The sequence below is a fragment of the Sphaeramia orbicularis genome, chromosome 8, assembly GCF_902148855.1.
Source record: "Sphaeramia orbicularis chromosome 8, fSphaOr1.1, whole genome shotgun sequence".
Classification (NCBI taxonomy): Eukaryota; Metazoa; Chordata; class Actinopteri; order Kurtiformes; family Apogonidae; genus Sphaeramia; species Sphaeramia orbicularis.
Genome location: NC_043964.1, coordinates 32,532,288 through 32,654,183, shown reverse-complemented (window position 1 = coordinate 32,654,183; position 121,896 = coordinate 32,532,288). Strand labels below are relative to the sequence as shown.

The 121,896-nt window shown below is 37.0% G+C and overlaps 6 protein-coding genes across 13 annotated transcripts; 3 read left to right on the top strand and 3 right to left on the bottom strand.

Moving 5' to 3' along the window:
* Nucleotides 1-14,176: 14,176 nt before the first annotated feature.
* On the bottom strand, nucleotides 14,177-40,711 carry LOC115423643 (interferon-induced protein 44-like). 3 transcript variants are annotated; one of them, XM_030140564.1, is made up of 9 exons: nucleotides 40,518-40,706; nucleotides 39,550-39,600; nucleotides 39,421-39,454; nucleotides 39,038-39,254; nucleotides 30,501-30,647; nucleotides 30,132-30,366; nucleotides 29,927-30,027; nucleotides 29,598-29,798; nucleotides 20,883-20,904 (listed from the first exon to the last, which is right to left on the bottom strand). In XM_030140564.1, the coding sequence occupies exons 2-8, from the start codon at nucleotides 39,596-39,598 to the stop codon at nucleotides 29,628-29,630; spliced, it is 954 nt and encodes a 317-aa protein (XP_029996424.1). In that variant the 5' UTR covers nucleotides 39,599-39,600; nucleotides 40,518-40,706; the 3' UTR covers nucleotides 20,883-20,904; nucleotides 29,598-29,627. The 3 variants fall into 3 exon arrangements, with proteins under 3 accessions (XP_029996422.1, XP_029996424.1, XP_029996423.1); XM_030140562.1 differs by lacking the exons at nucleotides 20,883-20,904; nucleotides 29,598-29,798 and adding an exon at nucleotides 14,177-14,876 and having other exon boundaries at nucleotides 40,518-40,711; XM_030140563.1 differs by lacking the exon at nucleotides 20,883-20,904 and having other exon boundaries at nucleotides 29,423-29,798; nucleotides 40,518-40,705.
* Nucleotides 19,758-22,952, bottom strand: LOC115423649 (interferon-induced protein 44-like). Its single transcript, XM_030140573.1, has 8 exons — nucleotides 22,669-22,952; nucleotides 22,543-22,576; nucleotides 22,125-22,341; nucleotides 21,754-21,900; nucleotides 21,439-21,607; nucleotides 21,234-21,334; nucleotides 20,873-21,105; nucleotides 19,758-19,842 (listed from the first exon to the last, which is right to left on the bottom strand). The coding sequence occupies exons 1-7, from the start codon at nucleotides 22,691-22,693 to the stop codon at nucleotides 20,935-20,937; spliced, it is 864 nt and encodes a 287-aa protein (XP_029996433.1). The 5' UTR covers nucleotides 22,694-22,952; the 3' UTR covers nucleotides 19,758-19,842; nucleotides 20,873-20,934.
* Nucleotides 40,712-44,890: 4,179 nt separating the features above from the next.
* On the bottom strand, nucleotides 44,891-68,040 carry LOC115423650 (LITAF domain-containing protein-like). 3 transcript variants are annotated; one of them, XM_030140574.1, is made up of 5 exons: nucleotides 67,856-68,038; nucleotides 52,384-52,522; nucleotides 51,086-51,127; nucleotides 45,334-45,478; nucleotides 44,891-45,199 (listed from the first exon to the last, which is right to left on the bottom strand). In XM_030140574.1, the coding sequence occupies exons 2-5, from the start codon at nucleotides 52,505-52,507 to the stop codon at nucleotides 45,091-45,093; spliced, it is 420 nt and encodes a 139-aa protein (XP_029996434.1). In that variant the 5' UTR covers nucleotides 52,508-52,522; nucleotides 67,856-68,038; the 3' UTR covers nucleotides 44,891-45,090. The 3 variants fall into 3 exon arrangements, with proteins under 3 accessions (XP_029996434.1, XP_029996435.1, XP_029996436.1); XM_030140575.1 differs by lacking the exon at nucleotides 67,856-68,038 and adding an exon at nucleotides 55,407-55,523; XM_030140576.1 differs by lacking the exon at nucleotides 51,086-51,127 and having other exon boundaries at nucleotides 67,856-68,040.
* Nucleotides 68,041-80,807: 12,767 nt separating this feature from the next.
* LOC115424588 (myeloid-associated differentiation marker homolog) lies at nucleotides 80,808-81,796 on the top strand. Its single transcript, XM_030141946.1, has 2 exons — nucleotides 80,808-81,074; nucleotides 81,203-81,796. The coding sequence occupies exons 1-2, from the start codon at nucleotides 80,808-80,810 to the stop codon at nucleotides 81,794-81,796; spliced, it is 861 nt and encodes a 286-aa protein (XP_029997806.1).
* Nucleotides 81,797-88,108: 6,312 nt separating this feature from the next.
* LOC115424809 (myeloid-associated differentiation marker-like) lies at nucleotides 88,109-88,963 on the top strand. The gene has a single exon (XM_030142225.1). It carries the CDS (start codon nucleotides 88,109-88,111, stop codon nucleotides 88,961-88,963), a length of 855 nt encoding a protein of 284 aa, XP_029998085.1.
* An 18,607-nt stretch (nucleotides 88,964-107,570) lies between these two features.
* LOC115424957 (somatostatin receptor type 5-like) lies at nucleotides 107,571-118,146 on the top strand. 4 transcript variants are annotated; one of them, XM_030142381.1, is made up of 5 exons: nucleotides 107,746-108,058; nucleotides 108,543-108,656; nucleotides 110,687-111,420; nucleotides 113,184-113,588; nucleotides 116,758-118,146. In XM_030142381.1, the coding sequence occupies exons 3-5, from the start codon at nucleotides 110,728-110,730 to the stop codon at nucleotides 116,812-116,814; spliced, it is 1,155 nt and encodes a 384-aa protein (XP_029998241.1). In that variant the 5' UTR covers nucleotides 107,746-108,058; nucleotides 108,543-108,656; nucleotides 110,687-110,727; the 3' UTR covers nucleotides 116,815-118,146. The 4 variants fall into 4 exon arrangements, with proteins under 4 accessions (XP_029998243.1, XP_029998241.1, XP_029998242.1 ...); XM_030142383.1 differs by lacking the exon at nucleotides 108,543-108,656 and having other exon boundaries at nucleotides 107,571-108,058; nucleotides 116,761-118,146; XM_030142382.1 differs by lacking the exon at nucleotides 108,543-108,656 and having other exon boundaries at nucleotides 110,691-111,420.
* The last annotated feature ends 3,750 nt before the right edge of the window (nucleotides 118,147-121,896 follow it).

The window sequence follows — 121,896 nt, the reverse complement described above, 5'->3', positions numbered from 1 at the left end:
TTTCGTTATTTCATAGTAGAAGATGCAAACAGGTAAGAAGTTGATTTTTTCTCGGTGCAACTTCTTCTCCATTTTGGGACACGACTCCAATTTGTGACCCTCTTCACACAGCAGACAAGACACCTTCATTGGTTTATCAGGTAGGTTTTTCTCCCTTTGCATTTGAGTCACAGTTTTAGGTTTGATAGCCTCAACAGAAGTTGCAAAGCTGCTTCCTTTTCCCTTGTGAACCTGTGAAACTTTGTTTCCATTTTTATGCTTAGGTGGTGAGATGGCTGTATCCTGAATGTTTCCAAAGAATGGATTAGAAGCAATAGATACAATATCACTGAAACCTGCTTGACGATGGTGCCTCTCCTGTAGCTCATAAGCAGCGTTTCTCCATTTTTCCCTCAGTTTATAAGGTAGCTTCAAGGTAATAGCACGCATGTTGGATGGCATATTCATCTCTGACATGTAACTGACATCCTCCATAGCATTACAGCAGACACGGAGAAACAAGACAAAAGCTTGCAAAGCCTTGATGTCCTCTGATTTTATTGGTGGCCATCCAAGTGCTTTCTCCATGTATGCACTGGCTATTTTCTGCTCATTACCAAAGCGTTCTTGTAAAAGTTCCTTTGCTCTTTGATATCCCCTGTCAGGTGGCATGTGTTGACAGCTCTTAACAAGTTCTCTTGGTTGTCCTTTTGTATACTGCTCCAAAAAGTACAGGCAGTCTGTACTGCTGGCAGCCTTTCCTTCAACTCCATGCTCAAAAGCTCTGATGAATGTATTGTACTCAAGTGGGTCTCCATTAAAGGTTGGTATATCTCTTGGAGGTAATGACAATGAGGACTGTTGCTTCACAAGAAGAGCTGTAATGACATTTTGACGATGCATAATGGTAAGGAGATTACCTTGGTTCGTATTGGTTTGCATTAGGTCACCACATTGAATGGGTTCCTACATAAAATGCACAGTGGGCTCCTGTGTATGATGTACATGATGCGTTTCCTGAAATTCTTTAAGTGTGCTTGGGTTTGAATTCAAAGCATGAATCTTTGGTCCAACATGTACAACAGTTTCTTTTGGTCGTGCACCCATTGACATAACAGGCTGGCTGCCTCCTGTAGGCAGAAGATTAAACTGATTATTTGAGTCCTTGCGATGTACTGACATTGACACATTACTACCTCCTATAGGTGGATGAGTGAACTGGTAGTTTGGATGTTTAGGCTTTGCCTCCATTGGAATTGCAGTATTGCTGCCTCCTGTGGATGGATGATGGAACTGATGGTTTGAATCTTTGTGCATTGCTTCCATTGGCATTGCAACATTGTTGCCTCCTAGTGGTGGATGGATGAACTGACGCTTTGAACTTAATGGAACAAATTCTGTAGCAGAGGGTCTGACAGATGTTTTGCGTTGTGATCTTTCTAGATATGAATTCATTCCATTTGAATGAGCTCTGGAGCTCTGAACATCAGAACCTGCATACTTCAACACAGTAACTTTTGCAGTGTGAGCAGCAATTTGACTTTGCAACTCAAGCAGTTCCTTTTTCTGTCTGATTTTCTCCTCCTGAGCTTCCAGTTCATGTTTTTCTTTAAGGGCAGCTGCCATAGCAAGGAGAGCAGCCCTTTCAGCCTCTGCTTTTAGACATGCGGAAGAGGCTGAAGACCTTGAAGACCTGTGGCTGGAGCGGCCGGCTGATGAGCATGTTTTACCCCCAACATTGGAAATGCTGTCACCTGGACCAATATCATCAGTGACCACAACAGCAGCATCATTACTATTGACCACATTTGTATTTATTGCAACATCATCATTTTCATCCTCATTTTGCTCATTTGCATCCCGCAACCACTCTTCCATTTTTTGTATTATTTCTTTATTACTTTGCATTCGGGTTTCAAACCATTCATCTTGCTTTAACATTTCATCCTCAGGTAATATTGATTTCAATGATTGATGTAACTCTTTGGTTTCCTTACACAGCTTCAAGAACACTTCACACTTTGATTGCACTTCAGACACATTTTCCTTTGAGGTCATTAATTGCTGAACTTCCTTTGTTAGTTTATGGAGTTTCTTTACTCTGACATTCCTTTCCTTCTGTTGTGATATTATTTTTGCTTCCAGTGCTTTAACAGTGAGTTTAACTGGTCTTTTCTCACATTCATTTTCTGCTTCACTGTGACTGGCAGCTGCAGCTGTATCACTCATCTTGTTGCTTTAAATGCTGAAGTTTTAGTTTTGAATTGTATCAGGATTTACCTGTATCCCTTTTGTGAGAAGGCCAATCTCTTCCACACAGCTTAACAATTCTCAAACGATCCTACCGTGATTCTTCAGTGTTGCTTTGCCTTGGCTGTCACTTGTCTGTGTCCAATTAAGTGGAATCAGCTGTGCAGGGAGGAGAGGAGAGGAGAGGAGGGGCATGCAGCACTGCCTTTCAGTGTTGCAGATCAAAGATAAGAAGCTGAGTTTTTCCACAAAATATAGTGGCAATCTAGCTACAAAAAAATGCCACTTGGGGATTTTGAAGCCATTTCCAACTCGTGATGGTGTGTAAAAACAAGGTCTGCCATGGATGTGCGTTTAATATTTTATTTTCTTGCAAATCTTAAAAATAATTACAAAAGGGGCTGAATGACTTAAAATGAGCTCATATACAAAAGGACAAAAAAAAATTACTAATAACACCCATTCACGGTCACACACACAGGCACGGTTGAAAAACTGTGTGGCTTCCCATGGCTCAAAAATCTTCTCTGATCACTTGTGTCTCCATTATATAACCTCTGCCTGGCTAATTACTACCTATGCCCACAGGTGTGCAGGTGACCCTAGCAACCAAGTGCCTCACCACAAATACACGCCCACTTTCACACATACAAACACACACGCAGCACAAATCTAAATTGGCTACAACAAGTTGTATGGTCGTATGTGCTGGACCTGATTGTGTGGTGTCATGCATGGTCATTTATTTGTTAAACTTATATTCATGTCCATGTTATACAATGTAACTGTAACATAATTTCAGTCATAAAGAAATGTGGGAAGAAGAAAGACGTGTCCTTGCATCTATTCATTATTCCACTGTCTCAGGGCATTGACACACTGGCTTATGTAGGCTAACTTAAATGTAGCGGGGTGTGTTGTGTAACGTTTAATCAAATGTTTATTTATTCCCCCAAATAGTGCTTTGTGTCTTACGTGTCATATGTACGCTATGCTTAGTGGTGCAGTACAGTGCGTTACAATTGTCAACTCAAAAACAGATGTGGCTATTAAATGAGCTGGAATTATGACAAGCCTTTTGTATTTACAGTTAATGAGGGGCCAGCAGTCAAAAGGTGAACAACTTTTTGCAGCTGGTCACAAGTATGACTACATTAACTTGTTTTGGTTTTTTTTGTTTGCTTTTTTTTATTTTACAGATCATCATGGACCAGTTTCTGTCAGGCTTGAGGGAAAGGGGCATCCTGAGGAGAACCTAACACAAATGGCAGAGGACAAGGTAAAGTATACAAACTGAGTATCTATCTATCTATCTATCTATCTATCTATCTATCTATCTATCTATCTATCTATCTATCTATCTATCTATCTATCTATCTATCTATCTATCTATCTATCTATCTATCCATCTATCTATCTATCTATCTATATCGACTAAAATTTACTTAGGGGGTCAAATGAGTGGCCATTTTTGTTTAAAAAAAAAAAAGTTGTAAGAAATGCATAGAACTGTGTTGAAATAATGCTAATACATTTGTGCACAGACTACTGATGTTATTTGACAGTGGAAGCTATATTTTCAGAAATATTAGATTTTGAATAGCACATGTATGTGAAAATTTTTGCTGGTGGATGGACGTGACAGTGGACGGACATGATATTACCCATGATGCTCTGGTCAGTACCAGTACTTTATTAGTAATAAACTTATATACTTACTATTGCTAATTCTCCTCTTATTCATAAATGTTAGTATTGTGGATCTAAAACAATAACAGCTGACACAAAAACACAAAATGTGGCAGTGGACGGGTGTGACATGGTTGTTACAGATCCCATCATACTGATGCTCGGCAGCCATGTCACTGTTTCCAGAAATGATCCCTGTGCAAAAACTAGTATCATAATTATTTATTGTATAGTTTATCATCATACTAAAGAGTAAATAACAATATAGAATTGTTATTTCTTTATAAAAAATGCTTATTATTAGACAACTGTTGATTTAAAAAGTGACGTGTGACACTCTTAATGTATGTATTGGCGTAACATAAGCAGGATGGATCAACACAATACTCCATATTGCAACCCGTAAAAATAAAACATGTGATATGTAGTATATAATCTTGTAAGAAAAATTGGGGAAATCTAAAATAATAGAATATTTATTTTTCAGGTAAATTCAGTTAAAATATAACTTGGCCATTTGTGACCTGAAAACATAGTTCATATGAGCATCAACATGTTGCAACAGAACTGAAATCCTGTAAATTTGCATAACTTGAATTTACCAACACAAAGTTCCTTTGGGGATTCACTTATATTGATTTGTTATCCACAAAGACATAAATAAGACCTCTAAGCAAATTTTAGCCGATATGTATGTATGTATGTGTATGTATGTATGTGTGTATATATATATATATATATATATATGTGTGTGTGTGTGTGTGTATACACATATATATATATATATATATATATATATATATATATATATATATATATATATATATATACATATATATGTGTGCGTGTGTGTGTGTGCGTGTGTGTGTGTGTGTGTGTGTATATATATATATATATATATATATATATATATATATATATATATATATATATATATATGATACATGGCCTCTGAAGCTACAAGATCTCCCACATAAATGAATGAGAAGTGTCGTGGAAATTTACCGTTCAACTGTTAACTCACACAAAGAAAAAGGGAGAAAGTTAGAGTTAAAATAATAAATGCATTTATTGAGAAATCAATCACAGACAAAGCTCTGTAAATGAAGTCTGCCTAAACAAGAGAAAACTAAAGATTATATAGAACCAAATCCAACCCCCTCAAACTATGCTGTCATTCCTTACGTACATCGTACCACCCCATACTACTCCTTCTCTGCTCCGTGAAGAGGTCATGAGGACCTCTTCACTCTAACCTTGCTTGAATACAGGCGCCATCCTCTATCTACACATTCAGACATTTAGGTGTTTGGGTTTCAACTCAAGGTAAGAACTTCGTCCCCAAGTTGGGGTTGCTACAGAGTGGTAAACATCACACATAACAATGACTCAGCATGTACTTAACAGTATAACATATTAAAAGAGTATAAAATATAAAAAGTAAATTTTTCCACCACATTTCCTCCCTTTTGATTATTTATCCAAATCAATCATGTAAAAACATAAAATTTACGAACGAGTATCAATAATAGATTATAAATGATCATCAAACCATAAGGATTACAGGATTACACATTGCTTTCTTCGTCATCCTCAAAATCATCTAAGTCATCAAAATCACAATCGTTATTATCATCATCAATCACTTCATGCAGTACCATACTAAAAGTACCAATCACATTGCTGATCATTGACCGTATTATTGGAATGATGCAACAGGATAATACAAGGAGTAATACAAACACACCAAAAATCATAGCAACAATTTTCATCAACATTGTCTTCCATCCCCCAGACATCAGCCAGCCCCAAAAATCCCAACCTGTTGTAGTGTATGCAGTGTTTTCCTCATGTAGGACCCGTCTAAGGTGATCAAGCTGATTGTGGACATCTGACATGTTAGCAGTAACATCAGGTACATAGGTACAGCACTGATCGCCAATAAGATGACAGACCCCTCCCTTTTCGGCCAATAGGAGATCCAAAGCTGCCCTATTCTGTAATGTGACAGTGCGGAGAGCCTTCATCTCACTGGTAAGAGCATCAAATCCTCTTTCAACTGACGCCGTGAGATTTTCTAGCTCCACTGAAAGCTCCTCTATGTACCAAGATAAACGAGCAGGGCCGTACATGGGAATAATACTGATTGCAAACTTATGGCCACCTGAAATCCGGTCCCGTTTTACACGGGTGTGAGGCGGTGACATAACTGGACTGATGGTCAATTTGGAGATAGCTGGAACCAAATAAGAGAGGTGACATGTGCCTGCCCATTTTGCTGGGAGATACAGATAAGAGTGTTGACCACACGTCCACACCATATCTGTAGGACAGACATACCCATAATCAGAAGGAGTTAAAGCTAGTACGTCATTATATGTAGTCGTAACATTAGTCTTAGAATCATAACGTATCAGTGGGGACTTACCTAATAATGCAGTGAGATTATAAACGACGATAAATGGAGAAGGAGAGAGTGTCCCTGTTGTTGGAAAAGTGTATTTATCAGTCCTGTTTTCACAATTTGCTAACCCACATGCTACCTTGAGAGTAATGTTACACCCAGATGTGTGCCCCAAATTATAACGTGTGTGTTCTGTGACTGGGGAATGGAAGCACAACTGTGGAATGAAAAAAGGATTAGACATGTCTCTCAGCCGAAAAACAACATTTTTCTGTACCATAGTAGTATTAGTATCTCTAGAGAAATTTCTGGGGTTTCTGAAGGTCATGTTGGGTTTCCACTTCAGCCAGGGATACTCTTCGACAGACGGCCAATCACCCACTGTCCACTTTATCATTGTCAACAGTGTGTGATTGATCGAGAGAGGATAAGGAGTGAACAGAGTATCTTCATGTGAGCTGTGTGGCATCAAACTGCACACATAGCAAGACTGATTAGTGACACGTCGTGTCAGATCACGTGTCACTCGCCACCATGTGTTATCGTTATAGTCGTGGTGATCAATGAGGTGGAGGTCACGGCCGTGACGTCTCCGAAGCTCTTCTGACCCTGGCTGTCCTCCGACAGACCAGGGCGCAACAGGAATGTGATGTGTTGGTGAAGGATCAGATACCTGATAGAATGTGTCCATGTACCACATGTACAGGCACAGGAGGGTGATGCAGGTGACAGCTGACCCTTTGATCACCTCCATCGTCATCGAATCAGTGTATGTGTGGGGCAGGGGATCTTCAGTCACTCGCCAGCGACCAGGCAAAGGATAAGTGTATATGAGACGTCACTGGGGTCGTTACCACCGCTAGGTTTCAACCAGTGGGTCTTGTGTGTGTGGGTGCGTGATGCAGCTGTGTCCAGCTCCGGTGTCCAGTCGTCCAGTCTACGCTGTCGATCGATGCTCCGGCCCGTCCTTGGCCGCAGCAGTTGGCGGTTCTCCCTGAAACCGCTTACAGTGGGTTGCGTGGATCCACGTGGCACGTTCAGCAACCTTGACCGCTGTGTGCGTCGTCAGGAGCACCTGGAAAGGTCCTCGCCACCTGCGCTGCTTCCAGTGCTTTCGCCTGAAGTCCCGGACCAGGATCCAATCCCCTGGCTGCAGCGGATGGAGCGGCCCCTCTGCAGGAACCGGTAATGCTGATTTCACCAATACCTGTACTTGAGATAGTTCAGAGGAGAGTTTCCTACAATAAGACAACATGTCATGCTCCAACAATGATGTCATCCCGGTGCTTAATTGGGGGGCCTGGAGACCTGTATATGGGGGTCTCCCAAACATAATCTCAAACGGACTCAGCCCACTTCGAGTCCTACGTCTCATTCTCATTTGCATGAGAACCAGAGGTAGGGCCTTGACCCAGTTAAGGCCTGTTTCCTCACAGCATTTAGCTAGTTTTGATTTTAGGGTGCTATTTTCCCTTTCAACAGCCCCCCCTGATTGTGGATGGTATGCACAGTGTGTTTTGAGATCAAAACCTAACATTTTCCCTAACTCAGTTAGTGCTGTGTTCACAAAGTGAGTACCGTTGTCTGATGAGATCCTTTTTGGGATCCCCCAACGAGGCAAAATTTCAGTTAACAAAGCCTTAGCCACTGTGGAGCTGTCTGCATGTTTTGCAGGAAAACATTCAACCCATTTGGACCACATGTCTACCATCACCAGACAATACTTTTTACCCTCAGCTGGAGACAGCTCCACAAAATCCATCATAAGGTGGTCAAAGGGGAGGTGTGGTTGCTCGTGACCTGCTGAGCGACATGGGAAAGACTTTGTAGTGTTATGAGCAGCACAGATAAGACATTTCTTGCAAAATTTCTCTGCAACCACTGTAAACCCCTTCGTGAACCAATACTGTGCTATAGCATCTAACATTCCTCCCTTAGACACATGATCTACGCCATGTGTCAACTTAGCAAACCAGGGGAAGAAATGTTTGGGTAGACAAGGTCGCCCATCAGCAGCACGCCACACAGAAGAAGAATCCAGTGCACAACCACACGAGGCCCAAACACGCCTTTCATCAGGAGTGGCAAAGGACTGTGTGTCAGACACTGACGCGGGAGGGGCCCCCTCTGACTGCTGAGACAAGAAGGAGGAGGCGGCCTCCAAGGACGCAGCAGCCCTGGCAGCTGCATCTGCTCGGGAGTTCCCCTGCGTGACGTCAGTGTCTTCCTTCTGATGCGCCTGACATTTCACAACTGCAATAGCAGAAGGGAGAAGAACAGCATCCAACAGATGTGCCACAAGAGATGCATTCAGAATCGGCTTACCATCGGACTTCAAAAATCTACGGTGCTTCCACAGGGCCCCAAAGTCATGCACCAGCCTTTCATCTTTATGGCCCTCTGACGCTTTGAGCAGGTTACCTGCAGTTAGTGTTTCACATTTTGAAAGATTTTCTCTTCTTTTTCTGTTAATGTCAGTAACATTGATTCTTCTCACATATTAGGCAGCCAACTGGGAGTAGATGTGACACACTCCTCAGTGGATAGGAACCTTCCAAGGCTGAGCGCAGAATCCTAACCTTTCAGGCACTATCATCAGTGATGGACGGTGAATGGCAGTCATATGTCAGTTGGTCATCCCCTACATAATGTAGGGGACGACCAACAGGTATGAGGTACTGCGGTGGAATGTCTGCATTTCAGATAACTTTGAGGAAGCTCAAACACTGTGTTTTTGTTGAGATGCAGATTCACTCCTTAATGTTCATTTACACAAAAAAGATTTACATTCTTATGGTGCAGATGTCTTTGAGGATGTGTCATGTGTCCACCCTACTGCATCCTTGCAGACTAGAACTACATCTGCAAATGGACGTCCATCAGTCCTGGTGCATCTCTAGCCTGTCCGTCCATGGGAGTGGATCTCTCCTTCACTGTGGTTCTCCCCGAGGTTTCTCCCTTTTCCCACTGGGTTTTGAGTTTTTCCTTGCCGAGAAGGAGGGTCTAAGGACAGGGGATGCCCAGGACGCTACTCATCTTCTTGCTGTTTATTTGACTGTTGTTTACATCCAACTGACTCTGTAAAGCCCTTTGAGATAACCTTGTTGTGATATTGGGCTATACAAATAAAATTGAATTGAACTGAATTGAAGACAGTTTGTCAAATATTGTTCTTATACATTGCACTGCCATAGTACACTGTATCTGGATAAAGTTCAATAAATACTGTAATGTGGTGTGTAGCTGCCTTATTTTAGGCATGTGTACCTTGTCATATGTACCTTATTCCAATACTCAGTTACAGTAGTTGCTTCATTCTGACCTCTAGATTATTTCACAGATTAGATGGTTTACTGTGCTCACCAGGCTGCTGGCCACTAACATTTTATGACTGGCAGCTTGTGAGTGAAGAGTCTTAATCCATGAAGTCTTAGGCTACTCCTAAGTGTGTTCCACAGACATCCAACATGTACAAACATTTGGCAGACTTGACAGAGAGGTATGAGGTGTTCCCCTTGTGTATAATTGTCAATTGCATTCTGAAATGTATTTATTATTTTAATGCCTGTTTTTTATTCATGTTTTATCATTCTGAATATTGCATTATTTTAATGCCTTGAGTTTTTTGTAAATACTGATGTATGTAGTGCCTTGCCATGTCCTGTTGTCTCTATGAGAAATTGTATTTTTGCAATAATTAAAAAAAGAAAACAGAATTATCAATTGTGTTGATGAAAACTTGCATGTAGAATGATTGCTGTGGGTGCTTTCATTAAGTCTGTTGTGTAGGTTACAATGCATTGACTGAGAAGGGCACACGAGTTATTCATCAAACAAGATATAATTTATTTGAATAATCTGTAAAGTCAAAAACCATACAACATACATGCATATGTACACACATACATACATACGCATGTATACATATACATACACGTGCATACATACACACATACACTTGTATGCCATTTGTGTTAGGTTCTCCTCAGGATGCTCCTTTGCCTCAAGCCTGACAGAAACTGCTCTATGGTGAGCTGTAAAAAAAAACAAAACAGGAATATAGTCATACTTGTTAGCAGCTGCAAAAAAGTTGTTCATCTTTTGACTGCTGGCCCTTCATTAACTGTAAATATAAAAGGCTTGTCATAGCTCCAGTTTATTTAATAGTCACATCTGCTTTTGAGTTGATGATTGTAACGCACTGTACTGCACTACTATGCATAATGTGCATCCGACACATAGGACACAAAGCACTATTAAGGAAATAAAAAACATTTGAACATTTAAACGTTATGCAACACATCCTGCTAAATTAACGTTAGTCTATATAAGCTGGTGTAGAAAAGCCCGACTGGTGTCTGTCAGCTCAATAACATTAACATGAAGTTAGGTTGTGATTCTGACAGTAAAGTGTCCATGAGCATTTTAACTTACCGGTAACTTGTTGTTGAATGTGTGTTCTGCTCTGCACAGCACATGTCAGCAACAGCTGTTGAAGGCAGCGATGTGGTGGAAGTGGTACCTGTTAGCATCTTCTACTGTGAAATAACGAAATAAATTAATTCGTTATCACGAGATAACGAACTTTGTTGTCTCGTGATAACGAATTAATTAAGTCATTATCACGAGGTAACAAAGTTCGTTATCACGAGAAAACGAACTTTGTTATCTCGAGATAACGAGTTAATTAAGTCGTTATCATGAGTTAACGACCATAAAATTATGTATTAGCCATGGCCGTTCTCGGCTTCCGTAGAAAACATCAGATTAGCAGCATTAAAAATATCTTTATTTCATTGTTTTCATTCATTCAATTTCAGCTAAATCACATTAAACAGATAAACAGACCTACACTGGTTACATGTGGTAGTTATGGTTACATTTCTCACTGATGACATCTGTCATCTATTACATTCATCACTGCAGAAAACAAACATATATGTTTGGAACTTTCATACTTTCGTAAAAGTGTGTGAAGGCAGTTATTATAACTATGAACTACAGCACAATGTTGCCACAAGTGATGATTTGAATGTTACATTTTTAATCCTGGATGTGAGTTCAACAGGTTTATGGAACTAAGAGCACAGTTACTGTACAATGGTTGTTTTTTGCTACAGAATATCTAGGAATAGTTTTTTGGGTTTTTTTTTTTTTACCTTTTTTGTTTTGTTTTTCAGTTTCACTGATATGGTTTTCTTCTAAGACACAAGAGCAGTGGTAAATCTTCAAGTTGTATTCAAAATACTGTTTGAGGTGCAAAGCTATAAAATAATATTTATGTTAAGATTATACCAGCATGTAATTGCTGTATGAGAAACAGTCCCAAACTACTCAGCTTTTGTGAGTATTTATCAAAGCTGTGAACTACAAGTAAATGAAAATAAGTTTGTTCATTTGTTTTACTGTTGTGTGAACTCAGCCTCAGTTTCTTATGAATAAAGTCAAACTATTAAAATAAAAGAACAAATAACTCTACCTTCAGTGTGTGCAGTGGGTGGAGTTGTTTCCTCTGCTGTTGACTTTGATGTATGTTTTACTTGTTACCTTTCACTTTCCTACGGTGCATGGTACATGGTCTACGGAGACATTTCCTACTGGATTTAGTGTCGTGGTCATAAACACAGCAGGCAGGTTGTGGGTTGAATGTGCTGAATCTATAAACAGAGCAGGAAGGTTCTTGGCATCACAGTTCATGCCAGCATTAAGAGAGGGACTAGAAAACAATAACAATACATGCAGACATGACAGGCAGAGTAAAAGCACAGAGTTAATATTTCAGAATAACATATCACTGGTTTTTACATTAAGGTGAAAATCACTGATTTGAGACTTTTGTGTTTTTGTTTCCCTTTTGTGCTCCCTTAATGTATCTATTGTACCTCAGTATCTTATCGTCATAGTCATTGTTCCACATAATTTCACTTTGCTCTTATTCCAGTTTGACCATTTGTCCTGTTTCAAATCCTGTGACCTGTTTCTAATGACTGTTAATGATGGTCTTCTCTACTGTTGGTAGTGATTTTTCATCCACATACTTCAAACACACTGAACTCCATGTATTCTTTGTCTGTCTACTGCAGAACTGTTTGTGATGCTGCATCAGCACTGACCCTTTTGTAAAAAAAATAATAAAATGAAACTTCACACTGAGTTTAACATCCTCAATTAACTGCCACTACAATTATATTACCCAATGTTTGATATACAGGGTGTCCCAAAAAAATGTATAAACACTTTCTGGCCCAGACACTGCTGACAATGAGAAGCAATGGAATTGCACACATCATGAAACAATACCCTTGGTATCTGCGTGTGTTCATGTTCAATGGCTGCTCTCAATTATGTGACTGTTGCAGGTCTCATAGTGTAGACTTTGTCTTTTAGGTATCCTCATAACAACTAGTCTAGTGGTGTGAGGTCTGGTGAACTTGCCAAACAGGTGGATTGGACGCAGGGGTTTCGTTCGAGACTGCAGAAGACTGGAGGACAACTCACAGACAGCTGAGCAGGTGACCATCCAATGAAGCATGAACCAAACAGATGCTCTGGCCCCCATGCTGTTCTGCATAGACCTCAACCCCCTCAGCCAGATCATCACCAAGAGTGGCTTTGGGTCCCAGTTCTGAAATAGAACAACCATCAGCCTCCTAATCTACATGGATGACATCAAACTGAATGCCAAGAATGAGTGTGACATTGACTCCATGATTAACGTCACTGGGATCTACAGCAACATCAGTTTGTCATTTGGACTAGATAAATGTGGGTGGATGGTATCTAGAAGAGGGATGGAGACCTGCAGGGATTCCAGTTGAAGTTCTTATTCATTTTAAACCTAATAGAAATCCCCTGAACTAAGCCCCTTGTAGACCTGCATTTCTGTGAGGACTTAAAGGCATCATCACAACAGGTGAGTCATTGACCACAACATGTGATGACATCAGCATCACATTAACACTAAAAACTATGGAGGTTAATATTGAAGGGCTGATTTGTGATGGAATAATTAAAACTTCTGCACTGGCATACGGTTAGATATGCAACTGGTCAGGGATTCCGTTTATGCTTTTATTTTCTCTTCAGGCAGAATTGTTACAGGTGGAATGGTGCAGATGATGATGTAGCGCATTGAAATAAAAAAAAAAAAAGAAACTATTTACATGGTAATAGGATTTGGTCAATTATAGTACATAATTATAAATTCATATTTCATTGTAGAAGTTAAAACATTATTTATATATATATATATATATATATATATATATATATATATATATATGTACACAATTGAGTAATTCATTTTTTTTTATTCTAAGACTGTACGTATGTGATAACATGGTCATGTTCCTTTAAGAGCGAGACACGAAAGGACTCATGGGAATCAGTGCATTGTTGTGAAGCCACGCAGAAACCTAAAGACATGCTTGATGTAAGAAGAACCAAGGACAGTAATAAAAGTTGCCCAAAACGAAGATGAACGTGAGTCTGGTCGTTCATTTCAAGGGTGCAACAATGACATGGATAAGATGATTTGAATTCATATATGCATCTATCCAGTCTATGCATTGAAGTCTTTGTTTCTTCATCAGGCCACATGCTCCCCGTCAAACAAAGGGAAAAGAGTATGGGCTGGGCCTGATCCTTCCTCTTAAAGGGTTGGGTGTGGCCTGATAGGTGAGGGTTAGGTCCTGACCCTCCGCCAACTAGGAAGTGGAGTTTTTAACAAACACCATACAATTATCTGCACCGACCGCACTGATGAAAGACACAAAGAAAGAAAAATCTTAGGCCTGACACGAGAAAAAAACACAACAAACCAATTAAATAATGTAACATTTTCACGCATTTGGTCACAATATATTTTTATTTTTCATTTGCTCAAGTTCACAGCAGGTTATCATTTCTGCTGACATGAATATGTATTAGAAGAGAAGATCCGAAAGAACATGGAAGTAATGTGGAAAAGAAACACTTTGCAAAGTAATATGTGACATGAATAATATATTTAGTCTTTTTTTAATATTATTTTTAAACTAAATTCAGGATCTACACTTAACCAGTGCACTTCTACTTGCTTTATCAGGTCTAATACTGTAACTGTAAACTAAGCCCTACATGTTTTTCCCCGTAGCATATGACTACATTATGAATTTTTCACAATTCTTTTTTATGTTGAGCTGAAGCAAAGTTTGTCTTAGTATTTACATTTACAAGTTTAGTTAAAAATCTGAGCAAAACTAGTGCACTTCTGTTTGCTTTATCAGGTAAAATATATGATGTAATTTTCAATGAAGCCATAAATCTGTTTCCCACTACATGTGACTGCAATATCAACTTTTGAAATGATTTCTTTTTATGATGAGCTGAAGCAATGTTAGTCTCGTGCACATGTACAGTCGTTCACAAAATCTTTTCCAAAGTTGATCATCTGTCTCAGTGCCATCAGTATCAGCATTTCAAGGTCATCATTTGGAGCGATTTCTGAGTGGTAGTTCTTCACAGGAAAGATGCAGTTCAGTGGAATACCCAGTGATGCACTCAGAACCTCCATCTATGTTGTCAAATTAACAAGATAACATTAAAGAAGCTACTGTAAACTTCCGCTGAAAGAGAATAGTTGTGTTATTTCAATGTAAGATTATAGCTCTGTAAACATGAAACAAACACATTTAGACCTACCTTTTTTTTCACACACTTGCTTTTGTACACATTTCTTAAGTCTGCATCGACCTCAGGACAGACAGCATCAATGTTGGTGAGAATAGTGATTTGAGGAATCCCTGAGGATAAAGAGCAGACACCAAAGATAATAAAGTTAATATTAATCAGGTCATCATTTCAACTTTACCTATGAACCAACCCCCAAATGTATTTTCATACTCACCCATATCACGAGCGTCCTCCCTCACATTCCTCATCTTCTTCATAGCATCATGATCCAGTAAATGTACTTTATTGGCAGAGACGACACAAACCAGAACATGTGCTTTGTCACTTAGACTGGGGTTTGTGTTGTAGTATGGATCATCTCTGGATAATGTGGAGTGTGGATTGAACTGTAAAACAATGAAAACTACAATTCATTTGCTTTGTTCCACATACACTGCATGTACATAATTTAGATCACATGTACCATATTTCTGCACATCACAGTTAGTTGCTTAACAGTTTAATTCAGTTACTTTACCGTGTAACCATCTTTGACATGTCCCATCATGGCTAGTTTGATGTCCTCCTCACGAAATCCTTCATTCTTCTCCAGGCCCATAATGTCATTGAAGACAAATGAGTAAAAGGTCCCATCTTCTCCTTTCATAATTTTGTATGTTGTGTACTGTAAACAGAAGATTTAACTTAAAATGACAGAGGTGTCATCATGATCACACCAATGTCCTTTATTATTCACTAGATTATAAACAAACACAACTGATAGCAAATTATCTGTGCTGTAATTATCACTGCAGATGAAGCACACAAAAATAAAATAGCATTATCATTCATTATGCATGAAATACAACATATGAACTTGGTCATTTCTTCCTCAGTTTATATTCACACCTGTTTAGTGAAGGACTTTCCTCCAATTGTATCTGTCAAAGCTCGTCCAGTCACTCTGCCTTGTAAGACGGTGTCCACAGAGTTGATAAAACTGGACTTGCCGTGACCAACTAGTCCATGAAGCAGAATTCTAATACGCTGATCTTCATTCTTCTCATCATTATGAGGCTGAAAAGGCTTAAAACCCCTCACAAACTGTAGATATTCAGCTTTGTCACTATTAAAGAAGAAAATTTAAGGATGTTTAGTATTACTTTTTGTCTGTAGTGCTGATATGTTTCACTTCCTATGAAGGTAGGTTTAGCTCTAGTCAAGCCAAATAACAGGAAGCCACAGAAACACAGAAATAGGAAATTACACCAGTAAAATATCTATCACGTTAGAGCAAAAAGCACATATTAAAGATGAATTTAAAAGCACTCACCCCTGTGGTACAACCCGCCATTCTTTTTCAAGCACTAAAAAGGTAAAGCATGTTATTTATCAAATATAACAAACATGTATAATCATGTCAGAGTTGAACATATGTTCTTTAGTGTTTTCAATATCTTACAAGGGGGCTCCACTTCAGGTTTGGAGTTCTTTCCTCCCATAGCTGTAAAGTATGATAAGTATTTAATGTAAACACAAACACATTCAACATAGATATGAATTTTTTGTATATCATGTATACTAAACATTCCATAAACACTGCAATAAACATTTTACTGTTTACCAAGAAGAAAATATTTTTTTTTATTATCCATCTCTATCGCATTTTATTTTCAGATCAAGCAATAAATTGTCTCAAGTAACATTCATGCAATTTCAGTTAAATCACATTAAACAGATAAACAGACCTACACTGGTTACATGTGGTAGTTATGGTTACATTTCACACTGACGACATCTGTCATCTATTACATTCATCACTGCTGAAAACAAACATATATGTTTGGAACTTTCATACTTTCCTAAAAGTGTGTGAAGGTCGTTATTATAACTATGAACAGTGGCGATTTCTCATAGACTGCAAGGGAGGCCCGGCTTCCCCTAAAATTATGAAAATTAAATGGTTAAATTTGTGTTGACATTTTATTGACTACAAATGTGTTAGAACACGTTCCTCTTAAAGATGAGTTTGTTCAAATCAGCTTTATCACAAATCAACGGACGCGATGTTGTTCACTTCTCATACATTCCCATTGCGCTGTTTTCTCATTCGATCTCTGCTCAGTGCATTTGTCCATAGACTGCGGGCGTCTCTGGGCTTCAATGGGACTGAGTGGAACAGTTTTTTTCATTGCCTCAAAACTGGACGGTAATTGGATAAATGCCACGATGTTGTCCCGCCCCCGGACGCCGGGCGTCTCTGGGGGTGAATGGAGCTGTGGGCGGAGCTCGGCCGGGCTGGACGCCAGAATCCCACCTGCTGATTGGAGGATCAGTCGAAAGGCTGAACCCTGTTTGATTGACAGCTGTTTTCAGATCTACTCCTTCACTGACACAGTTCAGTTTAATACCGTCACACATTCTGCTGTGAAATCGGGAGAGAAACAACTACGAAATTACTCGTTCATTTCTTGCACTGTAAATAAAACACACTCATTGTACTTCCTTGTTTCAATTTAACATGATTTCAGTGTTTTCTTGTTTCAGTTACATAATTTAATAATTTCTTGTTCGAGTTTAATATCGTTTTGTAGATAGTTAAATCAATCAAAGTGTCGGCTAGGTCAGAGTGAAAGGAGCATCTCTTGTTTAAAAAGGCTGAAGTCTTACACCCACAACACAATGGGCCAAGGCAATCTAAGCAGAGAGGACACTGGTCCAGTCCCTGGAAAAGACACCTACTTGATACGATAAGGTCACTGACCATTTTGTTAAAAAGGAACGGAGGGCCGAATGTATGTTTAAATAACTTGACCTTTTCTTTTTTTTTTTTTTTTTTTTTTGATGTAAGCCGACAATGAGCTTCCCTGTCTGAAAGACAAGCAGCCGCCACTGACTATGAACTACAGCACAATATTGCCACAAGTGATAATTTTAATGTTACATTTTTAATCCTGGATGTAAGTTCAACAGGTTTATGTAACTAAGAGCACAGTTACTGTACAATGGTTGTTTTTTGTAGGTGTTAATAAGCATAATTTCCTGTGACTCCCTCACACACACACACACACACACGAACACACGCACACACACGCACACACACACACGCGCACACACACACACACACACACACACACACGCGCACACACACACACACACACACATTCATACACCAGTGGGCGGCTGCTGCCATGCAAGGTGCTGCCAGGCCCTACTGGGAATTTAGGGTTCAGTGCCTAAGGACACTTCACCATGTGGACAGTCGGAGCCAGGATTCAAACCGCCAACCCTTTGGTAATTGGATGACTCGCTCTACCAACTGAGCCACAGTCGCCCAGCTTCTTCTAAGTATTTTTCCAGGACACAAGAGAGTGGATGTTGTTTGAGGTGCATAGCTATAAAATAATTATTATTTTAGAAATATACCACCATGTAATTGCTGTTCGAGAAAAAGTCCCAAACTACTCAGCTTTTGTGAGTGTTTATCAAAGTTGTGAACTACAAGTAAATGAAAGTAAGTTTGTTCATTTGTTTTACTGTTGTGTGAACGCAGCCTCAGTTTCTTATGAATTAAGTCAAACAATTAAGTTTATACTTCTTCCTACTCCTTTTTGACCATGCAAAATTCAGACTTGTATGTGCTTGAAGATAGACTCTGTTCATTTAAATGTTTTGTTTTTGTCTTAATTTGCTTTGTTTAGTTTTATTTTTGTTTGTTTTTTTGTGGTTTTTTTGCATCTTCTAAATAAATAAATAAATAAAGAAAAGAAAAGAACAAATAACCCTACCTTCAGTGTGTGCAGTCGGTGGAGTTGTTTCCTCTGCTGTTGACTTTGATTAAATTTTGATTTGTTAACTTCCACTTTCTTTTGGAGCATGTGATGTGGTCTATTGAGACATTTCATCCCAGTTTTAGTGTTGTGGTCAAAAACACAGCAGGCGGGTTGTGAGTTGAATGTGCTGTATCTAAAAACAGAGCAGGAAAGTTCTAGGCATCACAGTTCATTCCAGCCTTAAGAGAAAGAGTAGAAAATAATCACAATACATGCAGACATGACAGGCAGAAATAAAGCACAGAGTTATGTTTCAGAATAACATGTCATTGGTTTTTACATAAAGGTGAATATCACTGATTTGAGACTTTTGTGTCTTTGATTTCCTTTTGTGCTCCCTCAATGTATTTATTGTTCCTCAGTATCTTATCGTCATAAGCATTATTCCACATAATTTAATTTAATAACAGGTGAATTATTGACCACAACATGTGATGACATCAGCATCACATGAACAACGTAGGGTAATCTGCACCGACCACAATAATGAAAAACACAAAGAAAGAAAACTCTTAGGCCTGAAAAGAGAAAAAAACACAACAAACCAATTAAATAATGCAATATTTTCACACATTTGATCACAATGTATTTTTATTTCATTTGCTCAAGTTCATAGCAGGTTATCATTTCAGCTGACATTAATATGTATTAGAAGAGGAGATCTAAAGTATATTAAAGTAATGTCGAAAAGGAAGTTTGGAAAGCAATATGTGATATTATGAATTACATGTTGAATCTTTTTTTAATGTTTTTTAACTAAATGAAGGATCTCCACTAAACCAGTGCACTTCTACTTGCTTTATCAGGTATAATACTGTAACTGTAAACTAAGCCCTACATGTGTTTCTCATAGCATATTACTGCATTATGAATTTTTCACAATTCTTTTTCACGTTGAACTGAAGTGAAGTTTGTCTCAGTATTTACATTTCCAAGTTTAGTTAAAAGTCTGCGCAAAGCCAGTGCACTTCTGCTTGATTTATCAGGTATAAGACATAACTGTAAATGAAGCCATAAATCTGTTTCCCACTTCATGTTGTGACAACCTGGAAGTTGCCCCAAACGCCCCCCCCCCCGTAACATGCCTGTTAGCGTCCAGATCCACCCCGGAAATTGTCACCACGGCATCAACACCTGATTCGCCCGAAGTTGGCGGCAGTTTTTAAATACTCCCCCCCCCCCCCCATATCCGCATTCGGCGGGTGCGGCGGTGCGTTCGAGTCGGCACGACACGGTAGCGTCGGAGCAACAGCTCATTATTACAGACAAAAGTACGGCAGTTAATCCCGATACCAACCCTGTTCATCTCCGTCCGTTTTCTCCCTCTGGTGCCTCACAACCATCCACGTCTCTGCAGCAAATACAGTCATCCTCACTTACCAGTAAACCAGCAGCAAACCCAGGACCGGAGTACCGACTGACTGACTGGACTTATGACAGACTGACTGACTGCGACCGGACATTGGAGCGGAGTGAGTAAATTGTTTTGTTTTTTTCTGCTCTCTCTTTTTTTTTAAAAAAAAGGCCTTGAACTGAACTGTGCGCTTTTTTTTTTTTTTTTTTACAAACGAACTTAAATGAACTGAATTATTTTTTTTCTCTTTGGAAAAACGGGAAAACCCGGAATGGAATTTTTTGTTTAAATGGACTGAACTGTTGTTTTTTTGTGACTTTCTTCTTTCAAGAGACTGTTAAATGGTGGAAGATTTAAGTTTGAATTTTTGCTTGGTTGGTGGATTTTGTTGAGTTTGGACTTTGGGGGGGGCAACTGTGGGTTTGAATTTGTGTGAATTTTTTTTTACAATCATTGTTTAATACATGATTTTGAATTTTAAATGGTTTAAAGGTGTGCTTTCTTTTCTTTGTCATTTAATGTGTGGGGTGTGAGTTTAATTAAAACTCACATCCTTTGTGTGGTTTGAGACTCAAGCAAAAGACTGACTTAAACTGACTAACCTAACATCTTATATGTCAGGAGAGAGACCTGGCTGGCACCCCTAAAAATCAATATAATAAAATAATATAAAATAAATAAATTAAAGCATCAAACTCAAACTGTCACAATGTGATTACAAAATCAACTTTTGACATGATTTCATTTCATGATGAGCTGAAGCAATGTTTGTCTCATGTGCATTTACAGTCATTCACAAAATCTTCTCCAAAGTTGATCATCTGTCTCAGTGCCATCAGTATCAGCATTTCAAGGTCATCATTTGGAGTGATTTCTGAGTGGTAGTTCTTCACAGGAAAGATGCAGTTCAGTGGAATACCCAGTGATTCACTCAGAAGCTCCATCTATGTTGTCAAATTAACAAGATAACATTAAAGAAGTTACTGCAAACTTCCACTTAAAGAGGATATTTGTGTTATTTCAATGTAAGATTATAACTCTGTAAACATGAAACAAACACATTTAGACCTACCTGTTTTTTCACAAACTTGCTTTTGTAGACGTTTCTTAAGTCTGCATTGACCTTAGGACAGGCTTCATCAATTTTGGTGAGAATAGCCATTTGAGGAATCCCTGATGATGAAGAGCAGACACCAAAGATAATAAAGTTAATATTAATCAGGTCATTATTTTAACTTTACTTATGAACCAACCCCCAAATTCATTTTTATACTCACCCAAATCACTAGCTTCTCGCCTCACTTTCCTCATGTTCGTCATTAATCTAGACAGTAAACGTACTTTAGAGGCAGAGACGACACAAACCAGAACATGTGCTTTGTCACTCAGACTGGGGTTTGTGTTGTAGTATGGATCATCTGTGGATAATGTGGAGAGTGGATTGAACTGTAAAACAATGAAAAACACAATTCATTTGCTTTCTTCTCCATACCCTACATGTAACTACAATACATGTACATAGTTTAGATCAAATGTACCATATTTCTGCACATCACAGTTAGTTGCTTAACAGTTTAATTCAGTTACTTTACCATGTAACCATCTTTGACATGTCCCATCATGGCTCGTTTGATGTCCTCCTCACAAACTCCTTTGTCCTTCTCAAAACCCATAATGTCATTGAAGACAAATGGGTAAAAGGTCCCATGTTCTCCTTTTGTAATTTTGTATGTTGTGTACTGTAAAACAGAAGATTTAACTTATAATAACAGAGGTGCCACCATGATCACACCAATGTCCTTTATTATTAACTGGATTATAAACAAACACAGCTGATAGTAAATTATCTGTGCTGTAATTATCACTGCAGATGAAATGCACTAAATAAAAGAATATTATCTTTCATTATGCATGAAATACAATACATGAACTTGGTCATTTCTTCCTCAGTTTTAATTCACACCTGTTGGGTGAAGGACGTTCCTCCAATTGTACCTGCCAAAGCTCGTCCAGTCATTCTGCCTCGTAAGATGGTGTCCATAGTGTTGATAAAACTGGACTTGCCATGACCAGTTGGTCCATAAAGCAGAACTCTAATATGCTGATCTTTATTCTTCTCATTATTATGAGACTGAAAAGGCTCAAAACCCCTCACAGACTGTAGATATCCAGCTTTGTCCCTATTAAAAAATAAAATTTAAGGATGTTTAGCATTACTGTTTGTCTGTAGTGCTGATATGTTTCATTTGCTATGAAGGTAGGTGTGGCTCTGGTCAAACCAAATAACATGAAACCACAGAAACAGGAAATTAAACCAGCACCATAGTTGCATCATGTTTGAGCAAAAGGCATATATTAAAGATGAATTAAAAAACACTCACTTCCATGGTACATCCCGCCATTCTTTATCAAGCACTAATGAGATAAAGCAATTTATTTATTAAATATAACAAACATGTATCATGTTAGAGCTGAAGATATGTTCTGTAATGTTTTTAATAACTTACACGGTGAAGACCAGTATCCTCCCATAGCTGTAAAGTATGATAAATATTGTCAATGAACATGAACATAACACAGATATGAATGTTTTGTATATAGTCTATACTAAACATTACACAAACATTACTATGAGCATTTCACTGTTTATGGAGAAGAAAATGTTCTTTTTGCTGTCAATCTCATTTTATTTTCAGATCACTCAACTCCATTTTTTTTTTACCACAAATGATAAATTGTCTCAAGTAACATTCATGCAGTTTCAGTTAAATCACATTAAACAGATAAACAGACCTACACTATTTACATGTGGTAGTTATGGTTTTATTTCACACTGACGACATCTGTCATCTATTACATTCATCACTGCTGAAAACAAACATATGTTTGGAACTTTCATACTTTCCTAAAAGTGTGTGAAGGTCATTATTATGAACTACAGCACAATATTGCCACAAGTGATAATTTTAATGTTACATTTTTAATCCTGGATGTGAGTTCAACAGGTTTATTTAACTAAGAGCACAGTTACTGTACAATGGTTGTTTTTTGCAGGTGTTAATAAGCATAATTTCATGTGACTCAAGATACAGAATATCTAGGAATAGTCTTTTGGGTTTTTGTTTTGTTTTTCAGTTTCAATGATATGATTTTCTTCTAAGACACAAGAACAGTGGTGAATCTTCAAGTTACATTCAAAAATACTGTTTGAGGTGTAAATCTATAAAATGATATTTATTTCAAAATTTTACCACCATGTAAGTGCTATATGAGAAACAGTCCCAAACTACTCAGCTTTTGTGAGTATTTATCAAAGTTGTGAACTACAAGTAAATGAAAATAAGTTTGTTCATTTGTTTTACAGTTGTGTGAAGTCAGCCTCAGTTTCTTATAAACAAAGTCAAACAATTAAAATAAAAGAACGAATAACTCTACCTTCAGTGTGTGCAGTCGGTGGAGTTGTTTCCTCTGTTGTTGACTTTTATCAAATTTTGACTTGTTAAACTTTCGCTTTCTTTTGGAGCATATGATGTGGTGTATTGAGACATTTCATACTGGATTTAGTGTGGTGGTCATAAACACAGCAGGCAGGTTGTGGGTTGAATGTGCTGTATCTAAAAACAGAGCAGGAAGGTTCTAGGCATCACAGTTCATCCCAGCATTAAGAGTGGGACTAGAAAACAATAACAATACATGCAGACATGACCGGCAGAATAAAAGCAGAGTTAATATTTCAGAATAACATGTCATTGGTTTTAACATTAAGGTGAAAATCACTGATTTGAGACTTTTGTGTTTTTGTTTCCCTTTTGTGCTCCCTTAATGTATCTATTGTTCCTCAGTATCTTATCATCATAGTCATTGTTTCACGTAATTTCACTTTGCTCTTATTCCAGTTTCACCATTTGTCCAGTTTCAAATTCTGTGACCTGTTTCTAATGGCTGCTAATGATGGTCTTCTCTACTGTTGGGAGTGATTGTTCATCCACATACTTCAAACACACTGAACTCCATGTATTCTTTGTCTGTCTACTGCAGAACTGTTTATGATGCTGCATCAGTACTGACCCTTGAGCAAAAAATATTAATAAAATGAAACTTGGTACTGGGTTTAACATCCTAAATTCAAATTTTCACTACAATTATAGTTCCCAATATTTGATATATATTATCTGTAATACTATGTAATACATATCTAGAATAAACAGCTGTTAATGAAGCTGCAGTGTTGATGCAGTTGAGCTGCAGATAAGCACTGAGATGTCTCCACCCTTTCACTATGAGTCTTATATCCACATATTTATGACTCTGATCAAACATGATGTGTGCTCTGTCTGGGTTCTGTGACACTGACACAATGGGATGTCCTTCAGTGCAGGTGTTTCCACCATATTAGTCTCTGGGAATAGGAAAAGTACAGCACATTACATGAATTAGCTTGTTTCTTATTGTTTCTGCATCAAGAGTAAAACATAGATTGCACTGACTTACATAGATCAGCAGAGGGTGCAAAGTGCAAAACAGCTGTATTTTAATAGAAGAGGTGAGTCATCTGTTTGTGTGTAGCCCCCAGATAACAACAACACTGTGCAGGATGTGGTACCGTATAAAAACATGGTGAATCCAGTTCCATGGTTTTGTCTCTGCTCTACTGTCATTTACTGCTGACGTCTTTTTCTCTTACTTTTTCTAGCATACATACTGGAGTGATTAAAGCTGTATAACATGGACAGGACACTAAGAGCCTTAATCTAGAATTTGATGAGACTGCAGAAGACTGGAGGACAACTCACAGACAGCTGAGCAGGTGACCATCCAATGAAGCATAAACCAAATAGATGCTCTGGCCCCCATGCTGTTCTGCATAGACCTCAACCCCCTCAGCCAGATCACCACCAAGGTGGGTTTGGGTCCCAGTTTTGCAATAGAACAACCATCAACCTCCTAATCTACATGGATGACATCAAACTGAATGGCAAATATGAGTGTGAAATTGACTCCATGATTAACGTCACTTGGATCTACAACATCAGTTTTTTCATTTGGACTAGATAAATGTGGGTGGATGGTATCTAGAAGAGGGATGGAGACCTGCAGGGATCTGAGTTGAAGTTCTTATTCATTTTAAATGTAATAGAAATCCCCTAAACTGAGCCCCTTGTAGTCCTACATTTCTGTGAGGACTTAAAGGCATCATCACAACAGGTGAGTTATCGACCACAACATGTGATGACATCTGCATCACATGAACAACGTAGGGTTATCTGCACCGACCACACTGATGAAAGACACAAAGAAAGAAAAATCTTAGGCCTGACAAGAGAAAAAAACACAACAAACCAGTTAAATAATGTCACATTTTCACACATTTGGTCACAATGTATTTTTATTTTATTTGTACAAGTTCATAGCAGTTTATCATTTCAGCTGACATTAATATGTATTAGAAGAGAAGATCCTAAAATATATTAAAGTAACGTTAAAAACAAACAGTTTGGAAAGCAGTATGTGATATTATGAATTACATATTGAGTCTTTTTTAATGTTAGTGTTACCGGCACCAGGTCTAGGGGAACCTGGACCGGCAACAAAGGTTGCACAGGCTAGGGTGCACCGTGCAGCCAACAAAATGAAAAAAAAAGGTGTGAACTGTGGATCTGTGGATCAACGAGAGAGGACAACAAGTCAGTGCTTCGCTTCATTCACCGCGCATTTAATACTGAGCTGCGCATAATTCAGTTACATTTACATAATGTTAGCTATTTAAAAGCTTCTTGGGTTAATGTTCATCATCCACATTTATACAAAAGTATATTATACAAACAAAATCAATGCAAAAATCCAATTAGCAAGAAACCATATCAAACCCAAAGTAAATTACATGTACATAAGCTCAAAATAATTTAAATTACATTCCACATAAACAAGAATTGACTAAATTATAACATGAAACTGTACAGAAACAATACCACTCAAAACGCACATCCAGTGAACTCAAATACTCACATTCACTCACACTTCAACAAACACAATACAACAACACTCGTACCACATGGACATGATGATGACAAAATCCCCCCGCAATGTCCACCCATGTTACCCCCAGGTAATATCTACAAATTACTATAACAAAAACACTTCGGCCAACAGCAACCCGCGAAGGCAATCACACAAGATGGCGGTCAAGACCGGGACACATACTGACAAAAACACCCTCTGCACTCAAAATGCATCCCAAAACCCCATCCAAACTCCACCAAACAGGCCATGAAACATCAACACCACATATTCAATAAGACTAATCATAAAAAAAACAACTTTAACCATACCTGTGGATCAACGAGAGAGGACAACAAGTCAGTGCTTCGCTTCAGTCACTACGCATTTAATACTGAGCTGCGCATGAGCGGAACACCGACCTGAAGTCTCCCTCGCAAATCCACAGTGGGACTACAGCGCCATCTACTGACGCCGTCCAGTACTGACCCAATGTCAAAACTGGGATTCTACCTGGACCATTTTAAATGGTCAACAAAAAAAAAAAGATTGGGGGGTGTCTGTTTCAATAACAAAAAATCTATATACATGTAGCATTTGCCACCTACTACATTAGTTTTTGACTAAATTCATCTCCACTAAACCAGTGCACGTCTACTTGCTTTATTATAGAATTATATTTGTGCCAGTTTCTTGAGCGAGCAACAATAGATTCTGAGCACACAATTAGAGATTTTGAGCACATAAAAATATATTTTGCGAGCACATCAATTACATTTCAAAAAGAAATTACGCTTGAGCAAACAAAAATCGATATTGTGCTCCATAAATGCGTTTGCATGTTAGTTTTACTCATAATGTTCTCTCACAAATTCTTTCCATGGCGCACAAACAGAGCGCTGCGCTCGCTCATTTTCCCCTTCCCTCTCTCGCTCAACCTCCCTCTCCCTGCACGCTCAGGTTGTCGTGTCCGCACGCTCAACTTGACACACACGTTACAATTGTGCCACAAAACCAACCAATCGGAGAGCTTGCAGAAGTACACTCTGATTGGCTGTTCACTCTCCAATTAGCTTGCTAGTTACATTTACCCGAAAAAAAAGCGCTCGATGAGACAGACATGGACCGGAAGAGGAGTAAAGAAAAAGTAAGTTTGTTCATTTGTTTTACTGTTGTGTGAACTCAGCCTCAGTTTCTTATGAATAAAGTCAAACAGTTTAAATAAAACAATGAATAACTCTACCTTCAGTGTGTGCAGTCGGTGGAGTTGTTTCCTCTGTTGTTGACTTTTATCAAATTTTGACTTGTTGACTTTCACTTTCTTTTGGAGCATGTGCTGTGGTGTATGGAGACATTTCCTACCGGATTTAGTGTCATGGTCATAAACACAGCAGGTAGGTTGTGGGTTGAATGTGCTGAATCTAAAAACAGAGCAGGAAGCTTCCAGGCATCACAGTTCATCCCAGCATTAAGAGAGGGACTAGAAAATAAGAACAATACAAGCAGACATGACAGGCAGAATAAAAGCACAGAGTTAATATTTCAGAATAATATATCATTGGTTTTTACATTAAGGTGAAAATCACTGATTTGACACTTGTGTGTTTTTGTTTCCCTTTTGTGCTCCTTTAATGTATCTATTGTTCCTCAGTATCTTATCGTCATAGTCATTGTTCCACATAATTTCACTTTGCTCTTATTCCAGTTTCACCATTTGTCCTGTTTCAAATCCTGTGACCTGTTTCTAATGGCTGTTAATGATGGTCTTCTCTACTGTTGGTAGTGATTGTTCATACATACTTCAAACACACTGAACTCCATGCATTCTTTGTCTGTCTACTGCAGAACTGTTTATGATGCTGCATCAGCACTGAGTCTTAAGTAAAAAAAATAATAAAATGAAACTTCACGCTGACTTTAACATCCTCAATTCAAATTTCCACTACAATTATATTACCCAATGTTTGATATACAGGGGGTCCCAAAAAATATATAAACACTTTAAATAATTGTAAAGTAGGTGTTTATTAACATTTATTTAATTTTCAGAATATAAAAGAATTTACAAACATCATTTTATTGTTTTGTCGCCACCTGCTCTCAAACTGACGTCTGTTCTGGTCCAGACACTGCTGACAACGAGAAGCAATGGAATTGCACACATCATGAAACAATACCCTTGGTATTTGCGTGTGTTCACGTTCAATGGCTTCTCTCAATTCAGCGACTGTTGCAGGTCTCATAGTGTAGACTTTGTCTTTTAGGTATCCCCATAACAACTAGTCTAGTGGTGTGAGGTCTGGTGAACTTGCCAAACAGGTGGATTGGACGGAGGGGTTTCGTTCGAGACTGCAGAAGACTGGAGGACAACTCACAGACAGCTGAGCAGGTGACAATCCAATGAAGCATGAACCAAACAGATGCTCTGGCCCCCATGCTGTTCTGCATAGACCTCAACCCCCTCAGCCAGATCATCACCAAGAGTGGGTTTGGGACCCAGTTCTGAAATAGAACAACCATCAGCCTCCTAATCTACATGGATGACATCAAACTGAATGCCAAGAAGGAGTGTGACATTGACTCCATGATTAACGTCACTGGGATCTACAACAACATCAGTTTGTCATTTGGACTAGATAAATGTGGGTGGATGGTATCTAGAAGAGGGATGGAGACCTGCAGGGATCCCAGTTGAAGTTCTTATTCATTTTAAACCTAATAGAAATCCCCTAAACTGAGCCCCTTGTAGTCCTACATTTCTGTGAGGTCTTAAAGGCATCATCACAACAGGTGAGTTATCGACCACATGTGATGACATCAGCATCACATTAACACCGTACCATTATCTGCACCGACCACACTAATGAAAGACACAAAGAAAGAAAAATCTTAGGCCTGACAAGAGAAAAAAACACAACAAACCAATTAAATAATTTAACATTTTCACACATTTGGTCACAATGTATTTTTGTTTTATTTGCTCAAGTTCATAGCAGTTTATCATTTCAGCTGACATTAATATGTATTAGAAGAGAAGATCCTAAAGTATATGAAAGTAATGTGGAAAACAAAACACTTTGCAAAGTAATATGTGATATTATGAATTACATATTGAGTCTTTTTTAATATTAGTTTTTAACTAAATTCAGGATCTACACTAAACCAGTGCACTTCTACTTGCTTTATCAGGTATAATACTTTAAAAGTAAACTAATCCCTACATGTGTTTCCCATAGCATATGACTACATTATGGAGTTTTCACAATTCTTTTTCATGTTGAGCTGAAGCAAAGTTAGTCTCAATATTTGCATTTATAAGTTTAGTTAAAAATCTCCACAAAACTGTAATTCTGCTTGCTTTATCAGGTATAATATGAGACATAACTGTAAGTGAAGCCATAAATCTATGTTTTCCACCACATGTGACTACAAAATTAACTTTTCATGATGAGCTGAAGCAATGTTTGTCTCATGTGCATTTACAGTCGTTCACAAAATCTTCTCCATAGTTGAGCATCTGTTTCAGTGCCATCAGTATCAGCATTTCAAGGTCATCATTTGGAGCGATTTCTGAGTGGTAGTTCTTCACAGGAAAGATGCAGTTCAGTGGAATACCCAGTGATTCACTCAGAAGCTCCATCTATGTTGTCAAATTAACAAAATAACATTAAAGAAGTTACTGTAAACTTTCACTCAAACAGGATATTTGTGTTATTTCAATGTAAGATTATAACTCTGTAAACATGAAATAAACACATTTAGACCTACCTTTTCTTTCACATACTTGCTTTTGTAGACGTTTCTTAAGTCTGCATCGACCTCAGGACAGGCTTTATCAATGTTGGTGAGAATAGCCATTTGAGGAATCCCTGAGGATAAAGAGCAGACACCAAAGATAATAAAGTTAATATTAATCAGGTCATCAATTCAACTTTACTTATGAACCAACCCCCAAATTAATTTTTGTACTTACCCATATCACTAGCTTCCAGCCTCACATTCCTCATCTTCTTCATAATATCTTCCAGTGAATGTACTTTAGAGGCAGAGCTAGCTTCCTCCTTCACCTTATTCATGTCCATCGGTACTTCCTTAGACCACAGAGCATTGGCAGAAATGACACAAACCAGAACATGCACTTTGTCACTCAGACTGGGGTTTGTGTTGTGGTTTGGATCATCTGTGGATAATTTGGAGCATGGATTGAACTGTAAAACAATGAAAAACACTGTTAATTTGGATTTTTTTTCTCCATACACTACATGTACATAGTTTAGATCAAAAGTACCATATTTCTGCACATCACAGTTAGTTGCTTAACAGTTTAATTCAGTTACTTTACCCTGTAACCCTCTTTGACATGTCCCATCATGGCTAGTTTGATGTCCTCCTCGCAAACTCCTTCGTCCTTCTCAAGACCCATAATGTCATTGAAGACAAATGGGTAAAAGGTCCCACGTCCTCCTTTTTTAATTTTGTATGTTGTGTACTGCAAAACAGAAGATTTAACTTATAATAACAGAGGTGTCACCATGATCACACCAATGTCCTTTATTATTCACTAGATTATAAACAAACACAACTGATAGTAAATTATCTGTGCTGTAGTTATCACTGTAGATGAAACACACTAAATAAAAGAATATTATCTTTCATGAAATGTGAAATACAATACATGAACTAGGTCGTCTCTTTCTCAGTGTTTTTGTTTTTTTGTTTGTTTTGTTTTTCTTTTTTTTCTTTAACTTGTCCTGTTCAGTAGTTTGGCCTACAGTATGAGTGTACTGGATGCCAGAGTTGCTTGACAGTTTTGATCTGCAAGAGGGTTTTGGACCTTTAAACAATTCCCCCTATTGGTTTGAGTTTATTACTGAATATAGATTACCTGGTGGGACTACCCTCCAGGGTGGAACTGCCTTCAGCCGTCGACTTCCAGGCAGCACAGCCTGGGAGGCCCCATACTCCACTTAGGGTTAGGGTTAGGGGAAACCCAGGCTGCGTTGCCTTGAAGTCGACGGTTGAAGACAGTTCCACCCTGGAGCTGGGACAAGAGGACATGGAATATACACAAATACTGACACAGACCCAGAAACACAAACAAACAACAAGCAAAAACAGAACAGTAACAACGATTATTTCACTCGCAACTGTACTAGAAGGTGGAGAAGAAGCTGTTTTAGCAGTAATATAATATGCAGTAAACTGTGTTTGCTAGATTTTGAAAGATCTGGGGAAAAAGCCCTTGGGAAAAATGGGTAAACAGACTCACTTACAGCAATTTTCTAACCTTTTTATAGTCAAAATTAAAAAAAAAAAAAAAAAAAGTCCAAGCAGACAATTTTAGGCTTAGGGTTTAAAGGGTTAACCTCGGTTTTTTAGATGTTTTTCAGTAAATTCTAATGCGGCAGCCTCTTTGAATTGAAGCTGAAAGTCCACACTTCATTGACATCTTGATTACTTCATTTCCAATCCACTGCTGTGTTTTACAGAGGAAAACTTACACAATTTGTGTCTGTGACTAAATACTTATGGGGCTGATCGTAACTCAGCTTATGCTTATGTGGTGGTTGATGTTGATGCCAACATAAAATGAGGAAGTAGTGTGTAATGTCTACATTATCTGCCTGACAGACAAATTGCATCGTTTGTGCGGGTGAGAAGCGGTGAGAAAATGTGCACAGGAGAAGCTACATGTTTAGTAAGACTTTAAAACTTCTGCTTTATTTGGTCCAGAAAGGTGTTTTTATTTAACAGACACTAAAAGTGTAATATTCAGTAACAGGTCAGTTTGCCTCAATATGTTTTTCTTGACTTTTTTTTTTCACTCTATTGACTGTGATCATCATCTCAGACCTTTAGTTCCACCACAAATCACCAACACATGTAGAATACCTGAGATTAATATTATGGTGTATGTCTCATGAAGATGTAAAAGTAACACTCCAGCTTAACATACAACAAAAGGTGACTTCCTTTTCCACTCTACTTGTGAAAAAAAAAAACAAAAAAAAAACACCCTACTTACACATTTCTGTAGAACTTGTTTCATGATTTCTGGGGGTGTTTTACGATAAAACTGAGGTAATTTTCTTGCAATTTCCTTGTTTAGTCAAATCCGCATAAAAAATTAAAAGCAGCCAAACACAAGTGGATCATTTAGTTTATTGTTCTGAAATCTGCAGCTTCATAAGACGCTGCTGTGACTCTTTGTGTGTCGGCTCATTTGGTAAATGATTCAATATGAGATCTTTATCCTTTTACAGAATAAATATTCAGTTGCAGATGTGACTTTCATGGTGTCGCTGTGTTTCATCTGTGTCTTCTGTCCATCATGTGAGACGTTCACTGTCAAACATCGTTTAGAAACAAAAGGAAAAGGAAACAGAAACAAACCAGTGTGAACAGTTTTAGTTGAAATGTTACGAGAAAAGAGAAACAGAAAAAATGTGATGATTTTGAAAAATTTTTTGCTGTTGATTCTTTTGTTCTCCCCAGGTTTTCTGTTACTTTTAGAGCATTAGCTGCTTTTTTCTGATTTTATAACTTTTCATCACTGCAGAAACAAGAGACACGTGTTGTATGTAATAATAATACGAATATTAAAGCCGCAAGCTGCATCTAAAGGCCCTCGCCACGGGCACGTCCAGCAGAAGTATGTCCATCGTTCAGCAGGTGGCACTCTAGCACCAAATTTCAGTGTCTTCTGATGAATGGGTGTAGGCCTGGGAGATTGACAGCTGATTCAAATTTGAGGCAGATCTTTGGTTTTATGTCCAAACTAAAGAAATTTTAGTATAAGTAAATCTGTAGGGGGCGCTATGCAGCTAAAATTGAATTTCTTCCTTTGAATGGGTGTAGACCTGTGAGATTTACCACTGAGTCAAATTTGAGCCAAATCGGTGTTCGTATGTTTGAATTAATGCAATTTTCGTGAAGGTAAATTTGTAGGGGGCGCTATTTAGCGAAATGTCATTTTCATTTGATAAATGGGTTTAGGCCTGGGAGATTGACAACTGATTCAAATTTGAGCCAAATTGGTGTTTGTATGTCTAACGTGAAGTAATTTTCATAAAGGTAAAATTGTAGGGGGCGCTATGGCACCGAATTTAAAATTTTTCTGATAAATGGGTGTAGGCCTGAGAGATAGACGTCTGAGTCAAATTTGAGCCAAATCGGTGTTCATATGTCCGAACTGAAGCAATTTTAATAAAAAATTAAAGCCGCAAGCGGCATCTAAAGTCCCTCACCACGGGCACGTCCAGTAGAAGTATGTCCATCGTTCAGCAGGTGGTGCTCTAGCACCAAATTTCAATGTCTTCTGATGAATGGGTGTAGGCCTGGGAGATTGACAACTGATTCAAATTTGAGGCAAATCTTTGTTCGTATGTCCAAACTAAAGAAATTTTTGAATAAGTAAATTTGTAGGGGGCGCTATGCAGCTAACATTAAATTTCTTCCATTGAATGGGTGTAGGCCTGCGAGATGTACCACTGAGTCAAATTTGAGCCAAATCGGTGTTCGTATGTCTGAATTAAAGAAATTTTCGTGAAGGTAAATTTATAGGGGGTGCTACTGAGCGAAGTGGCAATTTCTTTTGATAAATGGGTGTAGGCCTGGGAGATTGAAAACTGATTCAAATTTGAGCCAAATTGGTGTTCGCATGTCTAACGTGAAGTAATTTTCGTAAAGGTAAAATTGTAGGGGGCGCTATGGCACCGAATTTCAAATTTTTCTTATAAATAGGTGTAGGCCTGAGAGATAGACGTCTGAGTTAAATTTGAGCCAAAACAGTGTTCGTATGTCTGAACTGAAGCAATTTTAATAAAAAAAATATTAAAATTTTTTGTAGGGGGCGCTGTAGTGCAAAATTTCAGTTTCTTTTGACAAGTAGGTGTAGGCCTGGGAGACAGATGTCTGGGTCAAATTTGAGCCAAATCGGTGTTCGTATGTCCAAACTGATGTCATTTTTGTAAATGTACATTTGTAGGGGGCGCTATAGTGCAAAATTTCAATTTCTTTTAATAAATGGGTTTAGGCCTGGGAGATAGACGTCTGAGTCAAATTTCAGCCAAATCGGTGTTTGTATGTCTAAGCTGAAGCAATTTTTGTGATGTTAAATTTTTGAAAAAACTTTGCAAAGTTTGCAACCTCGTCGCACAAAAACGGTGATGCCGATTCAAAAAATTTGGCTAACTTTTGATGCCCCACTTCTCTAGATACTGTACACCGATTTTGAGCTCATTTGGCCAAACGGCTTAGTAGGAGATAGTTAAAATACAACGTCAGCAAAAACGCTGACTCAGCATTTTGGAAATTTCAATCCAATATGGCCGACTAAGGGTTGGTTTTGGGGCGTGGCCATGAAATATTTTTTGTTTGTCTCCTCATGATGAATCTGTGTACCGATTTTAGTGGCTCTATGAAAAACTTTATGTTGGATGCGCTCCCATTGGCGCAGTGCATTTCCACTTTTCAAGTGGGCGCTGCCGCAACATTTCTTTACCGACATCTACAAAACCTATATGTAAATTCAATTTCTCGCACTTCTGAATTTTAGGCAAAATTTGGTGAGTTTTCGTAAATGTTCAGAGGGTCAAAATTGAGCTCAAAGCGCAGGAGAAAGAAAAATTAAAGCCGCAAGCGGCATCTAAAGGCCCTCGCCAAGGGCACGTCCAGTGGAAGTATGCTCATCATTCAGCAGGTGGCGCTGTAGCCTCAAATTTTGTGTCTTCTAATGAATGGGTTTAGGCTTGGGACATTGACAATTGATTTGAGACAAATCAGTGTTCGTATGTCCGAACTGAACAAAATTTTGTATAAATAAATCTGTAGGGGGCGCTATGAGCCAAAATTCAATTTGTTCCATTGAATGGGTGTAGACCTGCGAGATGTACCACTGAGTCAAATTTGAGCCAAATCGGTGTTCGTATGTCTGAACTGATGCAATTTTCGTGAAGGTAAATTTGTAGGGGGCGCTACTGAGTGAAGTGGCAATTTCTTTTGATAAATGGGTGTAGGCCTGGGAGATTGACAACTGATTCAAATTTGAGCCAAATTGGTGTTCGCATGTCTAACGTGAAGTAATTTTCGTAAAGGTAACATTGTAGGGGGCGCTATGGCGCCGAATTTAAAATTTTTCTGATAAATGGGTGTAGGCCTGGGATATAGACGTCTGAGTCAAATTTGAGCCAAATTGGTGTTCGTATGTCCGAACTGAAGCAATTTTAATAAACAATATTAAAAAATTTTGTAGGGGGCGCTGTATTGCAAAATTTCAGTTTCTTTTGATAAATAGGTGTAGGCCTTTGAGACAGATGTCTGAGTCAAATTTGAGCCAAATCGGTGTTCGTATGTCCGAACTGATGTCATTTTTGTAAATGTACATTTGTAGGGGGCGCTATAGTGCGAAATTTCAATTCATTTTAATAAATGGGTGTAGGCCTGGGAGATGGACGTCTGAGTCAAATTTCAGCCAAATCGCTGTTCGTATGTCTGAGCTGAAGCAATTTTTATGATGGTAAATTTTCGAAAAAACTTCGCAAAGTTTGCAACCTCGTCACACAAAAACGGTGATGCCGATTCTAAAAATTCGGTTAACTTTTGATGCCCCACTTCTCTAGATACTGTACACCGATTTTGAGCTCATTCGGCCAAACGGCTTAGTAGGAGATAGTTAAAATACAACTTCAGCGAAAACACTGACTCAGCATTTTGGAAATTTCAATCCAATATGGCCGACTAAGGGTTGGTTTAGGGGCGTGGCCATAATAATATTTTTTGTTTGTCTCCTCATGATGAATCTGTCTACCGATTTTCGTGGCTCTACGACAAACTTTATGTTGGACGCGCTCCCATTGGCGCAATGCATTTCCACTTTTCAAGGGGGCGCTGCCGCAACGTTTCTTTACCAACATCTACGAAACCTATATGTAAATTCAATTTCTCACACTTCTGAATTTTAGGCAAAATTTGGTGAGTTTTCATAAATGTTCAGAGGGTCAAAATTGAGCTCAAAGCGCAGGAGAAAGAAAAATAAGACAAAAAAAAATAAAAATAATAATAATCTGAGCAAGAACAATATAGCCGTTTCTATGGCAACCACGTATTTGCCCTTTTTTGAAAGTTCTCGAGGTCCCCCACATGTCTGTGGGGTCAGATGTCACGTGTCGTGCACTTACACACACATGACTGACCCCGAGTGGGCATGTCCCATTGACTCCCATTCGTTCTGAGCAGGTGTAAATATGCGATTTGTGCACATGTCATGTACATCGTCGGAAAGGTCTCAGTGCCGTGAATGTGAATATGTGTGAGAGTGGCGACAGTGGCAAAAGGCGACCGCGTCACTGGCGATTTCGTCCCCATGCGCCCACTGCAGACTCAATAGGCCCTGCGCCGGCTTTACTCGGCTCGGGCCTAATAATAATCTGAGCAAGAACAATATAGCCGTTTCTATGGCAACCACGTATTTGCCCTTTTTTGAAAGTTCTCGAGGTCCCCCACATGTGTGTGGGGTCAGATGTCACCTGTCGTGAACTTACACACATGTGACTGACCCCGAGTGGGCGTGTCCCATTGACTCCCATTCATTCTGAGCAGGTGTAAATATGCGATTTGTGCACATGTCATGTACATCGTCGGAAAGGTCTCAGTGCCGTGAATGTGAATATGTGTGAGAGTGGCGACAGTGGCGAAAGGCGACCGCGTCACTGGCGATTTCGTCCCCATGCGCCCACTGCAGACTCAATAGGCCCTGCGCCGGCTTTACTCGGCTCGGGCCTAATAAATAAAAATAAAAATAATAATAATCTGAGCAAGAACAATATAGGCGTTACCGTGGCAACCACGTATTTGACTGTATTTGAAAGCTCTCGAGGTCCCCCACATGTCTGTGGGGTCAGATGTCACGTGTCGTGCACTTACACCCACATGACTGACCGCGACTGGGCGTGTCCCATTGACTCCCATTCATTCTGAACACGTGTAAATATGCGATTTGTGCACATGTCATGTACATCGTCGGAAAGGTCTCAGTGCCGTGAATGTGAATATGTGTGAGAGTGGCGACAGTGGCGAAAGGCGACCGCGTCACTGGCGATTTCGTCCCCATGCGCCCACTGCAGTCTCAATAGGCCCTGCGCCGGCTTTACTCGGCTCGGGCCTAAAAAAAAAAATTAATTAAAGCCGCAAGCGGCATCTAAAGGCCCTCACCATGGGCACGTCCATTAGAAGTATGTCCGTCGTTCAGCAGGTGACGCTCTAGCCCCAAATTTTGTGTTTTCTATTGAATGGGTGTAGGCCTGGGAGATTGACAATTGACTCAAATTTGAGACTAATCAGTGTTCGTATGTCCGAACTAAAAACATTTTTGTATAAATAAATCTGTAGGGGGCGCTACGGAGCCAAAATTCAATTTGTTCCATTGAATGGGTGTAGGCCTGCGAGATGTACCACTGAGTCAAATTTGAGCCAAATCGGTGTTCGTATGTCCGAACTGATGCAATTTTCGTGAAGGTATATTTGTAGGGGGTGCTATTGTGCAAAATGGCATTTTCTTTTGATAAATGGGTGTAGGCCTGGGAGATTGACAAATGATTCAAATTTGAGCCAAATCGGTGTTCGTATGTCCGAATTGATGCAATTATTGTGAAGGTAAATTTGTAGGGGGCACCACTGAGCGAAATGGCAATTTCTTTTGCTGAATGGGTGTAGGCCTGGGAGATTGGCAACTGCTTCAAATTTGAGCCAAATTTGTGTTCGTATGTCTGAAGTAAAGTCATTTTTGTAAAGGTAAAATTGGAGGGGGCGCTATAGCTCCAAATTTCAATTTTTTCTGATAAATGGGTGTAGGCCTGAGAGATAGACGTCTGAGTCAAATTTGAGCCAAATTGGTGTTCGTATGTCCGAACTGAAGCAATTTTAATTAAAAAAAATTTAAAAAAACTTGTAGGGGGCACTGTAGCGCAAAATTTCAGTTTCTTTTGACAAATAGGTGACAAATAGGTGACAAATAGGTGACAAATTCAATTTCTCGCACTTCTGAATTTTAGGCAAAATTTGGTGAGTTTTCGTAAATGTTCAGAGGGTCAAAATTGAACTCAAAGAGCAGGAGAAAAATAAGAATCTGAGCAAGAACAATATAGCCGTTTCTATGGCAACCACATATTTGGCCTTATTTGAAAGCTCTCGAGCTCCCCCACATGTCTGTCTCAGTGCCGTGAATGTGAATATGTGTGAGAGTGGCGACAGTGGCGAAAGGCGACCGCGTCACTGGCGATTTCGTCCCCATGTGCCCACTGCAGACTCAATAGGCCCTGCGCCAGCTTTACTCGGCTCGGGCCTAAAAAATAAAAATAATAAGAATCTGAGCAAGAACAATATAGCCGTTTCCATGGCAACCACATATTTGGCCTTATTTGAAAGCTCTTGAGCTCCCCCACATGTCCGTGGGGTCAGATGTCACGTGTCGTGCACTTACACCCACGTGACTGACCCCGAGTGGGCGTGTCCCATTGACCCCCATTCATTCTGAGCAGGTGTAAATATGCGATTTGTGCACATGTCATATACATCTTCGGAAAGGTCTCAGTGCCGTGAATGTGAATATGTGTGAGAGTGGCGACAGTGGCGAAAGGCGACCGCGTCACTAGCGATTTCGTCCCCGTGCGCCCACTGCAGACTCAATAGGCCCTGCGCCGGCTTTACTCGGCTCGGGCCTAAAAATGGGATGCCCTACCCCCTATATGGCCAGGAGCCAACCAACCAGCAGTGCCAGGCATGCCCATAGGCACAGGATCCACATATGAGGGGCGCAGAACCCACCCCCCAGGCGCCACACCACAGCCTGCCCTGACCACCTTCCTCAGTTTTAGTTCACACCTTTTTGGTGAAGGTCTTCCCTCCAATTGCATCCGCCAAAGCTCGTCCAGCCATTCTGCCTCGAACGATGGTGTCCACAGAGTTGATAAAAGTGGACTTGCCGTGACCAGCTGGTCCATGAAGCAGAATTCTAATATGCTGATCTTCATTCCTCTCGTCATTATGAGGCTGAAAAGGCTCAAAACACCTCACAGACTGTAGATATTCACCTTTGGCACTATTAAAAAACAACATTTGCAGGATTTACTTGAGCTCTTACTGATATGTTTCACTTCCTACACAGGTAGGTGTGGTTCTAGTCAAACAAAGTAACAGGAAATTAAATAGTTGTATCACAATTGAGCAAAACACACATATTAAAGGTGAATTAAAAAAACACTCACTTCCATGGTACAGTTCGCCATTCTTTATCAAGCACTAGTAAAATGAAGCATGTTATTTATTAAATATAACAAACATGTATAATCATGTCAAAGCTGAAGATATGTTCTTTAGTGTTTTTAATATCTTACATGGTGGAGAAGGGGGCTTCACTTCAGGTTTAGAGAAGAATCCTCCCATATCTGTAAGGTGTGGTACATATTGAACATAAACACAAACACATTCAACATAGATATGAGTGTTTTGTATATAGTCTATACTAAACATTACATAAACATTACAATAAACATGTTACTGTTTACAAAGAAGACAATATTCCTTCTGTTATCTGTCTCTATCTCATTTCATTGTCAGATCACTCAACTCCATTTCTTTTACCACAGATGATAAATTGTCTCAAATAACATTCATTCAGTTTCAGCTAAATCACATTAAACAGATAAACAGACCTACACTGGTTACATGTGGTCGTTATGGTTACATTTCACAATGACGACATCTGTCATCTATTACATTCATCACTGCTGAAAACAAACATGTATGTTTGGAACTTTCATACTTTCCTAAAAGTGTGTGAAGGTCGTTATTATAACTATGAACTACAGCACAATGTTGCCACAAGTGATAATTTTAATGTTACATTTTTAATCCTGGATGTGAGTTCAACAGGTTTATGGAACTAAGAGCACAGTTACTGTACAATGGTTGTTTTTTACAGGTGTTCATAAGCATATTTTCATGTGACTAGAACTACAGAATATCTAGGAATAGTGTTTTGCATTTTTGTTTTATTTTTCAGTTTCACTGATTTGATTTTCTTCTAAGACACAAGAGCAGTGGTGAATCTTCAAATTACATTCAAAAATACTGTTTGAGGTGCAAATCTATAAAATAATATTTATTTCATGATTTTACCACCATGTAATTGCTATACGAGAAACAGTCCCAAACTACTCAGCTTTTTTGAGTATTTATCAAAGTTGTGAACTACAAGTAAATGAAAATAAGTTTGTTCATTAGTTTTACTGTTGTGTGAACTCAGCCTCAGTTTCTTATGAATAAAGTCAAACAATTAAAATAAAACAACAAATAACTCTACCTTCAGTGTGTGCAGTCGTTGGAGTTGTTTCCTCTGTTGTCGACTTTGATGAAATTGTGACTCTTTAAACTTTCACTTTCTTTTGGAGGATGTGATGTGGTCTAATGAGACATTTCCTACCGGATTTAGTGTCGTGATCCTAATCACAGCAGGCAGGTTGTGGGTTGAATGTCCTGTATCTAAAAACAGAGCAGGAAGGTTCTAGGCATCACAGTTCGTCTTTTAATGTATCTATTGTTACTCAGTATGTTATCGTCATAGTCACTGTTCCACATAATTTCACTTTCTTCTTATTCCAGTTTGATCATTTGTCCAGTTTCAAATCCTTTCTAATGGCTGTTAATGATGGTCTTCTCTACTGTTGGCAGTGATTGTTCATCCACATACTTCAAACACACTGAACTCCATGTGTTCTTTGTCTGTCTACTGCAGAACTGTTTGTGATGCTGCATCAGCACTGACCCTACAGCAAAAAAAATATCTAAAACAAAACTTAGTACTGGGTTTTGCACTAGAAGTATATTTCCCAATGTTTGATATATATTATCTCTAATGTTTGTAATATTTGATTGTTTGCTTGTTTTCATTGTGGTTGTTATCAGTTCACCAGTGGCGATTTCTCATAGACTGCAAGGGAGGCCCGGCTTCCTCTAAAATTACGAAAATTAAATGGTTAAATTTGTTCGGTTGTGTTGTGTGTGACATTTTATTGGCTACAAATGTGTTAGAACACGTTCATCTTAAAGATGAGTTCATTCAAATCAGCTTTATCACAAATCAACGGACGCGATGTTGTTCACTTCTCATTCATTCAAGTTGCGCTGTTTTCTCATACATCTCTGCTCAGTGCATTTGTCCGTAGACTGCGGGCGTCTCTGGGCTTCAATGGGACTGAATGGAACAGTTTTTTTCATTGCCTCAAAACTGGACGGTAATTGGATAAATGCCATGATGTTGTCCCACCCCCGGACACCGGGCGTCTCTGGGGGTGAATGGAGCTGTGGGCGGAGCTCGGCCGGGCTGGACGCCAGAATCCCACCTGCTGATTGGAGGATCAGTCGAAAGGCTGAATCCCGTTTGATTGACAGCTGTTTTCAGATCTACTCCTTCACTGACACAGTTCAGTTTAATACCGTCACACATTCTGCTGTGAAATCAAGAGAGAAACCACTACGAAATTACTCGTTCATTTCTTGCACTGTAAATAAAACACACTCATTGGACTTCCTTGTTTCAATTTAACATAATTTCAGCATTTTCTTGTTTCAGTTACATAATTTAATCATTTCTTGTTCGAGTTTAATATTGTTTTGTAGATAGTTAAATCAGTCAAACTGTCGGCTAGGTCGGAGTGAAAGGAGCATCTGTAGTTTAAAAAGGCTGAAGTCTTACACCCACAACACAATGGGCCAAGGCAATCTAAGCAGAGAGGACACTGGTCCAGTCCCTGGAAAAGACGCCTACTTGGTACGATAAGGTCACTGACCATTTTCTTAAAAAGGAACGGAGGGCCGAATGTATGTTTAAATAACTTGACTTTTTTTTTTTTTTGATGTAAGCTGACAATGAGCTTCCCCTGTCTGAAAGACGAGCAGCCGCCGCTGCAGTTCACCAAATTCTATAAAGCCCTGTGAGGTGACCTTGTTGTGATACTAGGCTCTACAAATAAAATTGAATTGAATAATACCATGTAATACATATCTTGAATAAACAGCTGTTAATGAAGCTGCAGTTAAAAGAGTTGCAGATAAGCACTGAGATGTCCCCACCCTTTCACTATGAGTCTTATATCCACATATTTATGACTCTGATCAAACATGATGTGTGCTCTGTCTGGGTTCTGTGACACTGACACAATGGGATGTCCTTCAGTGCAGGTGTTTCCACCATGTTAGTCTCTGGGAATAGGAAAAGTACAGCACATTACATGAATTAGTTTGTTTCTTATTGTTTCCACATCAGGAGTAAAACATAGATTACACTGACTTAATAGAAGAGGTGAGTCATCTGTTTGTGTGTAGCCCCCAGATAAAAACAACACTGTGCAGGATGTGGTTCCGTATAAAAACACGGTGATTCCAGTTACATCTGCTCTACTCTCATTTACTGCAGACGTCTTTTTCTCTTACTTTTTCTAACATACATACTGGAGTGATTAAAGCTGTATAACATCAACAGGACACTAAGGGTGTTCATCCAGAACTCGATGAGACTACAGAAGACTGGAGGACAACTCAAAGACAGCTGTAAGTCTCTGGGAATAGGAAAAGTACAGCACATTACATTCATTTGTTTGTTTGTTTTTGTTTTCGCATCAGGAGTAAACCATAGATTGCACTGACTTACATAAATCAGCAGAGGGTGCAAAGTGCAAAACAGCTGTATTTTAATTGAAGAGGTGAGTCATCTTTTTGGCCTGTGTGTGTAGACCTCTGTTTTCTTTTTCATGGGTTCGTTCAAGCAAACAGAGGTGATGTCCTGTCCCTTCCTTTTGTGCCTCATGGGAACTTAGTAAAATATATATATTTTTAATTACAGACAATACCAAAACACTAAAAAAATTTTTTATTGTATTTAAATTATGCATATGATTTTCACATATGATGTTTGTCAGTGTTGAAAGGTCATTTTACAAGTCAAGAAAGTTGCAGTTTTTAGTAAAATTGTATTCGTATTTGTGATGATACATAAATACAAGGACTACACATCTATAAGTGATGTCTCTCCCCTTGATCTGCTCAGAGTCACTGAAGATGTCTCTGCCACTTCGACTTGACCAGACTCTATTGATTTTTCACCTCCTTAACCTCCTAAGACCCAGCTATGGGTTTTCTGTCCACATTTGTGGACAAGAGTTTCACAACTTTATACAAAAAAAAGAAAAGAAAACTGTCCACCACACAGGACATTCCATTAAAATTTCAAAAACTGCATCTGAAAAAACTGTTGCATCATGATGTTTCCACTTATTTAATAAAAAACTAAAAAAAGCTTGTACTTCGCTGATATTTCCTGGGTTTCAGGAGGTTAAATACTTTTTCACCCAGTTCTTGACAAATGAGGTGAAATTATTCCAGGTGATTTGGTTTTGATGACCTGTATCACATGACATGATGAACTGACAACATGTGCAGGGTGTACCCCGCCTTCACCCATAAGTAGCTGGGATAGGCTCCAGTGAACCCTGTGACCTTAATGAGGATAAAAGTGGGTTCAGAAAATGAATGATTGAAGTCACTTTCTTAATTTGTAAAACTGTATGTTAAATATAGACTTCATATGTGTAAATGATGCCATTATTCCAACTGGATCAAACAGTTACAGTATTTGTCTGCTGTTCATATTTCTTGCAAAGTTCGGTGACACCGAACATCACCAAAAATTGATCATTCTCTTCCTCACTTGACCTTCCCAGCCTTCTGTCTCATTCACCAAACGAGCAAGAAATGCATCATATTAGACCTTTAATGTAATGTCAGCATACGAAGCTTAATAGTTTCTTTCAGTTTGATAATTACACATATGACCTTTATGACAGGTTCAGCTGTTTTGGTTGATGTGAAATTGTCACAGCAAAAACATCTATATCAATATCAACTTTCTATAAACAAGACAACAAATAAGAACTGTCTTAAACGTTCACAAACAGGTTTGGCATCATTCCAACTGCATTTAACCTGAAGAATATTAATTGCACGTCAACAAAAAGGCACTCTATTCATCCTTAAAAACAACAATATCAGGAGACAATATATGTTTATTATACCAAGTGTACATGTGGTGGTTGTAGGTTTTCACATACATTATACATCAGTACATCATACATTATATAAATGCTTCCTATTAACCCATAAAGACCCAGACATCCACCATCGACCAAAAGCATCTACTGATCTAAACTGTTCACACCGTCATCTTCTACAACATCGATTCACTAGTAAAACCCATGGAGTTTGATCAATGACAGTGGATGGAGACACTCGGTTTATGTTCAGTTAATGATATATTTTACTGAAAAAGTCACTTTTTCTTTGTTTTTTCTGTTTTGATACAATAACCTTTGACTTTACTCTGAGCTTTTATGAACATCCACATGATCAGTCAATTAAACATTAGGAAAATAGATGATTTTCACTGGAGAAAAAAAGCAAAATTCAGAGGATAATATTATTATAAATGGTGATAAATCACTTAGGAAAAGTTAAATAGAGATAAAAATTTATTTGGGAACTGCCACAAAAGTCACACTGGGTCCTTATGGGTTAAGAGAGAGAGAGACTAATTTATTAAAGATACATTCATGTACTAAATAAAAGGAAGCCCTTTAAAGTGAACACTAACAGCAAACTCATACCCACAGCAGACACTTCACAAATATTTCACTTTGCTTTGGTATAGTTTAATATTGGTCAACATATTTTCCAGTCGATTCATTTTTGAAGACAGGAAGTGATACAAAATTATAACTGAATAATAGTAATAGAATAGTACTGCACACATTTGGATATTTGATGTTGTTGAAGGGACGTCAGATACATTCAGACAATCTCTCCCTTTGACACTGTGAATACTTTCACTTTATCCGTTTGTATATGTAGATGACTCTTTGGCAGTTTGGACAGTGATGCTCCACGTCTTTACAGCCATCGACGCAGAATGGGATACAGCTGCAGCAGATACACCTGGAGGAGGAAACAACATCAGTTACTTTGGTAACAAGTGTATTTTATCAGGTTTTTTCTATGGATCTAATTAAATAAGAAAGCACTTGAAATTTATATGTTTATTTTGTTTGTTTGTTTGTTTGTTTTTTTACCCAATAATGAATAGGCCACCACAGATGAGCCAAGTCATGAGGCCTGATGTGTACTCTGTCTGAGTCACCACAGTTTGCTGACAGTGAGGACACATAGTTTGTCCTGGGACGTCCTGCAGTCCGGGTGTTACCACCATATGAGTCACTGCAAACACAGAAAGCACAGAACATACATGAAATTCAGGATAGATTTCAGTATGTTTTGAAGACCAGCAGAGGGCGCCAAATGAAAACCTGCTTTAACCCATAAAGACCCAAACAGCCACCATCTACTGTTTAACCCTTTCATGCATAGTGGTCACTCCAGTGGACAGTTATTCTGAGGCTGTTCTCTTGTATATTCACAGGTTTTGTTGTTTTAGTTGCATAATCAGCCGACACAGTGGACACTTATGCACCATCCAATACACTGACATTCATACCATTACTGTAACTTTGCTGTTCTTGATAAACCAGATCTGCAGTGATATGTTTGAGTGTAAATTAATTAATTGTTAGACTGTAATTTTTTTTAAAAAAACCAAAAAGGCTTTTTTTTTTTTTTTTTTGCATATTATCTCCTTGAACTAGGAAGATCATTACTGTTATTAATTATTTAAGGAGAAGGGGTGGGATTTTATAAGTTATACTTCTTCTCACTCCTTTTCGAATATGTATTATATGTCGTATGTTTAAGTGTTTTGTTTATTTATTTTCTTCTGTTTCTTCTGTTTTTTTTCACATTCGAAATAAATACATCAATCAATCAAGTGAGTCATAACTAGTATTAGAGTATGTTAAAATGTGAGAAAACAGATTAGCAGCATTAAAAATATCTTTATTTCATTGTTTTCATACCACTTTCTATTATTGGGTTTTAAATACATGTGTCTGTGCTTCAAGAATAAAATGCATGGTGTAGCCAAGTGGGTATTTTTGTAAATCCATGAAAAAAAAGAAAAAAAAAAAAAAAAACCTCAGTTGCATTGTTTTTTCATGCCAAATGAGGACTAAAAATACTCAAGAAAAGATTTTGACAAAGGTTCTAATAATTCATGTATGAAAGGGTTAATACATGTTGATCCTCATGTTGATCCACAGGTGTCAAACATGCCGGGGGCTAAATCCGGCCCACCTAAGGGTCCAATCTGGCCCGTGGGTTGAATTTGTGAAATGCAAAAATTACACTGAAGATATTAACGATCAAGGATGTTAAAATCATTTTCATTTAGGTTCCACATACAGACACATACAGTCCAATTAGATTTTAAGTGGGTCAGAACCAGTAAAATATGATCAAAATAACCTTTAAATAATGACAACCCCAAAGTCTCTCTCTGTGTTTTTTGGTGTAAAAAAGTAAAATTACATGAAAATGTTTACATTACCAAACTATACTTTTACAAAAAATGTGAATAACCTGAAAAAACATGAACAAATGGAAATGTCTTAAGGAAAGTAAATGCAATTTTACCAATATGCGGCCTGTTACTAAATGTTTTGTGCGATTTTAATGCACATGTGTAAATGATAAACTGATAAAACGAGGAAGAATATTGTTAAAATGTTAAAATTGGACTTGTTTGTCTTAAGAATTCAAGTTGTTCATGTTATTCAAATTTTTAAGGAAACTTTGTAGATGTAAACCTGATCATAATATAATTTTACTTTTTTCACTGTTATTATTTTACTGGTCTGGCTCACTGGAGAGCAAATTGAGCAGAATGTGGCCCCTGAAGTGAAGTGAGTTTGACACCCCTGCTCTAATCCAATCAACCCATGTCCATTTTCTGTAAAAATGGTGGAGAAGTGTAATTCCCTTCTCAGTGATATCAAAGAATCTGACAACTTTGCACTGTTTAAAAAACGACTTAAACTTTGGCTAAAACACAAAACTATAGCCATAATTAGGTGCCTTAGCTCATCTATTTTTGGACTGCTAAATAACACTCAGGGCTTGATCTTTTTAAAGACACTGCTATAACTACAGTAGGGCCTTTTAATACTATTTATATTCACTATTTATGCTTTGTATAGATCAGGGGTGTCAAACTCATTTTAGTTCAGGGGCCACATTCAGCTAAATTTGATCTGAAGTGGGCCGAACCAGTAAAATAATAACATAATAATATATAAATAATGTCAACTCCAAACTTTTCTCTATGTTTTAGAGTGAAAAAAGTAAATTTACATTCTGAAAAGGTTTACATCTACAAACGATACTTTCAAAAGATGTGAATAACATGAACAAACTGAAAAAAATAAGTATAATTTTAACAATATTCTGCCTCAGTTTATCGTTTACACATAAACATTATAATGTACAGATCACAGTGGATCTACAAATACACACAACATTGAGTAACAGGCAGAATATTGTTAAAATTGTACTGACTTCTCTTAAGACATTTCAGGTTCATATTTGTTCAGGTTATTCATATTTTTTGTTTTAGTGTAAATACATGAAAATATTTACATTTACAAAGAAAAATGTGAATTTGTCATTATTTATATGTTATTATGATAGTATTTTACTGAATCCTGCCCACTTGAGATTGAATAAGTCTGAATGTGGAACCTGAGCTAAAAGGACTGTTAATATCTTAGTGTAATTTTTGCATCTCACAAATTCATCCCAAGGGCCGGACTGGACCCTTTGGCAGGCCGCATGTTTGACACCTGTGGTATAGATTATATATTTTTAGACTATATTGTTATTTTTGTATTTAAAGTTTTATATTATATTGTCGGATTTGTATCTGTGCTTTGTTTTTAAATGACCTGTCAACTGTTTTATGTATTGTCTTGTTTCTATATTCTGTATTTACTGTTGTCTGTTTACCTGCCTTAAGGACTGCAGATGTATATTAGCTCTTAGCTAACTATGGTATAATCATGTGACTGCACAATGTCCCTGTCAAATAAATAAATCAAATAAATCTAAAATAAAAAATTTAATTATTGGTGTAAAATGCAGTTTGTCATCTTTTCATGGTCATCAGATATGACCCATTTGGACGTTCAGATGCACCGTAGTGAACATGGAAACACCATCATCTTCAACAACAATGATTCACCAGTAAAACCCATGGAATTGAATCAATGACAGTGGATGGAAACACTGGGTTTATCTTCAGTTATTGATATCTTTGCTGAAAAGTCTTTTTTTTTTTTTTTTCCAATTTTCTATGTTTCTGACATAATAACCCTCAACTTTATTCTGAGCTTTTATGGACATCTACATGATCAGTGAATTAAATATAGGAAAATACCAGATTTTTACTGTAAAAACAGAAAATACAGAGGATAATATTAAAATAAATGGTGATAAGCTACTTAAGAAAAGTCAAAAATAGAGAAAAAAATATTTTTGGAATTACCATGTAAGTAGTACTGGGTCTTTATGGGTTAATTTTGCTGCAGGTGGTCTGCTTGTCCAACAAATGCATAGTGATTTAAGATGTTCAGTCATTCAGACACTGCAGGATTTATGATAAAGCATAATCCAGAAAGTCCTGATTGTGTTGATGTAAAACGATCAGACAGTAGCATAAAAAAATTAAATTGCAAACAATGTGGTAATGGGAAGCATGGTAGAGCTCATATCATCTGTGTTATGTGATGTTAACCCTTTCATGCATAGTGGTCACTACAGTGGACAGCTATTCTACTGCTGTTCTCTTATATATTCATGGATTTTGTTGTTTTAGTTCCATATCAGCCAACATAGTGGACGCTAGTGCATTATCCCATACACTGCAATTCATACCATTACTGTAAATTTGCTGTTCTTGATAAACCAGATCTGCACTAACATGTTTGAGTGTAAATCAGTTGCTTGTTGATGAGTGTGTATAACACACTCATCCCCCAACAGCTCATCCATAAACTGGACCAGCTGGGGCTTAGTGCCTCCATGTGCAACTGGTTGCTGGACTTCCTGACGGGAAGACCACAAGCAGTACGGCTCGGCAGTAACACATCCAGCACCATCACAGTGAACACAGGAGCCCCCCAAGGATGTGTGCTAAGCCTCCTCCTCTTCACCTTGCTGACCCATGACTGCACACCGAGGCACAGCTCCAACCTTCTCATTAAGTTTGCGGACGACACAACTGTAGTGGGTTTGATCAGCAATGACGACGAGACCCACTACAGGAGTGAGGTGAGCCACCTGGTGACGTGGTGCAGGGACAATAATCTGTCCTTGAATGTGGATAAGACAAAGGAGATGGTGGTAGACTTCAGGAGAGTGCACACCCAGCATGCTCCTCTGACTATTGATGGTGCTGCTGTGGAGAGGGTGAGCAGCACCAAGTTCCTGGGTGTGCACATCTCGGAGGACCTCTCCTGGTCTATAAACACCGCATCACTGGCCAGAAAGGCCCAGCAATGCCTATACTTCCTCCACGAACTTAGGAGAGCCAGAGCCCCAGCCCCTGTCATGCACACTTTTTACAGAGGCACCATCCAGAGTGTCCTGACCAGCTGCATCACTGTGTGGTTCGGTGCCTGCACCGCATCCTGCAAAAAGACCCTCCAGCGTATAGTGAGAGCAGCTGAGAAGATCATTGGAGCCCCTGTCCCCTCCCTTGAGGACATCTATAACACCCCCCTCACCCGAAAAGCCGTCCACATCATAAAGGACCCCACCCACCCGTCTCACAGCCTCTTCAGCCTCCTGCCATCAGGGAGGAGACTGCGGAGCCTCAGGGCTAAGACCAGCAGACTGAAAGACAGCTTTTTCCACCAGGCTATCAGAATGCTGAACTTCCTCCCTGCTCTACCCCCCTCACACACTCACACTCAGGACTCTAACCCACCCCCCCCCCCCCCAAACCATCGCCACTTTAGTGCAAGTGATGCACATATGCACCTTGTTTGTTCTTTGTTACTCCTCTATTGGACTCTTTTATATTTACCTTCACACTCTTCTATGTTATTTGCACTTTGCACTTTTCCGTGTTATTTGCACTTTATGTTTACTGCACTGTGGGGCCTTAGAGTCCAGTAATTTCAGCTCTCTCTGTATTCAATGTACATGGCAGAACTGACAATAAAGATGACTTTGACTTTTGACGTATTGTTATTAGACTGTAATTTCCTTTTTTTTTTTTTAAACAAGAAGGTTTTTTTTTTGTTTGTTTGTATAGTATCTCCATGAGATGAGTAAATGACTAGTATAAGTGTAAGTTAAAATGGGAGAAAACATCAGATTAGCACCATTAAAAATGTTTTTATCAAATAGTTTTCACACAATATATCAGTAAATACATGTTTCTTTGTGTCCAGTTGAGTGGACATTTTTGCAACTTACAAATAGGTTCATAAGAAAATATTCAATCACATTTTTTTTTTTTTCCATGTCTAAAGAGGAATAAAAACAGTCAAAATGTTGATTAAGGTTCACATAATTCATGCATGAAAGGGTTAATGTAAGAAGGAAGTGGTGAGAATGGTCCTCATCACCTCTGTGAGAAAACAAAGACAACAGTAGTATGTGACGGTTCAACAAGGCCCCAAACTGTGAACAATGGATTTTTGTTGTGCAGCACAATTGAACTATTCTTTAGCTCTGTTTGAAAGGACTTTGAGAATTTTTCCCACTAGCATTGTTGTGCTGAGCAGCGGCAGTTCTCATTTTTCAGTGTCATTGAAAGCAGATGACGCAGACATGGACAGAGGGCTAACAGTGTGTGTATTGGACATATAGTGTGTAAATGACCCTAGTGGTGTCATGGTTCACCGGCAAGGTCTTCAGTCAGATGCTAACCTGTTGTGGTAGGCACACTTGTAACCGGAGCAAAAGGAGGACCTGAATGAACAATTTACCAAAGTAGAAAAAAAAAACACAAAATCAGAAATGATATTGTTAAAATGCTCATCACATTTCTAAACACATAGTTTGTAACAATGTGGAAAAAAAAGTAATGAAAAAGTAAACATAAGTGAGCCATCAGGGTTTTCTTGTGAACAAATGTGAGTGGAAATCATAAAGAAATAAGATGTTCTGAGTTCAGTGACAACAGAAATCTTTTTTTTTTTTTTTTTTAAACTATAAATAACACAGGACAACAAATGCTGAAAAACAAGAAGTAATATTAAAACAAAATTTTATTATTATTATGACTATTATTATTATTAGTAGTAGTAGTAGTATTAGAATTATCTGTAAAAGCAAGCATTTCATGTGTGTTGACTCACATTTTAATGTAAGAAAACCATGATAGCTCCATAAGTCTCATCTATTTGTGTTTAACCATTTAAACCCTAAGCCTAAAATGGTCCATCTGGACTTTTTTGTCTTATATTGACATAAAAAAAATTAAAAATATGTTGTGAATGAGTTCTTTTGCCCATTTTTCCAGAGCACTTAGAACTTTCAAAATCTATCAGTCGTGTACAAATTACTACATGTTTTAATACTGCTAAAACGACTTCTTCTCCAGCTTCTAGTACAGGCATGAGTGAGATTACCATAATGATCCAAAAAAGCCTATGAAGCTCAATGTCTCAGGTTTCAGAAACTGTTGAAATTTTTCCAATTGGACGAACAGTGAAAGAGTTATAGCCATTCAAAGTGCATATGCGGAGGGTGTGTCAGCGATGACACGTCAGGTTTTAAAGAGTTAAGAACATAATGATTTGCTTTGTCTATTTTATGAGACGACCTGTGATTTTCAGTTCAGTATGACATTCTTTCAGATATTACAGGACTCTTACATTGAATTGAAAATCACAGGTTGTCTTTTACATTTCCAAAACTGTATTGTCATGAAAGTTTTATAAACATTTGCGTAAGTTGTACACAAGGAAAGAAGTTGAAAATGCTGTGGTTTATGATGGATTTTGCTGGATATTATATTTTACCAACCTTTGTGTAACAGGTAGTTGCATGTGTATGTTACTAAACGGTCAAACAAAGTTTGATCTTGACAGTGTAAAATTCTGTTGTGCATAAGTTTCAAACCAATAGAAATGTAATCATTTTCCACAGAACATGGTGTTAATTATTTTCTAGAGAAGTCACAGTTATGGTGTGATATCCTCTAACAGGCAGTGACCACAAACCTCCTTGGTATCCTGCAGGTGGGGGTGAAGGGTACATCCCTGGCTGAGGCATCCCACCTCCATAATTTGCAGGAGGACCAGGGTAAGGTGGTGCTGATTCCTGTGGTGTGTACCCTTTTTCCATCTTCAAAGATATTTACTGTAAAAAAAATAAATAAAAATAAAAGGTTTGTATAACTCTTTCTTTAAGTAGCTTGTATGAGTAGCATAAGTAGGATGATTATAAATAACAATGTGCAATGATGAAAAACCACCAATGTACAATAATCATAATAAACAATGTGCAATAATCAACAACAATCAATAAGCAATAATGTGCAATACCTACTGTATATACCTCTCATTGTCCTCTGCACTTAACTATATATGGAGGTGTGAATGTGACACTTGACTGAATAGGAAAGGGGCAGGATGTATGTGTGTGAGTGTGTGTGTGTGTTTTTTGTTCTTTTTTTCCTACTATTTAATACTATCTAAATATTTGTCATTTCATACTGTATATTTTCTTTGTTTTCTCAAGAGTTACCGTCTCAATAAACCGCCACAGAATTTCATTGTGTACACTCTGTGTATATAATGACAATAAAAGGAATCTTTAAAGACCCAAACATCCACCTTCTACTAAAACCATCTACTGATCTAAACTGTTTAATACCTGTTGATCCACTAATCCTATCAATACATGAAAATAACTGGTGTAAAATACAGTTTGTGATGTTTTCATGGTCATCAGATATGACCAATTTGGACGTTCAGAGGTTCTGTACTGGACATAGAAACACCGTCATCTTCTACAACATTGATTCACCAGTAAAACCCATGGAGTTGGATCAGTGACAGTGGATGGAGAAACTTGGTTTATGTTCAGCTAATGATAGATTTGCTGAAAAAGTCACTTTTTCTTCAGTTTTCTCTGTTTTTGATATAATAACCCTCAACTTTACTCTGAACATCTATATGATCAGTGAATTAAATGCAGGAAAATACCTGATTTATATTGAAAAAACACAAAATACAGATGATAAAATTGCAATAAATGATGATAAATCCCTTACTTTAAAAGCTAAAAATCAGGTTATAGATCTAGGGATAATAATGGACTAAGACCTAAACTTTAACAGCCACATTAAATCAATAAACTCATCCTTTTACCATCTCAAAAACATTGCCAGAATCAAAGGTTTACTGTCTAAACCAGACTTAGACAGACTTATCCATGCATTTATCTCTAGCAGGTTAGACTACTGTAACGGCCTTCTCACTGGAGTCTAAATGAACTGTCAGACAGCTGCAGTCCATCCAGAACGCTGCTGCTCAGGTCCTGACTTGAACCAGGAAGTACCACCATATCAGTCCTGTGCTCAGATCTCTGCACTGGCTTCCTGTGGCTCAGAGAACAGACTTAAAAACAGCACGAGCAGAGCTTGGTCCAGCACCAAAGTACATCTGTGACATGTTGGTTCCATATGAACCATCTCGGACCCTGAGAACCTCATGGACTGGTCTTCTGCTGGTGCCCAGAGTCAGGACTAAACAGGGTGAAGCTGCGTTTCAGTTCTATGCAGCTAAACTCCAGAACAGTCTTCCTGATGATGTGAGACAGGCCTCTACTGTGACAATGTTTAAGTCCAGGCTGAAAACAGTTCTGTTCAACTGTGCATAGAACAACTGAAAGGGTTCTATCTGCACTTTTCTCTTTTACTCTATTTTAATTGATTATTATTTATGTTTCATTGATTGTTTTAATTGTGTGTTTTTAACTTGTCTCTTTTCCATTTTTGTAAAGCACTATGAATTGCACTGGGTATGAATTGTGTTAAACAAATAAAAGTGCCTATCCTTGCCTTGCCTTAAGGAAGGTTAAATATAGTGAAAAAAAAATCATTTGGGAACTGCCACAGTAACAGTTGGTCCTTATGGATTAATCTTGAATCTCATATCTTAATTTTGTTTGGACTGCCTACTTTATATTCTGTCATCTTTGAAAAGCTGCATTACATACAGGGTGTGTGTGAAAGACGCTGGTGCAACTAAAGACTGTGACACAGATGACCTGAAGTCCAGCTGGCATGAAAAGATTATTGCAGATAAACAGGAAATCAACTAATGCTGCCAAATCTTGTTTGCTCTTCAGTTGTTCCTGTCAGCCGACCACATAGGTTTCCTGTGGTGAAGTCTTTTTTCTAAATCTGCCTCATCAGAGCATGGTTGCGGACAAATGCCAACCAGGCTTCACATTTCTTTCAGATAACTTTAAAAACTGTTGTATAATTCTGTACAAACATGTTCAATCTACACTGAGGCATCCTAGTCCATAAACAGTTATGCCTGTAGCACATTTTAAAGGTCTTTAGTGAATACAAAAATCATATTTCTCATTTTTTTAAGGAAAATGAATCAACTTTTACTAAAATAACTAACTGCAAATAGAAGCATATCTGTATCGCTGTTATATGAACATTAAAAAGTCATGTTTTCAAATGATATACATTAAAAAATACTATAAATTTGCATGATTCATGTTTCGACTACTTCAGCTTAGTTTTAAATTTATTTAAAAGATGCAGAAACAAAGTGTTTCAGGTTAATTTTGTTTTCTTTTAATACTATACAACTGAAAGATATTAACTGTCTTAATAAGCCTTTCCAACCAGCATAATATGCTGGTTGGAAATCACTGTTGTGAGTCCAGTTAGAACTCCAAATAATTAATCGTTGGCAATTTCTTGAGATTTAATAAATCTGACTTTGACCTGCAGTTGTTTTCTTCTTTACAAGTTGAAGCCAGTGTGGTTCTACAACACAAATAATAATAAACTATCACTAACTACCTAATACATAAAAAAAGACTAATGTAAATGTACTGTTAATCAGGGCAGTATTCACATTTATAACTGTAGAACGCAACCGCATTAGCAGCTTCTCATTCAATGTGCTCGTGAACAGGGTATGACACCAGTTAACAGATAAAACAGGTATATTTCACGAAATAAAACATATTCATAACTTCTAACCTTACTTACTTGCTTTTCACGCACAAACGTCAAAGTATGGTGACAAACTGAAGCTTTACACAAACTTAGAATTCTAAACTCTGCTGCATCCGTTGATGTCGTCTCTTCTTTCCTCCTCTCCCCTCATATGCTGCACACACTGGTGGTCTAGGCTCTTAAAGGGCCAGCATGGCAGTCTTAAAACAGCCGTTTCTACAGCCATCCCCAGATTCACCTGTGAATACCAACAACTAAAAAGGCTGAGAGAAGGGTGGATTCATCGTCCTTTGGCAGGACAGGTAGGTTTACAAGTCTCACCACTGGTCAGACGTAGGTTCTTCCCTTTACAGTCACTTCAGCTGATCTGATCTGGGTGTCTGATTCAGGAAAGACTCGTGATACTTTGCCCACAGGCCACAGGGCCCGTGGCAGTTGGTTGTCCACTACCATGACCACGTCTCTTACATCTAGATTGGACGCTTCAGTCCGCCACTTCTGGCGGGCTTGAAATCCTGGCAGGTAGTGTTTTAGGAAATGCTGCCAGAAATGGTCGGCTAGGATTTGGCTATGCCTCCATCTTCTCCGCCCAAGAATCTCTGGGCCTTCATAGACAACTTGTAGCAGCGAGGCATCCCGACGCCTCATGAGGAGACAGTTGGGGGTAACAGGGTCCGCTATTTTGGATGAGGTGTAGCCAAGGGGTTTTGAATTAAGCATCCCCTCAATTTCAATCAGAACTGCGTGCAACACCTCCTCGGTAACTGTTTGGGCTCCGATGGTGGCTTGAAGAGCGGTCTTCAAAGAGCGAATTTCCCACTCCCAGCACCCTCTTAAATGTGGGGATCCAGGGGGTTTGAAGGCAAACTCGATTTGCTGGCTCGCTAGCTGCTCTTTGAGACCAGGGTGAAGCGCTTGAAATGCCTCCTGCAGCTCGCGTTCTCCTCCTCGAAAGTTTGTCCCCTGGTCACAGAGAATCTCCTTGGGTTTCCCTCGCCTGGCTATAAAGCATCTTAGGGCCATTAGAAATGTATCTGTGTCCATACTAGGGATCAGGTCAAGATGGACTGCTCTAGTAGTTAGACATTTAAACAATATTCCCCACCTCTTGTCATTCCTGTGTTGAATCTTGATGGTGTATGGACCAAAAAAGTCCACACCTGTGGAATAGGACACTGGTTTGAAGAGGCGCAGTCTGGCTGGAGGGAGGTCTGCCATCCTAGGTGTTTTTGGATGACCTTTCCACTTCTTGCATTCGACACAGGTTCTCCAGTGGCGGCATACTGCTTCATGTCCACATAGCACCCAATATCGCCTTCTGATCTCAGCAAACACCCTCTCTGGCCCTGGATGCTAGAGCTTACCATCATAGTCCTGTATGATGAGTCGGGTCAGAGCATGTTTGGGGTCAAGAAAATGAAGTGCACTTCATCTACTGTCAGGTCAGGATTACCACTTTGATGAGCACTGTTTCCTCATCAAACTCAGCTGCAGTTAGAAGAAGTCAACTGGATTTGGCAGTTGGTTTGCCAACCTTTAACTGGGTGACTTCCACTGGGAATGACTCTCTCTGGGCTTGCTGTAAGGCTTCTAACTCAGAAGCAGCATAGGAATCAGCAGTGAGAGGGTTGTTGGAGTCGGGTGCCCCGTGAAGCTGATGTGTAGAGGCCTCTAGGAAGCTGTCCCAGGTCTGGTACTTGAGTGGATCTGGAACACTAGAACTGGACATGGTTAGAACAACAATGTGTCGTTTCAGTTCACCTTCAGGGTCACTCTGAGGCGGAGGCAGGAGATCAGGCCAGTCACTTGGAGCTTGTTTCAAGAATGCAGGCCCATTTGTCCATCTGCTGCCTCGGCAAGTGTCTTGAAGGGTGAGGTCTCGAGTGATGCTGTCTGCTGGGTTCTCTCATAAGGACACATATCTCCATGTGGCAGCTTCAGTCAGCTCTTGTATTTCTGCCACACGAGTTCCCACAAAGACCTTGTATCTGCAGGACTCTGTACCCAAACAGGTTAGGACGGTGGCTGAGTCAGACCATAAGGTACAGCTGTGAATGGGAAGGGTTAGCTCAGTGCTGATGACCTTGTAGAACTGGGCACCTGTTAGAGCAACACACAACTCTAACTGGGGAATGGATTGCTGCTTCTTGGGGCAACACAAGACCGTGCTGCAAGAAAAGCAACCTCAACTTCTCCCTCTGTATTCTCTGTCCTCAGATAAGCTACTGATCCATATGCCTGCTCAGAGGCATCACAAAACATATGGATGTCTCTCATGCAATTGGGCTGGTCCAGGCTGGGACTGGTGTAGCACTTAGGTAGTATTATTTCGGACAAGTGTGCCAACTCTGCTTCCCATGCATGCCACTTCTCCAGTAGCTCTTCTGGGAGTTGTGTGTCATCCCAATCCCTCTTCTTCTCCCACAGCTGGTGCACAATAACTTTGGCTGAGGTGGTATAGAGCAGTATGTAGCCAAGAGGATCATATTAACTAGCTAAAATTCTATAGATGTTCCTCATAGTAGCCACTGAGCAGCCAATGTGTCTGTGTTTGTAGGTGAGGGTGTCAGACTCACAGTTCCAGTGTAGTCCAAGGGCTGGCTCCTGGATGTCAGGCTGACCTTGACTGAGCCGCAACTCACAGCTGGATGATCTGATGTCTGGAGGGAGACGGTTGATGACACTCAGATCGTTACTTGCCCACTGCCTCAGTTCAAATCCCCCATTAGCCAAGAGATGGTGTAGTTTGTCTACAAGAGTCTTGGCAGCTTCTGGACATGTGAGACTCTGTAAACAGTTGTCCACGTAGAATGACTTATTGATGGCAACAAACACATCCTCTTCTGGCTGGCTGTGGTCAGTGACGTGTTTTTGCAAAGCAGGCATTGCACAGCAAGCACTCCAAGTAGTTCCAAAGGGAAGTGCTTGCCACTCATACACATCAGGTGGACTGTCTCGCTTCATGTCCCTCCATAAAAACCGCAGCAGTGGTCGATCTGTAGACAGGAGCCTCACTTGGTGGAACATTCCACGGGTATCGCTGCTGAAAGCAACAGCATGCTCCCTGAACCGTAGTAGCACAGCTCGTGAGGTAGGGCTGAGAGTAGGACCTGGGAGGAGGAGCTGGTTGAGGTTGTGGCCTTGGTGCTGGAATGAGCAGTTGTAAACCACCCTGTTCTTCCCATTATGTTGAACGGTGGGGTGTATGTGGTGGGGTATACACCAAGCTTCTGCACTGTTCTCCACTTGGTCATCTGCCCACTTCTCTGCATAGCCAACCTCCACAAAGCCTCTCAATTTCCTTCTGACAGGCGGCAGCTTGTTCTGGAGATTTAGATAAGCGCTTCTCTGTGCCTCTCAAAAGTGGCAGCACTGCTTCGGGAGTGGCGCTAAGGATAGGCATGTTCTTGACTAGAAGAAGGGGTGTAGCGTAACGCTCAGTACCATTGACATTATCTCTCACTGTCTGTTCTTCAAGGAGCTTAACTGCCTCTTGGTCATGTCGTGACCTAACCTAGGGTAGGCTCCACCCCTTAAAGGGCCAGCATGACAGTCTTTAGGCAGCCTTTTCTACAACAACTGTTCCTTTTTTTCAAACAAAACATATGATTCAAGAAGTTACTATCATATACACAGCAGTACTGAGCAATAAAATTCTTAATTTGCGAGTTCCCTTCACACAACTAATGTAAACAATTAAACTAAACAATAATGAAGTAAAGGAAATAAACTGTACAATTAAAACAATTTTAACTGAACTGAAAGGAAATAAAGGACATGAACTGTACACTAAGCAAGGAAAAATAAATATGTAAAATAAAAATAAATCAAGTATTCTGTGCAAAGAGTAAGTGTATTAAGGTGAGTGTCATGTGCAGTCTTCATCATCTGACGGCTGTGATGTGTCACCTTTTGGATGAATCTGATAAATCTGCCAGGTTGGCCACGCCCCCGCTGCCCAACGGTCCAGGTGTGTGTGAGCGGGAACACTTCCTCATCCCTGTTGGTAGTGACCTTAACCCGTTTCCTGATTCCTACCACCTCCTTGACCCATCTTCTGTTTTTGTTTGTTTCTGTATCGTCCTAGTCTGTTATATGACTATTTGTTTGACTGTGATCTGATATTGCTGATTTTAACATTTCTTGGGCAGAACAATGGTAGACCATCAGGCAGTGGGGGGTGTGGCCAACTTGGGGGATGTGTCAGATACTGTGATGCACCACCCTCAGTATTGTTAGCAATTTATGTTAGTTGGTTTTGTTCACTTCCTGTTTTATTTTGGTGAGGGGTTTCTGTTCACTTGTGTACTCTGTGTCTGTCTTGTCTGCGTCCTCCCTGATTCCTTTGATTATCTGCACCTGGGACTCATTACCTCACTCCCTTTATATACCCTCCGTTCCTCGTGTCTGTTGTCAGTGCATCTTTCATGCCTCGCCAAGTTACGTAGCTCCCTCGACCTTCTCCTGCACCATTGTCTTGCCTTGTGAAGATTTTTTTGTTAGTTTTAGATTCCACATTTGTGAAGATCTTTTTGTTAATTTTAGATTCCACCTTTGTGAAAATCTTTTTGTTAGTTTTTGATTCCACGTTTGTGAAGACATTTTTGTTAGTTTTAGATTTCATGTTTATGAAGATCTTTTTGTTATTTTTGATTCCACACTCGTGAAGACCTTCTTGTTCCTCCTTTTGAGTTAATAAATACTCAATATCCCCCTGAGACCCAGCAATGCATTTTTGTCCTCTGTAGGGGACAAAAGTTTGACTTACTTAAAAAAATGCTGTCCATTGCAAAGGACATTCCATTAATAAATAAATAAATAAGAAATAAGAATAATTTCAAAAATGTTTCTGAAAAACCGGTTGCATTATACCGTTTCCAATTAATACAATTGTTTAATGTAAAAAAAAAAAAAAAAAAGGAAAAAAAGCTAAAGATTTCCACTCCCTTGAGTCTCAGGAAGATATAAGTTTCGTCTGACTCTGTCACGTGCATTTGGGTCCAAACCTTGTGAGTTCGTAACAGATACATCAGATGGGCCCCGCCTAAGGAAGAACAACTGAATAGGTGACACATCACAGCTTCAGATGATGGGTGAAACGTAAAGGCAATAACAAAACCTGCATACATTACAGTTTGTCTGAAAAAAAGGGGAACAGTTAAACAGGAACTTTGTGTCATTAACCATATCATTCAGCTAATCACACTGTCATAAAACCATAAATGAAAGTGTGTAGTGTCCTGTTACATTTCCATAAGAGTATAAAACCATCCCAGTTTGCATTACCATGTCATCTATTGATTTTATATCCACATTTATTATTCATTTGACTTCCACTCTAATGTATGGCTCCCACTATGAGATGAGACAATTGTGTAAACTCAGTTGCATCCATTCCTTTTTAAATAGATGTAGTAGATTTAATTTATCTTTGACTTTTCAAACATGCATGTGCACTGTAAACCCAGATAAGTAGAGTTTACTTTAAAAAAAAAAAATGGTTGCCTTAAAAAAATTAAGTAATGATTAATGAACTTTTTTAGTACATTTAACTTAAAATCCCAGTTAAATGTAAGTTAAATGTACTTGAAAAGTTCATTAATCATGACTGAATGAACTTTAAGCCTGGATAAGTACACTCTAAGAAATGGAGTTAGTAAGTTAAGCTTAAAATCAAGAACTTTTCCTGCTTAAAAAATTAAGTTCGTTACATGTACACTTTGTAATCAGCTGATAAGTTATTTTATTAAGTTGGTCTAAATGAAAAATAAGGAAGACAGTCTTAACTTAGTAACATATTGATTTTGAACAGACATTTGTGCCTTAACTTAACATAGAAGTATATTAAGTTAGTACAGTTTAAAAATCTGGTAAACTTCCTCTAAAAGCTGAGTACAAAGCTGACGTGCCTGGACATATTTTGCTGCCAGACCGCACCTGCCACAAGAAACTGAGGAAGCACAGAAAGAAAAGGGAGAAACACGATTTTATATCACCATCCATCCTGGTAAACAGGATGGATGGTGATATAATAAACAATTTGATCATGAAACTGGAAGTTAAATGTGTAAGTTATTCTGACATACAGAAATAAGTTAGGCCTACTCAAAAAACTAAGGGAACAATTTGCTTAAACATTGTTTAGTAGAATAAAAGTAAAACAATAAGTCAGTATAACTAAATGGAGTAGTTTATGGGCTTCCCTAATCCGAATGACAAATGGCATGGAATAACGAATGACCTAACCCTAACCCTAACCCTAGTGGTCATTCGTTATTCCATGCCATTTGTCATTTGGATTAGGGAGGCCCGTAGTTCTTACACAGTTAAAATGAAGTTGGTTCGACTTATTAAGCTTATAGAGTACAAAGCAAATCCTGTTGTTTGTACTTAAGTAATAGAGTTTGCCTAACTAGAGAAGTCTTGTGGCATTTACGCAATTATGGCCAAGTTGAAATAACTTAAAAAGATTAATGGAAATTGTTACATCAGTGTTTTACTTTGAGCCAGCATATCATTTTTTAGAGTGTAGAGTTTAGTTTAAAAAATTGAGAAAAATAGTTGTCTTAAAAAAAATTAAGTAATGATTGCACACGCTGTCCGTTTTTTTCTATTTTAAATAAAAGTGAAGTATTTTTCCTACTTCTGATGGCTGCCAGCACTTCCTTTTATTTGCTATCCAGCTAAAGTAAGAGGACCAGCTAATTTTTACAAGTACATTTAACTTAAAATCTTAGTTAAATGTAAGTTAAATGTCCTTAAAAAGTTTATTAATCATTACTTAATTTTTTTTAAGGCAACCACTTTTCTCAATTTTTTTCAGTAAACTCTACTTATCCTGACTTACAGTGTGTGTTTAGTGCATACACTGAAAAAAATTGGAGGTGTTCTTTACTTATGAAAACTTGGGAAAGTATTTGCACTTAGTAAATAAAGTAAGTAAATTCTACAAGGGCGATCATCAAGTAAACTTTACTTGCAGATATACGTTTATTTTAACAGCAAACCTCAGGTAATTTACTGATGATTATTAATATGGTAATTGAATTTTACTTTCTCCTTCTTTGTAAGTTTTATTTAGACTCTGACTGCTTCAAACTGTGGAAAATATTTTACTTTAGATATTGAAGTTTTAGGATGAATTGTGTTAGTATGAAGTAGTTATTGTTTTAACATAGGATTCTTTTGTTTAATCCGTTTTACTTCAATAATGTTAATAGTGAGTTCTTTGTGACTAGGATTTATGTAGTACTCTGGTGTAGTTTTAAGTATGTTATCACTAGTTTAAGCTTGTTAAAATAGGAAACACCTGTTTTGCACAAGAGTTAAGTAAGTTCTGTTCTTCTTCTAGATACACATATGAACACACATTCACACACATAGTGTTGTCAAATATAGGTGATAAGGGTAAACTTATTGTTGGCATAAGTTTACTAAGAGTTAAGGCCCCACATCTGTTTGATCTTTTTAGATAACGCTAAGTTAACCCTTTCATGCATAGTGGTCACTACAGTGGACAGTTATTCTCCAGCTGTTCTCTTATATATTCATGGGTTCCGTTGTTATAGTTCCATATCTGCCAACACAGTGGACGCTCATGCATTATCCCATAAACTGCAATTCAGTCCATTACCGTAACTTTGCTGTTCTTGATAAACCTGATCTGCAGTGACATGTTTGGGTGTTAAGCAATTGTTAAATTAGAGTGTAATTAACGGTTGTTGTTTTTTTTTGGTTTTTTTTTTCACAAAAAGTTTTTGGTTTTTTTGCATATTATCTCCATGAAGTGAATAATAAATAGTTAAGTAATATAATATAATAATAAATAGTATTAGAGTGTGCTAAAATGTGAGAAAACAAATGATTAGCAGCATTATAAACATTCTTATTGCATAGTTTTCCATATCACTTTCTGATATTAGGTTTTAAGTACATGTTTCTTTGCTTAAAAAATTAAATGCGTAATCTCCGGCTGAGTGGACATTTTTGTAACTCCTTAAAAAAAAAAAAAAAAAAAAAAAAACCCTGATCACATTGTTTTTTTCATGCGTAAAAAGGAACAAAAACACTCAGGAAATATTGACAAAGGTTCCATAATTCATGCATGAAAGGGTTAAAGACCAACCCATTTGTACGGGCGAGCCCACCCATAGGATCAATAAATGTACACTTCATGTAATGTTCAAGGCTCATTGTCTTTGAGTCCTCAGCTCTGAGTGTCCACCTTATTTATGATCTGAATAAATTTTGTCAACTTTGAGACCGATCTGAATCCAGACTCGTCATCAGAGCTTCCAATAAAAGAACACGTAAACAACTGAAAAATGCTAATGCACCTAAAGCTAATGGCTTTTCAAGTTAATTTTTAAATACTGTAATATTTTGGTAGAACAAAGTTATGGGAGAATGAACATTAGTCACGCTTCTCAGGTTTGTAACACCACACCCTTACATTAAATCAGCAGTATTTATTTTCGTTAAACAAATCATGTGCAAAACAGCATAGACTCTCTGACAGCAGCACAGACCCTTCAGTCACGGTGTCAAACTGAAATATTCCTTCCACCCAGTTAACTCAGTTACTCTCCCCTATAGGCAGAGCATGAGTCATAGAACCACAGAACACAGAACAGACACTTACTTTTAACAAATATTTACAACTCTCAAGGTAGCGCACGTCACATATCTCAGTGACACTGTAAACTACGTGAGTCACATGACTGCACAAACTGCCCCCATTATGATCACTGTGGCTCGCTGATACTTTTTCTAACTTTTATTAACGGACAATATATAAGTAAGATTTACGCAACATTTGACATATTATTTTCTGCAGTTTAAATTGCCTATTAAAACTTACTTGGTATTTCTATGTCCATGTGCATTGACTATAACTTTTGAATATTATGTGAAAATACATCATACAACTTTCACTTCCCACACAGTTAATTTATTAAACAAATGACGTATTTAGTTATACTTGAATAATTCCAGTTCTCGCTGATACGTACAATTAGAAAATAAAAATTATGACAGTTAATCTAATAGATATTACTACACCAAAAAATCCTTTTCTTCAGTGTGGACTAGAGTATGTGGACTCAGCTCTGTGTGGAGGCAAACGGAATGCATGTTTAGACTAAAGGAGGCCCTGACATTTTAGCAATTGGATTTAACTGTAAACACACCACTCCCCCTGAAAGGAGATGCTTTTAGTCCAGAAGAATGTTCCCTTATTACTATTCTGAGCACATGACCACATGTTACTGATGAATCAGTGTAGGTCTGAAATGACTCCATATGGATTATCCACAGTGCACTTCACTGATAGACCTGCAGAAAGACACACTTCTGGGCAGTTTCTGTTTTATAAAGGGAACCTTTTATGTCGTGATAAATCAGTATGAGGTTTTCTGGGGTTTTTTAAGTTCCAAATTTTAAGGGAAAGTGAAAGCAGATACAGAAGTGAAAGGTTTCAAATGTGTCATATTTTGGAACATTTTGAGGTTATGCAATTTACCAGAAGGCCTTATAGATGTCAGGCCAATATTATAATTATAAACAATGAGGGGAAGTCCAGAACTACACACGGCAGTAATTTTCCACTGTGAAGCCAAGCAGACATCCTGTTTTCAACTCTAATCTTTCACAGATTAACTACTTATCAACTGAACTAAACTTAGAGCAGCAAAAACATTTCATGAGGAACCTTGAGATAATCATTGTGTGTTAGGGCATTTTATGTCTGAAGTCAGAGTTTTCAGACAAAGTAGTCAAAGAAAAGAGATCGTTTGGTATTTGGTTATGTCTCCTGATAAATATATAGACATGTTGAACTGCAGGATGTCTTCGTCGATGGAAGGAGTGGACGCTGTATGGAGCCAAAGTAATTAGTTTAGTGGAAGATGCCCAAGGCCCAGAGCTTTAAAAGCACTCAGCTCTGATTATTTCAGCCTGATCCTCCATGTGTGCGTGTGTGTATGTGAGTGTAGGTGAGTGTGTGTGTGTAGGCGAGTTTGCATCCAAAAGTTTAGCAAATTCCAGCCAAATTTAAAGAAAACGCAAGCTTATTTTTTTACGTGCCCTCCCATCCACTACTATTATGCATAGAGCTGGTTCTTTATTCTCATCACAACATGGTTCATTACAATAACATGGTCTACCAGAGCTGACTGAGGAGCTAAAAGAAGTAAGATCCGTGTACTACTAGGACCCTGACAGCTGTTACCTCTGGATTTGGATTTGATCTCCAGAGTCACTTTCCAAGCGGATGTCTAGCCATTCTTTCTGCAGCTGCTTTAATAATATGACTATTTCTATGAATTCAAGTGTTTTTATCTTCAGTTTCCTTTTACACATTTATTTATTACCTCACCCCCCAAAGCAGAGGCAAGGGTTGGGTTTGGTTTGGTTTGGGTTGATTTGGTTTGGTTTGTTTGTTTGTTTGTTTGTTTGTTTGTTTGTTTGTTTGTTTGTTTGTTTGTTCACACTCTAGCAGCAAAACTATTGGTTGAATTCATACCAAATTGTGTTTATACATTGCCAGTGACCCACAATAGATTTTGTATTACATTTTGGGAATAGTAGGTCAAAGTTAACATTTTTTATGAATTTTTGTTCTTGTAATTTTTTTTTTTTCCATTTACTTATAATGGGTGAGATTTCACATGTCTGTAGCAGCAAAACTGTTGGTTGAATTCATACCAAACTGGGTTTATACATTGCCAGGGACCCACAATAGATTTTGTATTACATTTTGGGAATAGTAGGTCAAAGTTAACATTTTTTATGAATTTTTGTTCTTGTAATTTTTTTTTTTTTCCATTTACTTATAATGGGTGAGATTTCACATGTCTGTAGCAGCAAAACTGTTGGTTGAATTCATACCAAACTGGGTTTATACATTGCCAGGGACCCAGAATAGCGCTCCTTACATTTTGGGAACAGTAGGTCAAAGTTAAATTTTTTTTATGAATTATTAAAAAATCTTTTTTTCCCATTTACTTATAACGGGCAGAATTTCAAATGTCTATAAAAACATCAATTTTGTTTCAATTTACTTCAGACTTGGCACATATATAGAGGCAATTGATATGCTGACATCAGTACACACATATAGACATGATGACATCTGCTGGTTCCATGCCAAAATAAGCAACAATATGAGCAAGGGGCTGGGTTTGTTGTGTCTGGCACCACTTGTTTGTTTGTTTGTTTGTTTGTTTGTTTGTTTGTTTGTTTGTTTGTTTGTTTGTTTGTTAACACACTAGCAGCAAAACTATTGGCTGAATTCATACCAAATTGGATTTATAGATTGCCGGTGACCCAGAATAGATGCTAGTACATTTTGGGAACAGTAGGCCAAAGTTTACATTTTTTATGAATTTTTTTAAACCTTTTTTTTCCCTATTCACTTATAATGGGTGAAATTTCACATGTCTGTAGCAGCAAAACTATTGGTGAATTCAAACCAAATTGGGTTTATAGATTGCCAGTGACCCAGAGTAGATGTGGTTACATTTTGGGAAAAGTAGGTCAAAGTTTTTATGAATTTTTAAAATCTTTTTCTTTTCCCATTTTCTTACAATGGGCGAAATTTCAATTTTGAATTTTGTTTCAATTTCCTCGAACTTGGCACATACATAGAGGCAGATGATATGCTGAAATCAGCACATGCATAGACATGATAACATCACCTGGATCGATGCTAAAATAAGCTACAATACATGTGAGGGGTGGGGTTTGTTGTGCCTGCACTTATTACATCTGTTTCCACTGCCCTTTTTTCGCATTCACCTTATATTGAAACACTGATTTTTATGCATCTCCTGTGCGTAAAAACTTTTGAGATATTCCGAGGGTTAGTAATTAGCCTAACTGGTTAATTAATTAATGACTTTGTTTATATTGTGTTTCCACTCAGGTTTTCTTCATTCGCAAACTGAAAAACCATTAGCTGGACGGAGACTGTCTCCCATCCTCCTGAGTGTCTGTCAGTGACGTAATGTGCATCCATTAGCTCTGCTGTGCCATTAGTTCTGTCATGCATCAAATCAATATAACTTGATTACGGCTTTCTAGTCTGTGCTTTAATATGAAGAGAAAAAAGATGCGAAATCCAATCTATCCCTGCCTTGTCCTCCCTTGCCTTCTCATAAAACCATCCTGCATCAGTAACAGCACATGCGTGGATAAAGCAGCTGCTGCACTTTGATCTGTGGTGCCTCGCCCTGTTTTGTTTTTGCCCCTGAACCTAAATAAAGCGCACAACTTCAGGAAATAAATTATTAGGTTAAAATCTGTCTTCCTGTCCACACTAATCTCATATAATTACCTTGCTGATACATAATGCTGTAGTGCTGTAAAAAGGTTAAAATCAGGCAAAACTTCAACAAATATACTTTTAAACAATAGAAACAGTAGCTGATTATTATGTATTATTATCAACGGCAAATCTATATGGGGAAAAAAAACATGCCTACCTGTGACTTTTCATCAATAAGGAAAAGTATGTGAGGTAAGTCCTTTCTCTGAGTGACGAAGCAGGAACAGAAGACCCCAAGAATGAATGTACAGATTAGGACACAGAGTAAATAGTAGGACTGATATAGAAAGCACCCTCTTCCTCCTCCCTTCTCACACTCCTCTTGCAAAATACAGAAGTGATTGTGGCCGATGCCCCTTCCTGTCTTTCTCCTCCCATTTTTCCATGTCACATCCAATCCACTGGGTGGAACTGTAAAACAAACACTTTGTTCAAATATTGTTGAAATAATGATCCATACAGCGATTATTGTGAGAACAAAAGATTAAAAAAGGCTGAAGCATATTTGTCAAGAACAGGCCAGTCATTGTTAATTTCACATAATAGCCTTACGTCAATGATTGCACTTTATATTTTACTTTGTAAACCTTGACAGCACTTTGCATACATACAGTTAGTGTATCAAGTGTATCTCGGTATCATAAAGAGCACAGGTGGCAAACATACGGCCCGGGGGCCAAATCCGGGTCCAATCTGGCCCGTGGGATGAATTTGTGAAATGGAAAAATTACACTGAAGATATTAACAATCAATGGTGTCAAAATAATTTTAATTCAGGTTCCACATACAGACACATACAGTCCAATTAGATTCCAGATGGCTCAAACCAGTAAAATATTGTCATAATAACCTATAAATAATGACAACCCCAAATTTTCTCTTAGTTTTTTTGGTGTAAAAAAGTAAAATTACATGAAAATGTTTACATTACCAAACTATACTTTTACAAAAAATGTGAATAACCTGAACAAACGGAAATGTCTTAAGAAAAGTAGATGCAATTTTACCAATATTCTGCCTCTTACTACATGTTTTGTGTGATTGTAATGCACATGTGTAAATGATAAATGAATAAACCGAGGCATAATATTGTTAAAATTACACTTGTTTTTCTTTAGACAATTCAAGTTGTTCATGTTATTCAGATTTTTAAGGAAACTTTGTAGATGTAAACCTGATCATAATATAATTTACCTTTTTCACTATTATTATTTTATTGGTCTGAATGTGACCCCTGAACTAAAATGAGTTTGACACCCCTGATAAAGAGTGTGACTCAGACTACTTAATGACCAAGAAGCAGGAAAGGATTTGTGTTTAACAGAAACACACGAACATTCACCAGGAAACCAGCCTGTTGCCTAATCCCAGCCTACATCTTACCTCTGTTCCATATCAATAGTTTTATGGGAGTGAGTGCTTGACATCACAAAACAAGCTAACCCCATATGCAAACATGCCTCATCAGACAAGCTGACAAGCACAACCTTATGAAAATTTGTAGGCTTCTACACTACCAGTCAAACATTTGGACTCACCTTCTCATTTAAAGGGCATGAGATGAACCGCAGATGGCCAACAAGTGCTCAGCATCACTGGAACTCCTTCAAGACTGTTGGAAAACATTTCAGGTGACTATTTCATGAAGCTCATCCAGAGAATGCCAAGAATGTGCAAAAAGCAGTAATAAAAGCAAAATGTGGCTATCTTTAAGAATCCAAAATATAAAACATGCTTTGAGTTATGTCACACTTTTTTTAACTACATAGTTCCATATGTGTTCATTCATAGTTTTGATGCCTTCGGTGAGACTCAATGTAAATAGTCATGAAAATAAAGAAAAATCCAGTGAGTCCAAACTTTTAACTGGTGGTGTAAAACTGAGCTTCATCATGCACAAAAAAATCTAAATGTGTCAGGGTAGCCAATGGAACTGAATCTGGCAATCAAGTAAATATACAGTTTTATCTTAAATCTATGACATTGCATATTTATTTATTTATTTATTTATTTGCACACAACAAATCAAACATTAGGACAAGCAAAGAAACAGACTGTGCAGGTCAGGGCCGTTTCTAGCTTCATGGGGGCCCTAAGCAAGATGCTGTTTGGGGGCCCCTAGTTTGTCAAACTACAATGATTAGATGTCTAACCCTTTAGATGTCTACAAAGATGCCACAATCTATTACACTTCATGAGCAAAGCAGGCTATAGTTAAAATTAAACATCTTCAGTTGAGCCAGTCAGGCAAGTGAAACTGATAAAAAAAAAAAAAAACTACAATACAAGGAAAACAACAATCCTCTATACGTTAATTAAATAAAACTGATTTAGAATGTTTATAAAAAATGTTTACTTTAAATAAGAAAATACAACAACTGCTGAGATAACTTGTTTATGATGCCATTACGGTGTTTGTTTTGTTTACTACTCTTGCTCGAATGGTAGGTGGGTAGCTGTCAATCATTTCCATCATACTTGGTGGCAGCCCACTGTGTCATTAACAGTGTGACAGTTTGGTCCAACGAAAATGACCTGATAATGCCATAAAAACACCAGCCACAGCTTTTTTTTTTTTTTTTTTATTACCTCCACCAGGAGGTATTGTGATCACTTTGCTTTGTGTGTTTGCGTGTTTGTTTGCATGTTAGTTTGTGTGTTAGTTTGTTTGTTAGCAAGATAACTCAAAAAGTTACGGATGGATTTTCATGAAATTATCAGGAAATGTTGATACTGGCACAAGGAATAAATTATTAAATTTTGGTGGTGATCGGGGGGGGGCAGATCTGTCTTGGTGGAGATCTGCGCCCTCCGAGTGCTTTTCTTGTTTAACCTTTATTTACCCAGGCAAGCAATTAAGAATAGATTTTTATTTACAAATTCAGTTTGATCAGCTTATCAGTGCAGTTTATTTTATTTATGTCCTACCATTATTTTTTAAGCATATAAGGGATGTAATAAACACATGAGATAGTTACAGATAAAGACAAGACATTTTACTTCTATTCGGATGAGGCTGAACATGCAGCTTTGGGGCCCCCTGGTGGCTTGGGGGGCCCTAAGCATTCGCCTAGTTTGGCTATAGCAAGAACCGGCTCAAGTGCAGGTGAGATCAGAAAACCCCATGGGGCTAAAAAAAATTAATCTCAACTCCTTATGACATTAGCAGACACAAAGACAACTAGAAAAGCGCTTGGAGAGTGCAGACCTCTGTCAAGGCAGATCAGTCCCCCCCCAACACCACCAAAATTTAATCATTTCTTCCTTGTGCCAGTATCAACATTTTTTGTTTGGTCGTCTGTCTGTTAGCAAGATAACTCAAAAAGTTATGGACGGATTTGGATAAAATTTTCAGGAAATGTTGATACTGGCACAAGGAACAAATAATTACATTTTAGTGGTGTTGGGGCGGGACTGATCTGCCTTGGTGTAGGTCTGCGCTTTCCGAGTGCTTTTCTAGTTGAATTATATGATGACTTAATGGTACATAAATGAACGGTCTGCACGTTAGAGAAAAATGTGTCTGTGGATATTTACAGAATTTCCTAACAGTAAAATAAGCAAACAGTAAATCTCCTGATCATTCCCCACCTTACACTCATAATGTTGCAAGATAGCAAGAATCACCAAAATAACTGTGAAGGAAAAGTAGATTACAGGAAGTGCATGTCTGTGCCATCCATCCTACCTCCTTTCGTCTTCTAAGCTCCACCTTTGAATACATTTGTAAGATGGATTATCTATGTATGAGGGGAGTGTTTGTAACTGTTTAACTATTTTATCACCGGTATCTTATGTAAATTGTTTTTGTCTTTTTTATTCTATACTTTTTTGTGTTTCTGAAATTTTGAAACTTTGCTGCTTCTCTTCATAGTAAGTGCAGACACTGTATCTGATTAATTTCACTCAGTTACAATATTTATTTTAGTTTATGCTTCTAATAACCTGAGTAATTTTGAAAACACTCCTCCTACTGCTGTCGTCCAAGTAAGTAGGGTAAAAAAAAATGCTTAAAAACAGCAATGGGTCTGGGTATTATGCATGTTATGGTGAATCTGATGATGCGTATAGTACAACCCCAACAACCCCAAAAATTATTAGACCATCAAAAGTCGTCAAAAACAATGGTTATGCAATCAAGTACTAACTCCTGTGTGTATCATGTGACTAAAACAGACAGAAAAGAAAACATGACATGCCTAAAAGCACTGTTTTTCATAACATTGGTGTAAGAAAGTGATTTTGTTATTGTTATCAAGAAAACTATGGAAAATGGCTAGATATCAGCTCTTAAACTATTATATCTAATATAATATCTTAAGCTATTTTTGTTGTTATTATTATATTTGTCCAAACAAATGTACCTTTAGTTGTACCAGGCATTAAAGTGAACAAGAAATTGAAGAAAACAAGGGGTGGTCTAATAATTTTTTTTCTGCAATTGTACATTATGATGAAAATGTGGCCAAAATACAACAGGCCACACAAGGCTCAAGTGTGTTCATCACATGGTTTCTGCCTCTACTACCATTTTCTCTGGGTCTGAATATGCAAATAAGTGATCAGGACGATGTTGGGAACACTGCCAACACTGTATCTGTATTCATGTAACACATAAGCATGAGATACTTGTATGACAACATTTTGCCTCAGTACCACCACTACCAGTCTGGACTCAAGCATCCCATAATGCATCTACATCAGTGGTTCCCAATCTTTTTTGGCTCGTGATCCCATTTAACACTCACACACAGCGACCCCAGACACTCAAAACGGAGACATTTTTCTCTTGGAGATGTCTTAGTGGGGCCAGGCGGGGGAAGAAATCTTTCCATCTTCTGTTTGATTCAATTTTCTGATTGTGACTGTGTCCGGGCAGGTTGAAGCGTAGTAACACATATGGTCACATGATCGGGTCAATGAAGATATGCTCTCTTAGATATTATATTCTGCATTTTATTTGAACTTGATTTTTATTAGGAAAAGTGTGTGGTGTTTTAATTATAATGAAATATATATTGAATCATTTAAAAATGCTTATTATTATTATTATTATTTTAATCAATTACTAGAAATTTCAGGCAACGCCGCATGGTGTCATGACCCCAAGGATGAAAAACACTGATCTACATTATAAGCCCACTCCTATTGGCTCACATATATTAGTGTCCTTACTGTGTGTTTCTTACATACTGTTATTACAATACAATAATATTAGCATTGACTGCATTTGTCTCATCAGACCTAAGAGGATTATTTTTGTTAAGAGGTCTGTCCAATAGACTGTATACCAAAAGTACATTATTTTCAGAGATGCTGTTTTGAAGCCAATAGTTAGCAGTTTGGTTGTTACCATGTTGACAGGGGCAGAACTACAGAAGCCCAGAGGGTCCGAGGGGGCGTAAAATGGTAAGCCTTATCAAACATTGTGTAATGTTGGTCTACTGCAACTACACTGTTTTTAAAGAAATACATGTGTTCTGTTAAATAAAAACATCACTTATTAGAGCTTCCAAATAAAATGGATATTGAAGTTTACTGTTTTATTATTGTCTATATTCAGGTTCTCTCATAGTTCTGCTCCTTTTCTCCCTATTTTGTCATTTGTGGCTCCCCAAAGCCAATGCGGCAACAGACTGCTGGCTTCAAAACAGCAGATCAGAGACCACTGGGTAACATCACATTTACTCCACCAAAATGTTCCGGCCAGCTAACCTTCTGACCTCATCAGGACCACATGATTCCTTAACAGTAAATCTTTCTTCCTGATTTGATTCGCTACTTGGATTCTGAGGCTCTGACTGCTCTGCATCACTTTGTTCTGAACTTCTATTGAAACACTGACAGTCTCTGACATGATGAGATGAACAGATTAGTGAACTAAAACAAGAACTGTTTATTCTATTTGAGTAAAAGTATAAAAAGTATTCAAACAATGTTTCAATAAAAAGTATAAATGCTACAGTGTACAAGTATGAGTACAAATTTTGTATTTCGTTTGTGTCTGAAATATACAAAACTGAACTGAACTCAACTAAATTAAACTGAACTGAACTAAACTAAACTAAACTGAACTGAACTGAACTGAAGTGAACTGAACTGAACTAAACTAAACTAAACTAAACTAAACTGAACTGAACTGAACTAAACTGAACTGAATAGAACTGAACTAAACTAAACTGAACTGAACTGAACTGAACTAAACTAAACTCAACTAAACTCAACTCAACTGAAGTGAACTAAACTAAACTAAACAAACTAAACTGAACTGAACTAAACTAAACTAAACTAAACTGAATTGAACTGAACAACAAAACTAAACAAAACTAAACTGAAGTGAACTAAACTAAACTAAACAAACTAAACTTGAACTGAACTAAACTAAACTGAATTGAACTAAACTGAACAACTAAACTAAACTGAACTAAACTAAACTGAACTGAACTAAACTAAACTAAACTGAACTAAACTGAACTGAAGTGAACTGAACTAAACTAAACTAAACTGAACTAAACTAAACTAAACTCAACTCAACTGAAGTGAACTAAACTAAACTAAACTAAACAAACTAAACTGAACTGAACTAAACCATACTAAACTAAACTGAATTGAACTGAACAACAAAACTAAACTAAACTAACCTAAACTGAAGTGAACTAAACTAAACTAAACAAACTAAACTTGAACTGAACTAAACTAAACTGAATTGAACTGAACAACTAAACTAAACTAAACTAAAACATACAAATCCTGAATTCAAAGTACAGAAGTATTTAACTGTATAGAACTGGACTGAACTGAACTGAACTGAACTGAACTGAACTAAACTAAACTACACTGAACAGAACAGAACTGAACTAAACTAAACTAAACTGAATTGAACTGAACAACTAAACTAAACTAAACTAAACTGAACTGAACTAAACTAAACTAAGCTGAAGTGAACTGAACTAAACTAAACTAAACTGAACTGAACTAAACTAAACTAAACTAAACTAAACTGAACTGAACTAAACTAAACTAAACTAAACTAAACTAAACTGAACTGAACTGAACTGAAGTGAACTGAAGTGAACTGAACTGAACTGAACTGAACTACACTAAACTAAACTAAACTACACTGAACAGAACAGAACTGAACTAAACTAAACTAAACTGAATTGAACTGAACAACTAAACTAAACTAAACTAAACTGAACTGAACTAAACTAAACTAAACTAAGCTGAAGTGAACTGAACTAAACTAAACTAAACTGAACTGAACTAAACTAAACTAAACTAAACTAAACTAAACTGAACTGAACTAAACTAAACTAAACTAAACTAAACTGAACTGAACTGAAGTGAAGTGAAGTGAACTGAACTGAAGTGAACTGAACTGAACTGAACTACACTAAACTAAACTAAACTAAACTAAACTGAACTGAACTGAACTGAACTGAATAGAACTGAACTGAACTAAACTAAACTAAACTAAACTAAACTAAACCGAACTAAACTGAACTCAACTCAACTCAACTCAACTCAACTGAAGTGAACTAAACTAAACTAAACTAAACAAACTAAACTGAACTGAACTAAACTAAACTAAACTAAACTAAACTAAATTGAACTGAACAACAAAACTAAACTAAACTAAACTAAAACATACAAATCCTGAATTCAAAGTACAGAAGTATTTAACTGTATAGAACTGGACTGAACTGAACTGAACTGAACTGAACTGAACTAAACTAAACTACACTGAACAGAACAGAACTGAACTAAACTAAACTAAACTGAAGTGAACTAAACTAAACTAAACTAAACAAACTAAACTGAACTAAACTAAACTAAACTGAATTGAACTGAACAACTAAACTAAACTAAACTGAACTGAACTAAACTAAACTAAGCTGAAGTGAACTGAACTAAACTAAACTAAACTAAACTGAACTAAACTAAACTAAACTAAACTAAACTGAACTGAACTAAACTAAACTAAACTGAACTGAACTGAACTGAACTGAACTGAAGTGAACTGAACTGAACTAAACTAAACTAAACTGAACTGAACTGAACTGAATAGAACTGAACTGAACTAAACTAAACTAAACTAAACCGAACTAAACTGAACTGAACTAAACTCAACTCAACTCAACTCAACTGAAGTGAACTAAACTAAACTAAACTAAACTAAACAAACTAAACTAAACTGAACTGAACTAAACTAAACTAAACTAAACTAAATTGAACTGAACAACAAAACTAAACTAAACTAAACTAAACTAAAACATACAAATCCTGAATTCAAAGTACAGAAATATTTTCAGCCAAATCTACTACAATATTGAAAGTCAAAGTAGTGCCTCTCATTCTTGGGAAATGCTCAAAACTCCCCCTCTTCTCAGTTGCACAATCTTTTCCACACATGAGATGAGTGTGAGTAATCCCCTTTCACCAAAATGATTTTTCACACTCGCCAAGTTGTGACACATGAAGACCTGCTGATGGACAGAATGCAGCGGAAGACGTGAAGGTCACAGGACAGTCACAAGAGCGTGACCCATCACATGAAGAATGTACTTCTGGAAAACTTCTCTAATGATTACAGGCCGACATGGGAAGGTATTGAACTGATTTCATAGTGTCATTGCATGGCCACTAGAGGTCAGTGTCACTGCAATATGTCTGAGAGACAGCACAAACACTAGTGTAGGTACCAGTATTGTTCAATGTTTCACTGCACTTTCTTTTTACTGGTGTCATCTTTATAATAATAATAATAATAATAATAATAATAATAATAATAATAATAATAATAATAATAAAAAACTTTATTGATATAGTACTTTTTGCAGAAAGATTTCACAATGTGCTTTACAATAAAATCAGAAGTAAAATGCATAGGCAACAAAAACACAATTCATATACAGAGGTATGAAAAAATAAAAGCAAATGGTGATAACCCCCCCCACACACACACACACACACACACACACACACACATGCACACCACTCTTTGACACCTTTTAGAAAACTATGCACTTGAAATGAAACTAATTAAGAATTTAATCAAAGTGCAATTTCATACTATTCATTTTGCTAAATTTTCAATTTGTCACTTTATTTGTAATAAAGTAAAATACAGCGGGTAAAGGTACAACTATAAGTAGAATGTATTTGCCATTTGACCTCACGCATGAAAATAACATGTCAGAGCGTTCTGTCCATTCGAAGCTCAATCCTCAAAACAAAAGAAGATACAGCAGAAACACTTTTAAAACCTGTTCAGTAAAATATACTGTATTCAACCATTATACAGGGGTTGGACAAAATAATGGAAACACCTTCACCTCAAGATGATAATGCCCCAATCCATACAGCTAGAATTGTTAAAGAATGGCATGAGGAACATTCTAATGAAGTTGAGCATCTCGTATGGCCGGCACAGTCCCCAGACCTCAACATTATTGAGCATTTATGGTCAGTTTTAGAGATTCAAGTAAGACGTCGATTTCCACCGCCATCGTCTCTAAAAGAGTTGGAGGGTATTCTAACTGAAGAATGGCTTAAAATTCCTTTGGAAACAATTCACAAGTTGTATGAATCAATACCTCAGAGAATTGAGGCTGTAATTGCCACAAAAGGCGGACCTACACCATATTAAATTATATTTTGTTGATTTTTTAAGGTGTTTCCATTATTTTGTCCAACCCCTGTACTCTTAACGCAGAAAACTCAGTTATATTGAAATGTAGTCTTTGGAATGTTTTGTAAATGCTGAAAAAAAAATTCAACAATCAATGTGTGTCTTTTGCAGAAATCCTGTCATAGACTTCTCCTCATCTGAACAATGTAACCACTCCTTTACATTCTTTTCGTGCTTCCACATTGTCTTTATATACTCACACTGGAAAGCTTTAAATAAATACAGAAACATTTTTTTTAGTATCTGCATTCTACTCAGGCTGTTGATGAGCTCCAGACTGCCTTCCAACAGCTGCAGGCCTCATTATATGGTCTACAGCTGGTTCTTAACACTAAGAAAACCAAATTGATGATCTTTTCCAGAGCTCATTCCCAGATCTCAGATAATGTTGGCGTTCACACTGTAGGAGGAGACTCAACTGAGAGAGTTTCATCCTTCAAATATTTGGATATTTGGGTGGATGACAGGCTCACTTTTAGAGTGCATATTGAGAACCTGATGAAAAAACTAAAGGTTAGGCTGGGTTTTTGTTATTGAAATAGGGCCTGCCTTAAATTAGCAGTTAGGAAAACACTTATTCAGGCTACGTTTTTAAGTGTTCTAGATTATGGGGACATTATTTCCATACATGCTGCCTCCTCTACACTTCACTGCCAAGACTCTGTGTATCACAGGGCTCTACATTTTATATCCAACTCATTGTCCCATACCCATCACTGTGTACTTTATGGTGGTTTCCTGGTCTTCATTAAGCCTAAGGAGAAAGCAGCATTGGTATATCTTTCTGTACAAAGCTATACTGGGTAAACTCCCTTCATTTTTATGTAATCTACTATCACTTACACACTCACACACAGCTGTTATAACTTTTGTTCCACTAGATGGCTGCTCTACCAGGTACCCAGGATTTGCACAGAACTTAGTAGAGCAGCTTTCTCTTATTTTGCGCCTTGGGTATGGAACAATCTTCAGAACACATTCCAGCTTAATGATTTGGCCTCCCTGGGAGAATTCTGAAGACAACTGAAGAGTGCAATTGCTTTTCCTAAGATGGATTTTGTTGTATGTGTCTCTTGTCCTTTGTCTGTTTTTAACGTGTTTTATTTTAGAATTTTTCTAACTTTGTAATGGTGTGCTGTCTTGGCCAGGTCTCCCCTTAAAAAGAGATTTCCTGGTTGAATAAAGGTTAAGTAAAAATTTAAAAAATTCCCTCACAATACAGACTAGCACATTACAGTCCCACCACTGACAGGGAGGCATTAAAGAACCATATGAATGTGATGTGAACACATAAAGAGTAGTTACAGGGAAGGATGATATTTGACATATTATTGACAAAGCATATGTAAGTAAGTAAGTAAGTACTTTTTTATGTATAAAGTATTTTTATTCATTTATTTTTTTGGGGGGGGGGGGGGGGGGCAAAATGAGAAACTCAAAAACAGTTTAAGAAAAACCTCATCAGAATTACATTAACTTTTGGGCTAATAACTGTAAATAAAACCCCTGTGTTTCACCTTTGATCATGGCTGACAGTACTAATTGATGAGGTTAGGTGTGGTGGTCTGAAGTGTGCTCTTATTGTGCTGTGCAACATTACACACCCTTAACCCTCCAATAACCCTGCAGTGACGTCAGTCCCCTAGAGTCCCCTACTCCAAACCAGAAAAAAGAAAAAGCCTCATATCTGGGTTGAGTGTAATGTACAATATGTACCACCTTTTAATGGTAGGCCAACATGTGATAACTTCACAAATAATAACCTGCAAAATGAAATGAGGTGACGTTACTATATTTCTGCTATATTACGACTGTTTAACTCTAACTTTTAGCTGATGAAGGATGTTTTTCCTCAAAAATTCAACACCAGCTGCTCTATTGTGGTGATACTGTACAACACTGATTGGCCTGTAGGTGTATCTGTGCATCACACATCTATCCATATTGGGTCTGACCAGAAAATATTAATTATATATGTCTGTCAGTCCGTCCAGGGCAGAGGTGTCAAACATGCGGCCCAGGGGCCAAATCCGGCCCGCCAAAGGGTCCAGTCTGACCCCTGGGATGAATTTGTGAAATGCAAAAACTACACTGAAGATATTAATCATTTTAGTTCAGATTCCAAATATAGACCAATTTAATCTCAAGTGGGTCAGATCATTAAAATACTATCATAATAACCTTTAAATACTCACAACTCCAGATTTTTCTCATTGTAAACGTAAACATTTTCATGTAATTTTACTGTATTTAAACTAGAACAAACTATTATTTCACAAAAACGTGAATAACCTGAACAAATATGAACATTTTGAAATGTCTGAAGTGCAAGTTTACCAATATTCTGCCTGTTATTATATGTTTTGTGTATTTGTTGATCCACTGTGATCCGTAAATTGTAATATACATGTGTAACTGATAAACTGAGACATAATATTGTTAAAATTGCACTTAGTTTTCTTAATTAAATTTCGGTTTGTTCATGTTATTCTCACTGTTTTAAAGGATAGTTGGTAGATATAAACATTTTCATCGCATAATTTTCCTTTTTCGCGCTAAAACATAGTAGAAAGTTTGGAGCTGACATTATTTAGATATTATTATGTTATTATTTCACTGGTCCGGCCCACTTCAGATAGAATTTGGCTCAATGTGGCCCCTGAACTAAAATGAGTTTGACACCGATGGTCCAGGGGGTTCATTGTGTGTGTGTGTGTAATTAGCATGAATAAAAAATATTGCACTTAACTGTACTGTATATAATGAAATTAAACATGTGTACCATTGTAATAGTTACGGTGTTGTTGTTTGTATTGCCATGCAGGGGTTAACTGTTCTGTGGATCTTGGAAAGGGGGGGGGGGCTGAGGAGGCGTGTCTGTGTGTGAAAGTGAGAAGAGCAGAGACAGAGGACACACACAGGATGGAATGGCTCTGTTAACTCAGTCGGTAAACTTTTCTGTAAGTTCAGTGTGTGTTGTGACTGTGACTGCAGCTCTTATGTAATTGTGGTTGTTTAATAAAACACCTGAATGTGCAGGACTGTCCTGCAGTAAAGGGCATTACACCATTATTTCACATGTTATTTGATGACAGGAAATTAAAGAGAACTTTTGTGCATGAATAGTCTTCTTTTTTACTTGTTTTTACCATTCTTTACCAGTAGCGTGCAGCTTCTGTAACATATTTTCTGGCTGATTGTTGAGGATGAGCTAACACAGCGGATGAACAACAATGCTGTTTTGTTTTTTTGTCTGTCATAAATGTTCAGACAGCACTGAGAGGACAAAGGGTAAGATACATGAAAATCAACAAAGAAGAAAAAGAAAAGAAAATCAGCAAATGACCATTTTGAGAAGAGGTCACAGACTGTTAAATTAAATCATCAGGAGTAAACTGACTGAAGGATTACACCTGCCATGATTACTCTGAACTTCAAAGCGTGTACAGCGCCTGTGGGCATTGTGCGGATACTGGAGGTGGTCTTCACCTTTTCAACCTTCATTCTGGCAGCTGTACCTGGTATCCTCACACTCTCCCTCTGGACACGGTGCATGTTAACCTGGTGTTTTTGCTTTGCTATCACCCTCCTCATCCTCCTTCTGGAATTCACCAGTGTCAGCACAAAGCTGCCCATCTCCTGGAATGATTTTATTGCTGCATTTGCCATGTTGGCTTCTCTACTGGTGTGTACCTGTTATTATCACTGTTAATAATTACACAGCATTGTGTTAACATGAATAGTTATATCTAAAAGTAGATCTTACATAATGAATTGATGTGACAGTAACATTAGACCTGTTTTCTTCTACAGGTGCTGAGTGCATCCATCATCTATCCAGTCTACTCCACTTGTTCAAAGTGCGGCAGACAGATCGGCGCCACGGTAACCTCCTATGTGGCCTTCATCCTGTATGTTGTTGAAGTTTGGCTGACCCGGGCCAAACCTGATGAGATCAGTGGATTCACGTCCACAGTCCCAGGCCTCCTCAAAGTGCTGGAGGTCTACATCGCTCTCATCATCTTTAGCTGCTTAAATCTGGTTCCATTCTCTTCTTTTCCTGGACTCCAGTGGTGTGCTGCTGTTTACTGTATTTGTTTCATTTTTGCCGCCCTCATCATCATCTTTACTATCTGTCGCCTTACGGATCTCCTCCCTGCACCATTTGACAAAGTTCTGAAATGCTGTAATGTGTTTTGTGTACTGATGTACGTAACCGCCGTGGTTATGTGGCCATTCTACAGTTTTAAACACTATCCCCAGAGGGATGAGTACTGCACCTCAGGGCAATTTTGTTCTTGGGATGTATTAGTTTTTATCACTTTCATGACCTGCTTCAACCTGGTTGCTCATATTGTAGATACTCTTTATTCTTTTAGGCTGTTGTTCTTTGTCAGCCAAACATAGACTTTTCACTTTACAGCAGCGGTGTAAACATGCGGCCTAAACCGGCCCACCAAAGGGTCCAATCCAGCCCACGGGATGAGCGAGATACAAAAATTACACTGAAGATATTAACAATCACAGAGGTCAAAATAAATTTAGTTCAATTCCATCTAAAGTGGGTCAGACCAGTAAAATAATATCATAATAAAGTATAAATAACGAAAATCACATATTTTTCTCTTTGTTTTAGTGTAAAAAAGTTAAATTACATAAAAATGTTAACATTTACAGACTAGCCTTTTACAAAAAATATGAAAAACCTGAACAAATATGAACAACCCGAAATGTCTTAGAGATTTAAGAGCAATTGTACCAATATTCTGTCTGTTATTAAATGTTTTGTGCATTTGTAAATCCACTGTGATCTGTACATTGTAATGAACATGTAAAAATGAGAAGCTGAGGCCAAATAATGGCATAAATTGTTAAAATTGCACTTTTTTTCTTAATAAATTTCATTGTGGTCACGGTTCATGTTTTTCCATATTTTTTTTAAAGAGTTTGTAGATGTAGAAATTTGGATAATATATTTTTACTTTTTTCATTCTAAAACATAGAAATTAGACATACAAATTTTGGAATTTATATTATTTATGTATTATTATGTTATTATTTTAATGATCTGGCCCACTGCAGGTCATATTGGGCTTTATGTGGCCCCTGAACTAAAATGAGTTTGACACCCCTGCTTTACAGCAATTTTTGAAGTCAGCTTGAACTCAGAGATTAACCCATGATGACCCAAACAGCAACTGGCAACCAAAACCATCTACTGATCTAAAATATTTAATGACCTCTGAACCAGTAATCCTATCAAATCATGTAAATAATTGGTGTAAAATACAGTTTGTCATCTTTTCTTTGCCATCAGATATGAACCATTTGGATGTTCAGAGGCTCCGTAGTTACCGTGGAAACACCGTCATCTTCTACAACACTGATTCACCAGTAAATCCCATGTAGTTCAATGACAGTGGATGGACACACTTAGTTTATGTTCAGTTAATGAGAGATTTTACTGGAAAAGTCAGTTTTTCTTCAGTTTTCTGTTTCTGATATAATATTCCTCAACTTTAATTTAAGTTTCTGAGAACATCTACATAATCAGTGAATTAAATACAGGAAAATACATGATTTTCATTACAAAAAAAAAAAAAAAGAAAAAAACAATACGAAAGATAATAATAGAATAAATGGTGATAAATCACTTAAGAAAGTTGAAATCTAAAGAAAAATTTATTTGGGAACTGACACAAAAGTAACACTGGGTCTTTATGGGTTAAAATGAGTCAGGAAACCAGCTTTCACTTCAGATGTTAAATGATATTAACAGTATTGATTGTTTAATCTGCTTTTCCAGTAATCAGTGAAACATCTGTTTACTTGAACTAACATTCACCTGGAACAAAATGTGTTCTGTTTGAATCATTAACATTTGTGTGTAGAACCCTTCTGTAAATTTTGGGTTTTTTCTATGAAAATCTGTAATGTACATTTGCAGTTACAGATGAATGATTGAGATCATACCAGTCAGTGAGAACATGAAGTCATTGGTCACATTTATTCAAACTCTAGTGTTGTCATAAACTATACAAATCCACCTGAGTGGGGCTTTGTATTCTCATACTGTGGCAGGCAGTAAAAACAAAAAAAGAATTTTATGATTATCTCAAACCTTTTGGCACAAAATTTCTCTGTGTAATGTTTAATCAATGTGACAGGGAACTTTTGCTTTCACTTCGGATGATAAATGATATTAACAGTATCGACTGTGTGTAATCTGAACATCAGGGTTCTATTGTAATCCCTCTTCATTTTCCCTCCATTTTCAACACAATTATTTAAATTTCTTATTTTTAAAGACCATTAAATGTACAGTTTCAGTAACAGTTGATTCAGTGCATTTGTCAGATTCAGAATTTGAGACATTAACAGTAAATAAAGTAAATTCTGAAGTTTAGTACACGACTATTTTTATTGATATCTGTGATTTTAGCATATTGATAACAAATATATAAACCTCTGTTCCCACCGCCCGTCATCGATCATATCCTCCAGGCTGAATAATCCCACTATGTTGAGGCAACACTAAAAGAAATAAATACTTCAGAGACATCCATCATATGTTATGGATTTAGAAATGAAAATATGGTGTCAGTTCTGGTTCAGCAAGAAACTAGAAGATGAACCCGTTGATAGTTTTTGCAGCATGTGTGTCTCATCATCATCTTGGAGGAGAACAAACATGACTGTAATACCCTAGTGGGGGTGAGGGTCATAATGATGAATGCTTTGTTTACTGGTTAAAAAACCTGTTTGAGCGTTAAATAGAATCAGTGAGAGTCATCATGTGACTTATAAAAAGGATGTTTGCCTCTGAATAAGCGTGTAGTAGACACACCTGTAAGGCATTTTCAGTCAATTACAAACTTTTTTCCCAAAACTTTCACATCTTACCTTATTCTAGTCTGCAATCTTCAAAACACAGTCTCATTTTTATGATAAAGAGTTAAGGCAGATCAAAGAATTGCATTATTTCATATACTGAACCAGCCTTTAGATCATCTGTGGTTCTCAACTGGTCTGGCGTCAGGACAGATCTGGAATTGAATACAGTTTGTTTGCTTTATGAAAGACCACATCCTGAAACAAACATTACAACTGCATTTTGTTGCCTGGGCTTTACTTTAATTATGGTGAGCAGGTTTAGTACCATCTGCTTCTGTGAAGTGGCGTTGTGATGGGAACATGTACTGTGGTTCAACAGGTGATGAAACCCAGCGTTTCTATGACCAAGTAAGGTCATAAATCCTCAGCAGTCCAATAAAGGCTGCTATAAACATAAGCCATATCATTTTGGTGAAGCAGACTTTACAAACAGTGTGTGCATTTTCCATTTCACACTTCCCAATAAGTTCATTAAATTTGTATTGTACCCAGATTCTGTGTGTGGTGTTTAACCCATGAAGACCCAAATCTCCATTGGTGACCAAAAGCATCTACTGATCTAAAACATTTAATATCTCTTGATCCACTAATCCTATAAATATATGTAAATAATTGGTGTAAAATGCAGTTTGTCATCATTTCATGGTCATCAGATATGACCCATTTGGACGTTCAGAGGCTCCGTAGTGAATGTGGACACATCTTCATCTTCTACAACATTGATTCACCAGTAAAACCCATGGAGTTGGATCAATGACAGTGGATGGAGACACTGGGTTTATATGCAGTTAATGACAGATGTGCTGCAAAACTTACTTTTTCTTCAATTTTTTTCTGCTTTAATATAATAACCTTTGAATTTACATTGAGATTTCATCAATGTCTAAATCAAATATAGGAAATTAAAAACAGGAAAATGCATGATTTACATAAAAAAAGGTAAATATAGGGGTTAACATTATAATAATTGGTGATAAATCACTCAAGAAAGGTTAAAGAGAAAAAAAAATTCATCTGGGAACTACCACAAAAGTAGCTCTGGGTCTTTATGGGTTAATTGTGAGTCTCCCTCTGCCACGTCTCAACACAGAAATAACATCAACCTGAAGTTAACCCACAATTCAATGCAAGACGGCCTCATAGCAATATAACTTTATTGTCTGGTCTGAGGCTGAAAAATACATAATGAGTGTTAGTATAGTGCAATTTTGATGTACATTGTAGATTCTTTATTATTGATTTATTGCATTGATGCAGAAGTCTGTATCGTGATGAATGTTAAATTCAAGACATTTCCACACCTCTACAATCCATGTGTGAAAATGATGTTTCGTGCTCCCTGAAACACTCTTTCACAATCTGAGCATTATGATTCCTGGCACTGTCTGGTCTTTATAGGATGCTGATGAATGTTGAAGAGATGAGAAGCTATTCAGTGCATCAGTTAAGGTTGAAGAACTTGTTTCCAGGCTCTTGCCTATTTTCTAAATCCAGCAGGGGAGTTATCTTTTTGGGCTACTGTAACATTTCTTATCTTATGACAACAAAAAGTTAACCTTTGGCCCAATACAGGGGGTTACCGCTGTCCTCACAGAAATGGGAAGAGTGGACACCATAAACTTTGGCCGTTATTGTTTTATGGCGTCACAGGTATATTTGAACATGAGGGTGGAGATGGGGTGAAACAAAAGATCTGCTGTAACAGAGAGAACACTGTGCAGGTGCAGTAGGGGTATGAAATGAAAACACCTCCTGTCTCCTAAGTGAGCACAGTTGATACAGATGGATGGATGGATGGATGGATGGACAGACGGATGGACGGATGGACGTATTTTGCACCAGTTATTTACATGGATTGATAGGATTAGTGGATTAGAAGTTATTAACCATGTTATATTGGTAGATGAGTTTGGTCACCAAAGGTTGTTTGGGTCTTTGTGGGTTAAATGCACTGTTTCTGAGTAAATGCAGCTAGAATACAGAATATAATATCTAAAAAAATCCAAGTATTTCCTGGTTGAGAACCAGGAAATCAACAGGTTAAAATGGACCATGAATGCATCTTAAACTGATAGACGTTAGCAACTGTTAGCACACCACCACAGATGGATGGATGGATGGATGGATGGAAGTAGATTAATCAAAGTCTAATAAAACCATTATTATCCAGCTTTAAGGACATTATGAATCAAAAGCTCAGTTTTATTTTCTTTGTCAGACATATGTATTATAGTAACTTTAATGAGTAAAAGCAGATTAATCATGTCAATATACAATAACATAACATACAACACACTTTTTTTTGGCAAAAATGATCTTTTTTTTTTATCTATGTACTTGTTTTTTGTCATTTTGTCTTGATCCACAGGTCTGAGTAATGTCTTCTTAATGATCATATGAGCTACAGCTCCACCCATTTTGTCCAAATATGGTCATTTCCAGCTTTCAAAAGTCAACACGTTGACAGGCCAAGTATAAACTATTGGCTTCAAAACAGCAGTTCAGAAAAACAAGCTGTACACAGTGTGTGAGACAGATTATATTATCCAATTCCACATTACTGTTAATGTACAAAACTGTTTGACCAAATTAGCTGAGGGTCATGTTACTGTAAAATGTTTCAACTAATCCAACATACATGAGCTCCAAAAACAGCTGATTGTGAAACCCTATGGTACTTAACTTTCATTCAAGGGAGCCACACCCTTACCAATGTAACTTTAAGCCTTAATAATGTTTAACCCAAAAAGACCCAAACAGCCGACACATGTAAATAATTGGTGTAAAATACAGTTATTCATCTTTTCATGGTCATCATATATGACTCATTTGGACGTTCAGAGGCTCTGTAGTGAACATGGAAACACCGTCATCTTCTATAACATTGATTCACCAGTAAAACCCATGGAGTTGAAAGTTGGTAAAGACACTTAATTTATGTTCACTTATTGACATCTTTGCTGAAAAGTCACTTTTTCTTTAGTTTTCTGTTTCTGATATAATATCCTTCAACTTTAATCTGAGCCTTTATGAACAAGTACATGATCAGTGAATTAAATATAGGAAATGATCATGATTTACACTGAATAAAAACAAAAACAAAAAAACAACGCAAAATACAGAGGATAATATTATAACATATGGTGCTAAATCACTTAAGAAAGGTTAAATATAGAGAAAACCGACACAAAAGTTACGCGGGGTGTTTATGGGTGAAATGACTGATATGGCTTTATTTTTCAGCCTAACCACATATGAAGGGTATTTGGTTTTGTGTTTTCCAATGAGATGCAGAAACCTATTAGATACACATATTTAAGTTGTATTTATTTCTGTTTTGTGTTAATCAAAAAGTAACACTGTTAATTCATTGTTCTACTGTTCATTCACAATTTTTCATAGTTTAACTTCCTCCATTCCTTTGTAGCATACTCTCAGATATAATAATCGAATCTTTCCAGGTACAATGACCTACTCTCAATCAATATGTGGCAGATTATCTTATAAATGAGGCTTTGTAATGAAGACCAGAGTCCAGAGTGTGTCAGAGGGTGAACATGATAACAACCAGCCACTGTCCAATCAGTTGCATGAAGAGGAGGTCATAAACCACACAGATAAGCCCACGATGCTTTGCTTGATTATACAGAACCACACCTGAGTTTCATTTTCAAAGAACATCTGTCGAGGCTCTTACATGGATATCTTCAAAAGGATCTGGATTAAAAAAGACAAAAGCGTCACCGTTTGTGAAGGAGGGATGCAATCTGAAGAATGAACTAGAGTAAATCAGGGTTAAATAAGGTCAAAGAAACTCCAACAGCCATGGTCAGTGTGGACTTACAGGCGATCACCCAGCCTGTGGGGATCATGAGAATGATGGCGACCATTCTCACATGTATGTGTTTCAGCCTGGCAGCAACAGCAGGAGCCCAATCATCTCCTTATTGGGCGTGGTGCATGTTTACCTGGTGCTTCTGTTTCTTGTTCACTTTCCTCATTGTCATCTTGGAGTTCTCGACTCTAAACTCCAAAATGCCTTTCGCCTGGCATGACTTCACCGCTGCCTTTGCTATGTTGGCCAGCCTCATGGTCTTCGTCGTCTCCATCATCTACCCAACGTTTTTCACCTGCAAGACCTGCCACCGCCAGATCGGTACCTCCGTGGTGTCCTGGGTCTGTTTTGGGGCATATGCCGGCGAGGTGGTCCTGACCCGCCTTCGTCCCAGTGGAGAGCACATTGGTTTCCTGTCCACGTTGCCTGGTATGATGAAGATGCTGGAGACGTTCCTGGCCTGTCTCATTTTCACCTCCCTGGAGACGGGCCAGTACGTCGGTAAACCAGAACTGCAGTGGTGCGTGGCTGTTTACTCCTTGTGTTTCATCTTTGGCATCCTCATAATCCTGCTCACACTTGGACAGCTGACTTCATTGTGCCCAATCGGCTTCGACAAAGTGGTGATCGTCTACAATGTCATGTCGGCAGTGATGTATATGACAGCTATGGTGATGTGGCCGCTGTACACTTTCCAAAACAACAAGAGACCTGCTAACTGTGGTCATCTCTGCCCCTGGGATAAACTGGTGTTAATCACTTTTATGGCAATTTTCAATACTCTTATTTACATCCTGGATAGTGCTTACTCTATATACCTTGTGTGTATTGTCAGTAACCGGTGAAGCCATGTCATGTACCATTAATTTTCTGCTTTATTTTTGTGTCTGGGCTGTTTGTAAACTTGTAACTCAAAATGAGACACAATACAAATACTGATGCCAACCTGTTTTGCAAAAAAAAAAAATAATGCTGCCACATTTGTGTTATTGCAGTAATTCATCACTGCAGAGAGAAGTAAAGTTAGTTAATGATTAAAACTATTATCACTGTCATAAAAATAAAAAAAAAATAGCCTGCTATAGAACTTTGGAGTCTGATGCACCCGATGAAACAGTAGATAATAATACTTTATTTCCATGACAGCTACATGTTGGATAATATATATTAACAGACAAATAAACCAGTTAATGAATAATAAGAGGATAGGAAAATAAGTATCAAGAAGAAATACAATAAGACAGACAAATTAAAAAGACAAAGACAGCACAGGATGTTTTAGTCTTTAAAAGGAAGTGTGGGAAAATGAAAAAAGTGTGGGAAGGAAAATCCTTTAATCAAGGCAGCTGCAGCATACGGAGCAGGATTTGTCTAAGGTGTTCTCTTTCTGTTTTCTGATTTAGCTTCTTTTCTTCCTGAGTCATGTGGTTTTCAGGAATGGGACGCTAAAATTCAAGACATCAAAGATTGCTTTTGTTTGGAACTAAAAAAGGACATCACCTGAATCCAACCTGTAATCCTGTAGCCATTGTGCTGCCTGGTAGTCCAATCTGTGTGAGTGGCGCTGAAGTGAACTGAGGTCAAACGGGGCAGATGGGGCGTGAATCGTTTACTTTTCTTCTCATGTCAGTCTGCCAGAAAGACAGACCGATGCGGAATTCCGTGTTCTAAATAAGGCACGTGACACGTTTCAGATGACACCAGCTGTGATTTACATATACTCCATACATGCATTAAAGGTGTGCTTTACATTCTTTAATCAACAGGTTCCTCTAAGAAAACACCTCATAATGTAGATCAGTGGTTTACAACCTTTTTTTTCCTTATGACCCCATTTTAACATCACAAATTTCTGTTGACCCCAGACATTCAAAACAAAGACATTTTTTGCTAAAAAAAATTGTTTTTGATCATGTAATAGTTTGCTATTCTATGTTGCAAATAAAGATTAATTTTAGACGACATTTAGACTATATAATGTATATTATTATGGACAGAGGTAGAAAAGCCAGGTGTAGATTACTGCACAAAGTGAGAATTTGATTTTCCTTGTTCAGGATATGTACAGTCAGTCCAGCTCGGATTTACAAGGCTGACAATTAATCCTGGACAAACAATAACTCAAGCTATGAATTATGAAAGAGCTGCAGCATCTTAAATAGCTTCACAGTTTGTCATGTCTTTTATATGTTGTGATTGTCTCTCTCAACTCACCATATATTTTTTATTAGTAAGTGTTATTTGTTTTTTGTTTTTTTTTTTTTGTTTTTTTATCAATTACTAAAGATTTCAGGCAATCCCATTTGAATTCCAGGCGACCCCATGTGGGATCCCGACCCCAACGCTGAAAAACACTGGTGTAGTATATAGGAGCACATATAGCACATCCTCCAATCTGATCACCCATATATATATATATGTATATTTGTACCATCTGCAACCTATAGAGTTATTTGAAGCTGAACAGAAAATGTCTAAAATGCCACAGATAACATACATGTACATATTTACATATTTGGTGAAGCATTTAACCTGTGAAAATCATGGTTTGGGATCAAATAAATGCCTTGACATGATGATGACAATAATAAACCTGGATTTAAGGTGTTGAAAATGAAACAGGCCTAACATCCGCCAATCTGTTGATTTTGTAACTATGGTCCAGATATTTAGATGTAAGGAATAGGTTCATATTTGTGTTTTTTTTAAATACATAAATACCATTGGATGTTTCCAACAACACTATATCCTACATATCTAGACTGTATGCTATAGAACAAGGGTGTCAAACTCATTTTAGTCCGGGGGCCACATTCAGCTCAATATGATCTGAAGTGGGCTGGACCAGTAAAATAGTAAAAGTGAAAAAGTAAAATTACATTATAATAGTTACATCTTCAAAGTTTCAATAAAAAATGTGAATAAAATGAACAACCTGAAATGTCTTAAGAAAAGTAAGTGCAATTTTAACAATATTCTGCCTCAGTTTATCATTTACACATGTGCATTACAATTTACAGATTACAAATACACAAAACATTTAGTAACAGGCAGAATATTGTTAAAATTACACTTATTTCTCTTAAGACATTTAATGTTGTTCATATGTTCAGGTTATTCACATTTTTTGTGAAAGGATAGTTTCTAAATGTAAACATTTTCATGTACCATTTTATATTAAAAGAAAAATTTGGGGTTGTCATTATTTGTAGGTTATTGTGATAGTATTATCCCAGCTACACTGTAAAAAAAAATCTGTAATTTAACATAATTTAATTTAGTTTATTTCACAGATTTTTCCTGTATTTTTAAGATACAGGAAAATATTAATGAAATGACAAAAATATACTGTGATTTTACCCGTCAAATGTAAAATAACACGAAAAAACTGTAACTGTGAATAACCATAAAATTTAAATTTTTTAAAAGAATTTTTTTTCTTTTTTTCAAAAAAAAAATACAGTTAAAATACATCTGCAAATGTATCATAATTTCACAAATATTTATTTTCTATTTATGAGATTATGCTGTTAATTTGAAGTTCAATGCTGTAAAAAAAAAAATGAAACGAGATAAAATTACTGACAATTAACTGTTAAAGAAGGATTTGTTCTGTAAGTTTAACAGGACTTGTTTGTTAATTGACAAATATCTTGTGTAATTATGGGAGGTTTCACAACAAAAATGTTGAATAAATGTATTTTTGTGAGTGTATAACATGTATAAGCACTGATAAACTGTCCAAATACAGTTTTTATCAGTGGATTGTACAACTTAGTCTCATTGAAAATTATTTATATATATATTTATAGGTAATTTGATTGTTTTAATACATGTAAATATTCTTTATTAAACATTAAAAAGTCAAAAAAATCTGCAAAATTTCATGTAAAGTTAGGGCAAAAACTGTATTTTAATTATGGAAAATTACCGTAGTTTTATGAGCTGATTATTTTCTGTTATATTACAGTATTTTTTCAGCACCCCTGCTGCCGGAATATAACCGTTTGTTTTTTTTTTGTTTTTTTTTTTTAACACAGTGTACGTATGGGCGAGAGCGGGTCACACCATGGAGGAGTAGCTGGGATAGGCTCCAGTGACCCCCGTGACCCTAGTAAGGATAAAGCAGGTTCAGATGATAAATGAATGAATGAATGGATGAATTATAGTATTATAATATTACTGGTCTAATGCACTTCAGATCAAATAGGCCTGTATGTGGAACCTGAACTAAAATGATTTTCCCATCCTTGATTGTTAATATTGTCAGTGTAATTTTTGCAGGACAGTTTTAGCCCACGGGCCGTATGTTTGACACCTGTGTCACTGAGGCAAATGTGGGAGGTCAGGTCCAGTATTCACCTCTCAGGGTCGACTTCAGGCTCCTTTGTCCAGACAGACACAGGGCAAAACTCAGTGCACTTTAATATTTAACAGGAGCTGATATTCAACCTTGACTTCTAACAAATGAAGCTACAACATAAATTATTAAGGTGACTATCAAATTACTAAAATGTGTCATCCCTAGTGTCATTTCAGATCTGTTGAGGTGTTACAAAACCATAAGCAATGATATAGTTGTATTTCTCTGTATTTTACATTATATCTGCAGGTTTATGTCACTTTACTGGATCTGTGACCGTTATCAAATATGAATCTGATATTCTAAGGGGTATGCTGAAGGTACATATCTGGACAATATCATATATAATCATGAGCATCTAGAAAAGTATTCTCTCTTCAAATGAGATGAAGTGCTGTACAGGTGTCACTTGGGGTAAGACCACTAGATGTCACTAAACTCTATGATGTAATGGACTGGTTGCTCAAAACCCCTCCAGGCATTTTTATTACAGGATAGTCTTAAAGGCTATCATGTTAAACTGTAAATGAAAGCTGCAGCCATCAGCGTGAAAAGTATGTTTTTTGCACATTTTTATATAGTGCATTTTTAATACACTGCTTATTTTAATTTGGTATAAAATCCTATGGTTTCACTGAGGTAACTGTACAGTCAAAGCTACTCTGCATTATACATTCAAAATATATTAGTTGTATTTTTAATATTTTGTAATAATAATATGAATCAGTGGCTTTCTTGCTCCATTTACTGCTTTAAATCTATATTCTAAATGTATTAAACATTTTCATTTTCTGGGAAAGGAAAGGAAAGGAAAGGAAAGGAAAGGAAAGGAAAGGAAAGGAAAGGAAAGGAAAGGAAAGGAAAGGAAAGGAAAGGAAAGGAAAGGAAAGGACTATAAATGAAATAACAATTGAACAAAAATAACCATGATACATGGCAAATTGATGTGAGTAAACTTTCATGAATTATATGACTTAAGTGAGTTTTCATCCCCTAACTCAGGGGTGTCAAACTCATTTTCGTTCAGGGGCCACATTCAAGTAAATTTGATCTGAAGTGGGCTGAACCAGTAAAATAATATAACATAATAATATATAAATAATGTCAACTCCAAACCTTTCTCTGTTTTAGAGCAAAAAAGTAAATTTCCATTATGAAAAGGTTTACATCAACAAACTATCTTTTCAAAAGATGTGAATAACATGAACAAACTGAAAAAATAAGTGTAATTTTAACAATATTCTGCCTCAGTTTATCATTCACACATGTACATTATAACGTACAGATCACAGTGGATCTACAAACACACAAGGCATTTAACAACAGGCAGAATCTTGTTAAAATTGTACTTCTCTTAAGACATTTCAGGTTGTTCATAACTGTTAAGGTTATTCACATTTTTTGCAAAATTATACTTTGTTTTAGTGTAGATACATGAAAATATTTACATTTACAAAGAGAAAAATTTGGAATTGTCATTATTTATATGTTTTGACTGTATTTGACTGGTCCTGCCCACTGGAAGGAGATTGAATTGGTCTGAATGTGGAACCTGAACTAAAAGGATTGTTAATATTTTGGTGTAATTTTTGCATTTCATGAATTCATCCCAAGGGCCAGACTGGACCCTTTGGGGGGGCGGATTTGGTTTGACACCTGTGCACTAACTATTCAACAAGTTCCTCAAAATGTGGCTCCCATCAGGAAGGCTGCAGAAAATCCACAGACTTAGGAACAGCTTTCACCCCAGAGCTGTGGATGCTGCATTCTTTCAAAAATAATTGCGCTTCAACCATACTAAACTGAATTCATTGTCCTTGAAATCTGACCTTCCTTTCAACATTGCTCTGTGGCTGCATGCTGGGGATCACATGGGTGAACAGAGGAGGTAATCATATTTATACCCATAAAACATGAGTCATCACACCTACTCGGTTTTTGTGATCATTATCTTCTATTAAACTTCTCCTCTGATTAGTGGCCTTTGGTTCTAATCAGCGAGCCTCAGCCCCCCTTGTGGGGCTTGTAGGAGGATGTAGTGAACATGAATCACCACAAATTAGCTGTAAACACGGCTGCATGTTTATACAGTGGTATACAGGCATTTACATGTTCTGCTGCCAGGTTTAAGGTTTAATATTCCTGTTATATTTCTAAAAGTAAAGTATTTTCTTTCTGCAGTCTAGTTTCTTTGTCAGGTCTGTAGAACTGGATAACCCACATTCATATCACATCAGCAACTATATAATCAAGCTAATTTTCAACAAACAATGAGCAGGGCCATCTGGTTGAGGCTAATAACATGGGTGACAAACAGAGACCTGTGTGCACCAGAGAGCTCTTGTGTAAAATATTCTTTGTCACACCCACCGGTCCATATTCATGTATTCTGTGATGTTAATGATCCGTAGGTGATGTTATTTTATTTTTGTCCTTTTGAGTGTCTCCTGGCTGTGGTATTTTTGCACATTGATAGCTAATTTTTTGCAACAGTCCTTTATATTCTTTTGTTTTTCATGCCTTACATCCCAGCCCTTGATGAACACCTGATTCCCTCCATTCACATAATGTGTTTTTTCTCTTCAATATTCTGTTTTACTATTGAGTGGTGATCTCCTGTCACCATGCATTTATAATAACCCTTTCATGCATACTGGTCACTACAGTGGACAGCTATTCCACAACTGTTCTCTTGTATATTCATGGATTTTGTTGTTTTAGTTCCATATCAGCCAACACAGTGGACACTTATGCATCATCCCATACACTGACATTCATACCATTACTGTAACTTTGCTGTTCTAGATAAACCTGATCTGCAGTAACATGTTTGAGTGAAAATCAATTGCTTGTTATTGTTATTAGACTACAATTAACAGGAGGGGTTTTTTTTGTTTTGTTTTGTTTTGTTTTTTGCATATTACCTCCATGAAGTGAGTAATGACTTTGTATTAGATTATGTTAAAATGTGAGACAGCATAAGATTAGCTGCATTAAAAATGTTTTTATTTCATAGTTTTCACACAGTTTACTGGTAAATATGTTTCTTTGCTTCAGAAATTAAATGTATGGTGTCCAGCTGAGTGGACATTTTTGCAACTTTATAAAAAATAGGTTCATAAACATTTTTTCAATTGCATTATTTTTTAATGCTTAGAGGAATAAAAATACTCAGGAAAAAAATTTGATTAAGGCTCTTATAATTCATGCATGAAAGGGATAATACAGCAGCTTGTTTTTTTGAATAAGATGTAGATCCATTCATTCATAAATTATACCAGTACAATATGTATCTGATAAGGCTTTATTTGAACGTGACAGTTTCTATTTTCTGCATTGAACATGCAACTGAAACACAACACCTAAACCTTATCCTGACCATTAAATGCGTCACCGGTGACTAAGTGGATGTTAAAAGGTTTTTAATAAAGCATTACTGCTCCCACCCTCCAGACGCACAATAATGGCGTATGGAGGTTAGACTCATAAAGGATGCATTAACATTTCAAATTATAAGCCCTTGTTTCTTTTTTATTTTTATTCAACCTTTATTTAACCAGGAAAAATCCCATTAAGATTGAGAATCTCTTTTACAAGGGAGTTCTGACCAAGATAGGAAGCAGCAAATATAACACAGTTAAAAGATTGTACAGTTAAAACACATATAACAGCCACATTTGACAATAAACAGTTAGTAAAAATAACATTTACAAGCAGATTAACCCATAAACACCCAGTGCTACTTTTGCGGCAGTTCCCAGATGAAATTTAAATGAATTATTGCCATTTATTATAATATTATCCTCTGTATTTTCAATTTTTCACTGTAAACTATATATTTTCCTATATTTAATTTACTACGCTTAATTTAGATGTTCATGAAACATCAGAACAGAGAAAACTGAAGTAAAAGTTACTTTTTCAGCAAAGATAATATTAACAGAACACAAAAACAAGTGTCTCCATCCACTGTCATTGATCAAACTCCACAGGTTTTACTGGTGAATCAATGCTGTAGAAGATGACGGTGTTTCCATGGTAACTATGGAGCCTCTGAATGTCCAAATGGGTCATATCTGATGACCATGAAAAGATGACAAACTGTGTTTTACAACAATTATTCACATGTATTGATAGGATTAGTGGATCAACAGGTATTAAACAGTTTAGATGATTTTGCTCGCCAGTGGAGGTTTGGGTCTTTATGCGTTAAAAAAAACGAGTGAAAGTGATGGAGTCGGACTCAAGAACTCTCAGTTTGGACTTAAAAATGCTCAAAGAAATGAACTCAGATGGTTTTATTTCTTATAAATGTTGTGAATTGAGAATCACCTAGTCAGAATCACAATCTTAGTTGTGCGCTATTACATTAAACTATTACATTGATGGCAGGAGTAATTTTATCTCTCGCAGGTTGTATTTTTGTTCCACTACTGTTAAGAATAAATTGTCCATATCTTTTTGCTCAAATATTTATCTCTGTTACTTATGTGTTAATTTTAAACATTGTACTCAGTCAGAGTTGCTTTAAACAATGCATTCTGTATTATACATGTTTTTTATCGTAGCTGTAGTGCTAGTGGTATGTTCTGTTTTAATAATGTTCGCTCTTATTATGAGATGTTACGGTGAGCAATTTTGAATTTTATACTGCGTTTAAGTCATTCTAGAAAAGTTGTGATTTTTACAATTGTTAACTCTGACTTTTACACTTGTAAAATACTGGCACCAGCATCTTTATACTTGTTATTGAAGATAGGGTGTGTGCGTTTCGTTTTTACATTTATAACCCTTTTTATTATTTCTTTTAATGTTCATTATACTCTATGGACTGTGACTACTTACATGTCTGATACAAATAAACAAGCAAACAAATAAACTTAAAATTTTTATTCCAAGCCACTGGCATTTTGATTCCTTCACAGTAAAAGAAGCAGATGTGCTGGTTTTGTCAAAATCCAACAAATCTTTCAAGTCATGCTTTTCTTTTAAGTTCCAGGTTATTAATAGATGACACAGTGGCACATTAACATGCTTAGACATCCAACTGGATAAAAGCTTTCATTTCATAAACAGACTAATCACATTTAGCCAATTCTCCAAAAGAGACTCTCCATTTTAGACACTTTTTGACCACGTTTTCCTCAGTGACTCACCTTTTGTGTACACTGATCTTCAACCTCCATCATATTCAGTATGTACATTCATCTATGTCACATATTGTTCAGGAGGTTATTCTTGGCTCCTTCCACTTCATGCAGGCTGGGTGGTTAAATACAGGCTGACACTGTCGCTTTCATAAAAGCCTAATGCCATTTAAACTGTTCACAATATGTCTATTTCTGGAAAACTGCAGCACCTCCACCTAGTGTCTCCTTTTAACCGGACAAGTTATAATTATGATTGTCAAATTTACTTTTAATTTACAATGGTGATAAAGTATAGCCCTTTACTCCTACTTAATTAACTCTGATTCACCCTCAGGTAAGATGACAAACTGCTTTTTTAGAGGAAATGGAAAGTTCTAATGACACAATAAATATGACTTTTTCATTTGACAAGCATCAGGTTGTGGTTTTTATCCCTTAAAGACCTAGAGCTATTTTTTCTGGCAAATAATTTTCCTCTACATTTAACCTTTTATAAGTGATTTATTAACATTTATTATAATATATAATCACATGTAATAACAACAATGGCATACTTGTAATATAATCATGTGTAAAAACAACAATGGGATATTTTTAATATAATCATGTGTAAAATCATAATGGGATGCTTATAATTCATGAGTAAAATTTAATCCATTTTTGCTTGGTGGCTGCCTTGGTCCCTATTTAATCTGTGTGCACTGTGTGTTGTTGCTTGTTTTTCTTTTTCTATGTTTTACTTCAGTTATGGCATATGTTATCTGCGAACTGTTTTGTTTTGTTTTGTTTTGTTTTGTTTTGTTTTGTTTTGTTTTGTTTTGTTTTGTTTTGTTTTGTTTTGTTTTTATCTGCCAATGGGACTCACGATGGAAATTAGCTGCATGACTATAATCTCTCATATTGACATGTAAATATTCATTAATATGAACTGTCCCATTTTTAAAATAAATAAGTCATTCATTCAATCATTCATTCATTCATTCATTCATAATACTATACTCTGCATTTTGCCATTTTCAGGGAAAATTTGACATTTTTCTACATTAAATTTACTGATCATGTAGATGTTCATTAACTCTCGGAGTAAATTCAAAAGTTACTACACCAAAACAGAGAAAACTGAAGAAAATCAGAGTTTTCAGGTGAGAAGCTCTATTTTTATATGAATGCACTGATAGGATTAGTGGGGGTTTTTATGTTTCATTTCCTCAAATGTATCAAAATCTGTCCAAATTGTCCTATAACGTTACAACATCAAACCCCTACATCAGCTCCACTAAATGACAGATAGTGAAACTCCAGAGTCAGTAACTTGATTCTGCCTTCATGGGTGTAGTATTAACACAGATTTTTTGATTTCTGTTTTCCCCAGTGCACTGAGTTTAATTAAATAAGTGCAAACCTGGAACCTTGTGTATTATCACTTGTCTAAAAATAAGGGATCGTTTTGAAAAACACTTGTGATGGATAGATTTTTTTTGTTTGAGGTTGTGGATTTTTTTTTTTTTCTCTGAGACCAGCTTTGACGTATGTCAAGATACTTTTAACACGGTGAAATGTCCAGAAGCAAGTAGTGACTGTTTTGCAGTCGATAGTATTGACTGTGAGCCATTAAAAAGAAGACTGGAAGTATCCTATTACATTTTATTCATCTGAAAAAACCTTCAGCTGTTGAATTTTAAGCTCTAAAAAGTATTTATTTAACTATCATTTTGAGTGCAGCATGGTAACTCACTGGCCTTGGACCTTTGAGTTCTTTTACATTTGGCATGTATCAGAAAATAAAGGGTCTGGGATCCAAATTTTTCAGTTTTTATCTTTAACATAAGCTTAAATGATACAAAACAAAAGATAAATTCCTAAATGCTACAAATTAGGTTATGTGACGGTCGAAATACCGTGATGCTCCTGGACTCCAGGCTTCTTCCGCCTGTCTTTCATGCATCATTATGTTTTCATATCGAACTCAGAGGCCAATAGAATTGCATCACATAAATGATGTTAAGACTGATACTGAAAAATATTTATATATTAGACACATAATTCCAAATTACTTTTCAGATATGAATAAGATATCAAATCCAAATATAAACAGGAATTTTCAACTGAAACACAAAAAAATGGCTCTAACAATTCTAATGTTATTGTTAATATCTAATGACTCCAGCCTTTGTAATTGCAAAGTAAGTCCTACAGTATGAAAACTGGTGCTGTTCTTACTTGAATTAAGGCCTTCTGTCTGGTTTTAAGCCCCACAGTAATTACACACAGAAGAGAAATCAATTAAAATACTGTCAGATCTCTATTCATTTATAATATGTTATCACCTAGACTTAAGTAGGACAAAGACGTTACATGTCAAGTCCACTACAGTAAACAGCTCCATCTGGAGTCTGAGACACTCAACAGCTCCTGTCACATGTAAAACACCCAAAAATAAATGATGTTAAGAAGATCAAAATTTAATGTGTCTTTTTATTTTCATTTTTTTGCCAGTTTGAGTTCAAAGTAAACAGTGTGGAGCAAATGAGTAAACTTGTTGGCTCAATTAAGACAGCTATTTCCACGACAGCAATCCATCGAGTGCTAACATTTTAAAACTTAATTAAATCTGCATTAAAGTATATTGCATATATTTGCAATGATACCAACAGACCATGGATATTAGAATCTCATAAAGGTTTCAACGGCTGGCAGTCCCATGAGCTCTGTCTGGTTGTCTGTCATCTTATATCCTGTAGATTGTGACTAAAAGCAGAACAGTCAGTTGACAGAGGTCATGAGCACAGCAACTGTGGGGAACGTCCTCCTCTGTGACACCACTGTGGACATCCTTTCATTAGTTTCTGCTCTGTCTGTGTCTCTGAGGACCAGAGGTGGAGTATCGATGTAGCTTAGCTGAGAGCTTCAGTTAACCACAAACACCACCCGAGCAACACTCTCTTTGAAAGAGTTCTGAGATCAGTCGCTCCATTTTTTTCTGTTTCTGGAAAAGTCAGAAACTGAAACCATTCTGACATGATCTACATGGAGATGTGTGTCAAAGTGTGAAGAAGAAATGACCTTTTTCAGTTACTTCATCCAACTGCTGGCCAGTGGCGGCTGCTCGTCTTTCAGAGAGGGGAAGCTCATTTTCGACTTACACAAAAAAAAAAAAGTCAAGTTATTTAAACATAAATTCGACCCTCCATTCCTTTTTAAGAAAATGGTCAGTGACTTATCGTACCAAGTAAACAAGAAAACGTTGAAATTATGTTAAATTGAAACAAGGAAGTACAAGTGTGTTTTATTTACAGTGCAAGAAATGAACAAGTAATTTCGTAATGGTTTCTCTCTCCATTTCACAGCAGAATGCACGACGGTATTAAACTGAACTGTGTCAGTGAAGGAGGAGATCTCAAAATAGCTGTCAGTCAAATGGGATTCAGCCTTTCATCTGATCCTCCAATCAGCACGTGGAAGCCCAGCGTCCAGCCCGGCCGAGCTCCGCCCACAGCTCCATTCACCCCCAGAGACGCCGAGCATCCAGGGGTGGGACAACATTGTGGCATTTATCCAATTACTGCCCAGTTTTGAGGCAATGAAAAAAACTGTTCCACTCAGTCCCATTGAAGTGCATGGATGCTGAGCGTCTTCGGGCAAATGCACTGAGCAGAGATCGTATGAGAAAACAGCGCAACGGGAATGTATGAGAAGTGAACAACATTGAGTCCGTTGATTTGTGATAAAGCTGATTCTAAACTCGTCTGTGAGACGAACGTGTTCTAACACATTTGTAGTCAATGAAATGTCAACACAACTGAATATGTTTAACCATTTAATTTTCGTAAATTTAGGGGAAGCCGGGCTTCCCTTGCAGTCTATGAGAAATCGCCTCTGCTGCTGACTGATGCTTTATATTCAATTCAATTCAATTCAATTCAATTCAATTCAATTCAATTCAACTTTATTTGTATAGCCCAATATCACAACAAGGTTATCTCAAAGGGCTTTACAGAGTCAGTTAGAGTAAACAACAGTCAAATGAACAGCAAGAAAATGAGTAGTGTCCAGGGCATCCCCCGTCCTTAGACCCTCCTTCTCGGCAAGGAAAAACTCAAAACCCAGTGGGAAAAGGGAGAAACCTCGGGGAGAACCACAGTGAAGGAGAGATCCACTCCCATGGACGGACAGGCTATAGATGCACCAGGACTGATGGACGTCCATTTGCAGATGTAGTTCTAGTCTACAAGGATGCAGTAGGGTGGACACATATATTTTAACCACAACCATATGTTCACTCATATGCATCCACCATCCATAGACCTCCCATCCAGTTCTCTGAATCACTAGTAACCCTAACTTTTACGTTAGTTCATCCAAGTTAACATTTGTGTCAAAACTGAAGAAGATTACTCAAGGCTTTCCTAAGAAATTCTACACATTAAAATAAACTGTAGACTGTATATAATAGACACGTGGTCACAGTGACCCTCAATTTTGCCACCAAAACTTTAAATCCAAGTGAACAAGTGTTTGGTACATTCTGTCAAGGCCTTAATGAAATATTAAAGAGTATTTTTTATTCCTGGAGATGATCAAGAACCTACTTGTTGAGGAAACTGAACTCTTTTAGTGTAAACAAAATGATCCTCAACACTTTTCTTTGTTCTTTTATTGAAAGCCTTCTTGATTATTCTTTCATTTGCTGGTTTTATAGCCTGTCTTTGAAGGACAAAAACCAACTGCAGAGCTTTGTTAAAACTTGCTCTAAAATCACAGGTGTCAAACTGAAAGACCCACACTCTTCTTGGGAAGAGCAGTTTCTGAAGAAAATATTAAGCACCCTGAGTCAGCCCCACCCCCCTCTGACTCCTGAGTTTGTCATGATGACTTCAGGGCATCATTTTTCAGCACCCGTACGGAAAATGAATCACTTTTCAAACTCTTTTGTGTCCTCTGCTATTAAATTTGTAAATTCTGTTGGTGTATTCTGAAGTTATTTCTATATTGTTTTGTTTTGTTGGTTAGGTCAGCTTGATGAGTTCTACTTGTGACCTGCAATGGCCTGACACACTGTGTGTGTTTGTGTGAGAACTGCTCTGAGAAGTGCTTCAAATGAATTGCCCTCTGGGATCAATAAAGTTTTCTGAATCTGAATCTTGTCTGACCAGGTGTGGATCTGAGACGGGTACACACAAATTACTCATGTACAACCATAGGAGGCTCCGAAAGTTAGTTTGAGTTTTTGTATTGGTTTTAGCACCTGATAAAGGTCCTCAAAAAAAAAAAAAAAAAAAAATCAATCAATATTCATTTAAGTGTGCACTATATTTATACAAGTTTTGCTTCTTTTTCTTGTTGCCATACTGGTCTTCCTCACAGGGAACTGAAGCCCTGAAGCCTCTTAAACCTACCAGAGTTCACAGACTAAACAGTAATTCTGTGTCCTGTTGTTGGATCACTGTTTTAATTCATTCTGTCTGATTCAAACTGACTAACAAATTAACTAATCAAGGTAGCAAAACTGAGTCATACCTTAGCACTAAAGTATGGTTCTATGTTATTGTCACAGTACAGCAAACAGGAAGTGGCAAACTGAGCTTTTTTCAACAATAAAAGATAGTTTTTTATTGTCCATTTTGATGCATATTATAAACAGCATTGATGAGTTTGGTCAAAATTGGGTCAAATTGGGTTGCATTAAAAATGTATTTTAAAGTTTAGTGTCACTTTTTAAAGGTCGGGACCAGTCAACCAACAGATAAACACACTTTTTATCCTGTGCAGCCCAAAGACCCTCTCTTAGCCTACCAGCTGAAAATGACATCCCCAAAGTGAATGATGTGTATTTCACAAACAACAACATTTTTCTCAATAACTCTGAGTTTAAAAGAAATTTAACAACTATGAGATTGGTGTAGAAATGCCAGAATGATTAATAGCCCATAAAGACCCAGTGTTACTTTTGTGGCAGTTCCAATTTTTTTTTCTCTCTCTCTATTTAACCTTTCTTAAGTGATTTATCACCATTTTTTATAATGTTGTCCTCTGTATTTTGCATTTCTTCAATAAAAATCAGGTGTTTTTCCATACTCAATTTACTGGTCATGTAGCTGTTCATGAAAGTTCAGATTAAAGTTGATGATTATTATGTCAAAAACAGAGAAAAATGAAGAAAATGTGACTTTTACAACAACTTTTTGTTCGTTAATGGAACATAAATCCAGTGTGTCTGTCACTGTCATTGAACTCCATGGGTTTTACTGGTGAATCAATGTTGTAGAAGATGACGGTGTTTCCACGTTCACTACAGAGCCTCTGAACGTCCAAATGGGTCATATCTGATGACCATGAAAAGATAACAAACTGCATTTTACACCAGTTATTTACATGAATTGATAGGATTACTGAATCAGAAGTTTTATATTGTTAGATGATTTTGGTTGCCAGTGGTTGTTTGGGTCTTTATGGGTTAAATGCACTGTTTCTGAGTAAATGCAGCTAGAATACATAATACAGGGGTGTTAAACTCATGTTCTTTCAGGGGCCACATTCAGCCCAATTTGATCTCCAGTGGGCCGGACCAGTAAAATAATAACATGATAACCTATAAATAATGACAACTCCAAGTTTTTTAGTGGAAAAAATAACATTAAATGATGAAACTATTTATATCCAAAACAAAAAAGATGTGAATATCTGGGAAAAAACTGAAATTTCTGAAGAAAAATAAGTAAAATTTTATCAATATTCTGCCTCAACTTATGATTTCTACATGTGCATTATAGATCAGATCTACCAAAGGCACAAAATAGGCAGAATATTTTTCAAATTACACTTATTTTACTTTAGACATTTCAGGTTGTTCATATTTGTTCAGGTTATTGACGTTTTATTATTAGAGGATATCAGAATTTAATGTTCGTTGCAATAAATCAAAGAGAAAAAATTGGTGTTGCCATTATTTAAAGGCATAATGTCATATTATATTTCTCACATTAAACCAAGAAGAACATTTGGAGTCATTATTTCTAGGTTATTATGTTATTATTTTTGAGCTTAATGCCCTTGACTGTTAATATCTTCAGGGTAATTTTTGCATTTTGCACTTCGTAAATTCATCTCGCAGGCCAGATTGGAACCATTGGCCGGCCAGTTTTGGCCCCCGGGCCGCATGTTTGACACCTGTGATATAATATATAAAAAAATCCAAGTATTTCCTGGTTGACAACCAGGAAATCAACAGGTTAAATAAAATGGACCTTGAATGTATCTTAAAACTGGTAGATGTTAGCAACTGTTAGAACACTACCATGGATGGATGGATGGATGGATGCATGAATGGATGGATGGATGGATGGATGGATGGATGATTTTATGCTGAAGTTATTGAATTACACTCCTTTTTTCTGTGAGGTCTGCACACCTCATAGAAATCCAAAAAAGGACACAATGGCTTTTTTTTTTTTTTTTTTTTTACACCAACTTTCCATGTTGCTTAATCAACAACAAGAAAGTTTGTTGCAATGATTTAGGCAGAATTCTGAGTAGTCTGTGGGGATTCAGAGAATTCATGCCTCTTGTGAAACAATAACCTTGAAAGAATAGAACATTGCATCACCCACATTGAGGAGAACACAGTAAATGAGGCATATCCCTGTCCTCATATCCCAAGTGCCACCAGAAACAACCACTGTCCCTGTAAGACACAGCAGAACTCTGCACACAGCTGGGTGGCACTGTTTACTTTTATACTCCCAAGTCCAATAAATCTGCCCATTTGGTCTGGTTAGGACTGGTCCAACTGGGTTCTCGGACGTCAGCAGCCAAAGGAGGTGGCCTTTGTCACCTCCTGGGATTCTTTAAACAGATGGAAAATGCAGGACTGGTGTACATACAATAAACACACACACACACCCATCCATGTTGGTAGGATTACACAAACTGTACAGACACACACACATGCACTTCAGTACCCGCTCCCAAGATTTAGCCTAAAACAAAGGCACCGGAGCTTGTCTTGTGTGTGTGTGTGTGTGTGTGTGTGTGTGTGTGTGTGTGTGTGTGTGTGTGTGTGTGTGTGTGTGTGTGTGTGTGTATGTGTGTGTGTGTGTGTGTGTGTGTGTAGGTGTGTGTGTGTGTGTGTGTGTGTGTGTGACAGCAGCCTGTTGTTAACGCTGCACTGACCTGGATGACAACAACATGAAGCTAATGTCTTAAAAGTGGGCAGCTTTCCCAGACAATTACCATCAAGTCTCTCCTTCGGTGTGTAATCTCATCAAATCTCTCTCCTTGTGCAACCTCATCCTAACTCTACACTCTCAAAAATAGAGGTACGAGATCAGAACATTTATGTACCTGTAAGTACATTTTTAAAGAATATTCTCTCAAAAGTACAATAGTGGTCTTTAGGAGGCCAGAGTTGCACCTTTAGACTATGAAAAAGGGTCCAAAGTCATGTAAAGTAAAAATTTGTTCTATAAGGTACCCTGCAGCATTAAAAAAATGTGTGTAGACCATGAGAATAGGCTATAGTAGTAGTAGTAGTTTATTTCAAGCACATAGAATCATCAGATAACAAAGAATCATACAACATGGTCAAAACAAATAAATACAGTTTTTTTGCACTTGAAAAGGAGTGGGAAGAAGTATAACTTATTGACTCCCACCCCCTTTTTACAAACTAATAATCAAACTGGATCCGCTTCCTTTGCTTTGTTAACACACATTTTCCTCTGCATATTTTTTACAATAACACAAAAAATCCATAAAAACCATTCATATACACTTTTTTTTTAGTCATCTCATACACAGTCAGATTTGCAATAATCAACCGTTTTCAATATAAACTATAATATACATATCCAAACCAAATATTTACTCCAAATACAATGATCAAAAAATATGATAGTATCTTCCTATCATGATAACCAAATAACTATAATATCTTATTTTATGCATACTAGCTATAGGCTAGGATAACTTAACAGTAGGCCTAATTATAGTTCAAACATTAGGCTTAGTGCATTATTTATTATATATCATACTGTAATTACTCTATATTATTCATTCATTCATTCATTCATTTTCTGAACCCGCTGTATCCTCACTAGGGTCACGGGGGTCGCTTGGAGCCTATCCCAGCTACATAGGGGCGAAGGCGGGGTACACCCTGGACAAGTCGCCAGTTCATCTCAGGGCTGAACATATAGAGACAAACAATCACTCTCACATTCACACCTATGGGCAATTTAGATTAACCAGTTAACCTATCAGTGCATGTCTTTGGATGGTGGGAGGAAGCCAGAGTACCTGGAGAGAACCCATGCAGACACGGGGAGAACATGCAAACTCCACACAGAAAGGTCCCACCCCCCGTCGACTGGTGTTGGAATCGAACCCAGGACCTTCTTGCTGTGAGGCACGAGTGCTAACCACTGCCCACACTCTATTATATTTAATAATAATTTGTGTTTTAATTTAATAGCCCAATAAGATAAATGAAAATAGCCTAATAATTTATTTAGCTAATTAGAACCTCTGATTATTGCCATAATCTCTGTTTTATCAAGTTTTCATCCACACCTCCATGTCTTGATGTCGTAGCTTGCCTATGCCATTTTTTTTTTTCTCAATTAGGCCACCAGTTCAAACTTTAAACATCATGGCATTATAAACTATATGAGAGTTTTCTTTCTATGTAAAGTACTTAAGGTACAAAAATGGACCATTTCGAAAGGGTACAGAAATGTCTCTCAAAAAAGTCCACCCCCGGCGACAAGCATTTGTACCCTTTTAACTACAAGCTGGTACCTCTGTTTTTGAGAGTGTACCAGTTTTCCATTTCACCCTTTTTTTTGGTCTCAGGTGCCCCAAGCCACCATCAAGGTGATTTATTCCCAGGGCTGAATCTGGGCATTGTCCCATTTTCTCTCTCTTTCTCACACAGAGAAGAGGAAAAGTTGGTCTTCCTTTCTAATTGACTGGAAGGATAACCCTATACTGTGAAGGAAAGGAAGAGAAAAAGAGCTGGTGGGTTTTCTGGTCCTATAGCTGTGAGGTGATTACAACCACCCATGGGTGGGACTTTGACATCCAAAGGCGGGGTGACGTCCTCCACACATAAATACTCTGAGTTGGTCGAGGCGCTGCTTGACCCTGTGACTGACTTGGAAACGCGTTTTCTCATTCACGGGATTTCTTTTAGAATCATGAAACAAACCTATTTTGTGGCTCCGATGAGGACATTTAACATCAAAATCAAGGTGGAGAATACCTCGAGATGAAAAGTCAAGCATGAGTTGGTCTCTTACTGAAGCAGAAAAGCGTGAAAAAAGGTGACCGTGTGTGGTTTTATCCAGAGTGGAATGGCAGGTCTCCAAAACGCTCCAAGAATTACGCATTACGCATCTGGATAAGAGGATGAGGCGCACGTGAACCAACAGGTACATAGCAACTGCATTTAAAAAAAAAAATAAATAAACGTTATTGTGAACAAGTGAGCACATTTTATTATTATCTTTTTTTTTTTATCTTATTTTGATTTTTAAAGAAATATGCGCGCGTAAAGAGCTAATTCGACACATATTTTACGCGCATTTGGATGATTTTTTTTAATCCACAGGTTTCTTTAGCTATTTAAGTCTGACTTATGAAGACAAAAGTTCACCTTAAAATGCCTTTATGACTCTGGGCTATTAGCTATTATTGCTTGGTGGACAAAAATGTCAGGGCCGTGCAGCCTGGAGGGAACAGGGGCTTCAGATGTTTGTTTTCTCAACATTTCGCTGCGGGCTGCGCGTCACTGCCGTGTTTAGGACCGCGGTTCAGTGCACCTTCACGTCATACCATTTATTTGTGCAACACGTTTCTAATGCCTCAGGTTGCAACGTCTGACTAATGGCAATTATGATGTTGATATTATTTTAGGTCATCCATAAGCCATCATGTGCGTCTGTAGTCTGCAGGGAGGCTCCAGGCTCTTCGCACATTAGTAACAGCATTAGACTGTGGGAAGAACAAAAGACACTGCTCCCACTCCAGGTTAGAGATAAACACTACTGAAACATGAAGAAAAACAGATATAGCAGCAGGTTGAGGTATTCTAATTTTTTTTTTTTTTTTTTTTTTTCCTAGTGAAATTTCTAAAGATTGATGCGCATGCGCTTACGGGACAGTTAATTTCTTTTTAAAATCTATAAAAGTTACATAAAAATCTTTAAATCAGTTTTCTAAATAAAGACACATGTTAGCTGATGGAGAGCAATGTGAATGTGCTCTTCCATCAACTTAAAATAAAAACAATTATCTTCTATTTTAACTCAGTTATTCTAAAAATCTTAAATGTGCACAAATGACATAAATATAACAAATATGGTAGATTTGATATTTGACTCGAAAATTTAAATTTGACCATCATAATGGAAAATAATAAATGATAAAATTACTTGTAGTGATAGAAACACAATTTTATAACCATTACCATAAAACTCAGTAGATAGAAATGTAGTAAAGATGTACAAGATATTATTTTTATTGTAATAAAAGTATTTCAATCGTGTTTTGTTTTAGTTTTTTTCACTCATTTCATAATGATCAAATCCAAGACAATGAAAAAGCTTGCTCTACCTTTACTCATATCAGTCACTTCCCAAAACAGTTCAGTGAAAAATGTCCCTCATTCTCTGGAAACTGAGAACACATTTCCCAGAAGGCACCCCTGTTGTGGTGAACTCACAACAGTACTCAAAAATGATCTGAAGCAGAAATTCCCAGCATCTTAAAAAAAAAAAAAAAAAAAAAAAAAAACTTAAGACTTAGCATGTTCTCTTATAAATTAATTAAATAATGCATTCACATAATAATTACATATATGTGTCTGTCCTTATGTAGTTTGAACACACCCACCTGTCAAATCACCTTACCTCACTTTAAATCACTGTTTAACTTTAAATTACTGTGCCCTGAAATGTGTAAATATGTGTAGATTTTTAATTTAGAACTCTTTTGTTTACAGTATTGTAAGGGAGTTTTTTAAGCAAGTTTTTTTAGAGTACATACTCACCTTAATGTCAACCTGGTTACTAACCTGCCTGTTTTTGTTCTGTCTGTTTTCTGTCTTCTTGTGCTACACTGTAAAAAATGACTGTAGCATTAACACCAAAAAGTTGTAAAATTGCAACATAAAAAAACTGTAAGTGACAATACAATGCAAAGCTGTTTATTTGAAAAGATTTTTGTGTTAACGATTGAATCAAATATAGCTGTAGTTTTTACAGGAAGAGTATGTGAACAAAACCAGATTTGGATGTAGAAATTATGTATTTCTATTGTTTTTAGAAAATAAAACTGTAAATTGAAAAACAATGTGGTGCCGTTTAAATTGCGAGACCATAATGTTGAAATAACAGCGTATTTGCTTTTTCATATATATATAAAAAAGTTATAAAAAAAAGTAAACATTTAACATTTTAAACTTGTACATTAATGGGTTGGTAGAGTTGGTAGAGCGGCTCGTCCAATAACCAAAGGGTTGGTGGTTCGAATCCTGGTTCTGACTGTCCATATGTCAAAGTGTCCGTGAAAGACACTGAACCCTAAATTGCTCCCAGTTGGACCTGGTGGATTTGGAAAGTGCTTTGGACACCATAAAGGTGGAGAAAATGTGTTAAATAAGTGCAGTCCATTTACCATTTAAATGTACATGTTTAAAATGTTAAATCTACATGTTACTCTGTCAATATGTTTACAGTTGGATGTGTTTTTTACAGTATTGTTCTGGAAACCATAGTTGCCAGTTTTTTTCTGTAAAAACAACAGGATTTTTTTACAGTGTATATACAAAGCTGCTGAATACTTGAATTTCCCTCTGGATTAATAAAGTATCTCTCTCTCTCTCTCTCTCTCTCTCTCTCTCTCTCTCTCTCTCTCTCTCTCTCTCTCTCTCTCTCTCTCTCTCTCTCTCTCTCTCTCTCTCTCTCTCTCTCTCTCTCTCTCTCTCTCTCTCTCTCTCTCTCTCTCTCTCTCTCTCTCTCTCTCTCTCTCTCTCTCTCTCTCTCTCTCTCTCTCCTCAGTTCCTTCCAGTTATCATCCAAACAGATCTCACTGGTTGAAGATGGATGGATTCAACTTAACAGCGGTACCCATAGAAGAGGGGATGTCTTCTCCGTGGCCAAACACCATGAGCAGCCACAGCCCAAACTTCACCTCCAAAGTGCCCGAGGTACCTGTGAGCATCACCACGGTGGTCACGGCCGTCATCTTCGTCATTGTGTTCATTGTGGGCCTTCTGGGTAACACGCTGGTTATTTATGTGGTGGTCCGTTACGCCAAGATGAAGACAGTGACTAACTTGTACATCCTTAATTTGGCCTTGGCTGATGAACTCTACATCCTGGGGATCCCCTTCTTGGGTACGCATAATGTTCTCTCCTACTGGCCGTATGGGGAGTTCCTCTGCAAAATGTACATGACTGCTGATACCATGAGCCAGTTTTCGTCCACCTTTTGTCTGACGGTGATGAGCATTGATCGCTACCTGGCTGTAGTTCATCCAATGAAGAGTGCCAAGTGGCGGAAACCTCAAGTGGCCAAGATCATTAACGGCATGATATGGGTGGTGTCCTTTCTCATTGCACTGCCGGCCACCATCTACTCTAAAATACAGGAGGAATTTCAAAGCTGCAACATGACGTGGCCTGAACCGAGCACTTTATGGTCCACCGTCTTCATCCTCTACACATCCATCCTGGGATTCTTTGGTCCTGTGGTGGTCATTTGCCTCTGCTACCTGCTGCTGGTCATCAAGGTAACGGAAAAGCAATGAGAAAGCTTTTAACCCATAAAGACCCAGTGCTACTTTTGTGGCCGTTCCCAAATGGATTTTTTTCTATTTCTACCTTTCTTAATCTGATTTATCCCTATTTTTTATATAATATTATTCTCTGTATTTGGCAGTTTTTGATGTAAATCATGTATTTCCCTATATTTAGTTCACAGATCATGTAGATGTTCATGAAAACTCAGAGTAAATTCAAAGTTCATAGCAAAAATGAAGAAAAAGTGACTTTTTCACCAAAGACTTTGCTAACTGAATGTAAAAACAAGGAGATTCACATTTCCCTGCATTTCTTTTCATCAAAGCTAAAAAAAAAAAAAAAAAAGTACACTGTAAAAAAAATCCTGTTGTCTTACGAAAAAAAACTGGCAGCTGTGGTTTCCAGAACAACACTGTAAAAAACACATCCAACTGTAAACATATTTACGGAGTAACATGTAGATTTCACATTTTAAACATGTAGATTTCACATTTTAAACATGCAGATTTCACATTTTAAACATGTATATTTAACATTTTAAACATGTAGATTTAATATTTTAAACATGTAGATTTAACACTGGATTTAACTGGTAAATGGACTGCACTTATTTAGCACATTTTCTACACCTTCATGGTGTCCAAAGCCACCAGGTCAATTTAAGGTTCAGTGTCTTCCATGGACACTTTGACAGATGGACAGTCAGAGCCAGGATTCGAACCACCAACCCTTTAGATACTGGACGAGTCCCTCTATCAACTCTGCCAACCCATTAATTTACAAATTTAAAATGTTAAATTGTTACATGATTACTTCTTTATAACTTTTTTATTTAAAAAAAAAAAAAAAGCAAATAAGCCGTTATTTCAACATTACGGTCTTACAATTTAAACGGCACCACATTGTTTTTCAATGTACAGTTTTATTTCCTAAAAACAATAGAAATACATAATTTCTACATACAAATCTGGTTTTGTTCACATACTCTTCCTGTAAAAACTACAGCTATATTTGGTTCACTCGTTAACACAAAAATCTTTTCAAATAAACAAGTTTGCATTGTATTGTCACTTACAGTTTTTTTATGTTGCAATTTTACAACTTTTTGGTGTTAATGCTACAGTCATTTTTTACAGTGTACTCAATACAGATTAACCCATAAAGACCCAGTGTTAGTTTTGTGTCAGTTCTCAAATTAATTTCTCTCTATATGTAACCTTTCTTAAGTGATTCATCACCATTTATTGTAATATTATCCTCTTTATTTTGAGTTTTTTCAGTGTAAATCATTTATTTTTCTATATTTAATTCACTGATTATGTAGATGCTCATAAAAACTAAAGTTGAGGGTTATTTTGTCAGAAACAGAGAAAACTGAAGAAAAAAGGGACTTTTTCAGCAAAATCTCTCATTAGCTGAATATAAAAACAAGTGTGTCCATCCACTGTCATTGATCCAACTCCATGGGTTTTACTGGTGAATTAATGTTGTAGAAGATGACTGTGTTTCCACGGTAACTGAACGTCCAAATGGGTCATATCTAACGACCATGAAAAGATGACAAACTCCATTAACATCAATTATTTACATGTATTGATAAGATTAGTGGAGCAACAGGTATTAAACAGTTTATATCTTAGATGGTTTGTGTCACTGGTAGCTGTTTGGGTCTCTGTGGGTTAAGATCAAGTGATTTCTTTTTTTTTAGTTTGAGTCCTGGTGTAATTATTTCACAAAACTGTCTGTATTCCAGGTGAGGTCAGCGGGTGTGCGGGCTGGACTGACAAAGCGCCGCAAGTCAGAGCGTAAGGTGACACGCATGGTGGTGATCATCGTGCTGGTGTTTGTGTTGTGTTGGCTGCCCTTCTTCACTATGAACATTGTAAACCTGGTTCACATCATCCCTGAGAATAATGTCACCACTGCGATCTACTTCTTCTTGGTCATCCTCACCTACGTCAACTCTTGCGCCAATCCCTTCCTGTACGGCTTCCTGTCAGAAAACTTTAAACAGAGCTTCCAGAAAGTGCTCTGCTTAATCAAAGCCAATGCTGTCAACACTACGCAGATAACAGCCCAGGACAGGACAAAAGAAAGCAACGTTCCTAATTCCTCACCCAGAAGCCACGCACAGAATGGGAAAATGCAGAGCATCCAGGTATGATACAATGACACAGTGGAAAAATTTTAAATCTTGCAAAGTGTATTTTTCTGATTTCTAGTCAAAATATCACATCACACTTAAAATAAGACATAATCACCTAGAGAGTAACTTTTCACTGAGATATATGAACTTATTTTTTGACAATAGATCTTGAAAATCTTATTTCAAGAAATCTTACAAGATAATTTTCACTTGTTCCATTGGCAGATTTGTTTATTATTTATTTATTTATTTGTTTGTTTTTTGCTTAATTCAAGATTTTTTTTTTTTGCTTAAATCAAGTAAAAAATAATAATCTTGAATTAAGCAAAAAAAATTAAAAAATTGCCAATGGAAGAATTTTTTTTTTTTTTTTTTTTGCTTAAATTACGCAAAAAAAAAAAAAAGAAAGAAACTCTTGAATTAAGCAAAAAAAAAAAAAAATCTGCCAATGGAAGATTTTTTTTGCTTAATTTTTTTTTTTTGCAAAAAAAAAAAAAATCTTGAATTAAGCAACAACAAAAAAAAATCTGCCAATGAATGGATTTTTTTTTTTTTTTTTTTGCATAAATTAAGCAAAAAAATAAATAAATAAATAAAAATACTTGAATTAAGCAAAAAAAAAAAAAATCTGCCAATGGAACAAGTGAAAATTATCTTGGTAAGATTTGGATTTTTCTGGTGGAGATTACATCGAAGACTGCATGAATAGGGATTTATTATTTAATTAGAAAAACCCAGATCTGTATATTTAAACCCCAAACCTTACCCTGGTCACAGAAGTAACATAGGTTTGTGAATAAAACTTGTCCTGCCAAAAAGAAAAAAAAAAAATCTACCTTTTAAAAGAAGAAGAGATTAATTCTACTCTAAAACCTGTGACAAGAAAAAGTATAAATCATTGGAAATTTCCTACTTTTCTATATGAAATGTCATAAATGTGATCTGATCTGCATCTGAGTCACTCTAACTATAAACAAAAACTGGTTTTAACCCTTTATAGTTCACTCATAGAAATACACTGAAATACAAACTTTCAAGCTTAGTGTGATATTGGACATAACAAGACTTTACTTTCGTGAATTTTTTCTAAATTGTTTATTGTTATGTAGAAAATCAAGGTTAATGAAGTTACCATATTTGGTTCCTCACCCATAGGTGGCAAAAAAATAATAAATAGAAGAAGTATACATAACGAAACACAAGAAAAACACATGTAAGGTGAAAGAAACATGTATTTTAGAACATTAGACCAACATTAGTGCTGATCCAGACCCCTGTCCACATCCACATTCTCCCTTTGAACATCATTCCTTACATTAGTACCATTACTTCATGGTACCTAACAAAGCAGGTACACTCACTGTTCATGCAGACATGGACCTTACAGACCCTGTAGACCACATTGGACCTGAGATTATTTCCTCACTGTCCTCACTGGAACAGTTGCTGTCACTGTCTTATAATGCATGCGGAAATTGCCAAAAATAGTCACTTGACCGATAAAGGGTTGGCCCTCTGGATCGGAAATTTGAGTACAAAAAAAACCCCAAGACAGAACAGTTGTTTCAAGTTGTTTTGTACAAACTGCTGAGGGTGTTTAATAAACACGTTATGTGCACATATATTCCCTTCTTTCTTGACACTGTTTGCTCAATCAAAATTAAACGCAATTAATATAGATTAAAAATGAATGATATTTAATTGTTATTAATCGAAATTAATCCATAGCAACCCTGTGATTAATTGGATTTAAAATGTTAATCATTTGACAGCACTAATTATAACTTACCTAAAACATAACATCCAAAAATAAATACATAAATAAATCACAGATTGTTGCTTCACTGTCCTCACTGGAACTGTCTTGTAATTTATGCGGAAACTACCAAAAACAGTCACTCGCTCGATAAAGCCTTAACCTAATACCATGCAAACAGTTGTAATATTTCATATCTTTACTGAACTCAACTATTAAACACTGACAGTGCTGCTGGAAAAAAAGTGGATGGATTGGTTGAACCTCCTCTGGCAGCAATGAGCAAAAGAAAATTCAACAGGTTTGAGTGTTTTTTGTAACTCAGAGAAGTTCCTTACCTGGCTCGGAATAGACTTTTTTAATTCGACTTGAGGTTTTCTGACTCCTGACTCCAATGATCTCTTTTTGGAGTCATTCGCTTAAGGCAGGGGTGTCAAACTCATTTTCTTCCGGTGGCCACATTCAGCCCTATTTAATCTGAAGTGGGCCGGACCAGTAAGATAATAGCATGATAGCCAATAAATGATGACAACTCCAAATTGTTTAAGTGCAAAAAATGACATTCAATTATGCCAGTATTTATGTTTACAAACTATCCAAACAAAAAGGATGTGAATAACCTGAAAAAAAATGAAATTTGTTAAGAAATATATGTACAATTTTATCAATATTGTGCCTCAACTTACCATTTATACATATGCACTATAGATCCGATCTACAAATGCACAATTTTTTTAGTAACAGGCAGAATATTGTTAAAATTGCACTTAATTTTCTTGAGAAATTTCAGGTTGTTCATATTTGTTCAGGATATTCACATTTTATTGTTAAAGGATTGTTTGTTAATGTCAACATTTTCATAATTTCATGTTTTTTGCACTAAATCAAAGAGAAAAAAAATGGTGTTGTCATTATAATATTATTTTTGAGTTTGATGCCCTAATTTGCACTTTGCAAATTTATCTTGTGGGCCGGATTGGAACCTTTGGCTGGCCGGTTTTGGCCCCCGGGCCGCATGTTTGACACCTGTGGCTTATGGGTTCACGTTTTTTTCAGAAGCACAGTGAGTGTTTAATAGCTGTAGTCAATACAAACATCAAATATTATAATTGTGTGTTTGGTATTTGATACACATCAGATCACATTTTTATGGCCAATTTATGACCAATTCACATACTTTTTCTTGCCACTGTAAATACTGATTGATTTTTTTTTTTTTTTTTTTTTTTTTTTTTTTTTTATTAGAAACTAAAAAATAGAGTCATAAAGCTCAATGAATTTTAATGTTGAATGTAATGGCTATTTTGACAGTATTGTCCCTCAGGTTGCAACCATCATCATTTGACTAAAAATGAAATCAACACTCACGATCACACATCATCACTGACACTGTTTCTCATTAATTCCTGTTTCTGTGTTTTCCAGCAGCGTGTCCAGATGGAGGTTCTTGAAAGTGAGACATTAAAATCATCAGTGCTTTAAGTTTCCAAGCTGGTGTCGTATAGGACTTGGACAAAGTATCCCAGGACTTTTTTTTTTTTTTTTTTTCATATTTACCATCTATATTGCTGATTGTCATTTTGGAAACCATTTCTGTGAAGAATCAGAGGAACTAAGGAGTGATAAAGCATTCAGTGCAGACTTTTGCATTTTTATTACCTCTGTCAAGGAGGTTATGTTTTCATCCAAGTTGTCCCCGGTTAGTTCCCTGTCTGCAGGATCACACAAAAACTACTGCACTGATTTTCATTCAACTTGAGTGTGGAACCAAGGAGTAGATCCAGAAAAAGGGCACATCATGGAATTTCTTTCCACTTCTCCTAACACAACGCTTTAGCAGAAGTATACCCTCAACCAAATGATATTCTGTTTTGTTTTGTTTTTTTATTATTTTATTTTATGTTTGCGATGTTTCCAGATTGGTTACACTGTACAAAATATTAAAATCTTTAAATTCAATTAATGCTCAACTAGGATAAACCTCCTCAACTAAAACAACCAGGTTATTCAGACTTAAATTGTTTTTATATTTTACCATATTTATATAAAATATATCTGTTTTTCTGTTTTTGGTTTGTTTTCATTTGTCACTGATAGAGGTTGCTGTAAACCAAGCTTAAGACATTTCCTACAATTGTATCTTATTTTCATTAATTGATATTTCAGAGAATTAAAGGGATCTGTGCCACAAGTGTTGGACTGACAGTAGAGTTGTTTAACAGCACAGAAATGAACACCTCTCCAGAAATATGAATTATTCAATGAGTTTATTGTTGAAGAATTGTAGACTTTATTGTTTGAATATAGCGCATTACAACCAAATATTAATTTTAGCAGACATTTTCAGGACAGGATCCTTTTTTGTATGTCCACTATTGTAAACTATGCCATTTTCGTGGCAGATTATGTATGAGAATTCACAGTATTCAGTTTTTGCTGCTTGTACTGTAACATATAGTCGCTGTTTGGTGGAAACCTCTTATGTCCAACACAGTTATTTTTAAGGAAACTGGAAAAACAATGTATATGGAGTAATGTGTAATGGGGTTAAGAGATGTAGTCACAAGCCGTTTTATTGGTAAACTATTTCTAAAAATTGTGAAAGACTGACCAGTAGAATTGTTATATCCTCCTGAGACCCATTAGTGCATTTTTGACTTCTGTAGGGGACAAAAGTTAGAAAAAAATAAAACAAAATTTACAAAAAAAACACTCTGTCCACTGTAAAGGACCTTCAATAAAAATAATAATAATGATGAATGTATCTGAAAAAACTGTTGCAGTATGCTGTTTTAAATCAAGAGAATTATTCAATGAAAAAAGCCAAAACTTTTACTTTCCTGGGTCTCAGGAGGATATATCATATGACAACAAAAAAATAACCAAAAATGGACTTACGAGGTTTCCGCCCTACAGCAACGATATATTTCCTTTGGCTTGCTCGTTTCATATTTGTGACATTTTGTTACAAAGCTGTGAAAATGTCTTGAAATAGTAAAGTCAACTATTATCTTTATCATTCTTTTGTTATATTTCTGAAATAAACAATCGTCCCTTTTGATTTGTAATTTACACCAAAGATGAACTGTCTCAAAATGAATGAAAATGACCTCATTAGATGGACCTTTAAGACAAGGGGATTAGTCGTGTCAGAAGTAGGTAAGAAATAACTGAGTCTGTTTTATGTGTTCACCCTGTAGAAGCTAATAACGTAATAACGGCCGATAACGTAATAAATTTGCTAATTTTAAAATGTAATAAGCTAATAACGTAATATCTGGCCAATAACGTAATAAAAGTCCTGAACCAATAACATAATAACTTTTGGCCAATAACGTTATAACTTATTGGCTGGTTATTACGTTATTGGCCTGGTAAAAAAAATTCTTTGCAAATGTAATAACTGAGCCAACAACCTAATAAGTTATAACGTTATTGGCCAAAAGCTATTACGTTATCGGTTCAGGACTTTTATTTCGTTATTGGCCAGTTATTACGTTAGTAGCTTATTACATTTTAAAAATAGCAAATTTCTTACATTATCGGTCGTTATTACATTATCAGCCGTTATTACATTATTGGCTTCTACACACCCTAAAAAGCAGCTGAGATGTGCCTGCATTACACAAAGCTGTTTTATGTACATCCATAACATGATGATGTTTATTGCCACTGTGATTCATTGTTATTAGGGCAAGATATTGTTTGAGACTGAAGCACTTTATCATAGTTCAGTGTAAACAGAAGTGGCAGCTTTGTACTTTGAATGTTAACGTGTCTCACCACAAACCAACTAGTTATTTCCTGACTTTTCATCTCTAATGAAGGTAAAGTAGTTTTACTGTAAAAGCAGCAAATGAGTATTGGAGGTCGACCGATATGGGTTTTTCTAAGGCCAATGCAGATATTTAAAAATTCGGTCAGCCGATTGTCGATATCTACAGCCAATTTTTGAGGCTGATATTTAAGGCCGATTTTTTTTTTTTTTTTTTTTTTTTTTTTTTTTTTTTTTTCTAAGCACATTGACCGTCAAACACAGTTAACCTTTTCATGCATGATTTATGAGAACCTTAATCAAGATTTTTTTCCTGAATGTTGTCATTCCTCTTTAGGCATGGAAAAAAAAAGAATGTGATTTTTTTATTGATCTATTTACAGTTAAAAACTCAAGTGTTTAATTTTAGAAGCAAAGAAACAAGTATTTACTGATTTACTGTGTGAAAATTATGACGTTTTAACATACCTGCATGGAGATAATTTGCAAAACAAAAACTAAAAAAAAAAACTTTTTGTTTAAAAAAAAAAAAAAATCTAAACTAAATTGTTAATTACAATCTGATAACAATTAGCTTTTTTTTACACTCAAACATGTCGCTGCAGATCAGGTTTATCTAGAACAGCAAAGTTACAGTAATGGTATGAATTGCAGTGGATGGGATGATGCATAAGCGTCCACTGTGTTGGCTGATATGGAACTAAAACAATAAAATCCATAAATATACAAGAGAACACCTTTGAACAGTTGTCCACTGGAGTGACCACTCTGCATGAAAGAGTTAAAATACTCAGATAATTAATATTTTTATGCAGCAATATAAATGAAATTACTAATACATGTACACATATTACTCTTTAAACACTGTACTTCAAGTGCTGCCCACAGAGGTGCCTGATCAAATATCATAACATTTTTACTACAGATCAAATATTAGCTTTCAAAAAAAAATATTGAAAAAAATCAATATATATCGGTCTACCTCTAATATGTATCCTTATTCCCATGGCAGGTCAGAGGATCATTGTAGTATCTGATATGTCACTTCATTTCATCTGCAACTATGAGCGTAGTAATTTTCCACAGTAACTTTTTATTCATTGTTGTTGTTGGTGGTGGGGTTTTGTGTGTTTTTCTTATTCCTACGTCAGTGATCTATAGTTGTCCTTTACATTGTTTATGATCTTGCTGTTACTTCTATAATAAATGTAATTCTCTCAAAACACAAGTACAAGAGGTGTTTTTGAATTTAAAAAAATATATATGTGTAGAAGACTTACGGTGTAACAAGAGAAAGAAAAAAAAAATACAGCTGAAAACATTTCTTTATCCTTTCAGCGTGATTCAAATTCTATTTTGTGTCTTTCTCATCTAAATTCCAGCCCCACATGATGAATCTTTTACTTCTTTAGTTCTATTTCTTTGTAATTGGTGCCGGATACATTATTCTATTCTATTATGATTCTTTTTGTTTCTATCATTTAAGGTTAAAGATTTTAAATGTTCTCCCATAATACTGCAAATGCAATGAATACATACTGTACAAGGTGGGGAAGCAAAATTTACAATATTTTGAAGCAGGGATTGAAAGACAGTGTATGACCAATTAGTTTATTGAAAGTCATGAGAATTTATTTGCCACAAGAAAATTTACATAATAGAAAATATTTTTATTCTATGTGTCCTCCTTTCTCAATAACTGCCTTCACACGCTTCCTGAAACTTGTGCAAGTGTTCCTCAAATATTCGGGTGACAACTTCTCCCATTCTTCTTTAATAGTATCTTTCAGACTTTCTGGTAATAGTTTTGCTCATAGTCATTCTCTTCTTTCCATTATAAACAGTCTTTATGGACACTCCAACTATTTTTGAAATCTCCTTTGGTGTGACGAGTGCATTCAGCAAATCACACACTCTTTGACGTTTGCTTTCCTGATTACTCATATGGGCAAAAGTTTCTGAAAAGGTATGGATAATAGTGTTAGGTATGATTATGACATCAATATATGTTTGGTTTCAAAACAATTGATGTAGTGCCTGCTGAGAAGAAACAACTAAATGTTCATTGTAAATTTTGCTTCCCCACCCTGTATGATAAAAGGTCCTCCTGTATAAAATAAATCTATTTGATCAAATATCATTAAAAATACTGGCAGTCAAAAAGCAAAGGGTTCAAGCTCAGTGTATAAAACGAACACTTTACCTGCTCTGCTTTAAGTATCAACCCTCATCTACTCTTTAACCCATAAAGACCCAGTGCTACCTTGGTGGCAGTTCCCAAATTAAATTTTCTCTATATTTAACCTTTCTTAAGGGATTTATCACCACTTATTATAATATTATCGTCTGTATCTAATGTTTTTCCAGTGTAAATCAGCTATTTCCTATGTTTAATCTGTTGATCATGTTGATGTTTATTAAAGTTCTGAGTAAATTCTAAGGTTAATAAATCAGAAACAGAGAAAACTGAAGAAAAAGTTATTTTTTTCAGCAAAATATGTCAATAACCAAACATAAAACAAGTGTCTCCATTCACTGTCATTGATCCAACTCCATGGGTTTTACTGGTGAATCAATGTTGTAGAAGATGACAGTGTTTCCATGTTCACTGTGGAGCCTCTGAACGTCCAAATGGGTCATATCTGATGACCATGAAAAGATGACAAACTGTATTTTACACTAATTATTTACATGTATTGATAGGATTAGAGGATCAACAGGTGGCTTTTGGTGGTCAGTGGTTGTTTGGGTCTTTATGGGTTAACTACTACCTTTAACCTTTTTCCACA

Bases quoted from the DNA above. Each gene is read 5' to 3' on its own strand.
- LOC115423649 (XM_030140573.1), bottom strand. From the start codon at position 22,693: ATGGGAGGATACTGGTCTTCACCGT. The intron at 21,608-21,753 runs GTAAAGTAACTG...ATTGTTTTACAG, and splicing joins ATGTCAAAGATGGTTACATG to TTCAATCCACTCTCCACATT. The intron at 21,335-21,438 runs GTGAGTATAAAA...CTTCATCATCAG, and splicing joins GCGAGAAGCTAGTGATTTGG to GGATTCCTCAAATGGCTATT.
- LOC115423643 (XM_030140562.1), bottom strand. From the start codon at position 39,598: ATGGGAGGATTCTTCTCTAAACCTGAAGTGAAGCCCCCTTCTCCACCA. The intron at 30,648-39,037 runs GTGTGAACTAAA...TCTGTTTTGCAG, and splicing joins GGAAGACCTTCACCAAAAAG to TACACAACATACAAAATTAA. The intron at 30,028-30,131 runs GTAAGTACAAAA...CTTTATCCTCAG, and splicing joins GCTGGAAGCTAGTGATATGG to GGATTCCTCAAATGGCTATT.
- LOC115423650 (XM_030140574.1), bottom strand. From the start codon at position 52,507: ATGGAAAAAGGGTACACACCACAGGAATCAGCACCACCTTACCCTGGT. The intron at 45,479-51,085 runs GTTAGCATCTGA...CTGTGTTTGCAG, and splicing joins AAGTGTGCCTACCACAACAG to TGACTCATATGGTGGTAACA. The intron at 45,200-45,333 runs GTAAAAAAACAA...TTCCTCCTCCAG, and splicing joins GGTGGCCTATTCATTATTGG to GTGTATCTGCTGCAGCTGTA.
- LOC115424588 (XM_030141946.1), top strand. From the start codon at position 80,808: ATGATTACTCTGAACTTCAAAGCGTGTACAGCGCCTGTGGGCATTGTG. The intron at 81,075-81,202 runs GTGTGTACCTGT...TTTCTTCTACAG, and splicing joins CCATGTTGGCTTCTCTACTG to GTGCTGAGTGCATCCATCAT.
- LOC115424809 (XM_030142225.1), top strand. From the start codon at position 88,109: ATGGTCAGTGTGGACTTACAGGCGATCACCCAGCCTGTGGGGATCATG.
- LOC115424957 (XM_030142382.1), top strand. From the start codon at position 110,728: ATGGATGGATTCAACTTAACAGCGGTACCCATAGAAGAGGGGATGTCT. The intron at 111,421-113,183 runs GTAACGGAAAAG...TCTGTATTCCAG, and splicing joins ACCTGCTGCTGGTCATCAAG to GTGAGGTCAGCGGGTGTGCG. The intron at 113,589-116,757 runs GTATGATACAAT...TGTGTTTTCCAG, and splicing joins GGAAAATGCAGAGCATCCAG to CAGCGTGTCCAGATGGAGGT.